We start from the raw sequence: 144,179 nt of genomic DNA, 5'->3' as shown, positions 1-144,179 counted from the left end.
AATGGGGTTAATACTGCCTGTACCCCTAAGTTACCTTGAGGATTAAATGACGAAAATAAATAAATAAATAAAGCTCCTAGTATAGTAATTGACACATCCCAGGAGCTTGACAAGTGCTGGTCTGAGGTTCCCCTGCCTTGGCTGGCTCAGCGTGGTTGTGTTTTCCTGGAAGTCTCCACTCAATCCCAGCCCCTTCACAACTACAGCTCTGCAGAATTCATGCCAAAGGTAAATGCACACGCCCAGCTGCTCTTGTGGGACAGGCAGCAGGCACTAACCACTGCAAGTCTTATCCTTCACTGGCTCCTGGTAATGAATTGTGCTTTTAACCAGCCTGATGCAGCCAGGCCTCCTGTTCCCAAGCCGAAGCCCATTAGCATACACAGCCCCATTTACTGATAAATGCATGTAATTTGTTTGCAGCCTGTCACTGTTTTATGGCTGCTTCCTGTCTTGCAGCTCAAGTGATAAAGTTTTATGCAGTTGTGGGGTTTTTTTTCTTTTAATTGGAGCTTTAGATTTCAGGAAACAAAAAAATAGTGTTTAATTTAAATCACTCATGGGTTTGCAATCCTATGGTGCATTAAAAGGGAGAAAAGAGGGGTGAATAATTGGTTGGGGGGGTTGGGAATTGAAGACATCAACTGGGTAACGAAAATCAAGGCGGCTCTTATCTCGTTAAAGGGAGGAAATACCTAGTCATGTGTCTTTTCTGAAGAATAGGCCATTCTGTTGTTTTTCTCAGATGCTGCAACCCCATCTAACAGACCAGGCCAGCAGAGGCAAGGGTGCCTTTAATCGGCCAATGGAAGGAACGATTCTAGTATCTGATGTCTGTGAGATTGAGTCCCAGCCCTGCAACATGCTCACACACGACCTTGGTCAAGTTATTTATCTTATATGAGTTTCAGTCTCCTCTCCCATAAAGTAGGAAGAATAAGAGCACCCGATTCGTAGATGTGACAGGGTACTTGGTTGCAAGCAAGAAAAATGTATTAGAATCCACAGAAGTAAAAATGTGCACACGTGCAGGAGAAGCAGCCCTGAATGCTCTGGCCACTGGGCAGCGCATCGTCTAGAGTGCCGCTACAGCAGCACAGATTCTGCCATCCTGTCTCTGCCCTCACGCCTCTTGGCTCAGGCTCACATTCAAAGAATCCAACATGAGTGTCTGCTGGCTGACCTGTCGGCTGGCGGCAGGGAGAGGGAAGATGAGGAGGCATCCATGGAGGTAGAGCCCTGCCTGGATTCCCCCACACAAGGGAGAGTCATATAAAGACATGCACAAGGGCAGCTCTCCCCCAGAATAAATGCCTACGACAATAGGATGGCTGTGGAGAATAAACAAGATAATGCATGGAAAGCCCTTAGCAACTTACTAGAACCTAGCAGATGGCCAATAAATGGCAGCTATTATTATTAGTGCTATAATTAGCATTATTTTCAGCAACTACTGCTCTGGCCACTGGGGGTGATAGAAGCAGATGATAGAAATAGACTCATTTTAGATGAATTCATGATGAGAGTCATGGGGAAAGAGTAGAACTATAGACATTCAACATATAGATAGGCCAGTGCCTCTGACACCTGAGAACATCAAGGCCACTTGTGTACTACCCTTGACATCACTGTCAACCTGGCCACCCAGGGACCATTGTCTGCTCTGCAGCTAAACTGGCACTGTGATGCCAGGGCCTCCCTTGCATTTTCCAGATTCCATCGTGCCACAGGTGGGCTCCTCAGCTCAGCACATGAGGGTTCTTCCATTTTAATGACTTGCCTCAAGTCCCATGTGTAGGAAAGAGAAATCTGAGGTCCTCGTAGGGCTCACGAGTAGGCTCCAACCTTGCCATTTAAAAAGGACATGGGGGGCTTCCCTGATGGTGCAGTGGTTGAGAATCTGCCTGCCAATGCAGGGGATACAGGTTCGAGCCCTGGTCTGGGAGGATCCCACATGCCGCGGAGCAACTGGGCCCGTGGGCCACAACTACTGAGCCTGTGTGTCTGGATCCTGTGCTCCGCAACAAGAGAGGCCGCGACAGTGAGAGGCCCGCGCACCGCGATGAAGAGTGGCCCCCGCTTGCCACAACTAGAGAAAGCTCTCACACAGAAATGAAGACCCAACACAGCCAAATATAAATAAATTAATTAATTAATTAAAAAAAAAAAAGGACACGGGTATGCTTGCACACTTGGCTGAAGTCTAAAGTTAGCCCAGTGTAACTATGCAGAAAATGAAGCCTGACATGGCAATTAATTCTTTGCATCCCTCTGCTGTCTACAATGGGGATTTTTTTTTTCTAAGGGCGGAGTTCTCACCATAGATTCAAGTCCTATTTGTCAGTGGCTTACAGCTAAAATTCAATGTGAAATGCTACCTTGGAAACCATGGTCCTGAAGTCATTCTGATATTGCAGAAGAAGAGAATTGTTCTCTTAAATATGTGTGGTTTGAGTTGCCTCTGACAGTCTTAAGCTGACCCTGTATTGCTTGGTCCTTCCTCACAGCCAAAGTATATGATGGTATGTACATGATGAATCTGAGGCCTTGAAAGGCTCAGAAGGGCCATCACAGTTTTTAAAAAGAAGAAAAAAGAATATGTATATGTATAACTGATTCACTTTGCTGTACACCTGAAACTAACACAACACTGTAAATCAATTATACTCCAATAAGAATTTTAAAAAAAAAAGGAAGAGAAAAAGCAAGAAACCATGTTCATTATCAGGTAAAATTTAGTGAAGTTAAAAGAAAATTTAGTATTGGGTGTAAGGTTAGTATAATCTAGAATATGTAATTATGTAGAGAAACCATACTCCACCTCCCACCATGCCAAATCTTTCACCCGTCCTAATATATTAAAGTTGTAATTCAAGTTGTGATAGTGATAATGCTTAATGATGGTAATTAATCAAAATTCAATTAAAAGTTAATGTACTGGGTAGTCATTCCTTCATCCAAACAATCTCGACACAACATCTGCTATCTTCCAGGAATCATACAGAGTTTGGGGCCACAATGAAGAACAAAGGTAGTCAGGGACCTCAGGGAGTTCCCAGCCTAGTGGACGAAAAAGCTAGTGATTGTATAAAGATGCAGATGTAGAGAATGGACTTGAGGACATGGGGAGGGGGAAGGGTAAGCTGAGACAAAGTGAGAGTGGCATGGACGTATATACACTACCAAATGTAAAATAGACAGCTAGTGGGAAGCAGCTGCATAGCACAGGGAGATCAGCTTGGTGCTCTGTGACCACCTAGAGGGGTGGAATAGGGTGGGTGGGAGGGAGACTCAAGAGGGAGGGGATATGGGGATATATGTATACGTATAGCTGACTCACTTTGTTATACAGCAGAAACTAACACACCATTGTAAAGCAATTATAACATCCAATAAAGATGTTAAAAAAAAAAAGCTAGTGATTGTATAAAGAAACACAAAGTAGTAAAAGTTGCCAGTACTATCAGAGGGATAAGCTACCCAGATAAGACAAGGACTTCTCTGAGGAAGCGTGGCCAATACGTTGATACCCAAAGGATATGAGCTGGTACCAAGGTAAAGAGTGGATGGGGGTAGGTGGAGAGGAGGATATTTGGTCAGGCAGTCATCCACCTTGCCTTATCCTCACCCCTCCCTCGGAAATTCAAAGGTCCCTGAACATCATCATTTACAGGCTGGAAAGTATATGCCCCTAGACTCAGCCGTGGAATGGCAACAACCTGAAGGAGAAAATTCTCAAATCAAACACTATTGTTTAAGTCTCTATGAACAGGTCAATGAAGATTACACAAATGAAAATAAGGTCTGGTTCATCCCTGCCCTCCATAGTACCCATTCTAGTTTTGAAGCCAATAGAAATTCATAAATAGTTAAGAAAAAACGTGTAGGTTGTTCAATGCAACAACAGAAGGTGTAGTTTTTTATTCATTCAGCAAGTATTTATTCAGCAACTATTATGGACTCAACATTGTGTAGAAAACAAAAATGACTGAGACTCATTATCTGGGTCAAGAAGGATAGGGTTCACCACATACCTATCAAAATAGCCAAAATCCAGAACACTGACAACACCAAATGCTGATGAGGATATGGAGCAACAGGAACTCTCATACATTGTTGGAGAGAATGCAAAATGGTACAGATACTGTGGAAGACAGTTTCCAAAGAAAAGTTTCTTACAAAACTAAACATACACTTACCATATGACCCAGTTAGCATGCACCTTGGTATTTACCCAAAGAAGTTGAAAACTTATATCCACACAAAATCTGCACATGGATATTTACAGCAGCTTTATTCATAATTGCCAACATTTGGAAGCAACCAAGATATCCTTCAGTAGGTGAATGGATAAATAAACTGTGGGTTATCCAGACAATGAAATATTATTTGGCACTAAAAGGGATGAGTCACCAGCCCATGAAAAGATGTGGAGAAATCTTAAATGCATATTGCTAAATGAAAGAAGCCAATGTGAAAAGGTTACTTCTTTGAAAATCAGACTATATAATTCTAACTACATAAAAAAGGCAAAGCTCTGAAAAAAAGCAAAACTATGGAGACAATAAAAATAACAGTGGTTGTGGGGAAGGCGGGGTGTGTGAATAGGCAGAGCACAGAGGATGTTTAGCGCAGTGCAAATACTCTGTATGATATAATGACACAGGACATTATACATTTGTAAACCTAAAACAGCTCTAAAAAACAGTCTTTATGGAAGAAAGACAACAGGGTTTTCACTGCATCTTCAAAGAGAGGACAAATTGGATTGGTGGGAAAATGAAGAAATATAGCCCAGGGAGAACCCTCTTGCACTGTTGGTGGGAATGTAAATTGATACAGCCACTATGGAGAACAGTATGGAGGTTCCTTAAGAAACTAAAAATAGAACTACCATACGACCCAGCAATCCCACTACTGGGCATATACCCTGAGAAAACCATAATTCAAAAAGAGTCATGTACCACAATGTTCATTGCAGCTGTATTTACAATAGCCAGGACATGGAAGCAACCTAAGTGTCCATTGACAGATGAATGGATAAAGAAGATGTGGCACATATATACAATGGAATATTACTCAGCCATAAAAAGAAATGAAATTGAGTTATTTGTAGTGAGGTGGATGGACCTAGAGACTGTCATACAGAGTGAAGTAAGTCAGAGAGAGAAAAACAAATACCGTATGCTAACACATATATATGGAATCTTAAAAAAAAAAAAAGGTTCTGAAGAACCTAAGGGCAGGACAGGAGTAAAGATGCAGACATAGAGAATGGACTTGAGGACATGGGGAGGGGGAGGGGTAAGCTGGGACGAAGTGAGAGAGTGGCATGGACATATATACACTACCAAACATAAAATAGATAGCTAGTGGGAAGCAGCCGCATAGCACAGGGAGATCAGCTTGGTGCTTGTGACCACTTAGAGGGGTGGGATAGGGAGGGTGGGAGGGAGACGCAAGAGGGAGGGGATATGGGGATGTATGCATATGTATAGCTAATTCACTTTGTTATACAGCAGAAACTAACACACCCTTGTAAAGCAGTTAAACACCAATAAAGATGTTAAAAAAAAAAAGAAGAAAAAGAAAGAAAGAAATATAGCCCAGGGAGATGTAATGGAGGAAGTAAAGTCAGAGAAAAGGGACAAAATGCCCAGTTTAGTTGTAGCTGAGTAGTTGATCAAGTTGGCCAACTCTGCCCACTCTGTACCCAAGGCAGAAAATAATAACTGATGTCCCTTCCACTCTTCTTAGATTTCAGGAATCTTTCTTTCCAGGCAGCCACTCCTGATAAGTTGAAATATGAAACTTTTCCAGCAAAATTGTGGCACCATTAACAGAAACAGGGAAGAGAGGAAAGAGCTGAGCTTGGAGGGAAATGCAAAGGGCTAATTTAATTTGGTGGTAAGGTTGTGTCTAGGAGCAAACTAGTAAAATTCAGCAAGACCTATTAACCTGGGAATCAGCCTCAGAAAGATGCTTCTTGATCAATATTCACTCTCTTGAGCCCTCTTTGCTAGAGAAAACCACAAAGTCAGGCTACTTTGGAGAGGTATGAATAAGCTCTTCATTTAAGAGGCTACATAATCATGGAAACCATATAGCGAAATGAGTGAATACAGAAGTCTGCTAATGGACTGGATCAAGTTTTTCAAACTTCATTCATTCATATCATTCCTGTTAGTGAGTGTAAAAGAGGTGGTAATAGACATACTAGCAACTAACCAAGAAGTTGTCCTTGAAAGATGAAAGAAGAACTGAAATAGAGGGACTTCCCTGGTGGTCCAGTGGTTGAGATGTTGCCTTCCAATGCAACATCCTGGTTGGGCAGGATCCCTGGTTGGGCAGGATCCCTGGTTGGGCAGCTAAGATCCCACAGGCCCCAAGGCTAAAAAGCCAAAACATAAAACAGGAGCAGTATTGTGACAAATTCACAAAAGACTTTAAAAATGGTCCACATCAAAAAAGTCTTTAAAAAAGAATTGAAAGAACGTATACCTGTGTGAGTTAAATGTTACCTATGTTAGGCCTGTGTGCCACCCAAAATCCATCTATCAGACCGTGTAAGTCTCAAATCTTTGAAACATGGGACAATGCATAATTGGCTAAGTTTTACTGAACCTGGACCAGTCACCATATTAAAAGCTTTATATTCCAAACAACTCCGTTTATATATGAGAAAAAAAATGGGATGTGAGGTTAAGAAATTTCCCTGGGTCATACTACCAGGAAATGGTTGAGCTGGGATTCAAACCCAGTCAGCCTAGCTCCAGAGGCCATCCTCTAACTAGAATACTATGCTGGCTGGCCACAGACTGAAGCATCTCTGTAGAGTGATGTGGGAAGGTTGACCTCACAGGTTGCTGAAGGTGTCAGGGACAGAGAAGAGGGTCTCTGGAAAGGCAGAGTTTTGATGGATTGCATATACCCCACAGTTGTAAGAACACAGAGAATAGCATTTAACTAATAGAGAAAGTTAAGGTAGGGCCTCCACGGGTAAGAACACCATATGAATAGACATTTCCAAAGAACATAATTTAATATAGTGTATTAAATACAAATTCAAGATTGTGTGATTGACTATATATATATCCCACATACATACATACACACAGGGTGGGGAAGGAGGGAGAACATCTAAGCTAATATTTATTTACTGGTCAGAGTTTAGTGCAGGAAGCAAAAACCACTCTAGATATCTTGAGAAGAATGAGATTTAAATCAGGGATTAGATGCTTGCAAAATCGGGGGAAGTGTTAGCTGAATGGAATTCAAAAGGTTGCCTCTAGGTTCCTGTAGGAGTATAAGAACTGTTCACCAAGTCTTTCCAGCTTTCCACCTTCTGGGAACACTTCCTAGCCCCTCTGTGGTTAGGTGGGACTTGTGACTAGTTATGACCATTGGATTTTGAGAGTAAGTGACATGTACTGCTTTTAGGTCAGAGCATTTAATTGCCAGCACAATATCCCTACACCTTACCACACCTCTGCCACAGTACCCAGCAAAGATAGAGCTGATGGCTGCTGCATCAGTGTGGATCCTAGCATGAGGAGACACGAAGCAGAGCCGCTCAGCAATCCACAGCCAACACATAGCAGAAACAAGAAATAAAGCTTGATTGTAAGAAAAAAAAAAACACTTAAGATTTCAAGGTTGTTTGTTACCACAACACCACCACGCCTACGCTGACTGAAACGGGTTCTGACTTCAAAGTTATAACTCCCATAGCCATGATCCAGAGGGCAGGGACTATTACTGCCAGTGAGGTGTCAGGCTATTGCTGTTTCCACAGCTATCGCCATTGCTGAAGCCACAGCTTCTCCAGATGGTGAAGCTAAGTAAACAATGACTGTGAAGTCCAGCTACTGCCAACATTCACATATATCAGCAGCACAACATCTCAAGGGGAAAGAAAAAAAAAAAAAAAAAAAGGATGGTCTTTGACTCTCTTCTACCTTCAAGATCTCAAGGGCATCTGCTTACCAAAATCTAAACTGCATCCAGAATCTTAGTGGCCAAAGAGTCAGGAGAATGTGTTGTTGTTGCGGTACACAGGCCTCTCACTGTTGTGGTCTCTCCCGTTGTGGAGCACAGGCTCCGGACCTGCAGGCTCAGCGGCCATGGCTCACAGGCCCAGCTGCTCCGTGGCACGTGGGATCCTCCCGGACCGGGGCACGAACCTGCGTCCTCTGCATCGGCAGGCAGACTCTCAACCACTGCACCACCAGGGAAGCCCTAGGAGAATGTGGTTCTTAGCCTTCTAGCCCCTGTGATGAGGGGTATGGGGACACAGAAGGTAATGGAAACAGATGCTGAGTGCCAAGACACAATATCTATCACGAATTCTCAAAGTGTGCTCCAGGGAGCCTCTGCCTCAGAACTGTTGGGGGTGCCTACCACCAGATGGCAAACATATACACTCAGAATCTCTGGGCATCTTCATTTTAACAAGGGCCTCAAGAATCCTTCAACACACACTAAAGATTGAGATCCTCTGGATTATAGCAAAAGGAATTTACCTATAAAAGTGATGGGAGAGGTGGGAAGAAAAAGATTCAAAGCAAAATGGCTCCTATGTGGAAACTGTTTTAATATTTTAATGCCCCCATAAGGCTCGTGTTTCTTGCACAGTTTAAATCACATTAAAGTTGCAAATCATAAAAGTTAGATTTAGACTTCACAGAAAATAAAACCCAACACCTTCATTTTAAAAACTAGGAAAATGAAGCACAGACAGTTTAAGAATTTTCCTTAAAATACTTTTAGTGAGAGAGAATTTTGTGGACCAAAGAAATGATTGAAAACCAAATAAATTAGATTTAACCTCAGAAGGCAAGTCTATTCACCAGCCACCTGAGTATTACCCACAGATCCCAGGAAACCCTTAATGCAGAAGTTACAAATGGGTAGCCCTCAAGCCACAGCTGTATTCTTTTATTGATATTATACACTGTGTATTCTTTTAACATTTGAGCTAACATCTAAAATTGGGGAGACTTCATGTAAAAATCTATATATCTGGTTTCTTTTGAAAAAGTAGAAGAACTAACCATTTGGAGACCACATCTCCAACTGACAGCTGGCCTCTCTGGGAAGCAGATGCCAACCCCTCTACTTTACTACAATCTCCACCCTTCCTTACTGTCTCCTGCAATTTCAGGCTGAGGGTCAATGGCCCTTATCACCATGCTTGAAATAGTCTTTCTTACCATAAAGATGTCTTGAGCAGAAACAGACTCACAGACATAGAGAACAGACTTGTGGTTGCCAAGGGGGAGGGAGCTGGGTGAGGGATGGACTGGGAGTTTGGGGTCAGCAGATGCAAACTATCACATAGAGAATGGATGGACAAAAAGGTCCTGCTCTAAAGCACGGGGAACTATATTCAGTGTCCTGGGATAAACCATAATGGAAAAGAATAGGAAGAAGAATATATCTAGATAGATAGAAAAGAAAAAAGAAAGTTTTCTAGTAACTCTATGCTGATCAAAAGCACAGAAACAAATATAGACCAGTGAGGCTGTGTGAGGTCTTTAGACCTTCCCATTTCATCCTTTTTATGGCCAACCTCACCACCGCCCCTCCCGACCCCCCAAACAATTTGCTTCTCTGGCCTTAGAGCAGGTGGTAGCATTTAGGCCCTGAGGACAGCACTGCGGCATAAGGTCTGAACTCCAGTTGAGGAGAGCCCTCACCTGGCCACCTGAAAAACAACACCCTGGAGAGCGCGCTATTTTTATGTTCTGGCACACAGGGCAGTTAGAGCATGTCTCCATACAGGATACCACAGCGCTGTGTGTTTGAGGTAATTAGCTCGGCTCTAAAATTAGCAGTTAAATAAATGTTAATGAACAGCTGTTCCCAATAAACAGGATAAATTGAAATTAATAATTGCTGTATTCATTTAACAAATGAATTACCCACTCTTTAAATACAACGACATCACGTGTGTGATCTCCCGCCAAGCCAGCCTAGGAAAATTTATTTAGTGGTGAAATGGGACAGACTCGGAGCTGAGCAGGGCAAATGCTGTGCCGCGCAGTCTGACAATACCAAGAAAACATGTGACTGCTTTGATTGCTTTGACTTTAAAAGGTAAAAATAGCTGACAGACTTAATTGCTTATGGATTTTTAAAGAACCCAACTGTGTTATGTCCCAGGGGGAAAAAAAACCCAAACTGCTAGCAACATTGAGTTCTTGGGCAGTGAGAAGCGCAGGAGTTTAGAGGGACAGATCTAGATCATGCAAGTCAAGTAGTTAACATGATGTGTGCCACATAACATTTACTTATTACATATTCATTTCCCTCTACATGGTAAAGGAAAAGGCAGATTCCAACTTACAGGTTGGAACCAACTTACAGGTAAACTAAACATTGATCTGCTGGAGCCCCAGCTTTCATCGTTCACAAAATGGCCATCTAGTGTGCCAGATGCTGTTCCAGGCGAGGATGCAGTGTGACAAGGGCTCTGCCTGGTGGAGGTCCCACCCGGGCTCCTCGTGAGGCACGAGAACTTCCCAGGGAGTGCCCTTAGAGACTAGAGGACAGCAGAGGGAGGGACTGGGTGGCTCCTGCCGGGATCACAGAGCAATTGAGGGAGCGCTTCCCTGAGAGGACAAATAAGCCAACACCTGCAGGAGAACTGAAGCCTGCCGGGAGAAGATCTCCAGCAAGAGCATTCCAGAGAAAAAAGCAAGTGTCAAGATGTTAAAGTGGGAAAGTGTTCTGGCATATTCCAGCAAGAAGATCAGTGTGGTTAGAGCACAGTGATACTATCTGATTTTCATTTCTAAAAGATCACTCTGCGTGCCATGTGGGACAAAGGCAGAAGGAGGGAGATGAGAAGAAAGGTCTGGAAGACAGTGGCTTCAACTAGGGTTTGCCATAGATTGCCCAACCTACCTCTTCCTATGCAAAGGCACCCTCCCCACCCCAGAAACTCACATAGCACATTGTGTTCATCACAAAATACAAGGTCATGACTGACAGAAGGGTTACAGCAACAACTAGTGGAATCCTACACGCCCTCCCTCTGGCTTGGAGCTGGGCCTTGAAGGGGATGACGGGGCTGTACATAAGATCTTCCTAAGCTTTCTCCATTCACTCTCCTGTCCCTCTCCCTACACCCAACATCCACACTGCTCGTTATCAGAGTGCTTTGCATGTGGGGGGACTCAATAACAATCATGTGTTTAAAATATTAATCTACCACGGGCATGTGCAATATTTCAGAATGATTAAGAGATCTTAGCCTGGTCTGAATCCCAACTCTATTACCTTCTGTGTGTACAATCCTGGACAATTTACTTAACCTTCTTCATGTGTCAGGAGAAGATCAATAATGGGAAGATCTTTGGACATAAGTGTGTCAAGCATATAGTCAGTCAGTGCTCAGTCAATGTCAGTTCTTAGTAATAGGCCCCTAGTATACAAAGGTCTTCTCTCTGATTGACACAAATCCTGTTCTGCTGATGGCCAACATATGGCTGTAAAATAGTTCCATTCAGGGCCTCCCTGGTGGCGCAGTGGTTGAGAGTCCGCCTGCCGATGCAGGGGATACGGGTTCGTGCCCCGGTATGGGAGGATCCCATATGCCGCGGAGCGGCTGGGCCCGTGAGCCATGGCCGCTGGGCCTGCGCATCCGGAGCCTGTGCTCCGCAACGGGAGAGGCCACAGCAGTGAGAGGCCCACGTACCACAAAAAAAAAAAAAAAAAAAAAAAAAAAAAATAGTTCCATTCAAAATGAGAAACAAAGTTGGTTGTAAAACTACTTAATAGACAGGACATTTGAAGTTTTAGATAAAAACTAATTTATGAATCAAATTAGTGGCAAAGTCATTAGTCTCAGCAGGCATCTCTGGATCCAATATAAGGTGCTCAAAACTTTACAGTAATAGAATGTCAATATAGGCAAAGTTAGATGAGACAGAACCCTCATCCACAGATGGAAAGGGTATAAAATCATAGAGCCAGTTTAGAGGCAAATTTGGCCATATCTGATACATTTTGAATGAGCATAAACTTCAACCCACCAGTTTCACTTCTCGAATATCTCTTCTGGAATATGACACCTGCTATGGTCTGAAGGTTTAAGTACTCCCCCAAAAAATTCATGTTGGAATCCTAACATTCAACGTGATGGTATTAAGTGGTGGGGCCTTTGGGGGTGATTAGGTCATGAGGGTGGAGTCCTCACGAATGGGATTAATGGTCTTATAATATAGACCCATGGAGCTCCCTAGCCCCCTTCCAGCCTGTGAGGACACAGCAAGAAGTTATCCGTCTGCAAACCTGGAAGAGAGCCCTCACATGGCCATGCTGGCACCCAGATCTTGGACTTCCAGACTCCAGAACTGTGAGAGATACATTTCTGTTGTTTATAAGCCACCCAGTCTGTGATATTTTATTACAGTAGCCTGAACAGACTAAGATAGCAGCCAAGTGTGCACAAGAAACACTGTCCAAGGGTATCCATCACGGTACTGTTTGTAAGTGAAAAGCTGGAAATAACTTAAATGATTACCCGTGGAGAAGTAGCTGAACAAATTACAATATTTTCACAATATGGAATACTATGCAGCAGTAAGTGAAATGCAGTAGATATGTACTAACATGATAAGATCTCTAAAACATATTATACTGGGGAAAAAAACAAGTTGAAATATTACATGTGGGGAAGATGGAAAAATAATGCTGTGTAATTTTATATACACGTTTGCACGACAGAGATTGCTAGTTGCCCAGTCTACTTGCTATTTAATAATAGAACCATGATTTTATTGGTTTGTAGCAATTAATTCAGCCAAAAGACTACAGTTCCCAGGATCTCTTGTATCTAAGCATAGCATTATGACTAAGTTCTGGTCAATGAGATGTACTCAGAAGTGAAAGACCTCCTTCCTTCTATGTCTGGCCTGGGATGTGGATAGAATGGTTAGTGCTTTGCCACCATCATGGACCAGGAGGTGACCTTGAGGATGGAGACAATGGAAAGAGGATGGCAGACTGGCACCTGGATCCCTGACAACATCCTGGAGCCACCATGCCACCCCTGGCATGTGAAAAAGAAACTTCTGTTTTATTTTAAGCTATTCTTATTTGAGGTTTCCCTATCATACACAGCCAAATCTAATCCTAAGTAAGAGAGTAGGCAAATCCAACTGTCTGCAAAGATACACACTAAACTAATTTCAGTTATCATCTCTGGGGAGAGGAGGAATGGAGTGCAGTTACAGAGAGAAGTCCAAGGAAAACAGGGCTCTTTCATACTTGATTCTTTAGAATTCATTCATGTGTTTGTACACCTAAAAACTGATTTTTAAATAAAGGGAAAACATCCATGTTAAATTAAAAAGAGAAAGAGTCTGAGGAAGCAGCAGCTGGCAGAGCCCAGGGCCTCAGCTGCTCCAGAGCTGCTTTTTACCAGGCTAGCCTGCTGCAGCCCCAGAAGGGCTGGGTCATCATAGCAACCACCCCTCCAGAGGACTCTTACCTGGGTACTCCCATCAGAGACATTTCACCTGTGGAATGACCACCAAAAGCCATAGAGCAGGCAATAAGCCTGGTTCCCTCCCAATAAAAACAAATATCAGATGAGATATTTGTGGGGCTCTGTAGTCATTGAATCATCAGACTCCAGAGGCAAGAGTTAGGTTCACTCACTTTCCCTGTCGGAGAATTGTTTTTTCTTTCGAGATCAGTATTTATAAGTTGGGAGGGAGCTGTATGGAAGTGACAGAGATGATGCTGTTTCGGCATTCTCCCATGTGATAAGAGTGACGCCATACAACTCCATCCTGTGTCAGCAAAGAGCCCAGGATAAAAGCCTGACTTACAAATTCTGCTGGTCCCCAAATAACAGAGAGATGGGAAGCTAATTAGCCAGGTGTAGGAGGACATGAGGCACGTCACTAAGATTTTAAGTCCATATTCAACTCACATTCACCAGCTTCACATTTTTAGCAAGATCAGCAAGAACTCCCAGATGTATCACAATGGGGCACAAATGGAGAGCGACCCTTCCTGATTTCGACAGATCTGTCCTCATTTACCTGCAGACTTGGCCAAAGCACAACCCTGAATAGCCCAACCATCAGCTTCCTCTATGCCCACACGTGTGAAGCCTGGCCTGGGCAGGTGGGTATCATTATAAATCAGCATCCTTAATTTCAAATAAGCCTTCAGCCAGACCCACCAATTCTGCTGTTTCAGAGTAACAGGTCTTAATTTGTCCTAATTCTCAAACCTTCCACACTCTGTCCCCTGCTACTTACTGGCTGCTATCAAGAAAACAGGAGTGGCCACCTCCAAACTGCAAATGCTCCCTGTGTCTGCACCCATCTGCCACCTGCCCTCTTCCACAGCAGAGAACTAACTGCCCTCCTCCTATTTAAGGCCAGTCCCCAACATGGGATCTGGATCCCCTGCCTCCCGACTTCCCAAAGCAGTTGCCACTCCTTAGGCTGTTTCAGTGTGTCTGGAGTGATCAGTCTCTCTTTCACCTCTGCATCATTCTCTCCAATACACACGTTGGCTCTAGTGAAGAAAAGGGACCAGTGCTGTTAAAAGGAGACATAAGAAATATCAGGAAGGTTTCCCAGAGGAAGGAGTTGTTGAACAAGATCTGAAGAATGAGAAGGAGTTAACTGAGAAAAAAGGGAAAAAATAATATCCCAGGCAGTGGGACCCTGCTTGTTCATAGATCCTATGAAAAAACAAAGAGTTCACATGGTACTTTGAAATTCAACTGTTAGAATCACCCAGGTATTTTTATTTGCAAAAATAAATTCTGAAGAAGGATAGTCTTCCAGATACATAACAACCAAGTAATCTGTATCTGTTAGCTATCTTGATCCATTCGGGCTGCTATAACAAAATCCCACAGACTGGGTGGCTTATAAAAAACAGAAATGTGCTTCTCACAGTTCTGGAGGCTAGAAGTCCAAGATCAGGGTGCCAGCATTGTCAGGTGAGAGCCCTCTTCCTGGTCACAAACTTCTCATTCGACCCCCACATGGCAGGTGGGGCTAGGGAGTTCCGTGGGGTCTCCTTGAGAAGGGTGCTAATTCCATGATTGAAGGCTCTGCCCTCATGACCTAATCACCCCCCAAATGCTCCACCTCCTAACACCGTCACCTCGGGGATTAAGATTTCAACATATGAATTTTGGAGGGACACCAACACTCAGACCATAGCAGTAGCAAATATCCACATGTGGCAATTTTAACTAAAATTAAATAAAATGAACTATCCAGTTCCTCAGTTGCACCAGCCACATTTCTTATTGGACAGTACAAAGAGAGAACATTTCCATCACCATACAAAGGGCTAGTGGACCTTGCTGATCTAAACCACTGGAAGCAGGGAGGTGAATAGGAGTTTGGGGTTCTGTTTGATTTTATTTGTAAATACATATTTTGGATTAATTATAGAAGATCAGTAAACTAATGATCTGTGGTTAATATTACAAATTTGGTGAACAATATTCTTCAACAAACATGTTAACAAATGCTGTTTTACTTATAAGCAGCTTCAAAGTTACAGGTCTACAATCCTTGGAAGATAACCATTCAATCCAACCACTGAATATTACCGGAATTTTCTTTGCCCTTTTTAAGTAAACACTTAGAAATGCAACTTTTTACTGATAAGATAATCAGTACATATTTAACTCAAATTTTGTGGTTCCCATGTTGTCAATATTCCCTATCTTTTTCCTTTATGTCTCTAAATAAAAGATAAAGAATAACCCTAGCTCGAAATGCTTATGTCTAAAGCACCTTTACTCAGTGCTTCTCATCCGGTTCCACGGAACTTGTTGCCTGTGGTTTCAACTATAACTTTAAGCAAAGCTCTCTTGGGAGGTTTAAAATAGTATTGTTCCAAAGCTGTGAGGTGAAGGAACATGGTAACTGCAAGGCCAAGGTGGCTGGAGTGCAAAAAGGAGGAGATGGTTGAGATAAATCGGGAGAAACAGGCATGGAGAGGTCTATCTTTAACCTAAGGAACACTAAGAGGCCCCTGGAGGATTATAAGAGTACAAGGAAGACCTCCTAGAGAAATGGAAATAAAACCAAAAATAAACAAATGGGACCTAATGAAACTTAAAAGCTTTTGCACAGCAAAGGAAACCATAAACGAGACCAAAAGACAACCCTCAGAATGGGAGAAAATATCTGCAAATGAAGGAACTGACAAAGCATTAATCTCCAAAATGTACAAGCAGCACATGCAGCTCAGTATCAAAAAAAAAAAAATCCAATCCAAAAATGGGCAGAAGACCTACATAGACATTTCTCCAAAGAAGATATACAGATTGCCAACACACACATGAAAGGATGCTCAACATCACTAATCATTAGGGAAATGCAAATCAAAACTACAGTGAGGTATCACCTCATACCAGTCACAATGGCCATCATCAAAATATCTACAAACAATAAATGCTGGAGAGGGTGTGGAGAAAAGGGAACCCTCTTGCACGGTTGGTGGGAATGTAAATTGATACAGCTACTATGGAGAACAGTATGGAGATTCCTTAAAAAACTAAAAATAGAACTACCATACAACCCGGCAATCCCACTACTGGCATATACCCTGAGAAAACCATAATTCAAAAAGAGTCATGTACCAAAATGTTCATTGCAGCTCTACTTACAATAGCCAAGACACGGAAGCCACCTAAGTGTCCATCAACAGATGAATGGATAAAGAAGATGTGGCACGTATATACAATGGAATATTACTCAGCCATAAAAAGGAACAAAACAGTTATTTGTAGTGAGGTGGATGGAACTAGAGTCTGTCATACAGAGTGCAGTAAGTCAGAAAGAGAAAAACAAATACCATATGCTAACACATATATATGGAATATAAAAAAAAAAGGTTCTGAAGAACCTAGGGGCAAAATGGGAATAAAGACGCAGATGTACTAGGGAATGGACTTGAGGATACGGGGACGGGGAAGGGTAAGCTGGGACAAAGTGAGAGAGTGGCATGGACATATATACACTACCAAATGTAAAATAGATAGCTAGTGGGAAGCAGCCACATAGCACAGGGAGATCAGCGTGGTGCTCTGTGACCACCTAGAGGGGTGGGATAGGGAGGGAGGGAGGGAGGGAGGGAGACGCAAGAGGGAAGAGATATGGGGACATATGTATATGTATAACGGATTCACCTTGTTATACAGCAGAAACTAACACACCATTGTAAAGCAATTATACTCCAATAAAGATGTTAAAAAAATAAAATAAAATAAATGGCATCACAAAAAAAAAGAAGAAAAAAGATGTGGCACATATATACAATGGAATATTACTCAGCCATAAAAAGAAACAAAATTGAGTTATTTGTAGTGAGGTGGATGGACCTATAATCTGTCATACAGAGTGAAGTAAGTCAGAAAGAGAAAAACAAATACCGTATGCTAACACATATATATGAAATCTAAAAAAAAAAAAAGGTTCTGAAGAACCTGGGACAGGAATAAAGATGCAGACATAAAGAATGGACATGAGGACACGGGGAGGGGGAAGGGTAAGCTGGGAAGAAGTGAGAGAGTGGCATGGACATATATACACCACCAGATGTAAAATAGATAGCTAGTGGGAAGCAGCGGCATAGCTCAGGGAGATCAGCTCAGTGCTTTGTGACCACCTAGAGGGGTGGGACAGGGAGGGTGGGAGGGAGACGCAAGAAGGAGGGGATATGGAGATATATGTATATGCATAACTGATTCATTTTGTTATAAAGCAAAAACTAACACACCATTGTAAAGCAATTATACTCCAATAAAGATGTTAAAAAAAAGAGTACAAGGAAGAATGCAGAAGCAGGAAAAACTTAATCAAATTGGAGTTTTCAAAAGATGACTCTGGTTGCTGTGCCAAGAAAAATTACGAGAAGAACATGGATGAAGACCAGGAGAATGCAGACAGACCTCTTAGGAGGCTCTCTCTCATAGCAGAACTTGAGGGCGGGCTGTGGGTCACCAGCCAGAGGGTCATTCCATCTCCCAAATTAAAAGTAAGACACCATCCTCACAAGTGTGGAAATAGTTATAGGGAAACAAGGCAGAATATTTAGAAGTCCAAAAATCCCACAAAACCTGGAGTGTGTGGTCATTCCTACAGCAGTAGGCTTACTGTAAATATTTATTAAAAGTATTTTTATTATAGATACTCAGAGTAATTTATTACTTGAAGGAGAGTTCTTGTCTAACAAGCAGGTCAACTCCTATCAGGATTCCAAAAGAAAAGCTTCTTGTCGTCTTGAAATTTTAATCCAGTGGAGACTGCACAACTTCCCCCTGAAATATTAAAGCCACTCTACCTTTGTTGTCTAGGCTTCACTCTCCCCTCTTTTAAAGAAATACTATGGAAATGTCCTTTTAGAAAAAGAGACAAATAAGACTGGGCCATTTATAATCCTGGGGTCCTACAGATTTTTTTTTTTTTGCCCTGAATGATGCTTTAAAAGAAATTAAGCAATCTTTTTAAATCAGAAAATTTCAGAGAGAAATCTGGAATGTTTTCTCTCCTGAAAATCAGACCTGGCAACACGACACGAGGGCTTTCTTTCACAAGACAACCATCAGAGAACTGAGTGCAAATCTGTGCTTTCAGACCTGGAACCCCTCTCCAGCTCACTAAAGTTTCCACCACCCGTACCATCTAGGCGTCTGAATTCATACACGCTACACCTCCTTGGTGTTAGCATCGGCAAGGTATGTTAGTCTCCCGCCCTCTGCTGACGATTCCATGCAACTGCACAAAACTACCAAATTATTCCAGCCTGTTGATTGGAATAATTCGGTAGGTCAGCCACTCAGAAAACAAAATTCTTTACCAAAACAAAAACAAAAATTCCTTACCTTCTCCCAACATCAGATGATATGTATTCAAAAAACGCAAACTGAATTTGGTTTTCACAGAGCACCATTTGAAAGGTGCACAGGAATGCCTGTGCATTCATCAAATACGAATCGCTTATTTCAGTTTAGATTTATTTGTGAAGAGAATTCAGAATTAGTTCATTTACATAAAAAAGCTTTAATTTTTTCCAAAAATAGCGTATGCAATCATTTCCCACCATATTCCTGAATATGATTAAGGCACATTAATTTCATCCCGAAGTTTCCGTGAGCTACACTGCACTTAATCACCCCAAAGATTGTGATGCTAAACTAATATCACAACTCAGTGCTCACAGTAGCCATCACAGGGGTCAAAACAAAACAAGAGGCTCTTTGTCACTGAGCTGCTGCCAAATGCAACCCTCCAAGCAGGGGAAATCACCGCCTCACAGGGCATCCCCAATCTGCGTGCAGAGATTTTATAGCCCACTGCAACTTGATGTACTTCAAAAGCTCTATTTGGAAAGTCATATATTCAATTAAAGAGATTCCTACTCTACTTTTTACCACCATTCTCTTCTCTCTAAAAGACAAAATATGACAAGAAAGCAATGCTTTGATCATACCCTGTAAGTTAATCACCAATTCCCAACTAGCAGCAGGAACAGCCAAAGAATACAAAAAGTTACAATTTTTGCAGCTGAATTGGAAGTCTAGGAGTAATTGCCAAGTGCACCCAATCAAAGACTCCCATGGAAATATGATAAAACCCACAGGTGTGTATGACCAATCTGAATTAGCAAAAATGGAGAATTATCATTCTTACAGAAATTCTGTTTCATGAATTTCAAGTACAGCGTGGGATCCCAGCAGAGCTTTGCCCTATTAAGCAATTAATTAATGTAGAAAATAAATACTTCAACTATATATATTTGCTTGCAATGAATGTACTTTCATCTTTTAAATCCCCAGTTTCCTGGGAGTCCCTGAGACATTTTCAGGGGGTCTACAAGATCAAACCCAATTCTTAGTAATACTAAAATATTATGTGCCTTTTTCACTCTCATTTGCTCCTGAGTATACAGTGGACTTTTCTAGAGGCCACATGATGAGTGATACGTCCACAGACTGAATGCAGAAGCAGACCAAGAGAATCCAGCTCTATTCTATGAAGCCAGGCTTTAAGGAGATTTGCAAAAACGTGGAAAAATACCACTCTTCTCACTAATTTCTTTTTCTCTTTTTGGCCACGCCGCGCGGCTTGCAGGATCTCAGTTCCCGTTGAACCCAGGCCCAGGCAGTGAAAGCCCAGAATCCTAACAACTAGGCCATCAGGGAACTAAATTTTTTTTATTTTAGAAAGTATAGTTATTTCTTATAAAAAGTATTGCTTAACATTAACATGCAGTGGGTTATTATTTCTTTTAAATTAATTAATATTTTAAAATGTTCTCAGCTTTAGTTTCAAATAAGGTCAATTTCGATAGATATAATCACATAAACAAAAAGCTCTGTGGGGTCCTCAATAATGGTAAAGGGGTCCTCTCAGACCAAAAAGTTTGAGAACCACTCTTTTAAACAGTTTTCCTGCTGCTTCCTAGATTAAGCAAACTCTCAGAAAACTGGTTTTACCTTAAACAATCCTTTTTGCATCATCGATGAAAAGTGGGGGTCAGGTGTTCAGACTTCAGTGCTACAAGGCTCCAGCCGTCCCAGGATCCACGTCCACTCACCAAACCTACAGTCTTCACTTCTTCAGCTGAGGAATTCCATTCCATCCCACTTGCTAAAGGCCATGTTTTAGAGTGATTATAATAATCACAGCCCATCATTTTTTAAGATTTGATGAGGCTTACCATTTGCCCGGCATGTAGCCTTCCCCATCCCATTCATGAATTCTTAAAAAGTGCTTAGGACAGTGCCTGGAGTGTGGTGAGCCCTCACTAAACATTAGCGATGATGGTGGTGATGGTGGTGATGTTGGTGGTGAGAGTTGCCTAACAATAATCCTGTGAGGGATGTACTGGTATTATTCCTCATTTACAGGTGAGGAAACTGAGGCACACAAATGTTACCTGCTCAAGTTCACCAAGGTAGTAAGTGGCAGAATTGGCATTCCAATCCAATTCTACCTAAGTCTTAAGTCCACGGGCCAAACACTTCTGCCGTGCTGTACACAAGCGTTTCTCACACTTTACCATGCAGATGAATCATCTGCAGTCCTTGTTAAATGCAGATTCCGATACAAGGGTCTGGAGTGGGACCTGGGATTCTGCATTTCTAACAAGCTCCCAAACAGTACCCACGCTGCTGGTCCTCCTTCCACAGTTTAGAAGAACATTGTACACCTCCTCTCAGGGGCATCTTTAACCATTTCTTATTTCTGTGTTCATTTTCTTCTGTCTATACTCAAACATGCTTAACCTAAAAGTGTTTTTCATCCACATCCCATTCAACAAACGTCCCTGACCTTCATTCAACTTTTATTTTGTATGTTAGTCATTGATGCCCACAAACTACCTTTTTTGTTGTTGTTGAAGTATAGTTGATTTACAATGTTGTGTTAGTTTCAGCAAAGTGATTCAGATATATATCTATTCTTTTTCAGATTCTTTTCCCTTATAGGTTATTACAAAATATTGAGTAGAGTTCCCTGTGTTATACAGTAGGTCCTTGTTGGTTATCTGTATTCTATATAGAAGTATGTATATGTTAATCCCAAACTCCTCATTTATCCCTCCCCTCCTTTCCCCTTCAGTAATCATGTTTGTATTCTATGTCTGTGGGTCTATTTCTGTTTTGTAAATAAGTTCATTTGTATCTTTTTTTTTTTTTTTTAGATTTCACATATAAGCGATATCATATGATATTTGTCTTTGGCCTACTTCAGTTAGTATGATAATCTCTAGGTCTATCCATTTTGCTGCAAATGGGAAAAAACAAAAACAAAAAAACCCAAAAAACTACCTTTAGAACAAACACCACAATCATTCTTTTCTCCATCAGCTGAACTAGTGTTTTGAGCTGCCCACAAGGGGCACTGCCTGTCCATCAGTAGTTCAGGTTAGGCAGCAGCGTTGGTAGAGTTGTGGAACTGCATGATTACATGAACATATTATTAAAAATGGATGGGAATTGGAAAAATTAAATTGCAGGTGGTGACCAGAAGCATAAGTCTCAAACAGAGCACAAGTGATACAGCAATAACCATGATTAAGTAGGCCAAAATGAAAACTCTTTGGCCTTAGTAGAGGCTTCATGACAATCAGCTGTGCTTGTTTATGAAAAACAAGAAAATTAAGACCTTGTCTGATTCCAAGAAACAGATTGAATATTAATTCTAAAGCCAAGTTATTATTGGGTAATTTATAATATTTATTAATTGCACCTTGAACAGAGCTCTGTCTCATCGTAGGTTACCTCCACACACACCTCTGGCAAACAAGTCTCTTAAGCAATGGTATTGCACATAGCACACAGTAAGAAAGAATGAATTCCTGTATGATGGAATCTAGTAGGATGCCATTTTAAATCACATACATGTATATAGTTTACTTGTAAATTTGGATAAAGACATATATGGAAGGGTGTTCACCAAACCACTGAGTTATTTTTACAGTAAAGCAGGGCTGCTGTTGAGAGGGGACCCCAAGGAGGACATATCTAGGTTCTGGTCAATATGATGCGAGAAATAACCACTTCATATGAGAAAGAGAGACAGTGTTTATTACATTTGCCCTATGCACCAGGGGCCTCCCTTTGATAACTCATTACCTACTGTTACCATTATTGGAAAGAAAGCCTATTTTGGAGACAGGTTAATGAGTTGGAGTTCAAATGCCGAAGCCAGACTACCTGGGTTCAAATTTTAGGCCTATGACTCACTAGCCATGTAAACTTGAATCCATTACTTCATGCAGTGGAATGTTCAAGATTGGGTGGGACAAGATCTTGAAATAGACGACATGAAGAACTCAAAGCCTCAACCTGATTCAATTATCCATGTAATTCCTGAGTCCACATAACACAGGAAATGCAAACGACGGTAGCAAGATTTAAAGCCAATTCACTGATCTCCAGTGTCATTTGGCATTTATGCACAGGAATAGCTCTTTCTAAAAAATTATTGGTTGGTTCTGAGTAAAGAATATACCCAAGGATGTTGGGAAGGGCCTGGCTTAGATCAGTGACATGAGATCCTAAGGATGCCCCTTTCTCCCTAACCTATGCCCTGTCCCATACAAGAATAAAAGAGAACACTGAAGCACCATTTTAAAGATGCAGATCAGGTGATAACACAGAGAATTACTTATGACATAATAGAAAAAGAAAAAGAAAATTTACAATGGCATCTAGTGGTATCCTTTCAAAATTATATATGTGTATAAAATGTATTTGAAAGTATGCATATAGAGATATCTGGGAAGTATCATGCCTCTCCTTTCCATGCAGCCTTCCCTCAGAAGCCCAGGAACACTCCTGCCTCTGAGCTTTTAAACCCTTTTCTGGACTTTGTGACTTATACCCCCTAGAATTTCAGGGAGGTACCTCAACGGCCACACCAGTAAAAGAGGGGGCCTCGGAAAATAGGACCAAGATTCCACCCAACACTTGCTTCACACAGGACAACTCCCCTTTTATCTGTCACAGTTATTGGACTTCTACCTACGATTTCATCTGAAAAAATGTTTTCCACAGCTAAAGTAAGTGCGAACATCATTGGCCGTAACATTAACGTGGTACTTTCTTTACAACGTTTCCAATGATATAGTCTTATATAACATTACAGATGATCTTTTCACCAAAGTGCATGCTGTTTCCCCAGAGTTTCTTCAAAGACCTGACAGGCCCTTCCTACTTCCTTGATTCTCCCACAATTTCTAGACTATCTTCATACTTTTTGTTGAATGATTGAAGAGTTCTTTCACTAGGACATCCATCTTTAGGGGAGACTGTCAACTAACCAACACCCCACAAAGTTCCATCAAAGACCAGGACTCAGTGGTCTACAAATCTCCATTGGCTCTGCCCATGACACCTGAAATCCTGTCTTACTATTATCTCCCACCCCAAAGGCACCTCCTTCTCAGAAGCATTTTATGAAGCTATCAACAACCATTCTTCAAATGACATTTGATACCAAGGAATTACCAAATACAATATTATGCTCAAAAGTAAAGTAACTACATGGGCCTGGGCTAAACTTAAACATCAGATACAGAAGAATAGAGAACTGGGCTGTCCAATTTGGAAACCATTAGCCACATGTGATTATTTCTACTTAAATAATTTAAATCAAATAAAATTTAAAATTCAGTCCCTCAGTTGTCCTAACCACATTTCAAGTGTTGAATAGCCACATGTGGCTAGTGGCTCCCATATTGGACAATGCAGATACAGAACATTTCCATCATCACACAAAGTTCTATAGGATAACATTGATATAAAGGCCAACAAGTTTAACGTTTCATAAAGTGTTCTGAAGAACACTAGCCTGGTAAGATGCCATGACTCTGGGTAAATTAATCTGGAAATTTCTGCGTCCTAAACACCCTGCTTTCCATATTACAATATTAATATTATAAAACTCCAACACTGGGGCGCTCCAGGATCGTGATGAGTTACAGTGGGGATAAGGGACGATGGGGGCATCGGCTGCTTCTTCTAGACGCTAGGGAAGGCAGCTGGACCTGGATCCAAAACAGGCTCTCCATATTGACCAGGCCCAGAGGACAACATCCAGCTGGAGGACTGCGCAGAGCACAGAAGGCTGGCCACCCTGTGCCTTTGGATTGGAGAATTTAACCCATTTACATGTAAGCCATGTGGCTGACAGGGTCTTGATGCTCTGTCTGGGTGTCAGGTCTGAGCCTCTGAGGTGGGAGAGCCGAGTTCAGGACACTGGACCACCAGAGACTTCCCAACCCCACATAATATCAATTGGTGAGAGCTCTCCCAGAGACCTCTGTCTCAGTGCTAAGACCCAGCTCCACTCAATGACCAGCAAGTTCCAGTGCTGGACACCCCATGCCAAACAACTAGCAAGACAGGAACACAACTCCACCCATTAGCAGAGAGGCTGCCTAAGATCATAATAAGTTCACAGACAAACCAAAACACACCACCAGACACAGTCCTACCACCAGAAACACAAGATCCAGCCTCATCCACCAGAACACAGGCACCAGTCCACTCCACCAGGAAGCCTACACAACACACTGAACCAACCTTACCCACTGGGGGCAGACACCAATAATAACGGGAACTACAAACCTGCAGCCTGTGAAAAGGAGACCCCCAAAACAGTAAATTAAGCAAAATGAGAAGACAAAGAAATATGCAGCAGATGAAGGAGCAAAGTAAAAACCCACCAGACCAGGCTTCCCTGGTGGCGCAGTGGTTGAGAGTCCGCCTGCCAACGCAGGGGACACGGGTTTGTGCCCCAGTCTGTGAGGACCCCACATGCCGCGGAGCGGCTGGGCCTGTGAGCCATGGCCACTGAGCCTGCACGTCCGGAGCCTGTGCTCTGCAACGGGAGAGGCCACAAGAGTGAGAGGTCCATGTACCGCAAAAAAAATAATAAATAAAATAAAATAAAGACTATTAAAAGAGACAAAGAAGGACACTACATAATGATCCAGGGATCAATCCAAGAAGAAGATATAACAATTGTAAATGTTTATATTTATAAACATTTATAAACGTAAGGCAAATACTAACAGCCAATAAAGGGGAAATACACGGTAACACAATCATAGTAGGGGACTTTAACACCCCACTTTCACCAATGGACAGATCGTCCAAATGAAAATAAATACGGAAACACAAGCTTTAAACGACATATTAAACAAGATGGATTTAATTTATATTCATAGGACATTCCAACCAAAAACAACAGAATACACTTTCTTCTCAAGTGCTCATGGAACATTCTCCAGGATAGATCATATCTTGTGTCACAAAGCAAGCCTTGGTACATTTAAGAAAATTGAAATCATATCAAGTATCTTTTATGACCACAACGTTATGAGACTAGATATCAATTACAGGAAAAAACCTGTAAAAAATACACACAAATGGAGGCTAAACAACACATTACTTAATAACCAAGAGATCACAGAAGAAATCAAAGAGGAAATCAAAACATACCTAGAAACAAATGACAATGAAAACACGATGACCCAAAACCTATGGGATGTAGAAAAAGCAGTTCTAAGAGGGAAGTTTATAGCAATACAATCCTACCTTAAGCAACAAGAAACACCTCAAATAAACAACCTAACCTTACACCTAAAGCAATTAGAGAAAGAAGAATAAAAAACCCCTCAAAGTTAGCAGAAGGAAAGAAATCATAAAGATCAGATCAGAAATAAATGAAAAAGAAATGAAGGAAATGATAGCAAAGATCAATAAATCTAAAAGCTGGTTCTTTGAGAAGATAAACAAAATTGATAAACCATTAGCCAGACTCATCAAGAAAAAAAGGGAGAAGACTCAAATCAATAGAATTAGAAATGAAAAGGGAGAAGTAACAACTGACACTGCAGAAATACAAAGGATCATGAGAGATTACTACAAGCAACACTATACCAATAAAATGGACAACCTGGAAGAAATGGACAAATTCTTAGAAATGCACAACCTGCCAAGACTGAACCAGGAAGAAGTAGAAAATATGAACAGACCAATCACAAGCACTGCAATTGAAACTGTGATTAAAAATCTTCCAACAAACAAAAGCCCAGGACCAGATGGCTTCACAGGTGAATTCTATCAAGCATTTAGAGAAGAGAAAACACCTACCCTTCTCAAACTCTTCCAAAATATAGCAGAGGGAGGAACACTCCCAAACTCATTCTATGAGGCCACCATCACCCTGATACCAAAACCAGACAAAGGTGTCACAAAGAAAACTACAGGCCAATATCACTGATGAACATAGATGCAAAAATCCTCAACAAAATATAGCAAACAGAATCCAACAGCACATGAACGGGATCATACACCATGATCAAGTGGGGTTTACCCCAGGAATGTAAGGATTCTTCAATATACGCAAATCAATCGATGTGATACACCATATTAACAAATAGAAGGAGAAAAACCATATGATCATCTCAATAGATGCAGAAAAATCTTTCAACAAAATTCATCACCCATTTATGATAAAAACCCTCCAGAAAGTAGGCATACAGGGAATTTACCTCAACATAATGAAGGTCATATATGACAAAGCCACAGCCAACATCATTCTCAATGGTGAAAAACTGAAACCATTTCCACTAAGATCAGGAACAAGACAAGGTTGCCCACTCTCACCACTATTATTCAACATAGTTTTGGAAGTTTTAGTCACAGCAATCAGAGATGAAAAAGAAATAAAAGGAATCCAAATCGGAAACGAAGAAGTAAAGCTGTCACTTTTTGCAGATGACATGATACTACACATAGGGAAGTGTAAAGATGCTACCAGAAAACTACTAGAGCTAATCAATGAATTTGGTAAAGTAGCAGGATACAAAACTAATACACAGAAATCTGTTTCATTGCTATACACTAATGATGAAAAATCTGAAAGAGAAATTAAGGAAACACTCCCATTTATCATTGTAACAAAAAGAATAAAATACCTAGGAATAAACCTACCCAAGGAGACAATAGACCTATATGCAGAAAACTATAAGACACTGATGAAAGAAATTAAATATGATACAAATAGATGGAGAGATATACCATGTTCTTTGATTGGAAGAATCAACACTGTGAAAATGACTAAACTGCCCAAAGCTATCTCTACAGATTCAGTGCAATCCCTATCAAACTACCAGTGGCATTTTTCACAGAACTAGAACAAAAAATTTCACAGTTTGTGTGGAAACACAACAGACCCTGAACAGCTAAAGCAATCTTGAGAAAGAAAAATGGAACTGGAGGAATCTGGCCCCATGACTTCAGACTATACTACAAAGCTACAGTAAGCAAGACAGTATGGTACTGTCACAAAAACAGAAATATAGATCAATGGAACAGGATAGAAAGCCCAGAGATAAGCCCACACACATGTGGTCACCTTATCTTTGATAAAGGAGGCAAGAATATACAGTGGAGAACAGATAGCCCCTTCAATAAGTGGTGCTGGGAAAACTGGACAGCTACATGTAAAAGAATGAAATTAGAACACTCCCTAACACCATACACAAAAACAAACTAAAAATGGATTAAAGACCTAAACATAAGGCCAGGCACTATAAAACTCTTAAAGGAAAACATAGGCATGACACTCTATGACATAAATCACAGCAAGATCTTTTTTGACCCACCTCCTAGAGAAATGGAAATAAAAACAAAAATAAACAAATTGGACCTAATGAGACTTAAACTTTTGCACAGCAAAGGAAAACATAAACAAGAAGAAAAGACAACCTTCAGAATGAGAGAAAATATTTGCAAATGAAGCAACTGGCAAAGCATTAATCTCCAAAATATACAAGCAGCTCATGCAGATCAACATCAAAAGAACAAACGCAATCCAAAAAATGGGCAGAAGACCTAAACTGTCATTTCTCCAGAGAATATATGCAGATTAACAACAAACACATGAAAGGATGATTCATATCACTAATCATTAGAGAAATGCAAATCACAACTACAATGGGGAATCACTTCACACCAGTCAGAATGGCCATCATCAAGAAATCTACAAACAATAAATGCTGGAGAGGGTGTGGAGAACAGGGAACCCTCTTGCACTGTTGGTGGGAATGTAAGTTGATACAGCCACTATGGAGAACAGTATGGAGGTTCCTTAAAAAACTAAAAATAAAAGGACCATATGACCTGGTAACCCCATTACTGGGCATATACCCTGAGAAATCCATAATTCAAAAAGTCACGTACCACAATGTACATGGAAGCAACCTAAGTGTCCATCGACAGATGAATGGTTAAAGAAGATGTGGCACATATATACAATGGAATATTACTCAGCCAAAAAAAAAACCAAAATTGAGTTATTTGTAGTGAGGTGGATGGACCTAGAGTCTGTCATACAGAGTGAAGTAAGTCAGAAAGAGAAAAACAAGTACCATATGCTAACACATATATATGGAATCTAAAAAAAAAAAAAAGGTTCTGAAGAACCTACGGGCAGGACAGGAATAAAGATGCAGACACAGAGAATGGACTTGAGGACATGGGGAGGGGGAAGGTTAAGCTGCGATGAAGTGAGAGAGTGGCATGGACATATATACACTACCAAATGTAAAACAGATAGCTAGTGGGAAGCAGCCGCATAGCACAGGGAGATCAGCTCGGTGCTTTGTGACCACCTAGAGGGGTGGGATAGGGAGGGTGGGAGGGAGACACAAGAGGGAAGGTATATGGGGATATATGTATATGTATAGCTGATTCATTTTGTTGTAAAGCAGAAACTAACACACCACTGTAAAGAAATTATATTGCAATAAAGATGTTAAAAAATAAAAAAGCTAGAAACAATAAATGCTGGAAAGTGTGTGGTGAAAAGGGAACCCTCTTGCACTGTTGGTGGGAATGTAAATTGATACAGCCACTATGGAGAACAGTATGGAGATTCCTTAAAAAACTAAAAATAGAACTACCATACGACCCGGCAATCCCACTACTGGGCATATACCCTGAGAAAACCATAATTCAAAAGGAGTCATGTACCACAGTGTTCATTGCAGCACTATTTACAGTAGCCAGGACATGGACCCAACCTAAGTGTCCATTGATAGATGAATGGATAAAGAAGATGTGGCACATATATACAATGGAATATTACTCAGCCATAAAAAGAAAGGAAATTGAATTATTTGTAATGAGGTGGATAGGCCTAGAGTCTGTCATACAGAGTGAAGTAAGTCAGAAAGAGAAAGACAAATACCATATGCTAACACATACATATGGAATCTAAAGAAAAAAAAGGTTCTGAAGATCCTAGGGGTGGGACAGGAATAAAGACGCAGATGTAGAGAATGGACTTGAGGACACGGGGAGGGGGAAGGGTAAGCTGGGACTAAGTGAGAGAGTGGCATGGACATATATCCACTACCAAATGTAAAATAGATAGCTAGTGGGAAGCAGCCGCATAGCACAGGGAGATCAGCTCCCTGCTTTGTGACTACCTAGAGGGGTGGGATAGGGAGAGTGGGAGGGAGACGCAAGAGGGAGGGGATATGGTGATATATGTATATGTATAGCTGATTCACTTTGTTATAAAGCAGAAACTAACACACCATTGTAAAGCAATTATACTCCAATAAAGATGTTAAAAAAAAAAAAAACTCCAAGACTCATGCTCTAGCATGAAATAGATCTGAGTTTGAATCCCAGCTGTGCCACTGATTTAGCAATGTGAACTTGAGCAAGTTCCTTCACTTTCTTTGTTTGCTTGTTTGTTTGTTTTATTGGAGTATATCTGCTTTACAATGCTGTGTTAATATCTGCTATACAATGAAGTGAATCAGCTATATGTATACATATATCTCCTCCCTCTTGGACCTCCCTCCCAACCCCCCATCCCACCCATCTAGGTCATCACAGAGCTCCCAGCTGAGCTCCCTGTGCTATACAGCAGGTTCCCACTAGCTATCTATTCTGCACAGGGTACTGTATATGTATCAATCCTAATCTCCCAATTCGTCCCACCCTAGTTTCTTCATTTGATAAATGGGAACAGAACGCCTTAGTATTGTCATGAGAATGAAATGATATAATACATGTAAAATTTAGCAAAGTGCTTCACAAACAGTAAAGTCTCAACAAATGTAAGCTTTGGTTATTAGTTTTTATTTGGTTATATATTTTTTAAAGTGCAAGAAGTCCTATTTAACACAGCATATACCAAATATACTACCACCAAACTTTTTTAGAATACATGGAGGAGAGAATAATAACTTCCCAAAAGACGTCTGTTCCTAATCCCAGGAACCTGTGAATATTTACCTTACCTAACCAAAGGAACTTTGCAGATATGATTAAGGTAAGGATTTGGAGATGGAGAAATTATCCTGGATTATGCAGTGGGCCCAGTGTAATCACAAAGGTCCTTTATATAAGGAGGAAGTGGTAGGGTTAGAAGCCAGAGTCAGAGAAGGATATGCCATGAAAACAGAAGTTAGAGAAAGAGAGAGAGGAAGATGAAGATGATATGCTGCTGGCTTTGCAGATGAAGGAAAGGGCCAGGAGCCAAGAACTGTGGGTGACCTCTAGAAGCTGGAAAAGACAAGGAAATGGAGTCTCCCCTAAAGCCTCCAGAAAGAATGCAGGCCAGCTGTGACCTTTATTTTAGGACTCTCAATCTCCAGGACTATTGCATGTGTTGTTTCAAGCTGGTAAATGCATGGTAATTTCAATAGCAGCAACAAGAAACTAAAACAGAACACCTGAAAACATCTTTCAATATACTGATGTCCCGTTGGGAGCCTGATCTGGTAGGAAGAAATGGAACCAGAATCAGGAATCCAGGGTCTCTCTCAGTTCAGTAACTAACAAGTTTTGTAACTACCAGAAAGTCAAAACCTCTGGGGTGCTTCAGTTTCTTCTACACAATGATAACATTATCACCTCTTTTACCTAATATTAAAAATTTTTATGAAGGTAAACATTATAGACATTACAAGAATAAATCAAACTTCCATATTTCAACTTCTCAATTACAACTACTGAATAAGGGTAAAATAATGCATACAGTGGAAAGTTTTAAACTTTTAGAAGAATTTCCTGAACTTTCAGCAAGGATTTGTGAGGGACCGAAAAGTGTGAAAAGGTTTTGTTTTAATGCACTCAGCAGAAAAGCTGATTGACAGTGTTTTGTACCCAGGTTGAAACATTTGAAATCAAATTCAACCCCTCCTTCCTTTCCATCCAAACATTTTTTCTTTCCAGGATTTGGAATATGATATTATTGAAGATTTTTTAAAACATTTTTTTTAACTTTTTTTCCTCCCAAGAGTAAACATGAAGGGCAAGACCTACAGACACAAGAGCTGCCTCTCCCATTTTAAAAAGGAGGGCAAAGTCGGGGACTTGGGGATGGTGGTGTACTCTCCTTTCTAATAGGCCCCCGAGAAACTGCGTTAGCGTGAGATCTCTGAACACAGCCCATTTTCTCCCCAGCCCATCTAGTCCTGGGATGTCTGAGACGTGTGCAACGATGCCACACCACCTGCTGGATTCAGTAGTCATGGAAACAACTCTAGGCAGTGCTGAAGAGAGCGTCACATCTACACTAGCCACTTAGGATGGGCAAGAATGTGAAAAGAGTAAAATACCAAAAACCACTGAATTGTACATTCAATGGGTGAAGCGTATGGTATGTGAATTATATCTCAATAAAGCTCTTTTTTAAAAAAAAGTGTGAAAAAAATTCACTGTACAAGGTGGATATAGCAATAAATTTTTGATTTCTTTTTTAACAACTAGATTTTCCTCTAAATGACGGGCCATGTCATTCAGTAAGAACACACAGCAAACTGTACCCTGAAAAAACATGCATCCAAAGCATGATTTTAACCATTCTGGGCCCATATATATATGTTAGTCCTTTACTTGCTATTCTCCTAGGACTATGGCCTCTACAAAAAGCAGACTGTCGTCTTCACTGTGGTGAAATCAACCCTGAGACAGTTCTCTCTAGGGTCATTTTGGACAATCAGCACCTCTCATTACATTACAACAAAAATCAGAGCTTCAATTACAATTTGCATTCTAGCAATGTAAAAAGCAAACAAACTCTTGCACCGAAAAAAAAACATAAAAGAAAAGACATCATCATATTAACCACAGCTGTGTTTTGATAGGACGAGAAATTTGTTTTTTTCAAGAAAAGAAAGTTTAAGTTCTACATAAGCTGGTGCAATGCAACTACCTTATGTTCTCACCATCTTCTTGCTTTCCAAAGAGGCTTCACATCTACATCCAAATTTTATCTTCCATAAAGTCAAAACACAAGTTATTAACAAAGGCAAAAAACCCAGCAGGAAAAAGTCCAAAACAGTATGAAGAACAAAAAGCATCCACCTAGCAGCTGAGATTCCTGGATCCCAGCTGGTGCCCAGCTACCAAGGAACCAAGTGACCTAGAACAGGTCACTTACACTTTCTGAGCATCTGTCTTCCAATCTGGAAAATGAAGTTGTGACACAGACAATCCAAAAGGGTCCCTTGCAGATCTAACAGTCTCATTTTGTAAGGAAGGGTTCAGATCTCCTGACTCCCAGTCTGTGGAATGTGAAATAGACTGGATGGCCATCCAGTGTGGAAATGTGTGCTAACACATAATAAATGGTTATTGATGTTAAATAACATGACAAGATAATGATCTATGTTTCCAGACTTGATGCCCGCTTCGTAACTAACGGCACAATCCATCTACTTCCATCATCTTCCCGACAGTGGACTTAAGAGCTACCTAACCGGGCTTCCCCGGTGGCGCAGTGGTTGAGAGTCCGCCTGCTGATGCAGGGGAAACGGGTTCGTGCCCCGGTCTGGGAAGATCCCACATGCCACGGAGCAGCTAGGCCCCTGAGCCATGGCTGCTGAGCCTGCGCGTCCGGAGCCTGTGTGCGTCCGGAGCCTGTGCTTCGCAACGGGAGAGGCCACAACAGTGAGAGGCCCGCATACCGCAAAAAAAAAAAAAAAAAAGCTACCTAACCAACAGCAGAAGCAGGAGGGAGAGGGTTGTCTGTCCTGTAGGAGCGGCCACTCAGACCCAGCCAGACTTACCCAACACTTTCCTTAGAGATGGAGCGTCACTCAGCTTTGCGCCCTCAGCCTGGAACAACACTCCAAGACACCGGACACGAAATACTGGGACAGGTCACTCAGGAAGGCCGCACAGCAAAAGATCCACCACAAAAACAAGGAGCTGTGGTCGAAAAAGGAGCACCGTCAGAGGACTGGAGAAAGGAAGCTTCAGCAAAGCAAGACTGTTGTCAAAGAAGGAACCACCAACTGTGTTTTACTGACCTTGGGAGCGGGAGCGCAGGGTGGTAAAGTGCGTGCACACCCGAGAGCTCAGTTTTCTACTGCCCACAGAGACGGAACTGAGCATGCTCTACAAGCCAACAAAGTACAGCTGGTTAAGAAGCCACACCTGACCCACTCTGCTCCTCCCTGAGCTTTGCCTGCAACCTTCAGAACCTGAAAACCCACAGGTGGAAGGAGTTTACTCTCAGAACCCGAAAGCCAGCCATGCTAACTTCTCGATGAGAAGCAGCTATTTACTGGTGTGTTCGCTCCAGGCACCCCTCGTGCAGGCATCATCAGCTGGTATCTTGCAGCGCAGTCATTGCAACTTCTTGCTTGTTCACCTCTCCAACTACATGGTAACTCCTCTAGAAAAGGGACCCTTCTACCACAGTGGGTTCCCAGGGGTTGGCATTGTGTTTGGCCCAGGGGAAGTGACTCAGCAAATATTCACTGAAAGAAAAATACACGAGATCTGGGTTAGTGCCCCAGGAGCCTGGGTGGGTGAGCCAGGCACATGCCTCCTTGAGGCGTTGGAGACAGGTCCTTCCAGGGGTGGGGTGGCCCGAGAGCGAGAGGAAACCCAGATATCCCCTTCTTCTCTCTCTACTGATGGATTTAGAGCCCCTACTTCTCTTCCAGGAGTCATGGAACATCTCCCCTCCAGAACTCAAGGGTCTAGGCCCTTTGGTTCCCTCCTAGGACCAAGGGATCCCAGACTCTAATTCCACACCCCACACCTGCTTCACATAAGGTCCAAACTCTGATCCTAGGCCCTCAGCTTCTCTCCTGGACCCAGGCATCATCCAGGTTTCCAATTTCCATTCAGGACTGGGGGACCCAAGGTACCCATTCCCCCTCCAGGACCGAGGGATCCCAGACAGCCAGCTCCCACTCTAGACCCAGGAATCCCATATACCTATGTAGCTGGGATCCTCTCTTGGACCCAGGTGTCAGAAGCACCCAGCTCCTCTTAGACCCAGGGTGTTCCAGGTTCCCAACTTACCGCCTAGACCAAGGTATATCAGGTCCCCAGCTCCTGTCCTAGACTCACAATGCCAGGTCCCCAGAAAAGAAGAAAAGAAAAATACGCGGACTTTACATTCCCAGTGCCAGAGGGCTCAATACGTGCTTGTTGAAGTGACCAATTTCATAATCGCAATGCTTAGAGAACAGTGAGTATCCCACAACATCCTTACTGGGGCAGGACAGCACACAGCTTACGAACACCAGCTCTGGAACCCTGACTTGGGGCTCAGACCCATGGGGGTCTCTATACCAGCTCTCTCATCTACTAGCTGTGTGATCTACATTCCCACGGGTGAGTTATTCACCTCTTTATGCCCCAGGGTCATCATCTGTAAGAAGGGGATAGTAATAGTATCTCCAGGAGCTATCGTGAAGACTCAGGGCATAGAAAGCTTAGCACAGAAGTTGGCACCGAGGACTCACTCAATAAATGATTGTTTTCATTATCTTCCCTTCCCTGGAACTGAGCTATGGGATAAACTTTACCTACTTTACTCTAGTTTAAGTAAACTAGTTTACTCTAGTTTAAGAGCTCACACCTAGTTCTGCTTTTATCAGAAGCCACTTAACAATCTTGGCCACTAATTTGCTTTGCCTGGGTTCTTTTGAGGATTAAGTTGTCTGAGGTCCCTTGTAACTTAAAATTAAAAAAAAAAAAAAAAAAGAGGTCTATGGCTCAGATTTTCCATTGTTTTGTTACTGTTTCTCAGTTTCCAAGGGTTACCTCTTGGCATCATCACTGTGGGTGGCGTCCCTGTCAGGGAAAGGAAAAGTAGCCTGGAACCCAGCTGAGGTATTTGGGTGTGATGGCTGCCCTGTTGCTAGTGTCTTAGCAGGAGTGTGGAAGCAGAGGGGGAAGGCTATGATGAAAGCCCATGTCCAAGCTGGGGAAGCCAGGCAACAGGGGCAGCAAGTTCTGAATCCCAGCATTCTGGGTCTCCCTTCTCCCCACTGCCCTTTCCCACCTAGTACTGTCCTTTGGCTTGGTCCTTCTAGGTCAGTCTCTCCCTGGCTCCATATATATATTTTAATCACAGCTTCAGAATGGAATATCCCCTCATACTGGAGGCTACTCAGCATTCTAAGAGCAAAAACATCTGCTCTTTATCTTTTCTCCATCCCAAATAACTCTTAAAAATAAAAAAACAACAACAGTTTTATTGAGGTATGATTTATGTACCATAAAAATCACTCGTTTTCAGTGTACAATTCAAGGTTTTCAGTACATTTACAGAGTTCTATAACCATCCCCATGATCCCAATTGAGAACATTTTCCTCACCCCAAAAAAGGTCCTTTGTGCCCATTTGCAGTCACTCTCATTTCCCACCCCTAGCTCCAGGGAACCACTACTTTCCATCTCTATAGATTTGCCTTTTCTGGACATTTCATATAAATGGAATCTCACAATACGTCATCTTTGTGTCTGGCTTCTGTCAACTGGCATAGTATTTGTGAGGTTCTTCCATGTTGTAGTATTTATTCCTTTATATTGCTAAATAGTAGTCCGTTGTATGAATACATCCGTTTCTTTATCCATTCACCAACTGGTGGATAGTTGAGTTCTTTCCAGCATTTTGGGCTGAGGGTAAGGGGTTGTTTCCAGTTTTCATCCCAAACACTCTCAGTCTTTTTTCTGTATTGTACTTCTCCATCCCCCTCACCTGTATCATTTTTCCCCAGGATCCCTTCTATCAAATAAGAAAGGGGCAACTCCCCAAAATAAATAAAAATAAGGAAACCTAACAAATGTCCACCACGCATATAATTTAATCCTGTATTTTAAATGAATATGCTATCAAGAGAGATCAAAATAACTTGAATTCATAATGTAAATAAGAAAAATTCATATGATGTAATTCTTCTTTTAGGTTGGCTAAGTTACACTTATCCTTTAAATGGAAATGATGTTAAAACAAAGAGCAGATACAATCTACATATTATATTTGTCAAATACCTAGATGCACAAGTGCTGATATATCAAAAGACAAACAGAAACTTGGATTGGGTAATGAGGGTTGCCAAAGGAGAGAATTCCTTTTTGCTAGAAGCACATAGTCTCATTTTGATTTTTATATCTAATGATAATCCAGGAAGAAAACTCAAAAATTCATTTCCAATTCTCAAATGGTTCAGAAAACAATACGTATGTTTATGTGTGTATATATATGCAAGTAAGTGTGTGTGTGTGTGTGTGTAGAGTGTGCGCACAAACTGTTATTAGAAAATCAGAATGAAGTGTACAGGATAATTCTTTGTACTATTCTTGCTTTTTTTTTCCCTTATAAGTTTGCAATTATTTCAAAACAAAAATTTAGAATCAAACTTTCATGCTGTTAAAACCTCCTTGAATCATTTAGCTTTTTGTCTTCTGTATCTTCAGGAGCCTTGAGCATGCCAAGTTTATAAGCCCTAATGTAAAGTAGTATTTGTTTTCTGGTCCTGAACTCATCTCTTCCACGTACATCAGGTAGGACTGGCTCTGCTGTAGCCTGTAATTCACAAAACATTCATTTGCTCTAAGCAGTACTCAACGTGTTTCTCTGCATACTGCCCCCCCCACACCGTTTGCCTTCCTAGAAGATGGTGTGGGCCTCTTCACCCTCAAAAGTGGTTCTATTGAGGCTTAAGGATATTTCATTGTCCACAGCACTAAGTGGGGGTTACTGCGAATTGCTGGGACAAGACAATTACCCCCGTTTACTGTTTCATAGATACAGCTACTTCTTACAGGGAAAGGGAAAGAAAACAGAAAAGGTAACCCAGCACCACGGACAGCTTTCCTAATATTCACTACGTTTTTATTGAGTCAATACTTATCTGTTGAGTTCTGAGTCTTTGGGGAGATTTTAAATGTAATCCTTAGATTCCAGAGAAAAACTGGTGAAAGCAGTTAGAACCAGAGCTCAGTCGTCAGACTCTGAGCTCAGCACACTTTCCATTATATGACACTAAGCATTTCTGATTCAGCACAGAGTAGGACACAAAATCCTTTCAATTCCACAAACCCTTTTTCCTGAACAATTCCAGCTCCTCTGACCTCCTCCAGAGTATCCTTCCACTGCCCATTATAAAATTTCAAGACTGGTTCTAGAATCATTTTATCCAAGAAGTTTTTCTTTTCCCAACTTTAAAATGTCATTTTCTTTAAAATCTCGTAAATGTCTTCTGCATAGAAATTATTTTCCTTTTATTTCACTTGCCAGTAAATCCTTTAGGAATTCTCTCTGAAAAGAAGCCTAATTCATCATTTGGTTGCTTTAATCACCATCACTTGTTTAAAAGTCTTATTAGTATGTAAACTCGTTCTAATGCAGTGCTCCAAAATACCTCTAAAAAATTTGCAATAGACTAAACTTAGAGCAATCCATAATTAGATTTTTTTAATAGGACTTCTTACCAGCAGCTTTTTTTCATTATCTAGCTCCGTGTGTTTGACCTCAGCCAGCTGTTGATGGGGCTGAAGTGGTGGTGAGGGTTTGGTAAAAGAAGAGGAAGCTCACCCTGCAGAGGGGAGGGGGAAAGCAGTGTTGGTTCTTCCTTTAAAAGTGTGGTTCCCCCAACCCGCATCATCATCATCCCCTGGGAACTTGTTAGAAATGCAAATTTTAGGGCCCTACTCCAGACCTGCTGGTTCAAGCCATGCAGGTGATTCTAATACGTGCCTAAGTGTAAAAGACTCGGTTATTCAGATGTGGTGTTTACTGTATTACAGACGGAGGTCTAACTTTAGAAACAGCTAGTTGAAAATAAATGCCTTGACTGGCTCTAGTGACCCCCCAGGAACATAACTCACTTACATGTATGTTCTCCTCATTTATCATTGATGGGTATATTGGGGAGTTTTTTACTCCAAAGAGCTGACAGTCTGATATTAGACTTGCTAATGAGCAGCAGCCATGCTCTCCTGCGGCTTGTCACTCAGTGCAGGCAAGAAATAGCACACGCAGCAGAGACGAGCTTAGCAGTCAAACTTCTTCCACAGTCTGCTCTCAGGAAATAAGCAAGAGGAGGGTCCAGAGGTGTCAGTTGACACTGACGATGACGTATTTACTTCCTACACAAAAGAGCCAAGGCAGAAAGACAAATAGAAGCTAACTTCTGCAAGTAGAAGCTGGATGGAAAGGGGGATGCTGACAGCTGCCTTGGCAGACTCCAACTCCAGCACCATGAACGGGTCCTTTGCTCACCTCCACTTTGCCGGTGGGTACCTGCCCTCTGACTCCAAGGACTGGAGGACCATAGTCCCAGCTCTCTTGGTGGCTGTCTGCCTGGTGGGCTTCGTGGGGAATCTGTGCGTGATTGGCATCCTCCTCCACAGTGCTTGGAAAGGAAAGCCATCCATGATCCACTCCCTGATTCTGAATCTCAGCCTGGCTGATCTCTCTCTCCTGATGTTTTCTGCACCTGTCCGAGCTACAGCATACTCCAAAGGGGTTTGGGATCTAGGCTGGTTTGTCTGCAAGTCCTCTGACTGGTTCATCCACACGTGCATGGCAGCCAAGAGCCTGACCATCGTTGCAGTGGCCAAAGTATGCTTCATGTATGCACGTGACCCAGCCAAGCAAGAAAATATCCACAACTGCACCACCTGGTCAGTGCTGGCAGCCATCTGGGCCGTGGCTAGCCTGCTACCCCTGCCAGAATGGTTCTTTAGCACCACCAGGCATCACGCAGGCGTGGAAATGTGCCTCATGGATGTACCCGCTATGGCCAAAGAGTTCATGTCAATGTTTGGTAAGCTCTACCCTCTCCTGGTATTTTGCCTTCCGTTACTCTTTGCCGGCTTTTATTTCTGGAGAGCTTATGGCCAATGTCAGAAACGAGGAACTAAGACTCAAAATCTTAGAAGCCAGATGCACTCAAAGCAACTCACAGTGATGTTGCTGAGCATTGCCATCACCTCCACTATTCTGTGGCTCCCTGAATGGATAGCGTGGCTGTGGATGTGGCATCTGAAAGCTGGAGGCCCGGCCCCACCGCAAGGTTTTATAGCCCTGTCTCAAGTCCTAATGTTTTCCATCTCTTCAGCAAATCCTCTCATTTTTCTAGTGATGTCAGAGGAGTCCAAGGAAGGCTTAAAAGGCTCATGGAAATGGATAACCAAAAAACATCCAACTGCTTCAGAGTCTCAGGAAACACCCGCTGGTAACTCACAGGTCCTTCCTGACAATGTTCCATCTCCAGAATCCCCATCATCCATACCAGAGAAAGAGAAAACTGGCTCTCCCTCATCCAGCAAAGAGAAAGCTGAGAAGGCAGAGATTCCCATCCTCCCTGATGTAGAGCAGTTTTGGCATGAGAGAGACACAGTCCCTTGTGTACAGGACAATGACCCTATCCCCTGGGAACACAAAGAGACAGGAGATGGTGATAAATAGTTTCAAAGCAAAACAAATTGCGATTACTGTTATTTATTTGTAATGCTGCTTATCAATATTGTTGACTTTGCCATATGAAACATAATAAAATTACCATTAGGAATTACAAAAAGGCTTCACAGTCTGCATTTCCAAAATGTGCAATCTGGTAAGTAGGACACCGTATTAGAATAACTATGTTATAACCTGGTTATCCAAAGAATTAACTGTGTTGTTTGAAGATGCTTCTGTCACAAGTGATTAGAAAGGCCAGCTGTTTTGTCACTTGTCCACAATGGCTGTTTTACTGGGTAGTCCTTAGGACCAGCCGTGTACTGGCTGGAGTGGAGCTTATCTGTCAAAGGTTCAATCTCTTTACGTTTAGTTTCTTCCTGAACCTGCTAACTCTAACTTCACCTATCAAACCTTATTGCACATAACCAGAGCTCAAAATCTACTTCTACTTGAGATTTTTAACACATAAATTTTAATGTTATCTTCATTTGCTTAAGAAATGTTCATTTACTTGATGAATATCCATACAGAATTTCCATGACTGAAGGTTGAAGAATAAGGAACATCACCTTATTCCAATTCTGGGCTAATTTCAAACCATGGTTTATTTTGGCTAAGTTTAAGTAAATTCAGACTTTGCCTTATACTAAAATCTGCTTCATTGATCTTTTTAAAGCACCTTTGTGAGTCTTCAGTTTCTAAGTCTGGGGATTTTAGCAGCCTATCATGATATTCTATATTCTGATTTTGAGAAAGAACTTAAAAACCACCCTTAATTCTCCTCCCAATTAACTCCTCTTCCAAAGAGTAGCAGGAGACAATCTTCTACAAGCTGAAATCAATGTTTCTCCCCAAATCTTCTTTCTCTCAAGATAAACTATAAGCTATGTTATTGTTAACCATACCATTATGGTTAATGATAAAGGTATTAATTGGTGAATGTAACCCTCAAATATAAAGATGGTCATTTTTTTGTTAAATGAGCATTAAACATAGCTCTAACATTGAACATGAACCTTGCCCAACTTTTAAAATACCTCAGGGTTTTTAAGTTACAAAGACTATCAAGAGTAACCCAAGGCGGGTGGGGGGGGGGAGTGGGGAAAAAGAGAGAGAGGAAGAAAGGGAGGGAGGAAGAGAGAAAGAGAGTTAGCATGGAAAAGAGAAAATTCAATGGACACAAGACAGAGAATCTGGCTAACAGAAAAAGTGATAAAATTTTGTATTCCAAAATGTATTACCAGTATAATTTGAATAACAAGCAGTAACTGTTCAATTTACAGCATGGTAAAGCATACCCAATAAAACGATGAGGATACATTTCTTCCCCTATTAAATAAAGACATTTACCCATGATTCTTGGTTACTCTAATGGAATTCTGGGATATTTTCACTGAGTGGTTCTCTCTGAAAAACAAAAAAAAAACAAAGAAACTGCACTTAGGGCAAGCAGTGGAGAAAATATAAAAATATGCTGTGGATGAAATTTTTTTTAATGTACAGTCTGTGGGGTTTTTGGTTTGTTCTTTATAAATGGTCATGATTTGCTATTTTAACACAGAAGGTAAGGCTTTTTGCCTTGGTTCATAACATATTTCATTTTAAGGCTCACAAGAGCACAGTTAACCCAAGTACCTAAAATACTGTCTTGTTAGACAATAGTTATATAATTGGATTACCTTTAAAACTGGATGAACTATTTGAATTAAATATTTTTATGTTCATTATCTTTAGTAAATGTAGGATGTAAGCTTTCACTGTGTGACATTTTAACTTGTAAACAAATAAAAACAATTATGTTTTACTTCAGATAGTTTTGGAGGCTTAAAGCTGTCTTTGTCTTGAATGCTGCTTTCGAAATCATCATTGCACAAGGGGGCTTTACAGGGAGGTCAGACCTTAACACTTGCACAGGTATCAGAGCGTGACAAACCATGTATTTTTAGAGCTTGCTGATAAGCTCCACATCAAAATGAAGATACTGAAACACAATGTAATTACAATGACCCTGTCATTAAGAACCTAATGGGGGGCAGGGGGCAGGGGGATAAATGGGGGGCAGGAGCTTGGGATTAATATACACATACTACTCTATATAAAACAGATGAACAAGGGCCTACTGTATAGCACAGGAAACTATACTATCTTGTAATAACCTATAAGGGAAAAGAACCTGAAAAAGTATATACATATGTATAACTGAATCACTCTGCTGTAACCTGAAACTAACATGACATAGTAAATCAACTATACTTCAATTAAAAAAAAAAAACCTAATATACAAAGTCCTCGCTCCCTTTAAGAAATCTGCATAGAAAAGTTTGATTTACACCTTACGTGAAACATTAATCCCAAATACTTTACAGCAAAAGTAGGAAATTAAAATAGGTATCACCAAACCATTTTCTTCACACTTTTCTATGGTGAGAAATGGAACATAGTGAGTAGGCAAATAATATTATGTGGAATTCAGAATAACAAAATAAAGCATTCTAGAAACTTCCACCTTTGTAGGACAGTCCTATTCTATAATAGTTGTGTTCCTTTGGGCACACATTTTGTTTCACTTCTGACAAGCTTCAAAATCACTCAATGGATTTTTAAAAAATCCTGCTAATTACCAATTTTATAGGTTAGACTTTAGTCAGATAACCCACTCCAGGTTTCTACATATAGAACTCACATCATTTCTGTGGCGCTTCATATATTTAAGCTAAGCACTAAGTCACAGAGATGTGACTGTACTTTTGTATGTGTGTGATGCATGTCTGGGTCTGTATGCATACAACATATACAAATACCGTTGTCCCTTTTTTTAGGTTTTGCTGCAATCATAGCAGGTGTGAGGTAACAGGGAAAACAATTTATCCTGTTAACATATATTTTTCTTAAACATTTTGTTTATGTGGTAACTCAAACTAGAAATCTATGAAGAAATGAAATAGAGGGATCTTTTTAAACTGGGGAAGTAAAGCTAGAAAGAGCGATTGGGAATCAAAGGTAAGTTTCACGGTATGATGTGCATGACACATTGAAAGGAGTCCAAAAAGGCATTCATCATCAATATGTTAATATAAAAGACAAAAACAAGAAAACAGACAGACAAAAACCAGCATCTTCTTGCTATGAAGCAATAAGATACTGCTAAGAGACTGAGCACCAAAATGGTTCTTCACGAATTCCTTCCCTTTTATGATGCAGGTAATTTATTATATTCAAGCCTTTTAAAATGATGCGATATTCAAAATTTAAACTTTCTTTGTGCCAAATTAAGAACAGGCTTAAAAGAAGTATTTATAAATTACATAACAATAATCATATACAATCCACGTATATAAAAAGGGTTGGTTTATTGTAGTTCAAATACATAAACTGAACATTCAAACATCTTAAAATTAAACTTTAGAAACAAAAATTTAACATTCAAATAGGAGTACAGTTTACAGGGAACACCCAAGAAAGGTAATTTGTTGTCTAATCCAGAATATTGATAAAGATCACTTAATGGTGAATAAAATGTTTTTAACCAGCAGTCCTAGTCTGGTCAACATGTTAGTTACGACCGTGGTTCCATACCTGAGAAGAAATTACTAAATAAATCTTCTCTTAGGCTAAACAACAAGACTTGGCCTATAATTCAAAGGGGATAATCAAAGCACATAAGTGAACAAATAAAACTAAAGTGTTCTTTAGAGACAAAGGTAAAAGTATGTCCATTATAATAATCTTAGCCTCTGGAAGATAAGAATTCAATTTTCAGTGTTTTGTCTTTTACCCGCTTTAAAAAACAAAATCAAAACAAAACAAACCCCAACTTAGGTTTTTCTGGAGTCTGTGGTATCTGCATCTTGCAAGTTCAAACCACAAATGCTCTTACGTCTTGCATGTATTGTAACACTGCTAGAAAGAACGTCACCAAAAGTCACTGACTTCCACACCTCATAAAAGGATAATTTTTTAGCTTCAAGATTTTAGATTTACTAGAGACAGCCTATATTTGAGTATGCAAGTCAGTCATGCCACACAAAGAAAAGCATAAATATTTCCAAAGTGTTCTCTGTTCAGAAACTGTTCACGGATGCTTCTCCTTCTGTTCATCAGATGGTTTTGCAATAGTTTGACTAATGCACATACATGTAAAAACCTGAAAATTGGCTCATGCAAGCGTTTTGAATTAACAGACACCCCTGTGGAAGAGTATTCAGAATTATTTTGTTGATCGTCTTGTGGGCTCTGATGCTGTGGGAGGTGGGGGTGGACCCCGGCGATCCAGGTCATCCACATATGCCACAATCAGTTTGCGCCTCTCCTCTGGCACACAGTCTAGTACTAGATACCGTTTGTCATTCTGCAAAATTTTTTCTACATCTTTCAGGTGCTGATCAGATTCCTGGATTAGCTTTTTGGATCTGAAATAAGAAAAGAAGTCCAAGAATTACTGACTGCTGTTCATAGGTCTTTCAGAAATGAGCTGGAAATGTCCATCTAGTTCCTAATTGTGTTTCCATTTTTTTTTTTTTTTTTTAAGAAAAATTCACTGCAGTGGTCACCTTTGTAAGTCGCCTCAGCAAAGACTCCAAGGAGTGAAAGGGCCTCAGAAGCTGAATTACCCTCCCACCCCTACTGGTGGTCCCTCCAGATCAGGGCTGAGGGTGGGTGGGTAAATCTTGCCCGTGCTGTACCTGTTCTGTGGATGAACAGAGGACTTCAGTCTGCGGGGCTGCCAATCCCAGCATCTTTCACAAGCTTTCACTTTCACATCTTTCACTAAATTAACTATAAAAATGTAGAAAGAAGTCTTACTTCACATCTAATTTAAAAGCCCAAGCTGATGCAAAACATTAAGGATCCTGACCAAAAAATCCAATCACAAAATACCTAAAAACCACACCCTCAGCACTATCTATCCTCCCGTGCACATACCCTTCATTAAGATGTTTCAAATTTTTCTCTTAAAAGAAGAAAAGCTGGAGCATGAAACAAAAATGGTTTCCTGTATACTGATTGCTAAGCAATGTAAAATTGTTCTCCCGATGACAACTTGCTGGGGGTGGGGAACTACTGGGTATGTTACAGAGAAAATTTGTTTTAAAGCTCTGATTTTGTAATTTAAAATTTTAATTTAAAAGTATCCAGCAAACTGCTTTCCTCTGAGAAAAAAATGTTTTTACTGAGCTCATATAAGATGATTTCAAGCTTTAGAATGAACACTGAATAGTCTTCAGAGGAAGCAAAGATAATTGATAGTGAAAGATTTTTTTTTTTAGTCTCTTCATGAAATACAATTCTTATATATTTGGAAATACTTCTAAAAAAGCAGTGAAGTGAAAACAAAAGTATGTTTAAAAACTGGATGGGTGGGTAACACAAAATAAGAATTAACATCTGGGCCCTTTCTTTGAAAAAAAAGAGAAAAAGAAAGAAAAAAGGTAAGGGTAGATATGGGCTGTATTCAATCTTTGATAAAGTTGCCTTCTTCTTATTCCTAAAAATTAATAATGTCAACATGTGTGTGAATGCAAAGTATGCTTTGGCCATCAGAGTAAGGACTAGTAAAGACAATGACTGCTGATATGAAACATTTCATTGCACACACCTATATGTTATAAATTTGGTCTCTTTCAAAAGCGTCCTGAAGTCAGCTTTGGCTGTGATGTATTTGTCTCTGATGTATTCTTCAAACTCTCTTTGTTTTTTCTGCAAAAAGACAGTAAGATTAGGGGGGAAAATTCTACTAATTCCAAAATTAGTATCAATTATTTATTAAACAAGCAACCTGTAAGTCACGACATAAAATAATTCAAACGAAAAAGGCAATAAGGTACATTTTATCCATGTAACATTCATTAAAAAGGAAAATCTGCAGTGTACATTTTTAAGGGAAAAAGCAAGAATGACAAACCATGTATTAGTAGTAGCTAAAACTTCAGGGCTTGCTATGTGCTACACTGTGCTGAGGGTTTTATAAGGTATCTCCTTTACCCTTCATAACAACCTCAAGGAGTACACACTCATAAAAATAAGGAAATTAAGGGTTAAATGTGCATTCCTACAGACTGTATTTATATCTTTAAGCACAAAAATAATGTGGCATAGTTTATAAGATAATGCTCAGAACTTTAAAGTTCAACTGAGCGTTTAGCTCAGTAAGGGAGCTTGGTAAGGGAATAGCAAAGATAAGTATAAACTCTGAGCTTTAAAAAAAAAAAAAAAAGACCTTATTATCAATTCTAAAAATCAGAGAAGTTAGAGACTGAGACTGGATCTCTCAGCTATCCGTCTACCACTCTTTTCCAACCACGTATATTTTGCGGTCCACACATCTAAAATTCCACCTAATGGAGTAGGAGGGGGAAGACTATTAGATCATGGGCTTTTTGGACTCTAGACCTAGAGAAACCAACCAGGACAGAATGATGGGAAGAAGGAACATATGAAGGCTGAGGGACAAAATGGACTGGAATAAGCTACACTTTCCTTGACATCATTCACTATTTCAGACCCTTGGTGAGTTCTTCTACACAGGAGCCAAAGTGCACCAGAAGAGAGCTCAGCTTCTACAAACCTCACACATCTGAGGTTCCCCTACTCCAAAGTTTCTGGAGCATACAAGAACTAGAGATCATGTTATGTTTTTCTGCTAGCGTGGCTGTAAGAGTCAAGCACTTTGATAGCCTGGTACCAATTGCCAGGCTGAATAATATCTATCTAGTGGGACCTGACTACACAATAAATAAAAACTATAGCTTCATTAGTCTCTTAGAAGATCCCAAAACACAGGTTTAACCCCAAGGATTAAATTTTTAAAGTTCCTCTTGTGCTATCTTGTTAATATACTGTACAAGAAAGAAAATATAAACTTGAAATTCAGATTTATGTCTCATACACTTAAAAGTTATTCACTTAAAACCATCAACTTCATTTCAGTCAAGATACTAGTGCTGCTGATTAAGCACCCAATTAATATTTATAAACTGAAAGTAAATCTCAGACAAAATTTTCTTACCCTGTCACTGGAGGAGAACTTAATGCACCGAGGATCTTCCTTAATGATTTTTTTTACTTCTTTCCACGTGGATGTTAAGGTAATCTTTGAAAGACAAGTGAATAAAAAACATAAATAGAACTCACATTTATTGAGGGGATCAAACTGCAGCACATATAGTACATAATATTACACTGACCTGCAATCTCTTGTAATGCCCAGGCATAACTGGACTAAGTTAGGGACAGGGAAGCAGCTTTAATGCAATTTCTTTTTGTTGGCTTGCCAAAAGAGTTATGTTCATGGCCATACTTTCAAGGTGACCTAAGACAATCACCTGCAAACCCTGTATCTCCATGGGCAACATCGTAACTTCTGAAGAAACCATCACCAAAGAGAGATCAGATAAATAGGAGCAAAACCTGAACAGAGGGTACAAACTGCCAAACAAGAGGGCCACGGTACCAAATTGAAAATGGAGCAAAAGAAGGAATCTATTAACTCTATCATCAGGAAGCATCAATGATCACACACAGCTAAGGACATATGGAATTACAAAGGGAGCAGATACGAACTTAATAACTGCAAAAGGAAGTAACTTCTAAACAGTGGAAGTACCATCAACATTTTACTTAAGTAAATAAAAAAATCAGAGAAGAAAGTGTCATAAAACCCATGAACTCCAGTAATGGGTCTAAAGAGAATGACATTAAAAGTCATATCAATGTTTTACTTTGGGAATTATTAACAAAGATTCATCTAGATTAAAGTAGAAAAGTAAGAGCCGCTTACTGCAGAAGTTTCATCCAAAAGTTGCCTAAAGTGCTCCCTCTTCTTTTTGGTAAGTGCTTCAATGTGTTCATTAAAAAGCTTCTCTTTCTCCTCTCTTTCCAACAAGGATCCAGATTCCCAGCGGTGATCTTTCCGAAGAGTCCTCCGAGTATCAGACCAGGACACATCTGAAGAACGTACCTAAAAACAGAGAATGGTATCTATCACCAAACAGACTTACCTTTTCATTATTTCATCAATAAAAGACTCATTTATTTGGTTTAGGAACAATACACTTAATAAAAGAAGTTTCTGATGACTCCATCTTAGTCAAGCAGTCACTGAAAATCTACTTCTTTAAGCCAGAAATCTCACCTCCCAGAGCTCACCTAAGTTATGTAGTATGGGTTTAGAGGTGGCAAGGATGAAGAGAAGCTATCTCCCATCAACCATGGTCCCTAAGAACTTTAAGTACCTAGGTACTCTACTGAACATCTTACCAACTTCTGGTAGTAGTAGAAATGGATATAAATAAAAGAGGAAATATACCATCTCACAGCACAAGCAGCTCACCAGATAAAAAAATTTTTTCTTGAGCTCAATTTGGGACTTAACTACATATTGGAGTGACACTTTCACACACAAGCAGGAATTAACTTCATTAACAAGATAACAGGTCTGGCTGGTTCAGCAACCAGCAGAAAGGTACGCTGCATGGATGGTAATGGCATTACAAGTTAAGTCACAATGCTGCCAATGCTACGAAATACGGGATGCTGAAAAGACAGAAAAGTAAGAAAGAAGAAAAATATAGAAACATTTATTTAACCAACATTTATCAAGCACCTAAGAACATGTCAGGTGAACACTGAACTTGGCACTGGGAATACTAAATAAATAACACAGTTATGTCTTCCTTCAAAGGGCTTACTTTTTGTAGGGAAGATAGGCATATAAGCAAAGAACTGCACTAACATGTAATAAGTGCTGCAAAGGTATATGCTGAGCACAAGTTTGGTAAATGGCAACAGTGAGATCAAATCTGCCCAGATGGGTCAGGATCAGCCTTACAGAGAGATACTTGAGTGTGCTCCTCAAGAATGACAAAGTTTGCCACTGTGGTGGGAATTTTAAAAGCATTATAGGTGAAGGGATTGGCATGTGTAATGGTAGCATTCATTAAACTAAGTATGGTTCATTAAAGGTAAGTTCAGCAAAGCTACAGCTTAGGGGGCAAGAGAGGAAACCAAAGAGGATAAGGTAATATGAAGGTAGGGAGTCAAGGAATGAACAGTTTTTTATATTATGCTAAGGAGACTGAATTTGAAATGTAGCTAACTTCCAGAAGTAGGGAGGACCTTTACCTTCTTCAAGTAACAGGGAGAGTGACAAAAGCATCAGATTTGCTTTTTACAAAGACTTCTGTGATTGCAATACAGAGGATGAATTTGGGGGAAGCAGAGGCAGAGAGAGAAAACAAGAAACTGTAATTGTCCAGAGAATGGAAAAAAGTCATTGAAAACAGATCAGCAGAAGCAAGGGAAGAAATCAGAAGAAGCAACAGGAGTGATGAGAAGAGCCTTGTTGAAAGAAAGAAAAGCAACAGTAGGAGAGACAGTGACAAAGAGAAGAGGAAAAAACAAATAGAACAGCAGAGTGGTCTGGGGGCATTCGGTGTAGGGAGAAAAAACCCTACCTACCTCAACAACCCTGGATAATACAGGAGGATTTTCAAAAAAAATCCCAGGGGTCAGGACACCTCCAGTCCTACATTCCATACCGTCTACATGTACAATAACTGATCATCACAATGATGACCCAAATCATCAAAAGATGAACTTATGTTCAGCACACTTTATTACTATGACATGCAAGTGTGTGATGATTTAAGATGACTTCATCAAGGATAATTTTTTAAAAAGCTTTGAGACTAAAAGATCATGAATTTTTATACAAAACATCAAACCTCTGAAAATTTTAAATAACTAGGGTTTTCCTATTCTAATGATGTTAATACCAAGTACTCAATTTTAAAATACTTTATAGGTAACTTACTAAATTATATCTCTGAGTCAATTTAAAGAATATTAAAATGTCCACTAATGAGGTAATGTAATAGATTTCTAATATCCAGTACTCCAGAGAAAAAAGCAAAAGAGTAATACCATATCAGACAGAAGAGCCTTGAAATTCTGGATAGCTTCTTCTCGTTTGTGCTGTTCTCTCTCTCGATCTATTTCTTTTGTTTGTTCTGAACGAGCCTTCTGCACCTCTCTTTCTCGTTCTCGAAGGCTTGCCTCAATGCGGGCTTGCCTTTCAAGCTCCTTTTCTTTTTCTGAGTCTAAATTCTGTAAAAGTGAAATTACATTAACCTTCTTACTAACTCCATCAAAATATGCCTCCACAGAATAACTAGTTTGCCAAATACAAAATTTCAAACCTGGTTTTTAACCAATATACCTAAACACTCATTTCAAAGTCAACTACTAGAGAGTCTATTAGGAATACCAACAAGAAAAATTCTAAACCCAAAACAGTAGCAAATGCCTTTATACCGCAATTAAGAATTTTACTATTCCATGGTTACTATATGAATAAACACAATGCTTACCTTGGCTATTTTTTCAATGTACTGTTTGAAAAGGTCTTCTCTCATTGATGAACTATCCACTGCTTTGTAACGTGGATCACTTTCTACTTTGTCTTTTACTTTGCTCCATCGAGACTGACTGTCCAAGTGATGATTAGATAATAGTTCAAAGAAATCTGATTTTATCTGTATTTTAAAACAGGTGTGAGGTGGGAAGAAAACAATATGCCATAAGAAATTCCTCATATATAAATGTTTACAACTAGAAAAAAAGTTCACTTACCTTAAAGATGAGAATAACTTTTTTAATGCAGTTAGAGCAGAATTTTAGTAAAAAAGAAAATCAGAATTGCTCTTTTACGAGAAATATAAAAATCAATACACATATAGGCTCTCATTTAAAATCTACCAAATTCAAAATAAATCATATTCTTCAATGAAATTATTCAAATATAGAAACAACTTTTTTAGGTTGTTTATAACTTTTGATCTCAGAACTGCCATGTTTTTATGAAGAATATGAATTTGCCATTAGATTCAGGCTTATGAACTAATGGCAAAAATACTTTAACATCAAGATAGCAAGAATATTTTAAAAAGCAGATGAATAAAACTGTTTGTTAAAACTAATAGGGGAATTTAGAAACAGTTGAGCACAAAGAGCAAGTCTTATTCATTACAAATCTGAAACTATACTGTCAAATGTGTAAAAACAAACAAAAATAGAGTAAACTTTTATATTTTGGTTTTAAAAAAGAGCAATGTTTTTACCTTTATATGAAAGAAATTTATAGAATTTCTATGGTCATAATTAGTCATTTCTAAAAAAAAACACTACATTCAGATTTCCTGTGCTCTTTAGCCATTAAACATGTATGCCTTCACCAGAATATAAGTGCCAATGAAATTAGCGTTCTTAACAAATCAAGTACCAAGTTAGTAACATTATACTAAAGGTATTAAATAATATTAACCTTTTAGTGTCAACGTATACAATACTTAGAACATCTCTTCCAAATTGTTAAAACTGGAAAAATTTGTTAGAATTGTTAAAAATTTTACCTTTTTAATAAGAGAAGAAAAAAATAAACAAGGCATTTGTTTTTATGCACTTTGAGGACCTCTTCTAAAATTCAGTCTCATTTAAATTATTATGTACTGCTACCAGGGAAGACATTCGAGGTAGCTAAAGTCATTTCAACAGAGGATTCTGACCAGGTCAAGAACCTCTCCTCCCCATAGGAATTAAACATGCTGCCTTCCTACCTGACCAAGGGAATGAGAAATTAGAAATGGAATCAGAATTTTTGTGTAGGCACAAAATAAATGAATCATTCCTTCTGCCTATTCCAACCCTCTCACTTCTCGCTGTAACCTCATTTCTCCTACTAGAGGATTAAAAGGGAGGTAGATGTCCTTTCTAGAAAACACTTGTAAGGTTATAAAAAACAGAGCTTCTGCATTAGAGAACTTTTTAAAAGATGAGCTATTCAGCTGTGGATTTCTCCACTCACCTAACTTGGCTCTTGACTGTTAGGATTAATGAGAAATAACTCATAAGCCCAATATTTCTAGATGGCAATAAAGAAACTACTTGAGGTAGCGATGTAACATAACTTTTCTGTTCATCTGTTTAACTTTGTATCTGATACAAGGAACACCAAATTTCCAGATGCATGGGATAGCTAGAAGGCAAAATTTACGTTAAATAAAACATGTAAGCTGCATCAAATAGGAATCTTTCTAAGCCATAAGAATTTACACTAACTTAAAAATATTTCAAACATTAGACATGAAGCCTATAAAGAATTATCATATAGTTTAAAAAACATATGATGTATAAACAAAGTGAACTTTAAATAAAATTTAACTTCTTTCACTGTGGATATTACCATGACAGGCTACAAATGGCTTACTGAAGCTGCTTTTTATATGAGAAGAATTATTTAACAACTGCATAAATGTCAATTTCCATTAGCAACAATTCAAGGTCCTACTGTCCCTATTTTCTTCTCTCCAAAAATGGAAGTACCTTACCAACTAAGCTGTTTAGTTAAAAAAGGAGAAATGTACTGAAACAAAAACTGCTCAGCAGCTAATTCAAAAGAGAGGGAAGAGAGAAAAATGTCAACTTCATAAGAGGATTAACTCCATTATATGCAACTTCAAATCTGTTGTTCCAAAAAATAAATTATTTGAAACACAATTTAATAAAAATTGGTTATAATAATAATAATAATAAATTATAATAAAATAAACAAAAACTAGAGGGTAGCTACTTTGGTAAACAAAACGGTCCAGTAAAACAGCTTTGGGGGCATTTTTTATAAAACTACCAGTGAAAAGCTACATGAAAATGATGATTGCACCCTTTAGCTTGAAAATGCCTACTAAAGAGAAAAAAAGGATTTCACCAAAAGTCAATGCCCTTCACAGGTTTTTGACTCAGCAAGTAATTACCTTTAAATTTTTACTGTTCAGCTATTGATTCAATTGTCTAAATGTTACAAAGACCAGTTAGGAATCTTAAGAACAAAGAAACTCCAGTATACCAGTTTACTGTTCAATTACACATAGCTAAAATGCCATTTTTAAAAAACGTACTGCCAATATACTTCACAAGAATAAATACACAGTGAAAGTCATGAAGTGATAAAACTTCATTAACCAGATACTTCTCAAAATGTGAGTATAAAAAGTACATTTAAACCTTTATAAAGATTTCTGCTTTCATAACCTAGTTAGTAATTGATTTTGCATTCTTTAAATTGGCTGAGAAAGTTTTACTTCGGTAATTTCCTTTTTTTTCAAAGTAATAGTACAAAGATAAACCTTTAATTTAGAGAATTCAAATTTTACAATCAAAAGAAAGTAAAGCTGAATATATTAAGTTCATTTAGATGTAATGTCTATTTAATTTCTTATTTTAATTAACACATCCTGGGCACAACTCTCATTACTTCATAAGGAAAAAGACTAAAAAAAAATGTAATGTACTGGAACTGTGGGAGGCTAAAGTGACTACACAGAGAGATATCAATTCTTTCCTCACTAGAGAATCCCATAATACTTTGCATAGCAGTGATTGACAGCTGTCAGACCAAACTGATTGACAGGCCACACAGCACAAAACTGTAAAGTCTATCCACTTGTTATAAAACAGAATACATAAAATAATTACCAAAAAAAGTGTTTAGAAAAAGAACATTAGTTACAAATGCAAAGAGAAAAACATTCAATTTGTTTAAAAGCAATCATACGGTATCAAACATTTATTTACTTAGTTTTCTTTAAAAAAAAAATTGGTTCTTACTAAAAGTCAAAAGTAGCAAACAATTCATTGACATGATTCTAATTCAACAGTCAAAATGTTTATGCAGGGGCTTCCCTGGTGGCGCAGTGGTTGAGAGTCCGCCTGCCAATGCAGAGGACACGGGTTCGTGCCCCGGTCTGGGAAGATCCCACATCCCGTGGAGCGGCTGGGCCCGTGAGCCATGGCCGCTGAGCCTGCGTGTCCGGAGTGTGTGCTCCGCAACGGGAGAGGCCATAACAGTGAGAGGCCCGCGTACCGCAAAAAAAAAAAAAAAAAAAAAAAAAAAAAAAATGTTTATGCAGAACTTAACCTTGCACATTTCCTCTGAGAAGCATAATCATTTACCAAAGACAGTCAACAGTGAAATAATTCTGGAAAAATCTACCTTGAAGCATAATAAATCAGATAATCAGGAAATTTCAGTTATTTCTGACAAAAGTTATTTCACCTAATACTGTTGCTATTTTCAATGAAAGAGGCTTCCTCCCAATAAGAGTGGTGTTACTTCCATAACAACATTTCTTAATAGAATCTGTAATATTTTAACTTTCTAGGATAAGAGGCAATTTAAAATGTCAAGAATGATAAAGCTTCAGAGGTTCTTTTTCTCTATTCACAAAGCACACAGGGTCACTAAGGAGAGTGGCTGCATGTTTTGATGGTTTACGCACCACTGGTGCCACCTCCCTACCAGTCTGCCTCCTCAGTGGTGAGTTCCTCTCCACTCCTGACACCACTGTCAAATGACATTTGGAATTCATTAATCTTTAATAGCTGACCTTTAATTCTGATAAGCAATAATTCATATGTAAGCTATGTTTACTAGAAGATTAGAAAGTCACTAAAATGCTATCTTTTAGAGGGCAAAAAATATAAAGAAGCTTTTTGAAAAACTTAAATGTTACTACTTATAAAGAACCTTGAAATCTTAGCAGGCAGGCACCAGTGAATAGATAGGCCTAATAACCAGTTCTGGGTTTACTGGGCATCCTAGTATTAATAAAATTTAAAGAAAATCTATGCAGCTTAGTGACACTACTAAACTGTATGCATTATGGAAGTAAAGTGATAATATAAACAACTGTAAAAGTTAACTTAAAAAGCTAAACAATAAATGTGGGTCCTGTTATTTATGCCCATGAATGAGATTAGAAATGCAGCACCAGTTCAGTCCCTTCCCATTCACACTCCCATCAATCACACCACTGGAACTAAAACCTTCTTACCTTCTCACCTCTGGTCTTCGAATCTTCTTTCTCTTTCTTCCTTGCAGCTGCCACAAATTCATTAAACAAGGCTTCTCGATCTTTCATCTTTTCAATTGCTTTGAATCTTGAATCTTTAGCATGCTTGGCTGCAAATTCACTAAAAGTAGCTCTGTAACAAAATGGCAAGTGTGCTAACTTTGGTAGAGCTATTTCTACTTGTAGAAAGGTACAGCAGACGATACCATCTTCCCAGTAAGAATATGTGCCAACAAGACAATGAGTCCCAACATCTGCCTACAGGAAGGAGTGAAAGGGCTAAAGAGTGAAAATGTGGTGAGAGATCTGTACACTATCAGCATGATGTTAGGGGGACAGACATCTGACAGCAAAGAATTTGTGTGCTTCAAGAGACTTAAAGAGTCTATTTCCACCCTAAGATGAGGCTGAATTCTTGCTTCCAGCCATGGTGGAGTAACTCTTATTGAATTAGCTCTCCTTCCATAAGCAACTATAAATCCGGACAAAATATATGAGGCAATTGATTTCAAGCAGTGGACAACAGGTAGAGTAAGACTGAGGTAAGAAGCCCCTTGGCACTGTCCATCAGGACAACTTCCCAAAATGCAAAGAGGTAGAGTCCAAGCAGAGTACAGTGGTCCCAATGAGCTAGAAGCAGCAGAGATCAGAGTTTCGGTGTTAAAGTGGCAGAGGAATAAGCTATAGAAAGAGGGTACTACCCCAGAAGAATACCATTTCGAAATCCCTCATGAATAAGTAGATAGCCAAATCCAAGCTATAAAACAGCAGAAAGACCACTCCTGGTACCAAACTGCTACATGCTTAAGAGCAAAAAAGAGATACCAGACACTGAGTAGTGCTGGAAAAAGAACAATGTTAAGACAACAAAGCCCACAAAAGATCCACAAGGGAGACAAAGTCGGAAGTTTGACAAAAACACCTTCCACTTTCTGAGATCCATACTAACAAAGCATAAAATCAAACCTAAAATTAAAGTGACTGGCCTGTAATTGGCCTGCTAAAATAAGAATACACACTCTTGAGAGAAAGATAACAGATTCGAGTCTTTACCTATTATCCACAATTTCCAATATTCAATTAAAAATCACTAAACATACAAAGAAACATGGGATCCATACGAAAAAAAATTTTTAAGCCAATAGAAATTATCCCAGCATGCCCAGATGTTGTTTTAGATATAGACAAATCCTTTAAAACTATTACAATTATATTGGAAGAATTAAAAAATATGTTCAAAGAATTTAAAACATGATTTTAATGGATGAACAATTAGGGAGTTCCAGCAGAGATATGGAAAATTAAGGTCTATGAGGGCTAATGAATCTAAGTATTAAAAGTTTCTTCATGAAAAAAAGGCATTTATAATGCTTTCATATATTTGAATATATTTCACCTTACATAGTAAGAATTCACACTTATAATAAACATTCCCATATTTAGCACGTTTTTAGAGGTGAAAAATAAAGCTTACTTTCCCCTATAAAACTACTTATCTCAATTCAAAAATAAAACACCTCCTCTTAGGTATTAACACAAAGATTAAATTACTACTTTAATTATCAAGAAAAAAATGGCTGGTTAACTTTAGAATTTAGAGTTTAAAACATCAACTGAAGAATAGGTGTACTACTCACTGCTAACATTTGCTATTTTTAAACTTTGCTAACCAAAGCCAGATTTTAACAATCTTTTTATATGCAACTGGTATTACTCAAAATATCTAACTTCATTAATTCAACATTTTTAACAAAAGGATACACTGCAAAACTGGGTATGTAACCATACATATACATACATTGGATATGTAACCATAATAAAATTATATGGTAAAATAAAAATGCATACTCCAGAAAAGGGATAATATGTAGTCCATTAAATCTATTTTCTTTTCATGATAAATTAAGTATACCTTGCTTTATAATTTTAAGACCAAAAAAAAAAAAACAATTACTACTATGATTAAACTTTTTAAAATGTAAAATCAATGTATAAAAGTGAGAATTCAATTATTTTATATTTATTTTAGAATAGGTTAAAAAATATGTAAAATATATCTATATTTTACCAGAAGAGAGATGATAATGAAGTTTAAGCATTAGATTCCCGTAGAGATGTTTTCATATGACTCATCTTTTAACTCCAAAAATGCTATTTTATAACAGAAAAGGTAGAGAATCCTTTGCAGGAAAAAAGTGAGGTGGATAGTTGGTTGGTGGTAGGGGATGGGAAAGAGTATAGTGACTCGGAGTTGACCATAGGAGGTATACCTGAAATCTCCATTAAAAAAGAAAAAAGACATAGAAGAAACAGGCACTAAAGTTAGGTAATTCTCCCCAGCCATTCTTTCCCTTGGAATAAACTCCAGTGCTTTATATCTATGAACTGTACTGAAGAACTTTGTGCTAGTGGTCTTTTCCCAATTCAAAGTAGGTCTATGGACAGTATTTTCTCAACTTTAAGTTTTTCCTCTGTTTTCTACTACTTACTAAAATCGGTCCTAATCTCTATGCTAGTATTAAAATGCATCAATTTAGCAATACAGCACAATGCCCCAAGTGCTAAGACTCCCAGTTATGTGCCTGATGGTTTTACTTTCTGAAGTAACCTGCATAGTAAAGATCACTTCAACAATTCTATCTGCCCCAAAAGAGTATCAGTAGGGTACTGTGATACAGCAAGATTTAATTTGTCAAATCCACAAAAGAGAAATCTCATTGGAGTCTCAATTATTCCCAGACCCATAAAGGGTTTTTATAGATATATTTTGCTGAATCATTTGAAAATAACCTGTAGACATCATGAGACTCCATCTATAAACATTTCAGCATACATCTCCTGAGACTAAATCCTTTTTCTTCTATAGCCACAATATCCAAGAAAATTACTGATCTCTAATATTATATAATACCAATTCATGTTCCAATTTCCTCAACTGCCTTCCAAAACGTCTTTTATAACCCAGTCGCAATTACATTGACCCATGTACTTACCCTTTTGATTAAGAAAAAGCCCAAGACCCCCTGGGAAGTCTGAAACTCTGTTAACCTCGGAAGAATATTACATTCTTTATGGTCACAAATACTCAGCTTGCTTTTATGAAATCTGTATTAATAACGCCGTTAAGTTTCTCTTCATTTTTCAAATATACACTTTTGAAAACGTGTACCAAATACACTTTTCCAAACAACAATACTCTTCCCTGTCTCCACTGACAAAAATAACTGTTTAAACAAGATAAACTTTTATAAAAAGTGCCATTTAACCCAGAGACTCCATGATTCTACCCCATAGTTTTAGAGATTTTCCATGTTCTGGTATATTCAAAGCAACTTAGTATCTCTACAAGAAAGTGATTCTCCCTGTCTTGACTATTCTGTGTAATACTGGAACCTAGTTGAAATCCCACATTCACTCAGGGAAGTTACCTAATTTGCATATATCTTACTTTCCTTATCTGTAAAATAGGTAGGATATGAGCACCTAAATCACATTGGTTGTTTTGAAGACTGAATGTGATAATATACATACACATATGCATGTACTTTAACTGCATATATGTGTAAGTTCATACATCTAAAATATCCAATAACTGATGCTATTGTTATTATAATGCTAAGCACATAAGTTTAAAATGTCTCCTTTTCTTTAGCCCTTTACATATATTCAATATATATTAACAATTAAATGAAAATGTCAGACAAGACAATAATCTAGACACTTAGAAGTTTTTGAAATGAAAGGTCCTTCACCACTTCAATTTAATCAAAATAATGTTCCCACTCTGCAATTCATTATGTGTAAAACTTTAAGAAGACAGGGACAGATTTTTAATCATTTACCAGTTTCCAGAGAAGGAAACTTATTCTCAGAGGGAAGCTTTTAAAACAAAGGTATCCTTTCTTGAAAACCAATGCCTCACAGAGAACCAGGGATTCCCTCCAAAGAACGAAGATTCTTAGAAAGGCAGAAACCAATAATGAAACAAGAAGTTTTTCATGTCCAGAAGTCCAAAAGATGTGTGTGTGTCTCTGTGTGTGTGTGTGTATACACACATATATATATTCAACTGATCTAGGAGAAAATATATATATACTTTGATATTTGATAGTAATAAACCATATACCTTGGATTAAATTTTGCTTCTTCCATCATTTTTTTGAAATCTTCCTTGGCTTGCATTATTTTGTTTTTCTTTTCCCTGCGTTCTTCCTCTGCCCTGGTCTTTACATACTGATCAAATACCTATTACAAAAATAAACCAATTTGACAAGTTAGTCTTTCATATAGGTAATCTAAATACCAAAGTGTAGGATCTTTGCTTCTCTTTTTTTTGTGTGTGGTATGCAGGCCTCTCACCGCTGTGGCCCCTCCCGCTGCGGAGCACAGGCTCCAGACGCGCAGGCTCAGCGGCCACGGCCCACGGGCCCAGCCGCTCCGCGGCATGTGGGATCCTCCTGGACCGGGGCACAAACCTGCGCCCCCTGCATCAGCAGGCGGACTCCCAACCACTGTGCCACCAGGGAAGCCCCTGCTTCTCTTTAAGACATAATTATTTTCACCCAAAATGTAACCTTACTTTACACATATTCTATATATTTTTTCCCACTTAATAATGTATAGTCAAGATTAACTTTTTAAGTCACAAACCAGTAAGGACAGAGAAATGTGGAAAAAAGAAACAGCAACTCTGGAAGCTGAAAAGCACATGGAGATGTGATAAAGGATTTGGCAGACACAAGAAAGCTGACCCTAAACCAGCAGCCAAGAAAACAAAGTAACCAATTTTTTAAATTAGAGAATCCTCAAACAGCTCCAGAATTGATAGCACCAGATACCCATGAAGTGAGGATAGGGTAATGCTACAATAAAGCTTTTTAAGAAGCAGTTTAATCACTGGATCCTCCTTGCGAACTTTATGTATCTAGGGCACTGCCACTCCTGAAACTCAGTAAGGCAAGGGGTTATTCTCTAGAGCAAGGGTTAGCAAATCGCAATCTGCTGGCCAAATCTGGCCTGTTGCCTCTTTCTTTACAGCACAAGAATAGTTTTGATATTCTTATATGGTTGGGGAGAGCAACAGAAAACTTCATGATACACGAAAATTAAATGAAATTTAAATTTCAGTGTCCATAAAGCTTTATTTGAACACAGTCATGCTCATTCCTTTACATAAATCTGTGGGTCTTCTCACACTACAACAGTAGAGTTACACAATCATGACGGAGACCACGTGGCCCACAAAACCTAAAATATTTATTATCTAACCCTTTATGTTAAAAATTTACTGACCCTTGCTCTAAAAGGCAAAACACTGTCTCTGGTCTGGGGGAACAGAAATTAAGAATGAGGCATACCAGATTGAGAAAACAGGGAATTAAGCAGTTACATACCACATATAAAGACACAGTTCTTTCAGAACCAATGCAGCAAGAGCAAGGAGACTAAAAGTCCTTATCTAGGATCTAACCAGCCTAAAAATTACTTGCTCTGCAGGATCGCAACAAACCAGCCTAAATCACCTTACAGCGGGGGGGGGGTGGGGGTTCAACCTCAGCAGTTTTGACATTTTGGACCAGATCATGTTCAGCAGCATCGCTGGCCAAAAGATGCCAGCAGCACTCCCTCAGTTGTGACAAACAAAAATGTCCCCTAGGGCAAAAATGCCCTGGTTGAGAACCACTGTTCTACAGTACAGCCAACAATCATGAGAGCCCACCCAGATGCTAAGAGTGCCCAAATAGCATCTTAGTGCTTTGTTCTTAATCATCAGCAGTTAGGGTCCACAAAGACATCTAAGGATACTCTCCAACGTGAAAAAAAGAGACCAAGACAGAAAAAACTTAGGGGAAAGAGAGACTATACAGGAAAATGAAAACTAAGAAAAAAATCCTAAACTATCTCATAAAGCTAAGACATTGCAACCAGGAAACAAGAAAACTCAAAGAACAAAAAAAGAACTCCTAAAGCGTGACAAAGAAAATAAAAAATCTAACTGAAGGGTTATTAGACAATAAAGTTGAGAAAATCATCCAGAAAGTTTTTTAAAAAGACAGAGATAGAAAACAAGAGAGAAAAGATAAGAAACTCTGAGGATCAGCCCAGAGCACAAATGCTCTGGCCCAGAATGGAAAAATAAAGCAGCTGGAAGGAAATCAAAAAAGCAATGCAAGAAAATCTAACAGAATTGAAAGATAAGTTTCTACATTGGAAGGGCCACCAAGTGCCTAGCACAAAGGGCCCTTCCACCAGCCATACATAATCACCATGAAATTTCAGAACACTGAAGACTAAGAGAAGATCCTACATGTTACAGAAAAAATAAGAAGGTCCACATACAAGGGAACAGGTAATAAACAGAAGTTTCAAAAGTAACACTGAAAACTATATGCAGAGCAATGCCTTCAAAATCCTGAAGGAACAAGATTTCCAACTTCAAATTCCTTAGCAAGCCAAACAATTCCAAATCAGGGTACAATAAAAGTGTTTTCAAATATATAAGGCCTCAAAAATTTATTTCCCATGCACGTTCTCTCAGGAAGCTACTACAGAGATGGAATGCATTAAAAGAGAGTAAACCAAGAAAGAAACGACATACAATGCAGGAGACAGGTAAACTCCCCCCTCCACAAAAAAAGAGAGATGAAGGAAATCCCCAGGATGATGATCAAGAGCTGTCATCCTCAAAAATGACAGCTGTACATCAGGTGTAGAGGGCAACCAGTCCAGACTGAAGAAAGTCACAAAGCTCTGAAAGAAATGTCTTCTGGAAGATAAAACACTCTAATATTTTTCCAAACATATCTTAAAGAATTCTGTGGCTCCTTAAAAATGTGCATGCACATCTTGGAAAAAGGTAAAACAGAAAAAGGTTTTATTTTTTAATACCTAAGACCTCGGGTTCGAACTAGATCCCACACGCATGCCACAACTAAGGAGCCTCCCTGCCACAACAAAGACCCAGCGCAACCAAATAAATAAATACTTAAATACTTAAGACCTCTTTCCAGGTAAGTTCAAATATATCCACAAATCTTTAAAAGCTATATAGAAATATATACAATTATCTCACCAGTCCCCTGCTAGGCATGTAGGTCATTTTCAAAACCTTCTAAATACAGCACTGTAGTAACTCATGAAAGTATCTGCAGGCTAACAGAAGTGGGGAAGAGTGTTGTTTCCAACCCCTCTCCTATCTCAGTATATACTTTCTTACTTGTAAAAGTACTAAATTATAAATAAAAGTCAAGTGAATTTATGTTGTTTCCTTTCAGAAGCTGGAAAAAACTTCGTATCCTCTCCTCTAGGATATCCCACACCAAGGTTAGGATTCACTCTCTGAGATGAACATCTCATAGAAAATTAGAAATTGTGGTATGCTTCCAAGTTTCTCCTAATTATTTGTGCCATGCCTCCCAATACAATTGGCTTTACATTCCCTCATTCCTTACACTCCAGTTTTAAAAAAAGACTTCTACTCAAAAAGTATGAGAACCTTTGAGTTTTTATTTATAACAGAATAATGCTTGATACTTTTTCTCTTTTTAACTGTAACTCTATTAAGGAGTTAATAATACCACCAGCTTATAAAATGCCTTCAAAATTAAAAAAGAATTTTAGTTCTCAATATGCACTTGTAATTTAACTCAGAAACTGCAACACTCAGTGCCATGAAGAGTAAAAGTCATAAAAGTTTTAAAGTTAAGTCTTTCAGGAATACTCAGGTTAAAGCACTGTTCCAGGCACCACATACAGAGCAATGAACAAAGTTCCTGCCCTCTGTGGTAGGAAAAGACAGATGGTTAAGATAATTTTAGATAGAATTCTGAGTGCTACAAAGAAAGTAAAGAAGGCAAAGAGGTTAATCAGAAGACACCTGGTCAAGTATCTGAATGTAATGATTTAGTCAGCTATGCAAACACCTAGGGGAAGAACATTCCAGGAAAAGAGACTAATAAGTACCAGAATATGCCTGTATTGGCCAAGGCATATCAAGGCCAGCGTGGCTAGAATAAATGAACATAAGAAAAGAGGCTTGAGAAATATGCAGACATGAGTGTATGTAGAATCTTACAGGTCATGAAAAAGAGTTTCAATTTTATCCTAAATGAAATAGTACGCAATGCACATTTTTTAAGCAAGGGAACAGTGCCTTAATTTGTCAGTCAAACTTTAAAATTAGTCTGGCTGCTGTGTGGAAAAAGAACTTGACTACAGAGGAGAGCAAGACTGGAAGGAGGCAAGGAGATCAATTAGGGGCCAAACAGATGACCATGGTACCTTGAATTAGGGTACAGCGAGGGAAATGGTAAATAAGAGGTAAATAAATGGTAAATAATTTAGAAAAGGTTTTGGAAGTAGATTTTGCTGGTAAGACTTGAAATGTACAGTGGGGAAAAGTAAAGAATCAAGCTAATTTATAGGTTTTGATAAGGCCATCAACTGAAGTGAAAATGAGACCATCACACACAAATAGTTTAAAATAAAAAAGACTACAGTGCATGAAACACAGATGCAAATACATATGGAAAGTCATGTCTTCCTATTATGAGTCTAAAATACATGTCTGGCACACTGTAAATTTCATCTCTTCATAAAATGTCTATGATTAGACCTACATGTATAATGGTACAAACTGTGCAGAGAATTATTACAACCATTAAATTATAAATATGGAAGATGGACACTACTTCTACCAAATGAAATCGTGTAGCTCAACAGCACTATAGCAAGTGGTTCGACAAACTCACCATTTTACAGAAATGAGTGTCAGGGTGGTCCAGGTAATTCAGGAATTATGTAAGTTGGAAGTGTGCAATGCTTTAGAGGAAGCAGCAATCACTATGAGATGGTATGTGTCACTGAATCATCGTGGAAATAAATGGCAGCTCAGTAACAAGTTAACTCTAGTTCTTATAATTCTTATTAGTGCAGTAGAGACCTTGAAGTGTCCATTATTACTCTAAGTTTACGATGAAAAGACATTTTAACAGTTGCCACTTAATAGATGTGGACTTTGTGTGGGTAGCATGTGTGAGATAAAAACATGCTGAGTCTAGGGCTTCCCTGGTGGCGCAGTGGTTGAGAGTCCGCCTGCCGATGCAGGGGACACGGGTTCGTGCCCCGGTCTGGGAAGATCCCACGTGCTGCGGAGCGGCTGGGCCCGTGAGCCATGGCCACTGAGCCTGTGCGTCCGGAGCCTATGCTCCGCAACGGGAGAGGCCGCAATAGTGAGAGGCCCACGTACCGCAAAAAACAAAAAACAAACAAAAAAAAAAAACCAAAAAACATGCTGAGTCTTGTCTATCTACAATACAGACACATATATATGTATATGTGTATTAGCACATAACAGTTGGGAAAGGTCAAGTGTTCAACAATGGGCCTATCAGTTGGGAAGGATTGGAGGTAGGTTTTATTCCTTTTTACTCAACTGTATTTTACTATTTTTCTACTCTAAATTTGCATCATTTGACCAGTAAAAACGAAGTTAATAAATGCATGTGAAATGACCCTGAAACCTTGGTATAACATCAGTATGTATGAAGCATAAGGACAAAATGTGCATGAGGCTAGAGTCTGTCATACAGAGTGAAGTAAGTCAGAAAGAGAAAGACAAATACCGTATGCTAACACATATATATGGAATTTAAGAAAAAAAATGTCATGAAGAACCTAGGGGTAAGACAGGAATAAAGACACAGACCTACTAGAGAATGGACTTGAGGATATGGGGAGGGGGAAGGGTAAGCTGGGATGAAGTGAGAGGGTGGCATGGACATATACACACTACCAAATGTAAAACAGATAGCTAGTGGGAAGCAGCCGCATAGCACAGGGAGATCAGCTTGGTGCTTTGTGACCACCTAGAGGGGTGGGATAGGGAGGGTGGGAGGGAGGGAGATGCAAGAGGGAAGAGATATGGGGACATATGTATATGTATAACTGATTCACTTTGTTATAAAGCAGAAACTAACACACCATTGTAAAGCAATTATACTCCAATAAAGATGTAAAAAAAAAAAAATGTGCATGAGGCAAAGCCATGTCCACAATGGCAAAAAAATCCAAGTATTTGAGGCAGAAATGTCCACACAAAGGATCACTATGTTCTAAGGTATGAAACTGTTCTTAAAGTACTATGTTAGAAAAAAAAAAGGATCGTACTTTATTCCTTACAATTTAAAAATAATACTGGGGACTTCCCTGGTGGCGCAGTGGTTAAGAATCCGCCTGCCAATGCAGGAGACACGGGTTTGAGCCCTGGTCCAGGAAGATCTCACATGCCACGGAGCAGTGAGGCCCATGCACCACAACTACTGAGCCTGTGCTCTAGAGCCCGCGTGCTACAACTATTGAAGCCTGTGTGCCTAGAGCCCGTGCTCTGCAACAAGAGAAGCCACCACAATGAGAAGCCAGCGCACCGCAACAAAGACCCAAAACAGCCATAAATAAATAAATTTATATTAATTAATTAATTTTAAAAATTGTGCTGGCAAGGGATATACATTACTTATATACTGTTATTTTCCTTTTACCTGTTTTCTCTCTTTTGGATTAAGCAATAAGTACCGAGGATCAAAAACTATCTTGTGTAACTCCTTCTCCCATGTTGAAAAAGCAGACACCTTTAAAATAAAAAAATGTATTGCCTCATAATTAAGTTGGCTCTAAAAACAGAAAGGTCATATAATTTTGCTTGAAATCTACAGGACATTTGCTTAAAAAGGACACATAATAAAAACCATACTGCCATTTCCATCACTAATAAATGACAAGCAGTGGGAGGCTAGCAATAGCACACTTGCACACTAATTGGCTCTGAACATTTCTATATTATATAGAAATAACACACACTTAATTACTCATTAAAATAACCACTACTGTGTGACATTTAAAAAATCAGTACATCAGAAAAAGCCTTGAAGATTTGCATTTTGATTTCCCAAGCTTGCTCCAACCTTGTGAACAATGTTGGGATTTAAAGTTGAACAATTTTACTTACTCAAATGAATCTGTGAATATAATCAAAAGGTTGAAATCCCTTCTCAATTAAGCTTCATTAACAGTAATATCATAAAGTACCAGTTCTCCTTTAACCAAAAGCCATTCTGTAGATATTAAAAGAATCACATATACCTTACCTATTCCGTGTAGTCCGCCATTCTGTAATGTTAATATTCGTCTTATATTACTCACCAAAATTTAATGACCCAATAAATGTTAAATGTTATTTGTACTTAAAAGGACAGTAAAATGGCATCTAGTTCAACATGATATCATTAGCCAGGAAAAAGGCTGTTTGAAAGAGTACAGTGATTTGATAGGCTTCCCTTATCCGCCCCCCACAACATGAGCACTAACCTTAGATTTGACCTTTTAGCAAGACATATTTATATTACTTATACAAAACAGAAATATCTCCCCCAAAGATTGTTTTCTGACCCCTCTCTCTAGCAGCATGTCCTTGAACTGCTTCATTCGGGCCTCCAGAGGGACAATGGCCCTTTCTCGGGCAGCTTTAATTTCAGCTTCCATGGCAGCTTCTTTCTCTGAATCAATGTCTTTATTATCGTCTCTCCTATAAAAAAGAAAATATAGGCATCAACTAACAAAATATTAATAAGGAATCTTATTAAAATCTTAAAATCATTGGAATATTCAAGACTCACTACTGAGCAGCATATTTTTGGCAAAAAAGAATTATATTGAGGGTTTCAAATAAACTCTAAGGGATAAGCAACTTTCACTATAATAATAATAATAAAGTTACAATGAGCTTCTAATGATGTTACAGTGGCTGCATTGTTAGGAATGAAAAATACCTTTAATGTGCTGTCTCTCCCTGACACTAGCTGATACACAAAATGAACTACCTTACTTAAAAACAAAAACAAAAAACTTATCTAATATTGCACTAAAACTCTATGCGTTAGAATCAAACAGCACAGAATATAATTTTTAGTTCTTGAAATGATATAGGAAAAACAATATTTTCCAAAATGTTTTACATTATAAATGCATACAATTTTTAATCTAATAAAAATTGGTATAAGGTCTTAGTAATCTCAAATATTTATTTTGAAAATAAAATAAAAATATCTGCAAACCTGGCCAAGTGGATATGTGAGATATATACCTTACCTACCTGACATTTTTTTTACTCACTTTCTGGGTGATAAGTTGAGATTTAAGTTGAAGGACAGGTCCCAGAGAGCAACATAGGCCCCGGAGTAGTTAGGTGGAATTAGAACTGTTCATCAATGACTAAACTACTTCTTGTTTCTCCAAAAATGCACCTCAGGGCTAAGGGCAACCCTGCTGCTGTACGGTACTCAAGTGAGATTGTAAACATGAAATTAAGTCACCTCTCAAACCTCTGCCCTATGAAGAAGGACCATTCATGTGAATAATCAAAAGAAGTAATTCAGTAACATTCAGGTGTGTTTAAGCAGATTTTCCTTCTTAAATTCGATCTGCTAAGTATAAAAATAAAATTGGTTCATATTTCCTGCATAAACTTAAGAGAATTAGGAAAACAGAACATCAGGAAATTCAAAAGCATGCTATATAGGAAAATGAAGGTAGCCCAGGAGATGAATGGAACTAATAAGGCCAGCCCACAAATATAGTGAGAGGTAATTGGCAATTTAGCGAATGAATCAAAAATAGAAGATATAGTCCGTGACCTGCAGGAACTTAGCGAGATAGTCTGTGACCTAAGATATGCACAAAACAAACAGGTAAAAGCAATTTGCCAAACAATATACCCTCTTATAATAATTCATTTAAGAACTATTTAAATAGTTAAAAGACATCCAAGAAATACAACTAATGAAAACAAATAACCTTTATAGAATTATACTAAATGAAAATGTCACAATACAAACTATCACTATCTATCTCAATAAAAGAAATAAAGAAAAACTAAGCCAGGAAAAATAGGCTTTTAGCTTTGTACCTAAATAGAGAAGCTCGGGCAATCCACATAAAGGACTTCTTTGACATTCTCCTGATAAAAGCAGTTAAAAACCTTACAGAGTTGTCTATAAGAACAAACAATTAAAAACAACCTAAAAGTTTAACATTGTAGGAACATCCAAAATTATGGTACATAAACAGAATGAATACAGTCATTTATAATAATTAAGAAAACAAACGTCTTATTCTACATTTTTTAAAAAAAGAACACAAATTCAGTTGATTACAACCAATAAAAATATGTATACATTTGGTCAAGAACTAAAAAAGTCAACTGTAAAAATTCGAACAGCTGTTGTTACTGTGGTCAATTATGAGTGACTCTTTAATATCTTACTTTCTTTAACACTGTTGCCAATAAAGAAAAATTTTAAAAAAAGAACCACCCTTGACAGGGGTTGTCTTACTGATTTCTTTGCCATAATTTGGCTGCATTCAATCTGTCCTTTTCAGATAAGGACTATGATAAACCAGTCCATAGTAACGTCTTCAAACTTTCCTTTTTGCTGCTAAATAATGGTCCCATGCCTCCCCGGCCCATACACAAACACCCTCTACCCGACCCTTTCACCCCCCATAGTTAGTAACATTCATATTTTACCAAGCACTGGTCAAGCTAATACTTCCACTTATACCACTCTCTTTCTCTCAGAGCACTTTCTAATAAGCTGATGGGTTCCCTCCAAGTAATGACCACGGACACAAGGACTAGTGAAGTGACCAGTATATAAAAAGAGAGAAATCTGGGTCTACATTTATCAGATTTTTGGAATGGTGTCTGTTGAGGTCTACATTAAGGAGGTAACATTTTTATAAAATTCAGGCATAATGAATGTCTGAAAATAATTTATCAACTAACTCCTTAAAATGTCATTTGACTTCATAATACATATTTAAATAACCAAATCTTTTGCACATTTAGCAACAGAAGGGACACCATTTCTACATCCTGAAGCAAAGCTTTTTAATAACAGGCCTAAAGAGAGCAATCATGACTTCTGTCTCCTAACACACACATTACCTGTCCCAATCATGAACTGACTGCACCTAATCACAGCTTTTAAAAGGTAAAAATCTACCTAAATTACATAAACTGTAAGTATTACTTACTTCCGTTTTTTGGCTTTAACAGGTTCATCTTCATTCATTTCTTCCATTAATTCTTGTTCTTCTTTAACTATAAGAAAATTTAATTAAACTATCAGAATAAAAATAAGCAAGCAGGGGCTTCCGTGGTGGCGCAGTGGTTGAGAGTCCGCCTGCCGATGCAGGGGACACGGGTTTGTGCCCCAGTCCAGGAAGATCCCACATGCCGCGGAGCGGCTGGGCCCGTGAGCCATGGCCGCTGAGCCTGCACGTCCGGAGCCTGTGCTCCGCAACGGAAGAGGCCACAACAGTGAGAGGCCTGCGTACCGCAAAGAAAATAAATAAATAAAAAAAATAAGCAAGCAAAAATTTAAATATTTAGGTATGAATCCTTCCACTAACCACTACTGGAACACTGGGGTTAGCAGCATTTTTTTAAAGCTGCAACTTATAGTTCACTCACTTGCGCTCATAGAGAACTGCCACTTTTGGATGGACAGCATTGTCGGGGTTGGGTGCCCTGGCAAAAAAAAACATTTCAAATATTATGAATAGTTACATGCACATGGTACACAATCTTTTCTTTTAAAAAATTACTGTTTATATATCTATCTCATAACACTTCTTTATAAAACATTAAACAAAGCATGATAATTCTAAACCTCCTGTATTCATCTTCCCTTTACATTAAATCTTTGATTCATTTGGAAATGTTTATTAACACATGTATTTATCAAATAAATGAATCAAATCCTTATATCTTCTGCACCGGGTAGATGAAGTTTCACTAATTTGGAAATCACTAGTAAGCAGAAAATGTTAGTACCATGTATACATAATCTACAAAGATTTCTCAATTATTATAAATGATGTACCAGGATTTGTTTCAATTGAATTATTAAATGATTCATTTATCATGCTTCTATACTACACAAGGGGGTTCTTTAAAAACACAACTGCATCAATACAATGGAAAATTACCAATAAAACACATGCAATAAAAATATGTACAAATATTTCTATTTATTATATATCATACATACTGAAATGCTAACTGAGCATAAAGTAGATTAAAAGATTATCTCTTAATAAGGTGCAGGAGTCTCCCTAGTCTCAGGAATAAGGCTTACCTTCCCTAAATTTCATCAAGTTTAAAAGACCTTTGCATTTTTATTTTACAAAACTTTAGTAAACTTTATTTAAAAAATACTCTGTACAGTTTGATTATTTCAAAATATATATTACTAATCACAAAAGGTGCTAAAAGGTTCACTGAGGAGCATTTTAATAAGCATGGAGCAAGCATGAGCAGTACCTACATATCTTGGACTGACAACCCTGAAAAGGACAAGAAGTTAAAAATATATATATAATATTTTACAAAACATAATTTTACCCAAATTCTCTATTTTTTAAATTACTGAACTCAACCTAGAAGAGCAGTCTATTTTCCATTTCTCAAATATTCCTTTTCTTATATTCCTTGAAAATAGAGAGGATTTCTAAATTGCCTCACATTTTCCATAAAAATATTAAAAGAATATTAAAATTAGAGGGTAACTCCTAATTTAAAACTTACTTAGTTTCTTCACTTCTTCCATTCCTTTTTTATGAGGGGGCTCCTGAATAATTTTGTCAACATCCGCCCTTCCAATCAGATCATCAGGTCGGTCCCACATAGAAAGACGGGTGGTAGGATTATAAAAGAAGACCCTCTCATCACCAGTCCAAACAACACACCTGTGAATTGATTCAAACATTATTTTCTTATGTTATGGAACATTATTTTATAGTTAGGTCTTTTACTACCATCCAACCAAAAGGGGAGGTGGTGGTGGGGAAGGACACACTCGTATTATTATTAGTTACTTACAGAGAGCAAAATATGATTTTTAGAACAGAACAGAGCTGACTGGCTAAGGGTAAAATAGCAGCTCAACATACTTATGGAGAAAACCAGGAAAAGCAAGGCAATTTGTGATCAGAATTTAGAGTGCTCATGAACTTAAGTCTGGCATACTCAATTTTAACCTATCACAAAAGATGAATTTACTAGCAAAAAATAATGCTATTAAGCAGTCCTGAAGCTAAAGAACAGACAATGGCACCCTACGTATTACATAATACTTCTTAATGTTTCTTACCAAACTAGATTACAAACTCAAATGCAATCATTTATGAAGGCTTTAATATTTGACTATATCAAATATTAAAAAATAAAGAGAAGTCCCTATCGTGCTATGGCACTGTAGCCCACTACAGCCCACTGTTCCTATTAATTACAACTAGAAACTCAGCAACAATATAAAAAAAAACAAGTACATGAGAACTCTGTAAGGTTTTTTAAAAAAATAAACAGACGTATGGAGTCAAAATTTAGAGAAGCAAGGGTATAAATTTCCCCTCCTCCCTCAAACCTCTGCCTTGAGGTGGCCCCTAGCTGCACAGTGATAGTAGCACAGGCAGCTAAAACTCTAAGAGAAACCAGGTCTTTATGACCAGATAATCAAAAGTTAATCCACAGCTGCCATCAAGGTGACCTAGATGTTGAAATTATCAAACAAAGCCTCTATTGTTGAAATAATCAAAGACTTTACAGCAGCAGTTATAATTACGTCTCATGAGATAAGAAAAACAAAAACAAAGATAAGCAAAAACTTGAAATGAATGAAGATAGAAGTTCTCAGCAGAGAAACTGTGAAAAAAAAGAATGAAGAGTGTCTCAGAAACCTATGGGACTATATCAAAATGCCTAACAGACACGTCATTGGGATCCCAGAAGAAGAGAATACTGGGGCAGAAAAAATTTGAAGACAAAATGGCTCCCCAAAATCTCCAAACTTGGTAAAAGACATAAATACTAAGGAAGCTCAGTGAACCCCAAACAGGATAAACTTCCAGAAAATCATTTTTAGACACACATAATCAAACAGGTGAAAATCAAATATAAAGGAAAAATCCTTGAAAGCAGCTAAGAAAAATATGGAACAAAACAAACAGGGAAACAAGTTCAATGATCGTGGATTAATTACCAGAAATCAGAGGCAAAAATACCGTAAAACAACATCCTTAAAGTTCTGGAAAAAGGAAATGCAAACCTAGAACTCCATATATATAGCAAAAATATCCTTCAGGAACAAGGGAAAAGAAGACATTCCCCAATGAAGGGAAACTAAGAGATTTCATCTCCATCAGAACTGCCCTATAAGAAAGTTTTTCTGAAAGGAAATGATTCTTCAAAAAAAAAAAAAAAAAAAAAAAAAAAAAAAAAAAAACCCTGGATCTTTAGTAATGAAGGGAAAACAACAGAAATGGTAAATATCAAAAATATTTTTTCCTCTTAAGTTCTTCAAAATATGTATGAAAAATTATTCAAAACGAGCCTATATGGTAGCAAGGTTTCCATATTTTATGTGAAGTGGTACAATAATAACTCTAAGTAGGCTATAATGGTTAGGTATGTATACTGTAATCCCTAGAACAAAAATTAATGCAAAGATATCACCAGAAAGCCAACAGATAAAACTATTAAATGGAATGTTAGAAAATGTTCAAATAATTCAAATGCAAGTAGTAAAGGGGGAACAGAGGAACAAAAATAGAGAAGACAGAAAAAATAATAGATCTAAATCCAACTAAAAGTTACATTCATGTGGTTGTTCTTTCTGTTTATTTTTCTCAGCCTTCTCAAATGTTTCTTCTTATTCTTGACTATGTACCAAGCAGAGCCTGTTCACCTTTTTACTATTTCCAATGTGGCTTTAATTTCTGTTATTATATTGTTATTTCTGATTTCATATTTCTCTTCCATTTATTTCATGAATTGCATCAGAATTGACAGTGAATAAAAACACAAGACACTACTATAAGCTGTCTTAAGAGACAAACTTTAAACATTAAGTCATAGAAAGGGTGAAAGTAAATGGATGGAAAAAGATATACCATGCACACAACATTAAGGCAGGCATGGCTATTTTAATAACAGATGAAGACAAAGGGTATTATGAGATAAATAGGGTCATTTCATAATGATAAAAAAAAGACAATCTGGAACACATAACAACTGTAAAATGTATATAAGCCTATTTACAGAGCTTAAAAATAGATGAAGAATGGACCAATTAGAGAGGAATACGCAATCCCACTATTATAAAAGATTAATAGAACTCTCTCTCAACAACTGACAGACCAACCAAACCCCAAAACTAACAGTACTAAAGGCCATCTGAACAATAAAAAAAAAGACTGAATTTTAAAGTATCAAAACCAAAGAAAGTGCATTCTTTGACCACAATTAAATCAGTAACAGTGAAATACCTAGAAAAACCCCAAATTAAGGAAGTGAAATGACAGACTTCTAAATAATACATGAGTCAAAGACAAAATCAAAAAATTTCATAATAGTAAGAACTGAATGGTAATGAAAATACAACATATCAAAATCTGTAGGCTGGTGCTAAAGTAGTGCTTAAAAGGAAACTATGTTAAGCTTTAAAATATTATATTAGAAAAGAACTAATACTAATGACCTAAGAGGACATTATAAGAAGCTAGAAAAAGCATAAAGTAAACCGAAAGTAATTAGAAAAGAGGAAATAAGAGAGGTAAAAGGGGGGGAGGGGTCCAACCACCCCAAAGCTGGTGGTCTTTACGAAAGACCACAAAATTGGCAAACCTCTGGTTTGACTGATCCAAAAAAAAAGAACACATCACCACTATGTGGAAAGAAAAAGGGATTATCACCACAGATCAGACATTAAAGGATATTAAGAGAATAATTAAGAACAAAGACATTTAAAGGATATTAAGAGGGGACTTCCCTGATGGTCCAGTGGTAAAGAATCTGCCTTCCAATGCAGGGGACACAAGTCGGATCCCTGGTCGGGGAACTAAGATCCCACATGCCGTGGGGCAACTGAGTCTGCATGGTGCAACCAGAGAGAGAAAACCTGCTACCCACAACTAGAGAGAAGCCCGTGCGCCGCAAGGAAGACCCAACGCAGCCAAAAGAAAAAATAAAGAAAATATTTTTTTAAATAAAAATATAAAAAATAAAAGATATTAAGAGAATTAGAACAAATTCAACCTAGATAAAATAAGCAAAACTTACCAAAGCTGACAGAAACAACAAAAATAACTGAATAGTCCTATAACTATTAAAGAAGTTTAACTTGTTATCAAAAACCTTCCCAAAAAGAAAACTCTGATCCCAGATGGTTTGCTTGTTAATTCTATAAAACCTTAAGGAAAAAGTACTATCATCTTACAAACTTTCAGTAAACAGAGGAATGGAAATCACCAATCACCACCCAACTCATTTTTATGAAACCAGCATAAGCCTAATACCAAAACCTAACAAAAACATTACAAAAGAAACTTACAGATCCATATCCCACAGGAGTATAGATGCAAAAATACTTAATCAAACATTAGCAAATCAAATCCAACAATATATTAAAAAGATTAATCTACCATGACAAGGTTTATTCCAGAAATGCAAAGCTAGTTTAACATTCAAAACTCAGTGTAATTCACCATATTAAAAAAATGAAGGAGAAAAACTCATTTCGAAAGATGCAGATTTGATAAAAAACACTAGCAAATTAAAAAAAAAAACCCTATAGCTAGTATTATATCTGATGTAAAAGACTGAATTTTCGGAATTCCCTGGTGGTGCAGTGGTTAAGAATCTGCCTGCCAATATGCAGGGGACACGGGTTTGAACCCTGGTCCAGGAAGATCCCACATGCCACGGAGCAACTAAGCCCATGTGCCGCAACTACTGAGCCTGCGCTCTGGAGTCCGCGAGCCACAACTACTGAGCCCGTGTGCCACAACTACCGAAGCCCGCGAGCCTAGAGCCCATACTCTGCAGCAAGAGAAGCCACCGCAATGAGAAGCACGTGCACCACAACGAAGAGTAGCCCCTGCTCACCACAACTAGAGAAAGCTCACACGCAGCAACGAAGACCCAACACAGCCAAAAATAAATAAATTTATATTAAAATAAAATTTTTAAAAAGACTGAATTTTCTTATTCTACATGGCGAATAAGGCAGGGATGTTCACCTCTTCTATTTAGCATTGCTCTGATATGATAGTCCTAGCAATAAGAAGAGAAAAATAAGTGGCATTAAAGATCAGAGAATAAGAAATAAATGCACTCCCATCTGCAGGTGATACGATTATTTACGTAGAAAATCCCAGAGAATCTACAAAACAGTAATAAATGCATTTAGCAAGAGTCTAGTCTACAAAATTAATATATGAAACCTTATCACATATAAATTTTATATTTTTATGGGGTCAAATTTATTTATCTTTTTATTTACAGTTTCTAGGTTTTGTGTCTTTCTTAGGAAGCACCCCATTCCTTCTCCAAAAATGCAACTATATGGTCCTAGTGTTTTTACAGTCCATCTGAATACACGAAAGATAACCACTTGTCCAAATTATCTTCCAAGTTCTGTCGATGAGGGAATGTACTATCAGTGTAACCTTAATTCCCTAATTTATTTTCTATTTCTTATAAGATGAGTAAGTGCTAACTCTAAGTTAAACAAATTGTTCAGCTAAGCAAGTATGCTACTTCATTTGGATAATCACATTTTATTAGTTTATTTTTTTGATATCTTTAGATGTTGCTCTTCAAATTATTATTTCTTTAGAGATAAGAAGCTAAATGTAAAACATGAAGTTCCATGTTTTCCTTAACTATACTAGAATTCTTTTCCTGGTATTTCAGAGCATCAATCTGACTTTTTGTTGTTGTTTTAAGAATAAAGAGAGGTCAAAATTAGAAGCATTTTATATTTCCTAGATCAGCAAGCTTCAGTTTCTGGTTCTAAGAGAGTTTTTAATGTTTTGACAAAAATTTTTAAGGTCACTGAGAACTGTAACTTTTTCCATTGCTTACTAAGATTGCATCACAAAGATTTAGCCTGCCATAAATTTTTTACAGTCCCGTACAAAGTGCAAATTGAGGGCTACCTGTATTTGCCATGTTTTATTTGTCTGTAATCTGTGTTGGGTTTTTTTTTTTTTTTTTTCTTTTTGCGGTATGCGGGCCTCTCACTGTTGTGGCCTCTCCCGTTGCAGAGCACAGGCTCCGGATGCGCAGGCCCAGCGGCCATGGCTCACGGGCCCAGCCGCTCCGTGGCACACGGGATCCTCCCAGACCGGGGCACGAACCCGCATCCCCTGCATCGGCAGGCGGACTCTCAACCACTGCGCCACCAGGGAGGCCCTGTGTTGGGTTTTAACTTATGAAAAATTTATCTTTGAACTTATAGTATTTAAACTTTTGTATTTACCTATAGTGGCACAGGGACTTTATTTTTATTTATATATATATTTATATCAATCGACTGCTGCTTTTCTAGGGTTTCTTTTGTTTCCATAGTTTTTTACCCCCAATATTATGAGAAAATTGAAACATACAGAAATATCGAAAGAATGTTTCTAGAACAATGAACACTATATACTGACCACCTAGATTTTATATTAACATTTTATCATATATGCTTTATCACTTATCTATCCTTCCATCAACGCATCTGCCAGTCTTATTTTTCTTGATACATAAAAAAATGCAGATTATCAGTACACTTCACCCCTAATCACTTTATCATGCATATTATTAACACAGGGTAGTTTTGCGACCCAAGAATTCTTTGGCCATAGTTTTTCTATTAATGCTGAAATGTCCTGACAGCTTCTCACTCCACATTTACCGCTAATACCATTGGAGCTGTATTAGCACACCTAGGTATCTTGAAGCCAACATGAGTTAGTAGAATAGCACCTCCATCTCAAAGTAGTTATTGCTATTAATATGGATCAAACAGTGTTTCAGAAATTGGTATCGAAAATTTAGGCTTAGTTCTTTCCCAATAAAGTTTAACATCTAACAAGATCGCTTAAGTGTCTCAGGATGGTTCTAATGGAAATTCTTTAAGAGGACTCTGCACTGAATAATTGGATGAAAATGTATTACACTCACCCCTCCCAACTCCTGCCTTCAAATTAATTATAAAGAGAGATCAAAACTAGAAGTATTTTGTATTCCCTAGGATCAGTAAGCCCTAGTTTTTGGTTGGATTCCATGACAAAAATGATTTCCGCAAAAGATTTCACCTAGCAATAATGACTTCAAGATTCATCTATGTTGTTGAGTGTATCTATAGTTTGTTCCTTTTTATTGCTGAGTAACATGCCACAATTTGTTTATCCATACACCTGTTGATGCACATTTTGGGTGTTTCTAGTTTTCTATTTTTCCACTCCTAGATACCTGCTTATTTGTAATAGCCAAAAACTGGAAACAGCCCAAATAAATTACAAATAAAACTGTTACGAACATTCTTGTAAAAGTATAGACATATGTTTTTGTTTCTCTCAAATAAAGAAAAGTGGAATGGCTGAATTATTTATTATATATTCTTCCTAGGAAACTGCCCAACTGCTTTGCAAAGTGGTCCTACCATTTTGAAATTCCCATCAGCAGTGTACGAGAGTTTCAGCTGCTCACCATCCTCTAAAACATTTGGCATGCCCAGTTTTCAAAACTTTTAGCCATTCTAATAGGTGTGGTTTTAATTTACATTTCTCTGAGTACTAATGACAAGGAGCTTCCTTCACATGTGCTGCTTGTAAAGTACATGTTCATGTCTCCTGACTACTTTTTTGTTGGGTTGTTTTCCATATTATTGAGGTGTGCGAGTTCTTTATGTCAGAGTTAAAAGCAGTATACATAAAAAGCTCCCACATACCAATAAGAAAAAAACAAGTCCATAAAAAGATGGGCAAAAACTGTAAAGAGGCAATGCACAGCCAAGAGACATAAAATAGGTTCAATTATACCAACATTCTGGAAACATATAAGATTTCTTTTCTTATCAGGATACTAAAGATTTAAAAGGAATATCCCTACACTGGTGAGAGTGAGAGAAAACTGGTATGCTCAGGCTGTTGCTGGGAATATTAACTGGTACACCCTCTTCTTCCCACAAAAAAAACCTCTTTCTGAGGTCTATTTAGCAATATTCACCAAAATTTTAAATAGCTTTATCACTTGATTCAACAATTTCACTTCTAGAAATAAATCCAACAGAAATACTTGCATGTGTTCACAAAGAAATATGTATGTATAAAGGATGCCCTAAACAGCAACTTTCGTAATGCCAGGGCAAAACAAACAAACAAACAAACAAAAAACACAAACAATACAAAAACAGAAGACCACCTAATCACCCATTTGTAGGCAAATTACCTAATTTCATACAACAGAAAACTAAGCTATCACAAATAGATTTACATGTACTAAAATTGCAAAATGTCTAGGACATATTTACTAAAAAATTCAGAAATAATATACTTTCTAAAGACACTGTAATGTGCATGTATAACACACACACACATCTCTACACACATGTGCATAAAACACAATATAGCAAAAGGTGCAGAAAGCATATGTACCAAACTTTTACTAACGAGGAAGGGCTTGGTGACAGTGGAATTCTGTAATTTTTTACTTCATATAATTCCTTTATATTGTATGCTTTTTTTGTATGCATTCATCTAATATCATATCAGATCAATGAGAAAATAACAAAGTACAGGAATTATAGATATAAAGCATAAGAGAAAAAGTAAGAGATTTAGCATAAATACAAGATACTCAACAAGCAAGTTACAAATGTTCCAGAAAGGGGAAAAGAAACAGATGAAGAAAAGCATTAATTAAACAAATTCCAGAAGAAAATTTTAATAATCTGAGAAAAGACCCAAGTCTGAAAACTAATAACGTCCACAAAACTCCAGACTGGTAGGGTTTGGAGTTGGTTACTGGCTTTTCATGTACAATACTCAGAGAAACCACAATCTAGAAATACATTCTTTTAAACAAACTGTTTTCATAACTTTGATTCTAGAACTGGGTAAATATTTTGCACAATTATTTTTGAAAGGGAGCCTGTGTACCAAGGTGGCGGAATAACTACATAAAAAACAACTATTCCAAAATGCTTTTAAAACACAATGATTTGAGTATACATCCCTAGAGTAATATACCCTAAAAATAAAAATAACTGGAAAAAAAAAGCTTAAACTGTCTTCAGTAATCACACTGTTGGTGATAGTACTGGTCTTGTCTGTGAGAAAAGCAGATGAGTTTATGTTGCTATCACTCAAAGATGGTTTTCAGAAGAAAAGGAGATAATGAATTAATATAGATGATGAGAGTCAGTAAAAATCTTGTAGTAGACTTGAACTGCAAGTAATGGTGTGAACTTAAGATGTATCTTTAAATGTATGTATCTTCCACCTCTGTCTACCAAAGAGGTCTAAAAATAATGACTAATTCAGTAGTAACAACTATCCCTAGATCCCACATGGCCTAAAAATGCCACTTCTCACAAAAAGAAACCAGGGATCCTTGGAAAATGGCTGAATCTAGGCCTGAAATAGAAAATATATGAGATAAAGATCAAACATGAATCCAATCACATCTCTGTAACTGCCTGCTAACTTGCAGGAAATTCAGGAATGGAGGATTCTATTAAAGAGTACCATGAGAATGCAATAATAAAATCCAGACTGTGGGACTCTATAGAACAAACACATTTATTTTTTTAATATAAAAACGAGGAAAAAGCAAGGAAAACAAGTTGGAGGGGAATCTGTAGATTATAAGACTTAAGAAACAAGCCAACTCATTGCCATGTGTAGACTGTACACGGATTAAATAAGTTAGAATAGGAACAGGAGAGAAAGCCCTGATGTGGGGAGAGGAAGAAAAGGGAAAACCAAACATAAGAAGGAAAGAAAAAATAGACTATTCAATGCTAAGATAAAAAGACATAATTTCACAAAGTTCTATAAACATAATCCCATATGAGGATATATACACAAAAGCAATTTTAAAACATTTTAAACAATAAAAAAGTAGATTCAGGATCTTAGTGGTTCAAATCTATAATTTTAAACAATAAATATTAATGGAGAGTTCCATGAAGGGAGGAAGACACTGGAGCAGTTGAATTTTGAGCACCCAAAATACAACGAACAAGAACCAAAAAATATTCAGTGGATAAAAACAGGTATTTGAGGACTTCCCTGGTGGCACAGTGGTTAAGAATCCACCTGCCAATGCAGGGGACACGGGTTCGAGCCCTGGTCCGGGAAGATCCCACATGCCGCGGAGCAACTAAGCCCGTGCGTCACAACTACTGAGCCTGCGCTCTAGAGCCTGCAAGCCACAACCGCTGAGCCCACGTGCCACAACTACTGAAGCCCGCACGCCTAGAGACTGTGCTCAGCAACAAAAGAAGCCACCGCAATGAGAGGCCCGTGCACCGCAGCGAAGAGTGGCCCCTGCTCACCACAACTAGAGAGAAAGCCCATGCACAGCAAAGAAGACCCAATGCAGCCAAAATAAAAAATTAAATAAGCAAACAGGTATTTGACACATGCTTTTTTAAAGTACTTTTTCTTCCTATTGGATAATAATGTAATAATCAAGCATGGCAATCAATCAATCAAACAGCTTAAGTCAAGTACATACCATGGAGTACCAGGAATAGGAGTAGTAGCCACTGGTTTTGCCTTCTGGGCGGCCTTTTCTTCTTCGGTCATCTCCTCTTCTTTGGGCTCCTATGGGAAATGATATTACTCCCATTAAATTTATATTACAAAACTATACCTGAATATCCCACAAATACAAGAAAGACTGCAAATACGTTAAAGTACAACCAACATAAGGTCTGTTGCTAGCATACAGAGGAGAGACTGAGTCAGAATTTCTAAATAAGTTCTAAATCCTTGCCCCCTAGACAGAGCCGAATTGCACAACAGTAGACCCCATCAACAGCAGGTCCTATCTTACAGACTCACTAACCACCTGTTTAAGAGTAGAAATAAGGAGAAGGGTATAGAAGATTAGAGGAGACCTCTTCATTTAAGGTTGTTTCTTTTTTCTGCTAAATTCCTTACTGATAAGACAAGACTACCATTGGGTCCCTCATTGAATAAAAAAAAGCTTCCAAAAAGCAGAGCTCTTTTAGGGCTGTACAGAGATTATTCTATGCCACGAGAAGACAAATAAAATACAACGATCATTCCCCAATATGAAGTTGTATTTCTAATTATAACATGTACCAGTCTGTAAGTCAGGAGGGGACATCAGCTCTGGTCCAAGGTCCTTTCTAAGGGGGTCTTGGTTTGGTATAAGAAGTAATTTAATGAAACTTTCAAAGGAAAAACTGAATTAGAAATTTCAAAGAACCCTAAAATTGCAGAGGTCAGATTTACAGCAATTATCTACAACTATAGCTAATGGGTTTCCCTGGTGGCACAGTGGTTAAGAATCTGCCTGCCACTGCAGGGGACTCGGGTTCGAGCCCTGGTCCAGGAAGATCTCACATGCTGTGGAGCAACTAAGCCTGTGCACAACTACTGAGCCTGCGCTCTAGAGCCCGCGAGCCACAACTACTGAGCCTGCGCTCTAGAGCCCGCGAGCCACAACTACTGATCACGCATGCTGCAACTACTGAAGCCCATGCACCTAGGGCCCGTGCTCTGCAACAACAGAAGCCACCGCAATGAGAAGCCCGCGCACTGCAACAAAGAGTAACCGCCGCTCGCCTCAACTAGAGAAAGCCTGCGCATAGCAACGAAGACCCAATGCAGCCAAAAATAAAATAAATTTATAAAAAATAAAAAAACTACAGCGAATGGATTTTCAGTTACAAGTAAACTGTACCCAACAATCAATTCTGGCTCCCGGGTAAACAGGTAATGGCTCTTTACCTCTTTTATCTCCTTTATTGGCTCTTCTTTAGGATCCTCCTCCTCCGTTTCCATTGGCAGAGGTTCTTCAGAAGGTTCTTTAACTGGCTCTTTAATCTTCTCCTCTAATTTTTCTATTAAAAATTGAGATAACATCACACAGTGGTTCTGATGTAACTTCTGATGAACTTTCAGAAACTAGGCAGTTAAGATATTCCATTTCTAGTTATTAACCACAAAACTAAAATGTTCTTCCTTGTAGTAATATCATTGATTTTAATCTAATGTAATGTTCAACTTCAAATACCTTGCTATACCAATCAGGAAACTGTCAGTAGAAAAGAACTACTGATTTCAGAGGGACATAAAGTCTTTCAGGTCACTCATATATCATTTGTAGCAATCATTCATTTTGCTGAAAGGGATAACATACTAAAAAACAGAAACAGGGACTTGTGAAATAGAAAATTATGAGTCCTCTTCCTCCAAGACTCCAACAGCCTAAAGTTTTTCTTCAGAACACATACAATAAACACATTCCTTCCTGATCATTACTATCAATCTCAATAAGGATAACGATAATTATTCAGTAGAATAATTATGCAATTCCTGACAAGAGTAAAAAAAAAAAAAAAATATATATATATATATATATATATATATATATATATATATATATATATTAGCGTGTACATATAATTTAACTTCTCCAGATGGTAAAGTGATAGACAAGCATGTAAGTAGAAGAACTGGCTTTTTAAATAAATACATATTTATCAATTCAGAGGAAATAAATAATCCAACACTATGTAACTAGAAAATCCCTCAAACGTTTTAAAAAAGGAATTAACTCAGAATTTCCAATAGCATTTCTATTTATACTATGTCCCACCAAGTCATTAAAACTATACCTTTTTCCTTTAGCTCTTGGGGTTTTTCCCAGGTTGATTCTAATGTTCTATTATTATAATAATATGTCTTCCCATCTGCTGTTTTATATTCAGTCCACTCAGAAACTGCTGTTGCTCCAGCTAAGGTAGCAGGTGAAGCTGCAATAGCAACCTGGGGGTGTATCATGGGTACAATAGGAGGGGCCATTCCTGGCAATACACCTAGAAGAAGAAGAATAAAAAAATTAGATCCAAGTATCAAATTGTGATACAAAATAAAACTTTAAAATATGAGCTAAATCTTTCTACTAAACATTAATAATGAATGAGCCAGTTGAAACAAAAAAATCATATAAATTATGATTTAATTACTTAAGTCTATATCCCTGGTTTACTTCTAATGCCTAAATTCAATTAGATTCAGAAATTGAACCCAAGAAGTACCTTAAGAACAGTCAGAAATTTGGGTCACACCTATAAGTGAAATCTTAATAAAATATAACATAATAAATTATAAAAATAATGGTACATTCTCTACTTATTAATAGAAATATATTTTTATAAAGAATTTCCTGGGCTTCCCTGGTGGCGCAGTGGTTAGGAATCCGCCTGCCAATGCAGGGGACACGGGTTCGATCCCTGGGTCTGGGAGGATCCCACATGCCGCGGAGCAGCTGGGCCCATGTGCCGCAACTACTGAGCCCGCGTGCCACAACTGCTGAGGCCCGTGTGCCTGGAGCCCATGCTCCACAAGGGGAGGGCCCGCCACGGTGAGAAGCCCGCGCACAGCAGCCAAAGAGGGGCCCCCGCTCGTGCAACTAGAGAAAGCCTGTGCACGGCAAAAAAGACCCAGTCCAGCCAAAAATAAATAAATAAAATGTATTTAAAAAAAAAAAAAAGAATTTCCTCAAATTCTAACGAAATTAAGGCAACAAGCACATTCACTAAGCATATTTCCTGAGGCAAAATTGTTTTCTTGTTCTAAGGTACCTAAAAAGGATATGAATAAAATTCTATTTTAAGGTAAATGACTGAAAAAATAAATAAGTAAAAATAAATGACTGAGTTTACTATCAAATCAACTTTAATATACTAACTGATTAAGTGAGATATCCCTATAAACTCTTTGACAGTTTATTCTTTTCCGGAAAGAGAGCAATGTTTCTTTTTTTTTTTTTAAAGATAAGCCAAGATCTATATTTTTCACCAGGCAGCTAAACAAGCTGGTATTATAAATAATCAAAAACGTGAATCAAAATTGAAAATAAACCCCTCAAATCCTATACTAGAATTTAAGTTTCAGGTAGTTAACTTCAGTAATTTTAAAATGCAAATTTATACTATACACACAAATATTCACACACATATACTCACTAGCATGCAAGCATAATCACATCACTTTACACATGGAAATGATTTTTTTATATTTAACTTAAAAACACACGTCAAAAAATAAAATTAAATGTTATGAATATGAGAATGAAGTTGTTTACACTTATTACAAAAATTAAGATAAAAGTGATTTGACCTTATTTGCTTTTGTGAACCAACGAAGCTAATACTACAGGCAATTGGGAAAATTAAGTGTTGGCCAAATATGACAACTGCATTTATACTGCTCATTAAAAAGAAAAATATAAAAAAATCCACTCACTTGGGCAAAATAAATAAATAAAAGGATAAACAACAACATTCACTACCATGCCAACTTACAGACAAAACAAACTAAGATGGTTTTAAAAATTACCGGTCTTGGTGGTAGCGACTGTCTTTACATACGGGCAGCTGACTATTTGCATCATTGCTACACCTGTAAAATGGATAAGCAAGCATACGTTGGAAAGCTGCCATTGTATGTCGGCTACCACTGGGATTCAGGGAAATAATTTACCACTACAATTTAGAATGTTATTTCCAATGAAAAAGACCAAGGATGGAGTAGAATTTCTTTTTGTTTGACATTTTGTGGGAAGTGGTGCCAAATCCAATGATAACTAATTCTAAATTATAGCATCAATTACCTTTTTATCAAACCAGCTGATAATATCTGAAGGAGTCTCAGGAGTTTAAATTCAACAAAGAAAAGCCCCTTCATTACGTATGCATAACATGTTTTCATGTGGGACATTTTCCCACAGGACATCAAACCCATGCTGCTTAAGACACCAGTGAAAGGCAGACGCAGCATGACACTAACAAGACACTTTCTCTGTGCTGCTGCTAAGTGGGAACTACATGCAAAAGCAGAGGTATGGAGCATAACCATGCAGAAGTAGAAAAAGAGTAAGATAGGATAAAGAGGGGTGGGAAGAAAAGGAAGAAAATAAAGTATGAGACAGATCCAAATATACCACTGCAAATAATACTTTAAATAAAAGGGCAAAGATGAAGAGGAGGGTAGCATTCAACTAATGACAAAATATCCATGTGTAGTGCCTGCTGTATGGAATGCCACGGGCTTGGAACACTGTGGGGGCAGGCTAACAAATTAAGAAGAAGACAGCCCCTCTAGTATCATTAATGACTACATGGGCTGATTATTTTAGAAACCTCAATCATTTAAGCCAGCTAAAGGAGTAGCACTTGTATTAAAGAATGGAAATTACGTACAGTTCTTAGAAGAATGAAGACTCATCATGATGCATTACAATGGTGATAAAAAGGGAATGAAAGGAAAAGCTGGAAAACTAAGACTGATTAATTGAGGAAAATCAAAATTAAGAGTGAATTTTTTAAAACTTTTAAAGGAAAAGGCTGAAGGCAAAGGGTTGGGAAGTTAAATTTTATTTTCTATTTGTTTTGGCTAAAAAAAAAACTAAACCTATTTTGGTACCGATAAAAATTAAAAGTAATAAATTCTTTTCCCCACTGAAGTATATAAAAATAAATTTTTCCTAATTCAGAGACAAAAATTAAATTAAACCCCTGCATTTGTAAATAACATATCTATGTTCACGCGCACACACACACAAAATACTGCCAGTTTTTGAAAAGTGCCTTAATTTCTTAATTACTATTTTAAATAAAAATATTAAAGCTAAACTTTCTATTAACAATGAAACTAAAACAAACGCACTGGATCAAAAAAGTATGCTGAGTAAAGTTTATGTATAGTTTTATTTTCCATATGGTTAAAGAAAGCAATGGAAAAATTCATTTGATTAAGGAAGTTACAGCATATATTAGGTTTAAATTAGTATAAATACTGCTATCTGCAGGATCACTGAGCCTACTAAGTCAGCACTAGAAATTCAATTCTTAGACTCTATGAACTTTACTCTCAAAGACTGTTCTCCAAAACTATCCTCTAATAAGTAATTTCAACTATACAACTTAAACAGAAGAAAGTCAAATACACTCATATTTAGGCCTAACTGCCATTGTTAAATATCAGTTGGGCCAACACAGAACCTCGTATTTGACTATCAACATTATAGGCCATAATAAAAGGACATGTTTGTTTCTTCTCATGTTAAAAAGACCAACTTAAGGTTTTCTAAGGGTGACTATATGCATATCATGAAGACTCACAAAATAACCAAACATCTAAATTTTTAACCTTCTTTTAAAAAGGAGCATTTGTTCAATTTTCCTACAACTCTACCCTCAAATTATATTCTACCAGGAAATTAGAAAATTCCATTTAGTATTCTGGATAATCCTGATGTCACTGACCATAAGCTTCTTAAAATTCCAAATAAGATTTTACAGACTAAGAAGTAGAAATCCTGTAATCCTAATCCAATTCACTATCCCCAACTCCACCTCTTACTCCTACATTTTACCTAACTCTTCCACTCCTTTTCTTCATCTTGACTATTCCTTCTTTAATCCTCCTCATTAGCACCATACATTGCTATTTCAAATAAAATATAAGGCTCCAAGATAAATTACATCCAAATTCCTCCTGTTTACCTTACTGTTGAATTGATATAAAAAAGGAAAAACAGAGAGAGATGGCATTATACACAAAACCAAAGATTTGGGGAGGAGAAAAACAAGTCTTCTTTTCCATTCTTTTTTTTTTACTAAAGTACCTTACATGACTGAATTAAAAGGGGAAATGAGAAAATGAACGAATTCTAATATCTAAGATGCCTTACTATATAAAACAAATATTACTTTCTATAAAACATTAGTTCCCTCTCCAAAGAATCTCTGGTATCTTGCATAAAATTTTACAGATTATCTAACTCAGGTTCTCTTCCAACTGACCTACAAAATATCATTAGTGGGTGCCGTTTATTAAATGCCTTTTACTGCCAAACTTCATAGGTACTACCTCATCTGGTAACACAAACGGTTACCAACCTGTTCTAAAATTTAACGGTGGGATGAGGACCAGAGAAGACCAAGACATCCGAAGACAGCTATAACTGAAGGGATTTTACTGTGACAAAATTCCACTTTCTACAGAAATAAATTTTGCTACTCTTTCACCCACTGGTCCTATTAAGAACCTCTAAAGCAAAACCAAAGTCCTTTTAGACAACAGCCTTTCCAATACCTCATGTATGTTATTATGCTACCTCTCAATCTTCTCTCTACAGAATTAACAATCTCAGCTCCTTACGATCACTCAGAATCCAGGATCTGGTCTTAACACTGTCCCTGACCCTAAAGCAGACCAAGATTGCAAGAGGTTATGACGAATGTCAAGCTTTTATCCATTCATCACTTAATTTTCTACAAAGAGTATATCCAAAGAGGAAAGTATCAGCTGCTTAATCTTAAATTTAATTTTGAAAAAGGTTAATCCCTAGTATTAGAAACAACATTTTTTATTTTCTTCTTATTTTCAAGTGATTTCAGTTTCTTAAACGTCACATATTGGTCATTTAATTATCTAACACTACATCGACAACATGTAAAAAGGTTTTCCAAAAAACCCACTAATTCTTAAATTTTTGGTTTCTTTCTTCCTAAGTGTAATATATGAAAGTGTTCTTTTCGAAGTAGTTACAAGGAAATAGTGTGATAATTAAAATGTGTGCAAATCTAAGAAACAGCTGTATCACAACCCTATTCTTACACAAAAACTAGTACAATAAAGCAGCAACCATAGTGAAAGGAGTGTGAAATTAGGAAACAAGAGGCCTAGGTTCTATTCATCTTTGCTACAAACTAGCCTTGTGAGTTTGACCTCTCTAAGGCGTCAACATTTTCAACTATAATTCTAGGAAAACAGACCATGGATTAAGGAGTAAATATGTTTGACAACAGCAAACACACTCAAATTACGATGTCAAACACAACCACTGTTTAATCCCTATGGGAAAAATTCTACTCCACAATCTTTTAATTCCTTCTCTAGTTGAAATGATTTCCCCTAAAAAAATAAACACATGAACTCACCATAATTATTTAAATGTTAAAATGGTGCCTGTTATACTTCACAATTGTTACAAGGGAAACTTATGCTTTCTGTTTTAGATGAATTTTTTAAAGTTAAGTGACTCACATTTTCTTCTCAGGATAATGTAATTATTACGAGCATGATTTTTGGATCTGGAATGCCCAGACTCAAACCCCAACACCACCACTTATTAGCTATGTGACCACGGGCAAGTAACTTAACCTGTGTGTGTACCTACCTCATAAGATGGTTGTGAAAACTAAACGAATTGTTCCATGTAAAGTGCTTAGACCAATGCATGATACAGAAATCACTTAACTTGTGTTACCTATTGTGACCTGTGATTTCTTAACTTCATACACTCAATCCCTTAAAATATTGCATTTAGAACATATTTACACAAAAAGATGATCATTTTTAATTCATTGGGGCCATTATCCAAAATGAGTGTAGCTTTAAATGTGGCTCTAATTTTAAGACATGTAAACAACAACAACAACAGAAAAGGACATTTACCAAAACTGAAGAGAAAAATACTGCAGTTAGCCATGAATCTTTCAAAAATGTTTCAAACAAGTGAGATTCAAGGCAAATTTCAAATGCAACAGACACATGAGAACAAACTAACTGACAATATGAAAACATAGCTGGAAAAACTATTATTATCTATTGGTTTACCTGGAAGTGGAATTGGCATGCCAGGAAGGGGAACACGAAATGGAGGTACCATTACTGGTGGAAAAGCAGGTATTGCTGCTGCTGGCTGAGGTACTGAATGAGGAACGGCAGGAGGTAACGCCTGGGGGTGTGGCTGAGGAACGGTTTGCACAGGTGTGGCTGTAGGAGCAGGAGTTGAAACACTAACTGTAGGCGTGGCAACTGAAACAGCAGAACTTGGGGTCTGATCTTGTGTTGTGGGTGCTGATAAAAGATAAAACAGAAATATGTATCACTCCTTCATAAACCATTTTACTATATTCATTCATCATTCACTCATTCAGTATGTAAGTATTTAGGGCCCATTCCATGCACTGCAAGGAATTTATAACAAGGTCTCTGTCTTCAAGAAGCTTGAAAATAGTTAAATGAAACATAAACAATAACTAAAACACAAAGTGAAATGGGATAAATGTATAGGAGTGTAACTCAAGACACAAAGACCATTTCTTATTGTGAGACAGTACAGAAAATTTTATACTGTGGTGATAGGCCTTGAAAGATTAGGATTTCAACACGGAAAATGACAAAGTGAAAGGAGAAAATAAGCAAGTGGTGAGAAAAGTGAGTAAAAGCAAAGAGTAGGGGACAACAAGGTATTGTTTAGAAAACAGAAGACAAGCAGTCAACTAGTAAAACACTAGGCATACCAACAGAACCAGTGAGTTACAGCTGGAAAGGCAGGCCAGAGGCATAAAGTGGGAGGCCTTGAACAGACGACTAAGGAGTCCGCACTTGACTGGGCAGGGAAAGGGAAGAACTTATGTAAACGTAGAGAAATGATCTAAAAGAATGAACACCAAAACGTATCTGTGTACACCTTTTACTTTTTACTACACATGCTTCATTAGAGTTTGATTTTTTTTATAAGAATGCATTCACGTGTTATTTATGTGACTTCATGAATGTAAAAGGTATATGGGGGAGGTAGAATGAAGGTTTCTGTATGGAAGAGTAACAATCACTGTTCATTTGATGAATTAACCTGGCGGATGCATCGGAAGAAAACGAAGAACAGAGGTGGGAAAATCAATTTCAACGTATCTGGAGTTGTCCAAGCAAGGAAGAACAGAGAGAAAAAGGTATGCAATAACTAATGACTGACTGGATATGAACAAATGGAGTCACAAACGACTTGGGTTTCTCTATAATTATTTCAAAATAAAAAGGTAAAAAAAAAAAAAAAAAAAACCCTCAGGTTTCCAGTGTGAGAGACCAGCAAAATGTGAAATTCAGGATAATTTGGTTCAGCTAATACATTATTTTTAAATATCAAAAATAAAACATTTCATCCCTAGTAATCACACTTTGTGACCCCAAAAATATATAAAATTCGTATTTCCTTTTTTTTTAGTTTCAGTTCTCAAATATTACAAAACATTTTTTGTTATTTATTCACAACCCATCTAGTTCCAAAACAAAATTCATTTTCATAATTCATTGGTAACTAATACTTCATCTTTATCTTGATATAAAGAAAAACGCCAAACTTTACCTATACTGGAATAAGAATGAATTTATCAAATTAAATAAAACAGTGCTTTCCCAATCTTTATGCCAATTTTATTCTAAGGGAAAGCACACTGTTTAACGCAAACCACCCAATAATAAAACTGAAAAAATTTCTCACTGTCTTTCCTTCAGCTCCTAACAATGAAAGACTCACTTAGGCCGGGAAGATGTCAGCAATTTCATACTTGTTAATGAGGGACTCACCTTGGCTAAATAGACAGCAGGGCCAAACAAGTATCTTCAGGGGCCCAGGAATGAATTGGTGGTCTAGCATAGACCTAGCCTTAGGGTACAGTATCATATTAATATAATTTTATAACAGTATGAAAAATACAAATTACATGCAACATTTGCCCAGTCCCATACATATACCATTTAGCATTTGTAATCTACTGCAATGGCTGAAAATATATCAAGTTATTCTTCCCAACTTCCCTGAGGAGGAGGATTTCATCAGCATTTTTCACAAACTTGCATAGGATAAAATGAGTTTATGCTCAACTGAGGTTAAAATATAAATTCCTTAATTTTTAGTTCAATTTACCCACAGGTTTATACTGCAGTTCATAGAATTACATTTTTTTTAAAAATCATGGTAATAGTATTTAGTAATATTTGCTAAACTCACAATACAAAGTACTGAGTCAGGAAAATAAAATGAGTTACAAAGGCATCAAATTTCAGGGGGAAAGGAACACCAAATGGAGATGGCAAAAAGTATTCACTCAACCTATTCCTCTTGCTGACACAGGATTTTCTGAATTTGATTAGTTGCCATGCGTCATGAGAGAAAAGGGACAAAGGCAACAAAAGAATTAACTGGGAGGCTGGGAGAATGGTAGCTAGGACTTTATAGTAGGTAAATTCCTACTAACTCCATTTGCTAAAATGACTAGTGTAACACTAGACCTCAAAATATACTACTAATCCAGCCTCAGATCTTAACTAAAAAAGACAAGTGACTATCTCTAACAGATGGAGAAATATTAAGACTGATAACACTTCTTGACACTGAATCAAGCGAAATAAAAACAGCTATCAGGAATACTCAGAAAGACAACATCAAAATTGATGTTTAAAGGCAGTAAAAAGAACAAGATTTTGCTATTCTGTTCTTAGAATAAAGGCCTCCCTATCACTGAAGGGTAGTACAAAAAATGAAAAACAGGAGGAATTCTGAATAGAATGGTTGGTTAATGGACAAGATACCTATGGGCCTACTGACAGACCACTCCGATATGGAAATGTAATAATACAAACAGAACAGTTAAAAGTTTTTGGCTGCCCACCTCCCTTAAAACAAAGTACTACTATTTTTCCTTCCAAAGAGGCAGGGAATAAAACAGAAGCAACACAGAGCCTCCACATAGAACCACACCGCTTTTAATTAATCTCCTTCTCCCATCACCACAAGTACCCCATAAAAACTGACTGTTTTCTGCCTTGCCCCACAGGTTTTAGAAGCATGTGCCTATAAAAAGGCAAAGACCCTCAACCAACTAGCTAGTATCACTGTTAATCTGTATTTTCAGAATTCAACTTAGCTACAAGAGACATGTAAAGCATTATTTACATCTTCCTATTAAGTACATTTTCTCCCAAGCCCTCTAAAAAATATCAAATAGGGCCTTTAAAAAAACTGTCTCCATATCCCATGTACCTTACTTCTTCGGTTACTACGCACATCAATAAAATAAAATCAAATTTGAATTTAAATTTAGTAGGATGACTAAATTTCTCTCATGTACATATTTCTTACAAGGTAACATACACTAATAATTCCCTAGTCCCTGAAGCTACTGGGGGAGGGAAGAGAGACAGCTTTTTAAATTTTTTATTCTTACCCATTATCCAGGTAGCAAAATAATCTAAATTATAATCGCCTTGTAGGGATAATTATGTATCTTCATGCCAGTATCATAATAAATAATCAAATCAATAAAATTATGTAAATATTTGGGGGCTCAATCTCAGCCTGTAGAAAAAGTAGCAGCGTACTTATATCAAAAAAAAAAGAACAAAATAAAACCCAGAACTAGTAGCATAAATATTAATAACAATCTTTCAAGCAAATTAATATTCTTCTCTCGGGCTTCCCTGGTGGCGCAGTGGTTGAGAGTCCGCCTGTCGATGCAGGGGACATGGGTGCGTGCCCCGGTCTGGGAATATCCCACATGCCGTGGAGCGGCTGGGCCCGTGAGCCATGGCCGCTGAGCCTGCGCGTCCGGAGCCTGTGCTCCGCAACGGGAGAGGCCACAGCAGTGAGAGGCCCGCGTACCGCAAAATTAAAAAAATATATATATATATTCTTCTCTCCTCATCCCTGAAATTGTCTCTCATCTTTATAAAAAAGATGTAAACTTTGGGCCTCTGTGTCTTCATACCTGAAAATTCTCTTACCTTTCAAACTGCTCCTAACACAACTCCACATTTCATCTGCCTGCATCCCATTCTGGGACCCATCTACCTCTAAACAAGATTACTGAAAAGTTCCTAAGTTTCCCTGATTTCAACACTACCCAAAAAACGAGTGCCATAAAATTCTTCCAGAATACTGCATTCATACAGACTGTCTAGTGCCTGCCTGCCTCACCCATTTGCCTGGTTCTTAAAACTCTTCATAACCTGGTCTCTTATTCAATATATTAACCAATATAAATCCTCCCACCTAACAATTCATAAACTATATTTATCCTCATTTCCTGACCTACGTTTCCCACTACCTGAAACACCTCTCCGAAACTTTGAACCTATTCAAATCCTATCACGCATCCTTTATGATAAACCTCAATACCCATGTAGTCCACTCACTTGTCTCTCCGTTTTCTTGAATTCTTATATCTTCTATTTTCGCTGCATAACTTTGCACGCTATTCTCTAATTGTTTCACATGCATTATTCTTGCCTCCTCAATTAGAAAAACTGGAAACTCTGCAAGATAGGGGCAGGGGCCAAAACTTACACTTATTCTGCAAACCCCACATCACCCAGCATTACTGTTGGACAAGTTGAATAGCTAACTCTACACTTCCCCAGTTTAGCTTCATGAATTTCAACTGGGCAAATAATGTCTTCTACTAATGTAAATTTCTGTTCTTTTTAGCCAAAAGTCTTAATGTTAAAAATGTATTTTAAATAACATCAAGGATAATACCTAAAACTCTAGGATCATTTTGGAATGCGTTCCCACTTGTCCATTTCTCTAGCCCCTGAATAAAAACACATGCTGACTAGTACTCACTTGATACTGTCTGCGAAACTGAAGAGGCAGTTGTTGTGGTAGAAGTGGTAGAGGATGGGGTTGATGATGACGTTGAAGTGGATACCGCAGATGCTGGGCTACTGGTCGTAGGGGTGGAAGCTCCCACTGCTTGTGCTTGCACTTGTGCCTGCGCCTGGGCCTGGGCCTGGGCTTGGGCCTGGGCCTGAGCCTGGGCCTGAGCCTGGGCCTGGGCCTGGGCCTGGGCCTGAGCCTGAGCCTGAGCCTGCGCCTGTGCCTGCGCCTGTGCTTGTGCCTGGGCCTGCGCTTGAGCTTGAGCTTGAGCTTGAGCTTGTGCCTGTGCCTGTGCCTGCGCCTGGGCTTGGGCCTGAACCTGGGCCTGGGCTGCAAGCATAGGTGTCAGTTCTGACTGCTGAATAACCTTAACTCCATCTGGCTTGGTCCATGCAGATTCACGTGTCCGAGCATTGTAATAATAAACCTGCAGAGAAAGCGAAATCATCAGTATCAACGAATCTGTCAACTATCATTTATAAACAATAATACAACTATAGTTTATCTTAAACTGTATTAAAAAAAACCTTACAAAACAAAAAGTACATCAAAATTAGCTGTTTGTATATGATGAGACTAAAGGCACTTTTTCACTCCTTTTTTCTTTCCCCCCAGTTTTCTATAATGAGCACACTATATTTTTAACACACACCAAAAAAGGAGAACCAAGGTTATATTTTGTGCAGAAAGTTAACACAGCGGGCCTGAGACTGCTATCCTTAGAAAGCCCTGCCCACAATGTTGGTCCTTGGCTGGCATCTGGAAACTTAGATTTCAGGAGGGTTCCCATCATTCCCTAACTGATGAGAATGGCTCATCATGTTTAAACTGTTAATGCAAACAATGCAGTTTATGCTGAATGCATGCCTTCCTTCTGGGAGTCTGGAATGTGGTATGTGCTGGGCAGATGGTGCCAGATATGGGACCAGTCCCCAATGAAAGCCCTCGACTCCTGAGCTCAGGAGAGCTTTCCCAGCAGACAACACTTCACCCGTGTGTTCACAATGCCATGTCGCAGGAATTAAACACATTCTATATGATTCCACTGAAAGGACTCCGGAAGGCTTGTGCTTGGTTGCTCCAGACTGCAGCCCATGCACCTCTTTCTCTTTGCTGGTTTTGCGTTTTATCTTTTCTCTGTAATTAGTCTTAGCTGCAAATACAACTACATGCTGAGTCCTGTGAGTTCTCCTAGCAAACACTAAACCTGAGGGCTGTTTTGGGGACCCAAGGCACATATTTAAAATACAGGCTTCCAGAATCATAGACAAACCTATGTAAGTGCTCCAGGCCACCTTATGTCTGTGCATAAGTCCTATCCAGTGAGCCTTTCCAGGAGTTCTGCCCCACCCTGGCTTACCCAAGGCTCATTCCTAATTGGCAAAGATACAGTCACTGATCTCAATTTGCCAGAACTCCTGTTTTACTCTTCTGTTACTAAGAAGCTAACAACCTAAATACATTTTATAATTTACCTTCCCATCTGGAGTTTTATTTTCAACCCATATCTCCTCAGTAGGAGGCAGTGCTGGAGTACCAGGAGCAGTCACAGGAGGCATTCCTGGTGGAAACATCATACCCGGTGGAGGAGGCATGGTTCCCATGGGTGGAGGCATGAAAGGTGGTCTCTGTTAATTCACAAGAAGTAATGTCACTTGTGTTTATCTTTTGTCCTTCAAATTATTACTAAATTCTACCCAAAAGTAAAGCACTGTAAGAGAAACTAGTTTTATAGTCAATTCAGATACATTTATCTAGGTTGTGTAAGAGAAGTTTCTCTGTAATAAAAATGATTACTAAATAGACTAGAAAGAAGTACATCAAAATACTAACAATAGGGCTTCCTGGTGGCGCAGTGGTTGAGAGTCCACCTGCTGATGCAGGGGACGCGGGTTTGTGCCCTGGTCCGGGAAGATCCCACATGCCGCTGAGTGGTTGGGCCCGTAAGCCATGGCCGCTGAGCCTGCGCTCCGCAACGGAGAGGCCACAACAGTGAGAGGCCCGCGTACCGCAAAAAAAAAAAAAAAAAAACTAACAATAGTCATCTCTGGGTTATAGCATTATGGGTGAGTTTTGCTTTGTTCTTTATACCCTAACTGCCTATTTCATACATTGGGCACTAGATTACTTCCAAAAGAAAAAAACTGATTCTTATTTACAAATAACATAGCAATAACTAAAAAGGAAAAACCAGATATACCTAACCCTTTGTTCTCTTTACCTACAAAAAAAAAAGAATATTAGCTAGGAAAATATTCATCATTTCCTATTTTTCAAATAATAATAATGTAGCTCACCGAAGATGTTAACATCAGTAAGTTTAAAAGATACAATAAAAAAAATTATCTCTTTACTTTTCAGGAAAATGAGAATCTAAATGGTATATATTATAGTTAAAAAAAAAAACAACTTCTGGAACCATTCATTACTGATTCAACACTATCTCTGATAATTCCTTCAACGACTATTGATCCAAGCCAAGATCCTGAACCAAACAATTTAACTGTAACTGCTATATCTTACTCACTAAAGCAGAAAAGGTCTGCCATTTTGAAAACAGATTTTGAACAGGGATTAAAAGATTTCCTCTATAATCTAGAAGTAACATTAGAATTCAATTATCCAAAGCATCTTAATCTGGATAATGGAATTGACATTATGCTAATAATGTGCAACTGTATTTCACTTTCCTAAAAATGTTTTTTTTTCCATACTCCAGTCTTTCTGGATTCAGCTCACTGTCTTTCAAGAATCAGCACACTGGCCCATGTTCTATAAAATATCCACCCCAAATATATCTCATGCACCAGGAGCTGGAATCACTTTGATTTACTGTAAAACCATACAATCACCCATCAAGACCAAGAAAAGCATCACAACATTAGAAAGTATCCCATTATAACATCTGATATACTTCCATTAGAGGGTTACATTAATCCATTACATTTTATAATATTCTGCAAGGACTTTAACTATTAAAGGCACAAAGCAGAATAAATTCACATGTAACAAGTTATACCAGTCAGTAGGTCAAAAAGTTACTTCCTATTCTAATCCTGAAGAAAACATAAAACCATTTAACAATTTGTTTAAGGGTGGGGGAAGGGGGGGCTGCTCATTACTAGGAAGGCAACAAAATTACTAAGCAAAGTATTAAAACCTGGTGTTTCTTCCATAAATATAACCCTATTGAAACAGAGTTAACATCACTTAAACAGTAGCTCATTATCTCTTTCTATTTTTAGTAAGTTCATTCTTGATTATCCAAGCTAACAGAAGGGAGGTGATTCTACTGTATTTATTTCGTTTCAGAATGGTACAGGCTGAATAAACTAAGAAAACATAGAAACATATTCAGTCAAGAAGAATATAATCTCAAAAGTAGATATTTTTGAGAGTTGATACCTTCATAACCTCATTTCAGACAATAACTGGGTCTATTTACACTAAAGAGGGATATATGCCTCAGGTTAAAACACCAGAAAAGTTTTTATTTAAAGAAATCCCACAACAATTCTATTTCTAAAATTGTAAGATAACTGTATTTTTTTTCTGGGGAAGGAAAAAAATCCAAATATTGTGCTTACAAAATGTGTTCGTTGTCACCTTCTAGATTCTATACTAGGCATCATTTCTGGGGAGAAGTGCTCAGGAATATACATACATATATATTTAAATTTACTTGCAATATGTATCACTGAAAACAAATTTCCCCTACTCTATACATAAGATTTCAAACTTCATTTCCCATAAAGAAGATGGATTACTAAAGACAATTCTCAGAGACGAAGGCAGGTTAGAACTACCCTATTCAATCCTAACTTAACACATACATTTTTCTATCACCATATACATTTCCAATCTGAATTTCCATACTAATTATTGTTACCAGTGCTTTTAGAGCAACACATTAATATAAGGATGTTCTCTTTAGTTCCCATTTTCCTATAAAACCAAGAACACAGGTTTTAAAGGCAAAACTCATATATAATATTGACACTAATGCCAACAAAGAAACAGCTACCTCTATATTCTTTACCTGGAGGTGTGGAGGGCCCATAGGTGGAGGAATCCCTCCTGGAGGAGGCATTGGTGGCATATTAGGATCAAAAGGAGGACGTCCAAATGGAGGCCGAGGTGGTGGAGGAGGGCCTCGCATCATACCAAAAGGTGGAGGAGGTCGCATGAGAGGTGGTGGGCCTCGCATCACTGCATTTGGTGGGGGAGCTGGGCCTCGGAACCTCAAGGCCTGCTGTTGAGCCATCCTGTGTGGGAAAGCCATGAATAAATTTTTCTTTCTCAACGTAACAAAAATGTAGCTAGTAATCTCTAATTACATCAAATTTTAAAAGCCCTTAAGCAAGTAGAGTTGGAAAGTCATACTGCACCACTGCAATAGAGTGCATCAGTAAGAATGATCAATGCACACCAAATCTAGGAGGAAATTTAGATGAGGGAGGTTATTTGGATGGTCTTAAAAGTATCTTCCCACATGTTTCTTACAGTTGCAAAGAAGGATGAACAAAACACCTATGCAACAGAGAAACTGACCTAATGTGACTGAGAGGGACACAACATCACTTATTCCAGGCAAGAATGCATAACCTCAATCTAATAAGGAGCTATTCGACAAACACAGAATGAAGAATGTTCTACTGGAAAGGGGGCAGCAGGGAGTATATTCTTCAGAAATGTTGATGTTATACAAAAAAGACAAAGGAAGGCTGTGGAAATGTTCTAGATTATAGAGGCCAAAGAGACATGACAACAGAATACCAACTCTAGACAGGATCCTAAACTAGAGAGAAGAAATGCTATAAAGGACATACTGGATTAACAGACAACACTGGAACAGATTAAAGTATTTTATCAACGCAAATTTACACTGATACCTGTGCTATAGTTAAGTAAGAGAAGATCTCTATCCTTAGGAAATACTCAAGTATTTAGGGGTAAAGGGTGTGTGTGTGTGTGTGTGTGTGTGTGTGTGTGTGTGTGTGTGTGTGTGTGTGTGTGTGTGTGTGTGTGTGTGTGTGTGTGTGTGTGTGTGTGTGTGTGTGTGTGTGTGTGTGTGTGTGTGTGTGTGTGTGTGTGTGTGTGTGTGTGTGTGTGTGTGTGTGTGTGTGTGTGTGTGTCTTACCCTCAAATGGCTCAGGGGTGTGTGTGTGTGTCTTACCCTCAAATGGCTCAGGTGTGTGTGTGTGTGTGTGTGTGTGTCTTACCCTCAAATGGCTCAGAGAAACAAAAAGCATGTGTGTGACAAGTAATAAAGCAGAACAGGTAAAATATTAACACTAAGCGTACTATTTTTGTTTTTGCAACTTTTTGGAAGTTTGAAATTACTTCCAAATACAAGGTTTTTATAGCAGGGGAGGGTAGCAGGTTAAGAGATCATTAGTATTCTCTAACTAAAGGGAAAGCCCTCTGTACACTGCACCCCACCCCACCCTTCAATCTCTAGCTAAACACCCTATTTTCTCCATGGCATTCAAGCAGATAAACAATATCACATAAGATGGCATTATCTATCTCCTCTCATAAGTGCTTTTTTAAAAAAATTATTAACTCTAACAAGTGCTTACTATGTGCCAGGCAGTAATCATAAGCTCTTTAATCATCACAGCAACCCTGAGGTAGATTTTATCAACCTCATTTTACAGATTAAGGCGCACGAAAGTAAAATAACTTGCCCAAGGCCACACAGCTGGTTCAGTGGTAAGGCCAGAATTCAAACACAGGTGAATGGCTCTTAAACGCTATACCATGCTTTCTATCTAAGCCCCTTTTGAGCAAGAATTGTCTGTCCTGTTCACCTTTATATCCCCAGCACATAGTTATGCCTGCCCATAGTAAGCTCAGTAAGTATTTGCTGAATGTACCATTGAACACCTAGGTCTAATACTGTATCTTACAAATAGGGTATATAGAATCTTAAAAAAAATATTTACTATAATTTGCCAGTCAATTTACTGAGCACCTATCACAGTCTTCCCAGTAGCTACGATAAATCTCTCCATTATACATGAAATTTACATTTCAGTGCTCAAGAGAAGATTAACAATTATATTCCTCATGTACATTTGATGGTAATCATTCTTATACTCTCTCCTCACCAGGCTCTTCCAACTTTCCTACATTTTTCAATCCTGTGCTTAAGACTACTCCCCTTTCAACGTTCTCTAAATTTTCCACATCGTAATTCAATTCTGACACAAGAAATCCTAATAAAGAACCAATTTGCCTTCTAGGAGAGCACTAGGATTGTAAACACATCCACAACTACTATACCAAATATATTTCACCAAACCTGCAAATGATCCTACACTCAACGTTAGAAAGTATGAGTTTAAAAGTGATTGCAAAAAGAATAATCAGTCTTTTTCAAATTATATGCACTCCCAAAAGACAGATGGTCACTGTTATTGAAGCAATGTCTTAACCTTTAGGGCAGGAAAAAACTTAACCACCAAGAAAAGATATTCCATTTCAGCCTTCAGTTAACAATGTATCTTAATCTTAGATTTCCTGAATCTGCCTCGTTCTTTTAAAAAAATCTACACTATTTCTCTCTTTAGAATTTCACACTTCCTAGTTGTAACTTGAAGTTAAGCATTTTAGGTTCTAAAACCATGAAGAGTCAAATCAGGGCTCTGCCTTTTGTTGTCAGGCTGCTCACATGTTTTCTGAGCCTGAATATACTCACATGTAAATGAGCGGGGGGGGGGGAATAGAAATAAAACCTCTCTCTGTTCAATGAAACATTTAGGATAGTACCTGGTACACAGTAAACTATTTTAACTATCATTACTTTCATTCCCCACAAAGCCTAGCATAGTGCTCTACCTGAAAAGCCCTTGGTGGCCAATTTGACTAGATGGCTTTCAAAGTCTGCCATAAAAATGGTGGCAAAGTTCACATAATTTCCTCTATCGACAGCCTCAAGTTGCCATTTTCTGATGTCAGATATGTATAGCACATGTGCTGAGCTCTTTATATACACTGCTTCATCACAACCACCTCACCAGACCTGCACTGAGGATTAAATGAGCTAATACAGAACTTGGAACAGCACCCAGCACGTTAAGTATTAGCTATTATTGCTGTTGCTGTAACATCAGTATAGTAAGAGTATTAGTAAAATACTAATAATTTAGTAAAATACTAAAATTACTGTTAAACAGTATTAATATTAGTAGTGTTAACTATTACTATAATTATTATTAGCAGGCTCTATATAACCTGGCCCTTGCTGACCTCTCTACAGACTCTAGTCTTTCTGATCAACTACTTGATTACCCTGAAGCCTCTGCAGTTGTTCCCTCTGCCTGGCATGCTTTTCCCCAGATCTTTATATAACTGACTCATTCTTCAGTCTCAGCTCAAAGTTCACCTTAAACTCCTTTCTCACCCTAGTCTCTCCCAGCCCCTCTATTTCATTACCCAATTTGAGTTTACAATTATGATAAATGCTATGAAAAAAACCTCACTTATTTGTTTACTTTTGTATTATCTCTACCCACTAGCACATAGTTTCTCCTTATTATAGTGATGCATCCCAGTGTCCAGGATGGTAGTGTTCAATTACTGTTTTAATAATGATAGTGAACCCTGGGTACTTCCTATATACCTGGTACGGTTATAGGGACATTATTTGTACTAGGTCTTTCAATCCTAACAACAACCCAATGAGATAAGTTTGGCACCATTTTTACAGAGGAAACTATGGCACAGAAAAAGAACTTGTTTATGGTAGTCAGTGGTAACACCAACATATTCTTATTCCCATTATACAGCTAAGGAAATTTAGACTGCAAGTCCCTTATCATAAGTCATAAAGCATTAATAAGTAAATAAAGGCCTTGGGTAAAGGATCTACACAAATATAACTCTAAATCTTAATGGCCCTCAACCATAAAGGAACAGAAAGGCATTTGGAACTCCAAATAAATTCTGTCCATTGTAGGTTATTTGCATTCCTACCACTTTCAATCTTTAGGAAAACAGAAGCCTACTTGCATGAACAGAAACACAAAAAAATTTTTTTACAAGAACAAATGTGTCTCCCTAGAAGTACTAAACCCACATATGCAATCTTCCCAATGGTAAAGACAAGTCTGCAAATACTTTAATATAACAGGAAGAGCAAAAATTTTTTAAATGCTGATATATGGCAAGCAAATTAAAAGGAAGACTAAGTGAGGAGACCTAGGTTTTAATCCAGACCCTGCCAATACCTCGGTGACCCTGTGTAAGTCTCTTCACACTTGCAGGCTGATTTCCTCATTTGATGTGGTTAGTTTGGCATTTAGATCAATCTTAATTAGCATGGAAGGTCCCTGAGGAAAAAGGTTTTTAGTCTGGTTCAAGACTCTACTGCCAGCACCTAGATCAGTGACTCTCACACTGCACACACTTAATAAATGTGGGTCCACTAAACGGACCATCTCTAAATCTCCTCTATTCATTTATTTACAATATATATACACTGAACACCTTATTCTTCAGGCACTATGGTAGTGACACACCATGACATGCATTCAGAATACAAATACAAAAATTAAGCCCCAATTTCTGCCATCAGAGCCCACAAAAACAACTAATTTCTCTTAAACCATGACAAATGTTAAAATAAAAGTCTACAATATGCTCTGGAAGGAACTTCCAACCCAACAGGCTAAGGTATAAAACATTTCCAACAGAACACCTAATTTAAAGCCCTATTCAAATCAGTTTTGCAACAATGTCTAGACTACTATTAAAGTCTAAAAGGCTACTCACTGTAACACTGAAGAAAAATACTCTCTAAAATGCAAAGTAATGTTCCCAAATAAACCTGTAAGACTAGTAACCTTCTCTTAAGGTCAGAATCAGGAATGAACCTTTCATCACTAAAACTGAACGACCCTGGCAATGCACTTTGATCACTCATTACTGAAGTGTACACGTGGGGTTTAAAGGATCTGAGATACATCCCTGAAATAAGACTTTATTCCTGCCAAAGTAAGAATTTTTGTGACCATTCAGAATCTAAAAGACATGACTTTTTCTTTTTCCCTGAAAACTTGAGTAACAATACCCGTTTTCCTTATACAATTTCATCTGGTGCTCTAGACAATACTAGAGTCCTCATAACTTATTCTGCGCTTTTTCATTCTCAAAGACTGACAGTGGCACAATTCAGAATGGGAGCTGAACATCTGACATGACATTTTTCCCACCCAGAAACATTAAAAAAAAAAAAGAAAAGTATCAAATACACGTAAAGCTCAGTACCTCGTTTTCCTTAAAAACCACTGACTAAAGAGTTTTCTCTCCAAGACACTTAATTACAAATTCCAGAGACAGGGAAAAACCAGGGCAAGAAAGGTCACTGCCATCCTTAGGGCGATGGCGTGAGCAGACAAACAGAAGGGAGAGGAATGGAAGAGTGCACCGAGCCTGGCTGCCTGGGTTCAAGCCACTTCCTGGAGCCACGATTCCACCAAACCGAGCCGGTTCTACTTCCCCAACCTCTACGAGGCTCAGTTTCCTCACCTGTAGATGGGCAAGTCACTTAACTGAAGATGGCTCTTGCACTGGGGCCTGCAAAATAAGAACAGCAACTACTCCAAAGGATGGGTGTGAGGATCACAAGAGACAAGTCTAAGGAAAGGGTCCTCTGGCCCCTGGAAGCACCTAACAAACGGCTGCTGCTATTGTTACTACTCACAAATACGGGATAAGAAACCAAAGGATAAGAGAAAGGAAGGCCGCACGAAGTTAATGAAAAGCAAGCAACGTGGGGAAGAAGGAACAGGGCAGACGTGGGGACCCCAAAGGGCGGCGGAGGGCGTGGAGAAGGCCGAGCCGGGGAGTTGCCTAAGGCGTGGAAGGCTTCCGGGAGGAAAACTGGGCCCGCGCCGGCGTCGCACCGGGAGTAAGGCTGAGACGGCCCGCGCCTGAGGCGGAGCCCCGAAGTGGGAACGCCGGGTCCAGCCCAAGGGCCGCAGGCCGCGAAGGGCGCCGGGGCCCCGCGAAAACCGCAGGAAGCGCCCCGAGAACGTGCAAGAGGCCGCGACCCAGCCCCGGCCCGGCTCCCTCATTCAAGTCGCCTTCCCTTCCCCCTTCTCCAGTCCCATGTGGTCCTGGCCCCCAGCCGCCGCACGTCTTCGGCCCACACTCCACCGCGGCGCTCCGCGCGGCGGGCCGAGCCCCTGGGACGCCGGAGCGCCAAGATGTAAGGTAGAGCAGCGTCCTTACCTGAGCTCCCCCGGGTTGAATCGCTCACTGTCCCCCCCGTCCCCGCCACGCTCCGCCATTACAGAGGGCCGCGATCTTCCACCCGCCGACTCAGCGTCCCCTATTGGCCGGGCGGATCGTCAATCTCGCGCGAGAGAGGCGGAGAAAGCAGAGATCTGTGAAATGACTGGTCAGACTTTCCATCAATCCTCGAGCTAAGGATGGTATCTGCCTTATTATTGGTGAAAGGGCCCGCCGACTTTGAAAGCGGTATGGAGACAGCCAGTTGATTGGTCCCTCGGAGGCTTTATGGGAAACGAGACTTCAGCAACGGGGAACTGCCGGCGCCCTCTCGCGGTAAGTGAAACTGGGTCCTCCCACGTACTGCTCGGCCTGTGGTAGCCACGTGTCTGCCGGCTTCCAGAAAAGTCAGTTGTGGAGCCATATTGGCCTCATACTGGACATATTGGCTCGGGTCGAGACCATGTCCATTACGTGAGCCAATCAAAAATCGACCTGGGGGGCTTCCCTGGTGGCGCAGTGGTTGAGAGTCCGCCTGCCGATGCAGGGGATACGGGTTCGTGCCCCTATCCCGGAAGATCCCACATGCCGTGGAGCGGCTGGGCCCGCGAGCCATGGCCGCGGAGCCTGTGTGTCCGGAGCCTGTGCTCCGCAACGGGAGAGGCCACAGCAGTGAGAGGCCCGCGTACAGCAAAAAAAAAAAAAAAAAAAAAAAAATCGACCTGGGTCGCCGGCAAGCCAATCACAGAGTTGCTGTGGAAATGAGCCATTTCCCAGCTTTTCAAAATCAGGAGTCTTAAGGCACCACTGGATTATTCCCGTGTTATTAAATAATATATTACTAACTACAAGAATACCTCAAATTGTATTAAATAATTAGTCGCAGGCTAAGAAGTGTTGTAAGTTGCTGTATTAAGTAAGTTGCGGGAGGCAATTTACCGTTTAAACCATCTGTTCTTCAATTTCAAAATACACTTGTCTGAAATTAGCATACCCTGATACCCAGAGGGAATTCTGAATATTCATTTATCTTTTTATTAAAAAATAATAATAATAGATATATTTTACTCAGACCTAAGCATATATACCAAGCACTGTCCTAATTACTTTCCATGTATTATCTGTTTTAGGCCTCATAAAAAGGCCTTATAAGAGGTGAGTACTATGAATAGCCACAGTTTATAGATGAGACTGAGGCAGAGAGAAGTTAAGTAACTTGGCCAAGTTTACACAGCTAATAAATGGCAGAGCCTGGCCTTAAACCTGAGACAGTATGTCAGCAAACCCCATTGCTAAACACCGTGATCCAAGAAAAACTGAAAACATACATGTACACAAAAACTTGTACAAAAATATTCATAGCAGCATTATTCATAATAGCCAAAATGTCCAAGCAATTGGTGAATCAATTTAAAAACATGGTATATTTATACAAAGGGATATTATTCAGCCATAAAAAATAAAGTACTGATACATGCTACAACATGATGAACCTTGAAAACGTTATGCTAGGTGAAAGAAGCCAGACACCAAAGGCTACATATCATATTGAGGCAGGAGATAGGTGCCCCCCCCCCCGCCCCGCAGGGTAAGCAAGTGGAGTTTCTGTCCACAGGGAACGAGTTCCAGTTGCTTACCCTGGGCAGGGTGGGTGGCCAACTATGTCCTGCCTCAATCTTGGCTGATAGAGTCGTGCCCTCGTGGTAGTTTACAATCACTTATGTGGGGTATTTCTTCCGGGTTTTCTTTGGCCAATCATTTTGATTTGCCTGGTTCAGAGTCCGTATTTGGTATATCTCAGGATCTTCCCATGTGTGTGCGTGCATCTCTCAGTCAAGATGGATCCCAGCGAAGAGGCCTATGGGTATACTTGACATCATTCCCCTTTTGACCTCCAAGGAGCTTTCTAGTCGAGAAGGTCTCCTTGACTTCAAGAATGAGAAATATGTGGTCTCTTATCTTTTAAGGCTGGGCAGGGCCCAGCCTCCTCTCTCAATTGTCCTGCTGTTGATATTTTGGAGTTTCTGTTCACAGGGAACGAACTCCAATTGCTAACCTTGGGGAGCCCCATCTACCTCCTGCCTCAATATGATTCCATTTAATGAAGTACCCAGAATAGGCAAATCCATAGAGATGGAAAGTAGATTTCCAGGATGGGGGTGGGGAGTGACTGCTAATGGGTATGGGATTTCTTTTTGGATGATAAAAATATTCTAAAATTAGATAGTGGTGATGATTGCACAATTTGGTGAATATACTAAAACCTGTTGAATTGTACACTTTAAAGAGTGAATTTTATTGTATGTGAATTACAGTATTTCAATAAGTACCATGCTATACTGAATGCCAGTTAAATATTCAAAATCAACTAAGTATGATAAAATGTGATAAAGGCTGAACACAGTTCTGACCATGACCATTTGGAAAAAGGAAAGTATGGTTAAAATTTCACTAAATACGTAACATTTGAACAAACTGGAGCTTGAATGAGAGTGAGTGGTTAGATCCCTTTTTCAACATCAGCATGCATCTCCAAGTCCTGGCAAACTATTACAAAAATAATACTTATATAGATGGCTCAAGACAGACTAATCCCCAGTGCTGGAAAACAAAACAAAACAAAAAACAAAAAAAAACCCACCTCAAAATGGATACCTTACAGAAGGATAGTCACTGGCATATTATAAAAGATGACAACAAACTGTCAGTTTGAATAGATGGAAGAATGCCTTGTGGGGCAGACATATATACATATGTAGACGTATCACACATATTAGATATAGATACAGAGATAGATAGATATAATTCGATAGATATAATTCAAAAGATATAGATAGATATAAAATCATTTCATTGCTTCACTACTATAGTTTACTCACATAAACATGTCCTTGAAATTCAGGTATTTTGCACTCAATAGTTATTAAAAACAATGCAAATATGAGCTGTGTCTTCAGTGAACCATTTTATTAAATCAATGTAAAAAAAGAATTAAAGAAATTCAGTGAATCTTTTAAGAAACCAGATAGACTTCCTGTAGTCAAAGCTTGATAACTCTTAAGATACTACAGATGGGCATAGCTGTACACAACAGAAAAACAAATACCATCTTTGCCCAACTGGCAGCAACTGAGTTATAGATCCTAACATTTAGTATATCAAAGTGAACTGAAGAGGCAGTGTTGGCTCAAAACTGATTAATATCATCAGGGCTCTAAGTCTTTGTTATGAAGTCACTCTTCAGAGGTGACTCTTGAGAAGTGTTTCCAATGCTGAGTCAGTTTTTTTTTTCTTAATAACTACCATTTTTGAACACTTATCTTAAGCCCATGGTAGGTACTTTGCATACACTATTTTTAATCCCCTGCAGGGCAGGCATACTGTCCCCATTTTACATATGGGGACACTGAGGCTCAGGGGTAAGACTCACCCAAGTTGTATTGATAGAATCTGCTTCTGAGTTCACTCACATGATTGTTGGCATGTGTCACTTCCTTGTGGGTTGTTAGACTGAGGACGTAGCACATGGGTCTCTTCATGGGGCTGATGACAACATGGCAGTTTGCTTCTCCCAGCATGAGCAATCTAAGAAAGAGAGGAAGAGAGAGAGACAGAGAGAGAATACCCAAGATGGAAGCCACAGACATTTTGTAACCTAATATTAGCAGTGAAATTCCGTCACCTCTGCCCATGCTCTATTCATTAAAGCAAGTCAATACATCCAGCCCACACTCAAGGGGAGCGGATTGCACAAGAGCTGAATACCAGGAGGTGGGATCACTGGGGGCCATCTCACCTACCACACTTCCTTTCAGGTCTCAACTTACACAATTACTTCCTCCAGGAAGCATTCTTCAGAGAGAAACTCTGACCGCTAGCCACCCCCATCTAGGTAATTTCCACTATCATATTCTCCTATAGCACACAAGATGCCTTTGTAACATTCCAAGCACTTGTTACTACCTATTGTAACGTTGAGCATTATGTGTATAATGTGTTTTACATATTTTACCTTATTTCTTTTCCTGTCAACTCACTTTATTGTTTTTAATTCCGAAGTATTTTAAAGTAAATTATAAACATCATGACATTCCATCCCTCAATACATCAGTATTTATCTCTTTTAAAAAATCCCACAGTTTTCTACATATCAAAAATAACATTTTCGGGCTTCCCTGGTGGCGCAGTGGTTGAGAGTCTGCCTGCCGATGCAGGGGACACGGGTTCGTGCCCCGGTCTGGGAGGATCCCACGTGCCGCGGGGCGGCTGGGCCCGTGAGCCATGGCTGCTGAGCCTGCGCGTCCGGAGCCTGTGCTCCGCAAGGGGAGAGGCCGCAATGATGAGAGGCCCGCGTACCGCAAAAAAAATAAAAAATAAAAAATAAAATAACATTTTCACTTCTAACAAAATTAGCAGTAATACCAAATCCATATTCAAATTTCCCCAACTGTCCCTAAAGTGTCCTTTTCAACTGGTTTGTTCTCATCAAATCAGGATCCAATTCAGAACCATGCAATGCATCTGGTTGCTATGTCACTTAAGACCCTTTTAACCTAGAACAGTCCGTTTTTTCATGACACTGACTTGCTGAAGATCCCAGGCCAGTTCCACCTTTTGGATCTGTCTGATCAGTCATAAACCAAGACCATCTCCAGCAAAACTGAACAAATGGTCACCCTACCTATCCACCATGACCTAATGGTTTAATGATTTTATCTTTTCCTGAATCAATACTTTCCTTAGGGCTAGCAAAATAATGATTTTATAATTACATGTTACTTTCTACATTTACTAGCTAACAATTCTTCTGTAAATTAGAGATTTCCTTCAACAACAGGGGCTATTGCCCCCAAATACAGTTTCTATGCTAAAAGTGGATAAATGCTTAGTTCTTTCCCTTTATTTATCAACTTTCAAAATAAAATGATGGTTTGATAGTCATCTCAACTGGGAACAGATTCTTTCTTCTGACTTCTTTAAGTATTATTACGGACACACGGGTTTTCAGTTATTCAATCCGTTTCAATTAGCTACAATCAATAATCATTTTTGATGCTAGAATTTTCATACATTATCCATTTTCTTTTCATAACAATCATCTAAGTAAGGTAACATCACTGTCCCTTTTACATATCAAGAAACTGAGACAAAGAGAAGCTAGGTAACTAAGAAATTTACTAAGGTGGCTCAGAGAGTAATTTCAATGTGCAGTTGAATACAGACTCCAAGAGAGTAGAGGAATGCATTCATGTTTTTTAATCAGGTTCTCCTGAATATAGCTCAGTGCCAGTTAATAAATAAGTCAATGCGCAAATTAGTTAATGATTATCATTTCTAGTTGACACCAAAAAAAAATTCTAATACCTATTAAAGACTTTTGGATAAAATAATATCTGGGATTAGCTTCAAAATAAACAAGAATGGGGAGCAGCAAGGTCAGGGAGAGAATGTGAGGGGAGGGCAGCAGGTTATAGATGAAACAAGGTTGACTATACCTTGATAACTGTTGAAGCTGGATGATGGGGAGATGAGGGTTTGTGATACTATCCTCTCTACTTTTTTAATATTGAAATCGTCCATTCATAGAGAAAATATTCTAAGCCCTTGAAACATTCAACTCTAGGAAGCTGCCTAAAAGTATTTAAACTGATACACAGCAAAATGTGTCTGCTTACATGTTAGTTTTTAGTTGGACAGTCAATGAGAAAGTAAAGGAGATGATATGAGGTACCCCAACACACGTAAAGAGTAAAAACATCTTCATAAGGGAGATTAAGGTAACAAAAATCTCATGTTTGACTTCTCAAAAATTGAGATATAATTAACTCGTTTGACCTTTTGTTGGAAAGCCAACAATGCTGTATGCTTTTTTTCTTAATGCCAAAACTTGTAGAAAATCTGATGACTACAAAAGGAAGGGGAAAAGAAACTTGTGAATCTGTCTTCTAGGAGAAAAGATATCCTCAAGAGAAGGACTTATCCAAGTTGACCAAATTGAGGAGCCAGATAAAAAGACACCAGGTCGGGCTTCCCTGGTGGCGCAGTGGTTGAGGGTCCGCCTGCCGATGCAGGGGACACGGGTTCGTGCCCCGGTCCGGGAAGATCCCACATGCCGTGGAGCGGCTGGGCCCGTGAGCCATGGCCGCTGAGCCTGCGCGTCCGGAGCCTGTGCTCTGCAACGGGAGAGGCCACAGCAGTGAGAGGCCCTCGTACCGCAAAAAAAAAAAAAAAGACCAGGTCACAAAACACACTGGGGTACAAAGAGATATCCATTTAAAACCTTGTTTTTAAATAAACATGAAAGGAATGAGGAAAACAGAAAATTACCATTAGAACACCACAGTAATCATTGCTGCAGGCAAGATCTACTGATGAGTGCTAAAATTACTGGGTGAAACTTTAAGGAGAAACAGGATATTGCATTACTCAAAGTATCTCCACCCCAAATTTATAAATCACTGTGGCGGTTTTAACATATGTCCACAAGTTCTTTGATAGTCCTCCCTTCAGAAGGTGGAGTTAAGTCCCCTCTCCTTGAGTGTAAGTTAGACTTAGTGACCACTAGATACAGCTTACATTTGCAGTGGAGAAACCCAACAGACATCATCTTAACCAAGTGATGGAGATTAACATCTTCAGTGACAGCATGCACCCCTAATATGACATGATGAGAAGGGCTCTTCACCTCTGTGCTATTCTTCCGCAAAATCTGTAACCTTCATGTAAACTCGAGGAAACATTAAACAAACTCAAATTGAAGAACATTTTACAAAACACCTGATCACTACTCTTCAAAAGTGTCTAAGTCATGAAAGACAGGTAAAGACAGAGAAATTGCTTAAGGCAACAAAGGAAACATGACAACTAACTGCAATGTGGGATCTTGGCTCGCATCCTGGAACCAAAAAAGGACACTAGCGGGAAAAGCCATGGAAATCTTAATACAGTGTGTAGTTTAGTTAGTATTGTACCTCTTAGGTTTGTTTGTTTGTTTTGTTTTATTTTTGGCTGCCTTGGGTCTTCATTGCTGTGTGTGGGCTTTCTCTAGTTGCTGCGAGCAGGGGCTACTCTTCATTGCGGTGCACAGGCTTCTCATTGCGGTGGCTTCTCTTGTTGCAGAGCACAGGCTCTAGGCACACGGGCTTCAGTAGTTGTGGCATGCGGGCTCAGTAGTTGTGGCACGTGGGCTCAGTAGTTGTGGCTCGCGGGCTCTAGAGCACAGGCTCAGTAGTTGTGGCACATGGGCTTAGCTGCTCCATAGCTTGTGGGATCTTTGCAGACCAGGGCTCAAACCTGTGTCCCCTGCATTGGCAGCCAGATTCTTAACCACTGTGCCACCAGGGAAGTCCCTTGTACCTCTTAGTTTTGATAAATGTACCATGGTTATGTTGACACTAAGGAAAGCTGGGTGCAGAGGATTTCGGTATTAACTTTGCAACTCTTCTGTAAATCCAAAATTATTTCAAAATAAAAAGTTTTTAAAATATGTTTTCAGCTTCCAGATAGCTAACTCTCAGTGATGCCAAGTGCAGAGGGTGGAAACCACAGCCATCTTGTGATGTATGCCTTATTATCCATCTATAAAATGAGAGGTTGGACAAGATGCTCATCCAATGATCAGGGCAAGCAGTGCACAGAAATGTCCCTGGAAAAGGCTCAGTTACCTGAGTGCCAAGAGAGCACCCAAGGTACCCTTGACCTTGGGAAATACGTGTGGTTAAGGATTGTACTCCTAGCTTTACAGTTCTCCAAATATATTTTCTTGGCAAAAGAAGACTAGAACCAGGGACTTCCCTGGTGGCACAGTGGTTAAGAATCCACCTGCCAATGCAGGGGACACGGGTTCAATCCCTCATCCAGGAAGATCCCACATGCTGCAGAGCAACTAAGCCCGTGCACCACAACTACTGAGCCTGCGCTCTACAGGCCGCAAGCCACAACTACTGAGCCCAAGTGCCACAACTACTGCAGCCGGCGCACCTAGAGCCCGTGCTCCGCAACAAGAGAAGCCACCACGATGAGAAGCCTGCACTCCGCAACAAAGAGTAGCCCGTGCTCACCACAACTAGACTAGAACCAAAGATCCATTTCGATAAACCACAATGCCAGTTTATTTACAGAGAATTACACCTGTCAGGTGAGCAAGACATTCCTATCCTCTCTGTGGGCAGATTCACAGAGCAAGCAAAATTATCAGAAAGCAGCTCAATGTGATTGGAAGCAGAACAAGGGCAGTAAGTTATTTGATTTGAATCTTTAATGGGATTGGGCCGTGATAGTCTGAAAATTCACTATTCCAAATAGAGATATACTTTCCACTTAGAGCATCTTTGCCTACTCTTGCATTGGGGAACTCTCTGTCCCACCCAAGAACCTCTTCCTTGCATCTATAGCTAAGCCTACTTCTCTAGCTAATAGGAGATTTAAAAAGAGGTGTGTTCTTTTCTGTTCCGCTCTATAGGAAGCAAACAGAAAGGAAGTCATTTTTATTATTAACATCATTGGCTGATTCAGTCAACAAACAATAAATAATTAGTGAGCTCATGAATTTGCAGTCCTTTAAGATAATTTCAGGGACCTCCTGGGATCTGCACGCCACAGGGTAGAGTACAGTACTCTGGGATGACCATCTATGTTTCGTTTCCACAATTTTTTCCCAATAGAATACCATATAATTATTTAGGCTTCCACTTACTAAATGATAATCACATTCCCTAGGATTACCCTCATTTGGATTTGTCCTAGAATAATCAACCACTCATTTGCAATCTCTTGGTTTATTAATAAGTCCATTGTATTATGTATGCATTTTACTAGTTTAACTCCAAGAAACTCTGGATTTGTTCCAAAATACTCAATGACACATTTATAATCTCTTGGTTCATTAATATAGACTGTTAATCAAATGCATTGTTTAAAGTAACTGCTATTTATCTTACTAAATTGGTGAGGCATTTCTCTTTCCTTCTTTTAGCAACAACAATTATGTCTTTTGGGGTTCATTCCAGCTCTAAAATCATACTATTAAAATTTTTCTGCTTTTCAAAATTAAAACAACATCATCTCAGGAATCCTCACATAACGGTTATTTTTTTAATTAGGAAGTTAAGGATTTTGTTTAAGAGACGTTATGGTTGAAAGCTGTGAAAGCACAGCTCTAAAAGATAACATTGGGCCTCCCTGGTGGCGCAGTGGTTGAGAGTCCGCCTGCCGATGCAGGGGACACGGGTTCGTGCCCCGGTCTGGGAAGATCCCACGTGCCGCGGAGCGGTTGGGCCCGTGAGCCATGGCCGCTGAGCCTGCGCGTCCGGAGCCTGTGCTCCGCAACGGGAGAGGCCACAACAGTGAGAGGCCCGCGTACCGCAAAAAAAAAAAAAAAAAAAAAAAAAAAAAGATAACATTATTTTTAAAAGGCTTGAATTAGCTAGCTAAAACAACAAACCCTTTCCCTACACATAGTAAAATGAATGGGTGTACTGTCTAAGGAAGGGGTGTGTCCCTAAAGCAATCCTCGTACCCAAGGGAAAGGGTTCAAGTTGGCTAAAGAGCATTCTTAGTCTTTTTTTTTTCATAAAAGTAATATTTAAGACTCTATTATAATGCAATTGTTTTAAATACTGTCATACACAATTTCCCCAAATTGCCAACTTGAGAAGTTACAAAAGCAGTTAATTGGAAAGCTAAAAAGAATCTTTGAGATCATCTAATCCAACATTCTTTGCACAAATTTGATGAGGAAGCAGAGACCCTGAGAGTTTGATTATTAACCTTCTCACCGTCACATATCCAGTTAGTGGCAAAAACAGGACTAGAACCCAAGTCTTGACAACATTGTGCTTCCTCAGTTCAATTTGAAAGCTCTGTCTCTTAAAATTTACAAAACTCAACATCTGTAGTGTATCATTAAGCACCACACCAGTCTCAGGACAAAGTAAAGTAATAATTTGTTATTGCTGTAGCAATAACTCCATCTCAGAAGTTACATGAACTCCTCTCCATTACAAATACATATCAGACCAAGTGTTCTAACTTTGAATTCAGAAGATAATTCATTTGTCCATTTGGCAAATCCATTCATTTGTCCATTTGGCAAACATTTGATGAACACTTACTGTGAGCCAGGAACTATCTATCACAGTTGCTAAAGAAACAAGAGTCGCTGTCCATGGAGTACACAGCCTAGAAGAGGAAGTAGATAAACCAAATCATAGCCATGGCAAATGACTAGTGTTGACTAAATGATTACCACATGCAAGCATTTTACATGGAACTTCCCAGTTAAGTCCTCATGACAATCATATGTGGCAACAATTTATCCCCACTTCACGGATGAGGTAACTGAGAATTAGAAAGGTTCATCGAAATGCCCAAACTCATACAGTTTAAGTGGTGTAGTCAGGCAATTCCACACTATTGCACTTGCCCTGAATCTTTATGCCATACTGCTGGTAATTCAGGCAGAAACACAGAAGCAGGGGCTCTGATTGGAGGGAAAGTCCACTGTGAAGATGGAAACTGAGGAAGCAAACAAGGACCAGGAAAGGATGCATTAAGGGATAGCATTTTGGAAGCAATTTTAGGAACTAAAGCACTGATGTACAGGGGAGTGGCAGGAGATGAACTAGAAAGGTGGGTGAGGTTATATTTATTCCATAGGTAATAAGTTTTGTGGGGTTTTTTTGCGGTACGTGGGCCTCTCACTGTTGTGGCCTCTCCCGTTGCGGAGCACAGGCTCCGGACGCGCAGGCTCAGCGGCCGTGGCTCGCGGGCCCAGCCGCTCCGCGGCATGTGGGATCCTCCCGGACCGGAGCACGAACCCGTGTCCCCTGCATCGGCAGGCGGACCCTCAACCACTGCGCCACCAGGGAAGCCCGGTAATAAGTTTTTATTCAGGGGTTTCAAGTAGGGAAGTGACAGGATCAGATTTGCTGACTACAGTCAGTATGATGAGTTAGAAAAGGGTAAGTTTGCAGTCAGGGAGACAGTAGAAATTGTTGTGATTGACCATAATGAGACTTTGAGCTAAGACAATGACAGCAAGACTGGAGAAGAGGGGACAGGTTCGGGAGTTTTTTGGGGTTTTTTTTCTGATTAGAAGTTATTTGATTTGAGTTGGTCAAAGACCAGAGATATGAAATGTTGCAAATACATCATCAAAGATAAGCTCTAAACAAACGGTTAAGTGTAACTGTGAATTTGTAATCTTTTATAGATTCGTCTTTATTACATGTAAGAGTGTGTGTATATATATGTATATAACTTTTCAGAAATATATTTTGTAAAGCAGGATGGAATCACCTGTAATTAAACAAGGAGGTTGCAGGTGTAATATCAAAAAAGAAGACTTTAGAATCTTTTAGCTATTTGTCCACTTTTCTGCAAACTTTTTTGTGGGTAGCCCTTGCCTGAAATATTGGCATATTCCATTTGGAACATACGTCTATTCTCTTTCTTCCACTCAGGTGGAAACAAAGTGAGGGGTTTTTTTGTTTTGTTTTTTCCTTTTTCTTTTCTTTTTTTTGCTGCACCCATGCATCTTGAGGGATCTCAGTTCCCGGACCAGAGATTGAACCCTGGCCACCGCAGTGAAAGTGCCAAATCCTAACCACTAGACCACCAGGGAACTCCCGAGGGTTCTTAAATCTCAATGAGATTATGATGACTGTTGAAACGCAAAATGGTCAGTTATACAAGCCTCAGCCCCCGAAGATCCGCGTTGCTGAAGCTAATGGCTAAGTGAAGACAATTTAAGAGAAGGGAAGGCAGCAAAGTGACACGTGTTGAAGGGAAATGACTAGCTTTCATACCTAATCTGTTACTTCACCCCTGTCAAAGGCCATGCCGGCAGTCTCCCTTCGCCGGCGCTGTTTTCCGCCAGCCCTCTTTCATGCCTGACCTCGCGAGACGCACACGTGCTCTACCTCCTCCGGGGCACCTCACCTGACAGATTGCTGGTTCCCGCACTGCCCCAGAGCAGGAGCTACTTAAAAGGTAGAATCAACAAAACTAGGTGAGTGATTGGATTTGAGTGTGGGACAGGTGGGGAATTTTAGGACACATTAAGATTTCTAACTGGGGCAGCCTGGGTTACACAGGGATAACTTCTCCAACCTTAAAGATCAAGTATATAGTTATAGTCACAGACGTAAATTCTAAATAGACTTGCTGTGTTTGGACTCTCTGTATCATATTCAAATTTCCTTGTTAATCAGATACTGTAGGATTTTTAGAACGAAACAGAAACGGAGGAATGTGGAAATTAAATGGTTTACCCACGGCCCAGTCACTTGCATCAGAACATCAAAACTTCATGAGACTTGAATTAGGAAGTTTCCAGAACTAACATGAAAGGTCACAGGTCCCTTTATGCAGAAGAGCTTGTTAGGCCAAAGTAATCATACTAAAAAGTAAATAATAAAGCAAATCACTTTTAGTGGAATTCACTATTAGTGAAATGACACATTCATTCATAGCCTTTCTAACTTGTACAGTTCTACACTTGTAAATGGAAACGGTATAATGAGACCCAGCTCCTGCCCTCAAAGAGCGTATGGTCTAGTTTAGGAAGACTAAGAAGCAAAACCTGCAGCATAGATGGTAAAATTTCCAACAGGGATTAGCTCAGATGCTGGGAAGCCCAGCAGAGGGTAAGGAGACCCAGCCCTGTGGGCAGTGGCCCCTCCTCCCTGAGGTCAGGCCGCCTACCCTGTAGGAAGCATGTGATTGTATTAGGCACAGACAATGTGGTGGGCATTTCAGGTAGCAGCAAAGCATGGGATGGAAGAAGGACATTTTGACTCACCCCACCATTTTGTTCCAGGGGATGTTTCAATGCTGCCATACCAAGAAGTAAGCAAGCAATATCCAAGGACTGCTGCAGCTTCTCTGTCACAGGTTGCCTGGGTTTGAATCCTGGATCTGCCTTTAACCTGCTGCATAATTTGGGACAATTTATTTCCACTCTTTGTGCCAAAGTTTCCCCATCTTAAAATGGGAATAATAATTGTATCTCCGCAGAGTTTCTGTGGGGGTTAAATGAATGTAAGCCCATTTAAAGTGTTTAGAACAGGGCTCATAGTAAGTGCTCAATAAACATTAGTTATTATCATTTCTATAAATATAATATTTTTTCTTATTATTTGACCTCCTCTTGCTGTCTTTATCTCTCATGTCTGAATCTTTCTCTCTGTTTTACCTGGCTCTCTCTGTTGCATAAACTGCTCTCAATTTTCTCAGAGGTTAGCTAAGTAATAAATACAAACTGTTAGTCTGATGTCCAATTCATAATGGATATTTCTGGTAAAAATAACCAATACAAATTGAAACTGAAAATAGCTATCATTGCATGTAGTAAAATGTGATATTGACTAAAAATTGACTGAAGATCAAATCTTAAAGTGCAAATATGCAAAATTTGAGCCAGCAAAGTTGAGCCTGGTAGAAATAACAGTCATTGAAGAAACCTCACACAACTATATAACAATTGGTAAAATTTGATGCAGACAGAACTGCTGGATGACTCAAATCTTCACTCTGAAATTTAAATGAAGGACTAATTCTGCCAGAAATAACTTTAGGGACTTCCCTGGTAGAACAGTGGTTAAAAATCCGCCTGCCAACGCAGGGGACACGGGTTCAATCCCTTGTCCAGGAAGATCCCACATGCCGCGGAGCAACTAAGCCCGTACACCACAACTACTGAGCCTGCGTGCCACAACTACTGAGCCTGCACTCTAGAGCCTGCGAGCCATAACTACTGAAGCCCGCGCGCCTAGAGCCCGTGGTCCGCAACAAGAGAAGCCACCGCAGTGAGAAGCCCGCACACTGCAACGAAGAGTAGCCCCCACTCGCAGCAACTAGAGAAAACCCGTGCGCAGCAATGAAGACCCGATGCAGCCAAAAATCAATAAATAATTTGTTTAAAAAAGAAACTTTAGTAAATAAAAAACTAATAGCAAAAAATGAAAAAATACTGTCTAATACAGATCCAGAAAAGTACTGGTGTTTTGGGGGAGGATTATTTATTGGGGTTTATGATTTATTGGATTTTGATCCTGAAAATGCTTTCTCAATGAACATGTAACAGTGTCGGTATAATTTTGATTCAATGTCAAAAATGCCATTAGGGTCCAAAAAATTAGGGTCAGGATGGCGGTATGGATCGAGGGGTGTATGTGTGTGTGTTTGTGTGCACAAGTGTGTAGAAGTTAGGGAAAAACAAAAGGCAGCATGGCCTCAGAAATGGAGCAGCATGTAGATTACCCCCCATGCTATTAGTAATCTGTTAATCTAATTGATGGGCCAGAGACAGAGTAGTGCAAAGGCTTCAGGATTGGTCAGACTTGGGTTAAAAAAGGGTTCCATCACTCACTAGCTGTCACCCTGCAAAAGTCACCACCTCCCCGAGCCTCCGCCTCCTCATCTGAAAGCAAGCATGGCAATAGTACTCACCTCATAAGGTTATCATGAGGACCCCCTGAGACAATGCCCCTGGCCGGTACCTGGCTTTCAGTCTGCCCTTGGAAGAGATGTTAGCCACCATTACTTGTTATTGTTCTACTTTTTCAGTGTGTCTGTGCTCCCGGAAGTTACTCATACAGCTGGCAGCCAGCTAGATGAATAACTTCTTCTGAATAGGGTCTTCATATCCTATTTCTTTACCCACCCTCCCCAGCCCAGTTTCCAGGACCCCAACACAATGCCATGCTTATCATATGATCCCAGTGATTTTTAGCTGTATGTTGAGTGCGTATTAAAGAAAGAGTGAAATGAAAGGGGAGAAAGAAAGGGAGTTGGGGGTCAGGGCTGTTAGACATATGCGGTGCATCAAAGGACTGCCAGACAGCTGGTGAGCAGGGGAACACTCCTAGGTGCTAGGTACTAATTAGCTGACAGGTGGGTCAAGGGTTGGAAAAGGCGGGAAACAGTATGTTGTTTACTTCCCAGAATGAGAGGCTGCCCCGAGGCCAGGTTCCCTAACGTCGCCACTCCTCCTGGCTCAACTGGTACAAGTGAAGACTATGCTCCTCTTCACCTTGAAGAAGCCCTGGGCTGAGTGAAGAGGAGCTTTGCAGACAGATTTGATAACTAAACTTACAAGAAAGGCTCTGGGCCACTTTGGCCTCAGCTAGCACTCCACTTCCTCTGGTCACATCTTCCCTGACACTAAAATACAGCTTGGAAAGACAGCTCAGTGCCCTTACAGTCGCTGTGGCTTCCTCGAGCTGCGGCCCCCTCTCTCTTTGATGAGGCTGCGGGGCTGTAATTCTCATCCCCTGACATTTATGGGAGGCTGCGTATTAGCAAAAGGCTTTACAGCCATTTTTATGAGGGCTGCCTCCCTGAGACCTGTCAGGTATCGTTACCCAGGCCAAGCAGAAGGAGAGAGCAAGGGCTTGCGAGTAATGGTCCTCGCCCCCGGGCCCGCAAAGAGCCCAGTTCGGAGCCTTGCAGGTGCCACATTTCTTCAATCGCGTGTCATGGCTGGTCGGCTTGCCCTTGTAGCCTTGGCAGCTGTCAGTCATCCTCTGCCACGTCTGACTCATCAGTGGGTCCTGAAGGTGCAGCTCCCAAAGGCATCTTCTGTCCATCCATTTCTGCCCATGTCCATGGCACCACACTGGTCCAGCCTACCTCCCACGCAGCCCCCGCCTGGTTCTGCCTCCTAGGCTTGTCCCCTGCCCTACCTTCCATGATCCACACAGGAGACAGAGTGATCCTCTAGATATTTACTTAGTTCTTTCATGTACGCACCTGTAAACTTTCTGATACTTCTGGAAAAATCTTTATGGAAATCCTAGAGCGAAAATGTCCTACTGAAAGAATAATCTCTTTTAAATTTTATTTATTTTTTTGGCCATGCTGGGTCTTCGATGCTGTATGCGAGCTCAGTAGTTGCAGGGGCTTAGTCGCAGCATGTGGGATCTTAGTTCCCCGACCAGGGATCGAACCTGGGCCCCCTGCACTGGGAGTGCAGAGTCTTAACTGCTGGACCACCAGGGAAGTCCCAGAATAATCTTTTAAAAACAAAAATAGCGACCTTTCAACAGCTTCCTCTATTGGGTAAGATTTATTCAGAAGAAAATCCAAGTTCCTTCACAGACGGCAGGGTCCCTGCATGACCCGGCCCCTACCCGCCCCTCTGGCCTTCCCTCCACACTGGTCCCTGCTCCCACGCCAGGTTCAGGGACCCACTTCTCAATCTGCCCGCAGAGCCCTGGGCTCTGCTCTCAGCTCAGCTGAGTTTGTCTCAACCTCCCAGTCTCAGCTCACGTGTCACCTCCCAGTCCCCGAGTCTTAAATTTCCTGTTAAGTGCTTTCAGAGTCATCTGAACAAACTTTAAATGTTTCTTATTTGTTGACTTACACATACATAGTCCGTCTCATCTGCTAGAATGTACATCCCAGGAGAACAGGGACATGTATTTTTTACCGTTGCACCAATGCTTAGCACAGCACCTGCACGGGGTATAGGCAAAGTATACTTATACACAGTAAATACGTGTTTGAAAATTAAATGAAGGAATGAAGCAATCCACTGAAACACCGCTCTCCATCTCGAACCCCCTGCTAGTCTTCATCATAATCAGTAGAGGGCAGCAAAGACCCTAAGTTATCTAATTTCTGGGGTTTCCTCCAGAAACTTTTGAAAACTTATTCCCCTTTGCCAAATGGCAGCGTCGAGTTTATCAGGAATTTCAGGGAAATGTCTTGCCTTAAAACTTCTTTCTTCTCCTTATTCCTGAAGGCTTCTCCTCTCTGAGTCATTTACAGGTTTTTTGTGTTGTGTGTTTGTTTGAAGATTCCAGGGACAATGCTCCTTAGGAGATGATAGCAGATGTTGTATTGACTAAAGCCAAAAAGAAACCCAATGGCCTGGAGCCTGTACCTCCCTGCCAGACAAGTCAGTGTGGAAAAAAAGATGCTCCTGTCATCACCAACAGCTGTTTGGGACATAAGGATTTACGGCTCTCCCTTACGGTGTTTGGGGAGGAGCAGGTACCAGCTAGGCAGCTGCTGTTGATGTTTTGAGCATTTGTAAGAGCAAGTTGTGTGTGTGTTTCTAGTTCTGTCTCCTGCTTGGATCTGTTTCTGCTTATTCCATCTTCCCTTTTTTTTTTTTTTTTTAACAATCCCCCACCCAGGGCAGGAACCTCGGCATCTCCTGCCTTTGTGGGCTCCTTCACCAAGAATGCACCCTGAATCCAGGTAATCAGCAGTAGAGTCAGCATCCACAGAATCCCAGGATGGTGTTTTCATTTGATCTCTGCCCTACAAATATTTACTGAGCCCTGTGACTTACCAGGCCTGGGTGTGTGCTCTGTGGGTACAGATGATCCATTTGATTGAAAGAACAGTTACTAGAATCAAAAGGGAGGCAGAGTTTCTCAACCTTGGTGCTAATGACACTTTGGATGAGTTAATTCTTTGTTGTGAGAACACTCTAGGATTTTAGCAACATCCCTGGCCTCTCCCCATTAGATACAGGTAGTACTCATCCCCTAAGTTGTGATGACCAAAAATGTTTTCAGACATGGCAAAATGTCCCTGAGGGGCAAATTCCCACTCCCCAATCTTTTTTTGTTTTCTTTAATTGTATTTATTTATTTAATTTTGGCTGCATCGGGTCTTCATTGCTGCATGTGGGCTTTTCTCTCGTTGCAGTGAGCGGGGGCTACTCTTCGTTGAGGTGTGCGGGCTTCTCACTGTGGTGGCTTCTCTTGTTGCGGAGCACGGGCCCTAGGCTCGCGGGCTTCAGTAGTTGTGGCGCACGGGCTCAGTAGTTGTGGCTCGCAGGCTCAGTAATTGTGGCGCACGGGCTTCAGTATGTGGCACACAGGCTTCAGTAGTTGTGGCATGCAGGCTCAGTAGTTGTGACGCACGGGCTCTCGAGTTCAGGTTCAGTAGTTGTGGGGCATAGGCTTAGTTGCTCTGCAGCATGTGGGATCTTCCCGGACCAAGGCTCGAACCCATGTCCCTTGCATTGGCAGGCGGATTCTTAACCACTGCGCCACCAGGGAAGTCCCTACCCCCCAATCTTGAAAGCCATTCTTTTAAGGATCATGGTGGAAATCTTTTGGGGGTGTCTTTCCAGCCTGAGTCAATGACCCCTTTCTCTCCTAGTTCTGCTCCTCACTATTCCATGCTTGTGTGTTGTGACCTGAAGCCTATGGACTGGGCAGATTGGACATCTGACCCAACTTAGGTCTCTCAGCTTCTTTCCTTTGGGAATTTGAAACTAGGACCCAGGGACTGAGTACCAGCTGGGTTCTTCAAGGGGGCAAAACTTAAATGCAAATTTAGAAGATGTGGGCGGATGTATGATAATGTGGGGAACATGAAGCAGAGATATCCTACTGCAGAGATAAGAATGAAATAAACTACGGGGATGGGGAATAAATTAGGAGGTAGGGATTAACATATACACACTACTATATATAAAATAGATAACCAACAAGGACCTACTGTATACAGGGAACTATACTCAATATTTTGTAATAACCTATAATGGAAAAGAACCTGGAAAAGAATATATATATAACTAAATCATTGTGCTGTACACCTGAAACTAACACAACATTGTAAATCAACTATACTTCAAAAAAAATGCAATAAACTACGGAGAAACACAGAGGAAGAGGCAGACAGAAGTCACCTCATTCTGGCTCTTTCTGGTTCCAGTACTTCCTAAGGACAGGGTAAACTTCCTGCCTTGGGTAGGAAAGACATTGATAACTAATTCCTCTTTTGTGCTAGGGCAGTTTTTGTTTGTTTGCTTTTTTCTGAGTCCTAACTGGTACATTCTCTCTAGCCTGGAAGTGAAATCATAACCAGAAAACATCAGGGATCTAGGCAGTTTAGGGAACTGTTTCCAACCCTCAGGGCAGCTCCACCCACCTCTGCAGATGTGCGCCATTCTCCTTTCTCTACCAAATGGCTTCCTCACCCTCTCTATAGAATTTTTCTTGTCATAACCTTAGCTTGTACATGGCTTGGTGTGTCATGGCCTCAACTCAACCTCTGGTTTGCTGTCCATTCACTAACAGCAAACCCAGGCTGGGTTTCTTGGCTCAGATTTCTGAGCAAGAGAGTCTGATTGGCTCATGTGGCAAAACACTATTGGCTGCCCATCCCACAATCATCCCTCCAAATCAGTTTTGTTCAGGTGAACAACCCAAGGTGATGAACCAGAATTGGTTTGTTAAGGGCAATGAGATGTAAAAGGAATCTTCTTGGGAGGCTTATGGAAAGAATTTTATCCTTGATACAAGAAGGCAAAGCCCAAGGAGGAGCTAGTCCATCCCCTTCCTGCCTACTTTGGATATGTCATGTGAGGACATGATATATGAAGCCATGGCAGCCATTTTGCAACCATGAAGTAAAGCCAAGAGACTTAGAGAGGAACTGGCAGAATCGGGCTACAAAGCCTTGAGCTGACAAATTAACCAACCCCGGAGCCATGTACCTTTAAACTTCTTGTTACATGAGATAATTAGGTATCCTTACAGTTTAAGCTACTTTGACTCCAGTATCCTGTTACATGAAGCCAAAAGGATCCTGACCGATACAGTATAGCTCATCTTTTCAGGCCAGGTCACTCAGGTTCCAGGTCACTAGCTGGCTATCCTGTCACACACCTACCTCCAATCCATGTGTTTATTCCCCTGCCCCAAACTTTTATTATGAAAATTTTTACACCTACAGAAAAGTTGAGGAAATAATACAGTGAACACTGAAATATCCCTCACCTAGATTGTTAACATATGCAGCTAAATGCTGTATATGTTCATTGTATAATATTTCCATATATATGAGGTTATTTTTTTCACTGAACCATTTGAAAGTAAGTTAGAGAGTTTATGAAGCTTCACCCCAAAGTACTTCAGCATTTATCTCCTAAGAAACAAGAACATTTTCCTATATAACCAGTCATTATAGTAGATTTAATATTGATTATTCTCTAATATAAAAATCTTGCTAAATTCTTCAGTTTTCTCAGTAATGTCCTTCGGAGCTTTTTTTTTTTTTGGTTTGTTTGGTCCAGTCTCCTTTATTCTAAAACACCTCTTCTGTTTTTTTGTTTTTTGTTTTTTTTTGGTCTTTCCTGTCACTTTCAGGCCAGTTGTTTTTATCTGGTTGTTTCTTCAGAATTAGATTTCGTTAAAGATTTTTAGCAAAAACTCTACAGAGGTGATGTTGGGTCCTTCTTAGCACATCACAAGAGGCACAGGAAGCCACTGTGTCCTATTATTGGTCGGGCTAAGTTTAATCAGTTGATTAAGGTGCTATCTGCTAGAATTCTCCATTATAAAGAGTTTGAAAAGATGTCTTTACAATTAATAAGTAATCTGTGGGATAGTACTTTGCTAATATCTTGTTCCCCAACAACTTTCACCCAGTGTTTTAGCAGCCATTAGTAAACCTTGCCTGAATCAACTATGTGATTACAAAGATCACATTTTTTTGAATTTTATCATTTCCTCTCTACATTTATTAGCTGGCATTCTACTGCTTAAGGAAAAGAGCTTTCTCTTCCCTCACACTCACTTTTAAATTTTCTTGAGTATTATTATGAACTCAGTTTTTCATTACCACTCATTTTCTTTTCGATTTTCAATTTGTCCCAAATTTGGCCCCTTCAAGGTGGGAGCCCCTTCCATCTGGTCTCTGTCCTTCAGACATAACCCCATCATTGTTTGAGCACTTCTTTGCTCTCTAGCAGAGGAAACCCCAAGCTCATTTTGTACTTTCCTTTGATTCAGACCTAAAATCAGCCATTTCCCCAAGATAACTTGATTACTTTTAGTGAGAAGTAGTTCATAGAAAGCAAAAACTGGGTGGTAAGAGTGCTCATTGCTGTTGGGGTGTCATTGTGTCTAGGTCCTTTCAGTGGACAGAGCCAGGAAGTATGCTTGATTTTAGTCTTTTTTTTTTTTTTTTTTTTTACAGTACGCGGGCCTCTCACTGCTGTGGCCTCTCTCGCTGCAGAGCACAGGCTCTGGACGCACAGGCCCAGCAGCCATGGCTCACAGGCCCAGCCTCTCCGCAGCACGTGGGATCCTCCCGGACCGGGGCATGAACCCACGTCCCCTGCATCAGCAGGCGGACTCTCAACCACTGTGCCACCAGGGAAGCCCCTATTTAATTTTAAATCATAAATTTATCTTGATCCCCCAACTCCAATCCAACACCTCAGGACTCTTCCTCTTTTCTTCTCAGTCCATATTTTTATCTCTTTTCTCCCACAGTGAAAACCTGGTTTTCAATCCAACATCAATATATTTACTCATTTGCTCCTCCCTACAATACACCCAATAGTATCAGAATTACTGTATCAATACCACTACCAACAACAAATCTACTAATAAAGTTCCAGATTGGGCTTCCCTGGTGGCGCAGTGGTTGAGAGTTCGCCTGCCGATGCAGGGGACACGGGTTCGTGCCCCGGTCTGGGAAGATCCCACATGGCGCGGAGCGGCTGGGCCCATGAGCCATGGCCGCTGAGTCTGCGCGTCCGGAGCCTGTGCTCTGCAACGGGAGAGGCCACAACAGTGAGAGGCCCGCGTACCGTTAAAAAAAAAAAAAAAAAAAAGTTCCAGATTGTTTGCAGTGCTTTTTTTTTTAATCCCTAGAATATAGCCCACTAAAGGTAAAAAGATCTGTTAAAAAAAACTTTTAACCTCGAAATAGGTTCATTTGTTTCTCTTTATATTCAGTGTTAGAGTTTTCCTTTCCTTGTTGACTTAATTTTTTTCTTTGTGATAGTGGGCTTCTTAATTTTTTTCCAGTTTTATTGAGATATAACTGCTATATAAGATTTGTAAGTTTAAGGTATACAACATAATGATTTGGCATATGTATATATTGATACAATTACCAAAGTTTAGTTAACATCCATAAGAAAAATATGGAATGCTTCACAAATTTGCATGTCATCCTTGTGCAGGGGCCATGCTAATCTTCTCTGTATCATTTCAATTTTAGTATACATGCTGCCAAAGCAAGAGCTAATTTAATTTTTTGAATATGTAAAACAGTAGCATAGTTAAAAAGTCAAAACTATATAAAATGTAACTCAGAGTAGTTTTCTTCAACCCCTGCGCATAAGTTTCTGGTTTATCCTTTCTTAATTGCAAAAATAAGCAAATAATATATATGTATATGTATATGCATAGACATATATCCTCATTTTTGCCTTTTTTATTCAAATAGTAGTATACAACATATACTCTTTTGCACATTATTGTTTTCACTTCATATTGTTTTATGTTATACAAATGCAAGTGTTTTATAGCACTGGTGTTTCCCTTATTTGCTCTCTCAAATGTATTTGGTATTTAGGAAGGTTTTTTTTATTTTAATGGTTACTTTTATACTAAAACTAAAATAAACTCCATCCCCCCCCATCTTATTTTTGTTATTTTCTATTGGTTCCTCAACAATATTGAAATTAATTAATAATTTCTTCTTTCCTCTCTTATCCCTATCCAGCAGTATCTCATTTGAGTAAATATCCTTTTATCCTCATCAGCAACAAGTATATTCTATATTTCATCCCTCTTACCATTCTTCCCTTTTAATTATTTTATTTTATTTTTTTTTTGCGGTATGTGGGCCTCTCATTGTTGTGGTCTCTCCCGTTGTGAAGCACAGGCTCCGGACGCGCAGGCTCAGCAGCCATGGCTCACGGGCCCAGCCGCTCCGCGGCATGTGGGATCTTCCCGGACTGGGGCACGAACCCGTGTCCCCTGCATCGGCAGGCGGACTCTCAACCACTGCGCCACCAGGGAAGCCCCCCTTTTAATTATTATATAATATCTACTTTGCCTGGTCATGTACTCTTCTTATAACCATCATAGTTTTATAGATAAATACATATTTTATGCTTACCATCAGTCCTTATGCCAATGTCTTTCCATTTTGGTTGTCTAAAAAATCTTTCTTCAGTAAATTCACGGGAGCAGTAATCTCTGGTTCTTTCATGTTCATCATTTGTGGCATGTTGACTAGATATAAAATTGTTGGCTCATGTTTTCTTTCCTTGAATATCTTCAATATGTTACTCTATTTATTTCTTTATTTGGCTGCTTCGGGTCTTAGTTGTGGCACGTAGGATCTTTGTTGCAGCGTGCGGGATCTTTTGTTGCAGCATGTGGGATCTTTTGTTGTGGCGTGCAGGCTCCAGAGCACTCAGGCTCTCTAGTTGTGATGCATGGGCTCTAGAGCACGTGGGCTCAGTAGTTGCAGCACGCGGGCTTAGTTGCCCCGTGGAATGTGGGATCTTAGTTCCCCAACCAGGGATTGAACCCGCATCCCCTGCATTGGAAGGCGGATTCTTAACCACTGGACCACCAGGGAAGTCCGTTTCTCTACTTCTTCTGGAATAAAGTTCAAAGACAATCATTTCTTTCCCATTTAGGTGACTTGATATTTTGACTAGATGCCCAAAAGATTTTTTTCTTTTCTTGTAAAGTCCACAAATTTTCTGAGAATATACCTTGACATTGGTCATTCTGGATTGATTTTCCTAGGTACTAGTGTCAAATCTTTTTTTTACTTCAGGAAAACTTTTCTTAAATGTTTTCTTTTTAAATTTAAATTATTTTAAAATTTCCTCTGCTTTTTTTTTGTGGTTCGTTATACATAGTTTGTTCATTTGTTTACCTTTCTACATCTACCACTTTCTCACAGATCTCTTTGATTTGTTGGAATTCCCTCCTTTTCACCTACTGTTATCTGATATATTTATTCACTCTTCTGTTTTTTTTTCTATTTTAGTCTCCATCTCTCAAATGATTAATATTAATTCTGAGTTCTCCTACATCATTTCTGAGCTTCTCTAATTCTGATTTATATAGTCCTTTCCTCTCTGATATTATTTTATTAGTTTTTTATCTCATTTTGAAATAATAAATTTTTCATCTGTTTTATAAGCATGTCTTTCTGATATGTTTTCACTATTAGAATGTTATTCTGCCCTTTCTTTTTACTTTTTCTTTTATTTTTTTAAATTAATTTATTTATATTTGGCCATGTTGGGTCTTCATTGCTGCGCGCAGGCTTTCTGTAGATGCGGCGAGCAGGGGCTACTCTTAGTTGCAGTGCATGGACTTCTCATTGCAGTGGCTTCTCTTGTTGCAGAACATGGGTTCAAGGCGCACGGGCTTCAGTAGTTGTGGCACGCAGGCTCAGTAATTGTGGCTCATGGGCTCTAGAGCGCAGGCTCAGTAGTTGTGGTGCACGGGCTTAGTTGCTCTGCGGCATGTGGGATCTTCCTGGACCACGGCTTGAACCCATGTCCCCTGCATTGGCAGATGGATTCTCAACCACTGCGCCACCAGGGAAGTCCTCTTTTTTACTTATAATGACTTAGTGTTGGATTTTTTTCCAGCTTTATTGAGATATAATTAATATATAACATTGTGTAAGTTTAAGGTGTACAACGTAATAATATGATACACTTATACATTGCAAAATGATCACCACAATATGGTTAGTTAACACATCTAACTTAGTGTTGGATTTGAACACAGTCTTATTCTATTGTTCATTTTTATATGAATTTACTTTTTCTTTTATGAAGGAAGGGTGAATCAGAATAACTTTTCTGGCTTCATTACTTTAGATTTCCTTCTTCTAGTATCCTTACCAATAATTTTTTAATGTCCTGTACTTTCTGAGATGTAGTTCCTCTGCTCTTTTATCCAGACTTTCTTTTTCCTTTGCTTCTATTACCCCATCCTTCTTCATTTGGATTCTACTCTCAGAAGTATTCTTTTGGTGTGAGACTTTCTTCTGAAAAGGAGCTTTGTAATTTGAAGTTCACAGAGCCAAAAACCACACCAGCTCCTTTAGGCCTTATCTTGGACCCCACACACCCACATCTTTACTGAAGTGTAGAAAACTCCCTCCCAGTTTTAGTAGTTGTTCTCAAATTGGTCTACCCCACTTTTCAGTGAGTACTATTGCCAGTTTTAGAGTTCTGTTCTCAGGTCTGTCAGATACCTCATGGCTCCCTCCCGTGCAGACACTGATACGATGTGGTTCTTGAGCTATTGGTAGTTTTCCTCCACCTGCTCATATTTTGAGGTTCATGAGAATATCTTGTTCATCTAGAATAAAAATTTGAAAAAACAAATGTCAATCAAGAAGGAACTGGCTTAAAAATTTAGTCATATCATTGTAGTTTTTAATAAGGTGAAGTCAATGTTGAATTTTATATAACAATATGGAAAGCAGTATATAATATGTTAAGTCAGAGAAGAAGCTTACAAAGTTTTTATAGTATGATAACATTTATATATTTTTTAAAACGTTAAAAATATATTTGTGTGTACGTTAGTGTAAAAGTTGCCTAGAAAAAGAAACATCCAACTGTTTATATGGTAATTTATTCAGGTACTAGTGGGGGTTAGCTATTTCCAGTTTATACATATGGGTTGCACAGATAAGTAGTGTTGAATTTTTTTTTTTTGTCTGTATGCGGGCCTCTCACCGTTGTGGCCTCTCCCATTGTGGAGTACAGGCTCCGGACGCACAGGCTTAGCAGCCATGGCTCACGGGCCTAGCCGCTCGCGGCATGTGGGATCTTCCCAGACCGGGGCATGAACTCGTGTCCCCTGCATCGGCAGGCGGACTCTCAACCACTGCGCCACCAGGGAAGCCCTGAATTCTTTTACTGAGCTCAGGATGACCCTCAGATCTGGTCAAGAGGGGCTCCTACCTTGGACCTCATGTCTGAAAATTGCAAACACACAACAAAAAGGTAAGCTTATTAAAGAACCTATGAGATTGGGTACCCACTGCTGACACAGAGCAGCCATCACCCTAAACATCCACACTGATGACTAACACCATTCAGGTCACAGGAAATGCTTCTCCACATCTCTTGCCCTCTGTCCTGAAAGCAAAAGGTGACTTGATTCAAATGTCAAGAAGAATCATGGGTTGTCTTGCTGCCAGCATTGTGGAAGGACACTGCTTAGGAGTGTAAGGAGAATTTGAGCTGTGGAAGCATTTAGGTAAGAGAAAAGACAAATTAATTCACTTGTCAAATCCTTCCTTTCAGATATCATGAATGCTATAGATTCTTGCATAATAAAGTGTCATTTCCCAGGAGCGCTGAGCATCTACTTTCTTCCTTACTTCGAGTTCCAGTTTCTAGACCTGTAAGCACTTGCGAATTACTGCAGTATTTGCAATAGTTACATGAGGCAGCCAGAGAACATTTTGCAATATTAAACAATATTATCCTTAAATCATTTTTATGCATACTCTAGATATAACATGTTTGAGGCATGAAGCATAATACCAGTTTTTGGCATTAGCAACTGATGGATATTGAATGCAAGAATTGAAAATAATTTTGTTTATGAGAATATTTTATAAGATATAATTACATTTTAAAACTAAAGTAAAAACTAAGCTTTATTTGAATAATTTTTGTTTAAATTTTAATGATCATTAATTATTATTTTTATTTTGTTTTTTAATTTTAGTAGATTATTTTGGATATTTTAGAAAAAAAGTGACTTTTTGAGGAGAGGAGGTCCCCCTCCTCAGGGATCCCTATTCTGTGAGACACAACAAATAAGAAAAATAATTTTAATCCTTCAATATTTTAACATTTACTTTAATTATATTTTTGCTGACACATATTCAATTTTGGAATCTTTTGAATATGATTACATTTTATCTTTTAATTCTATAGATCACTGAGAATGAGAACAAGTTGAGATTGGGGTAGATCCACAAAATATGAAAGTGGGGCTAAGGATACTAAGGACTAAAAAGATATAAGTAAAATACATTCAAAGAGGTGGTCTGCTTCAATTTTTTAAATGGCAGACATTGAAAGTAAACAGACTTTTGCTAAGCATGACCCACACACAATTCACAAACAGGCATGACAAGTTCTTTATTTAATGTATTTTAGTTACTGAGCAAAACAAGGAAAATACGCAACCAAAGTATTCTTAGCATCCACGACTGGAAAAGATTGAATGAAACACCTGTTACTTTATGTTCTTTACTAATGAAATTTTTTTCCTGATCAAAAGAAAACAATGAAAAACATACTTTTCCTATAAAATTCACAACTCAGAAGAAACACAGATAAAGAACTTGGAAGAAAATTGGCAAATTGGATGAGAAATATGAAAACTTTGGCTCTTTACTGTTTGTTGGAAAGTATCCTGGAAAAAGTCTGTCATACCCTTCTGAAATCATGAGACTACTTCAGGAAAAATGTAAGATGACTCAAATTATTGGCTATGAATTTTCCATTGAATAAACATGGCAGAAAATTTAATTATTTTAATTATTTCACATCAAAATAAAATGTTTTTCAAATAGAGAAAGAAACCACAGAAACTTTTTAATATTTTAAGTTGAAAAAGACCGAAGTATTTTGTTACTATTGTTACATATTTCACAATTAGCTTTGGCCAGTGAAACTATTTGTGACTGGAAATGCTGAGGTTCTCAATTAAAAGAATACAAGATGTTACCTGTACCAAAAACAAACAAACAAACAAAAACCCCAGCATATGCAAATACTAGAACTGAAAAAAAAAAAAACCTAAAAGAATAGCAAATAGTAATCAACCAAGAAACCAGTAAACATGTAAATACTGATATAAAATATTGCTATGATATTCTTAAAGAATAGTCATAGGACTCAATATTTTGTAATAACCTATAAGGGAAGAGAATCTGAAAAAGAATATATATGTGTGTGTGTATGTATATGTATGTATATATGTATATACGTATATATATGTAACTGAATCACTGTGCTGTACACCTAAAACTAACATAACGTTGTACATCAACTATACTTCAAGTAAAAAAAAAAGAATAATCATAGGTGTTCCATATTTAGCTAAGCTTTGTGTGGCAACAGCACAACATTGATAGAAAACAATGGACATTTTCTAGTTTGGTAGAAAAAATTACTTTCAAATTTGATGCCAGAATGGCCAAGAATATAAGATAGATTAAAAACTAATTTTTAAAAAATCATATAAAAATAGAGAATTCAAAATAGTATTAAAAGTGAGAAAAGAAATTACACATACAATTTTTAACATTAATGATAACTAATTTAACTAGTGTACACTGGGACAAATCATATTGAACAAATAACATTCATCACATGTACTGTCAAACTATCAAAAGATAAAAATCGAGGAAGTCAAAATTAATGAACATTTTATTGGTTTCATGCTGACTGTAAAATGTTGAACTGCAAAAATAACTTTGAATTTCAGGCATTGATTGAAAGACTAGTGAGGGCAAGCTAACAATAATAGCCATTGGGAAGGAACAAGCATTTTGCGTGATCTATGGACAATGTATCATTTGAATTCCTTATTCAGAGACATGTTCTCAACTGTACTAAGTGTGGCATCTTCGGAGCAATTTGATGATTACATAAGATATTTTCTATATTTGCCCAAATATGAAATATCTTGATAAGAAAAACATGTCATATTTACCACTACAACCACTTTCAGACACAGAAAGGGAATGCTGACTAAACACCATTAAACCAATAAAAGTTAATTTACACAAGATGACAAGATGCACTAGAATTGTACAAGAGAGAAAAGATGATCCTTAAGTAAAGAGAATGGTGATCTTTGACAAAAAATTATTTTGAATTTGCACTACCCACATTTATCTGTGAACTGCTGCTTGCTATAATAATATTAGCCAAAGCTTGCAGAAACTCCAAAAACTCAAACTGATACAAGTTTGGCTATTTTGCCTTTTTAAGATGAATTCTTTTTAATTTAGAGAAACTATTTTCCCTAAATTGAAATAAACGGTATGTGAAGTATGTAACAAATGTGACATTCTTATAAAATATAAGAAAATCAAAACAAGTAAATAAAAATATTTGCATCACTCTAAAAGAGTATTCACATATAAATAATCTCCAAACTAACTTCTAATGAGACTATTTTTGGGTTACTGTGGATCAAGGTACAGTGTCAATTAAATAGAGATTTGAATAAATCATAGAACATATTACCAATTTTTGGTCTTCCTTTCAATATTTCAGACTTGAAATTTTTAAAAAAGGACTTCAATATTATATGGATCTAGATATTGCTTTTAGAGAAGGTGAAAATTGCAATACAAGTGATGATTTATATGATGAACTTAGAATATTTTATAATATTTTTATGATAATAATTAACATAAGACTCCATCACACTACTTGAACTTTATCTGTAAAATTCACTGTCGATTTCTGAGTGCAAATGTTACTACAATAATTTTATTGACTATTTCAGTTGCCATTGGCTAAACAGAAAATTTTCTCCATAGGAAAATTAATTTAAAAATAAAAATACAATGACTTAAGCAAGGTTGAATAATTTGGCATTACTATCATTGGAACACAAATTATGTAAAAATCCTAATTATAGCAACATAAGTAGCAATACTGCTAAAGTGAAAATAAGAAAAAAAAATTTTTAACATCTTTATTAGAGTGTAATTGCTTTACAATGGTGTGTTAGTTTCTGCTGTATAACAAAGTGAATCAGCTATACATATAACATATGTTCCCATTTCTCCTCCCTCTTGTGTCTCCCTCCCACCCTCCCTAACCCACCCCTCTAGCTGGACACAAAGCACCAAGCTGATCTCCCTGTGCCATGTGGCTGCTTCCCACTAGCTATCTATTTTACATTTGGTAGTGGATATATGTCCATGCCACACTCTCACTTCATCCCAGCTTAACCTTCCCCCTCCCCATGTCCTCAAGTCCATTCTCTACATGTGAGTCTTTATTCCTGCCCTGCCCCTAGGTTCTTCAGAACCTTTTTTTTCTTTAAGATTCCATATATATGTGTTATCATACAGTATTTGCTTTTCTCTTTCTGACTTACTTCACTCTGTATGACAGTCTCTAGGTCCATCCACCTCACTGCAAATAACTCAATTTCATTTCTCTTTATGGCTGAGTACACATATATCATAATGTATGAACTACATATGCCTTTGTTAGCCAAACAACAAAACTCTCACATATGTGCAAAAAATTAAACATCAGTCAAGACAAACTAGAGAACAATTATACCACAGAAGTCCACCCACTGGAGCGAAGGTTCTGAGCCTCATGTCAGGCTTCCCAACCTGGGTGTCTGGCAATGGGAGAAGGAACTCCCAGAGAATCAGACTTTGAAGGCGAGTGGGATTTGATTGCAGGACTACAGGTCTGGGGGAAACAGAGACTCCACTCTTGGAGGGCACACACAAAGTAGTGTGCTCATCAGGACCCGGGAGAAGAAGCAGTGACCCCATAGGAGACTGAACCAGACCTACCTGCTAGTGTTGGAGGGTCTCCTGCAGAGGCAGGGGGCAGCTGTGGCTCACCACAGGGACAAGGACACTGGCAGCAGATGTTCTCTGAAGTACTCCTTGGCATGAGCCCTCCTGGAGTCCACCATTAGCCCCACCAAAGGGCCTGTAGACTCTAGTGCTGGAGCTTACAGGCCAAACAACCAACAGGGAGGGAACTCAGCCCCACTCATCAGCAGACAAGAGGATTAAAGTTTTACTAAGCTCTGCCCACAAGAGCAACACCCAGCTCTACCCACCACCAGTCCCTCCTATCAGAAAGCTTGCATAAACCTCTTAGATAGCCTCATCCATGAGAGGGCAGAAGCAGAAACAAGAAGAACTACAGTCCTGCAGCCTGTGGAACGAAAACCACATTCACAGAAAGATAGTCAAGATGAAAAGGCAGAAGACTAGGTACCAGATGAAGGAACAAGATAAAACCCCAGAAAAACAACTAAACGAAGTGGAGATAGGCAACCTTCCAGAAAAAGAATTCAGAACAATGATAGTAAAGATGATCCAGGACCTTGGAAAAAGAATGGAGGCAAAGATCGAGAACTGTTTGAAAGGACAAGAAATGTTGAACAAAGACCTAGAAGAATTAAAGAACAAACACCTAGAAGAATTACAGAACAAACAAATGGGGATGAACAATACAATAACTGAAAGGAAAAATACACTAGAAGGAATCAATAGCAGAATAACTGAGGCAGAAGAATGGATAAGTGACCTGGATGACAGAATGGTGGAATTCACTGCTGTGGAACAGAATAAAGAAAAAAGAATGAAAAGAAAAGGAGACAGCCTAAGAGAGACCTCTGGGACAACATTAAATGCACCAACATTCACATTACAGGGGTCCCAGAAGGAGAAGAGAGAGAGAAAGTACCTGAGAAAATATTTGAAGATATTATAGTCAAAAACTTCCCTAACATGGGAAAGGAAATAGCCATCCAAGTCCAGGAAGGGCAGAGAGTCCCAGGCAGGATAAACCCAAGGAGAAACACGCTGAGATACATAGTAATCAAATTGACAAAAATTAAAGACAAAGAAAAATTATTAAAAGCAACAAGGGAAAAAAGACAAATTACATATAAGGGAACTCCCATAAAGTTAACAGCTGATTCTCAGCAGAAAGTCTACAAGCCAGAGGGGAGTGGCACAATATATTTAAAGTGATGAAAGGGAAGAACCTACAACCAACATTATTCTACCTGGCAAGGATCTCATCAGATTCGACAGAGAAATCAAAAGCTTTACAGACAAGCAACAGCTAAGAGAATTCAGCACCACCAAACCAGCTCTACTACTAATGCTAAAGGAAATTCTCTAAGCAGGAAACACAAGAGAAGAAAAGGACCTACAAAAGCAAACCCAAAACAATTAAGAAAATGGTAATAGGAACATACATATCAATAATTACCTTAAATGTGAATGGATTAAATGCTCCAACCAAAAGACAAAGACTGGCTGAATGGATACAAAAACAAGACCCATATATATGCTGTCTACAACAGACACACTTTAGACCTAGGGACACATACAGACAAAGTGAGGGGATGGAAAAATGTATTCCTTGCAAATGGAAATCAAAAGAAAGCTGGAGTAGCAATACTCATATCAGATAAAATAGACTTTAAAATAAAGAATGTTACAAGAGATGAGGAAGGACACTACATAATGATTAAGGGATCAAAATCCAAGAAGAAGATATAACAATTATAAATATATATGCACCCAACATAGGAGCACCTCAATACATAAGGCAAATGCTAACAGCTATAAAAGAGGAAATCGACAGTGACACAGTAATAGTGGGGGACTTTAACACCTCACTTACACCAAGGGACAGATCATCCAGACAGAAAATTAATAAGGAAACACAAGCTTTTGACACAATAGACCAGATAGATTTAATTGATATTTATAGGACATTCCATCCGAAAACAGCAGATTACACTTTCTTCTCAAGTGCACACAGAACATTCTCCACGATAGATCACATCTTGGGTCACAAATCACGCTTTGTTAAATTTAAGAAAATTGAAATCATGTCAAGTATCTTTTCTGACCACAGTGCTATGAGATTAGAAATGAATTACAGGGAAAAAAATGTAAAAAACACAAACACATGGAGGGTAAACAATACCTTACTAAATAACCAAGAGATCACTGAAGAAATCAAAGAGGAAATCAAAAAGTCCCTACAGACAAATGACAACAAAAACAAAAGATCCAAAACCTATGGAATGCAGCAAAATCAGTTCTAAGAGGGAAGTTTATAGCAATACAATCCTACCTCAAGAAATGAGAAAAATCTCAAATAAATAATCTAACCTTACACCTAAAGAACTAGAGAAATAAGAACAAACAAAACCCAAAGTTAGTAGGAGGAAAGAAATTATAAAGATCAGAGCAAAAATAAATGAAATAGAAACAAAGAAAACAACAGCAAAGATCAAGAAAACTAAAAGCTGGTTCTTTGAGAAGATAAACCTTTAGCCAGACTCATCAAGAAAAAGAGGGAGAGGACTCAAATCAATAAAATTACAAATGAAAAAGAAGTTACAATGGACACCGCAGAAATACAAAGCATCATAAGAGACTACTACGAGCAACCCTGTGCCAATAAAATGGACAACCTGGAAGAAATGGACAAATTCTTGGAAAGGTATAACCTTCCAAGACTTAACTAGGAAGGAATAGAAAACATGAACAGACCAATCACAGTAATGAAATTGAAACTGTGACTAAAAATCTTCCAACAAACAAAAGTCCAGGACCAGATGGCTTCACAGGTGAATTCTATTAAACATTTAGGGAAGAGCAAACACCCATCCTTCTCAAACTCTTCCAAAAAATTGCAGAGGAAGGAACATTCCCACACTCATTCTACAAGGCTACCTTCGCCCTGATACCAAAACCAGACAAAGATACTACAGAAAAAGAGAATTACAGACCAATATCACTGATGAATATAGATGCAAAAATCCTCAACAAAATACCAGCAAACAGAATCCAATAACACATTAAAAGGATCATACACCATGACCAAGCAGGATTTATCCCAGGGATGCAAGGATTCTTCAATATATGCAAATCAATCAATGTGATACACCATGTTAACAAATTGAAGAATAAAAACCATATGATCATCTCAATAGATGCAGAAAAAGCTTTTGACAAAATTCAACACCCACTTATGATAAAAACTCTCCAGAAAGTGGGCAAAGAGGGAACCTACCTCAACATAATAAAGGCCATATATGACAAACCCACAGCAAACATCATTCTCAATGGTGAAAAACTGAAAGCACTTCCTCTAAGATCAGGAACAAGACAAGGATGTCCACTCTTGCCACTGTTATTCAATATAGTTTTGGAAGTCCTAGCCACAGCAATCAGAGAAGAAAAAGAAATAAAAGGAATACAAATTGGAAAAGAAGAAGTAAAACTGTCATTGTTGGCAGATGACATGATATTATACATAGAAAATCCTAAAGATGCCACCAGAAAACTACTAGACTAATCAATGAATTTGGTAAAGTTTCAGGATACAAAATTAATGCATAGAAATCTCTTGCATTCCTATACACTAACAATGAAAGATCAGAAAGAGAAATTAAGGAAACAATCCCATTCACCATCACAACCAAAAGAATAAAATACCTAGGAATAAATCTACCTAAGGAGACAAAAGACCTGTACTCAGAAAACTATAAGACACTGAGGAAAGAAATCAAAGATGACACAAACAGATGGAGAGATATACCATGTTCTTGGATTGGAAGAACCAATATTGTGAAAATGACTATACTACCCAAAGCAATCTACAGATCCAGTGCAATCCCTATCAAATTACCAATGGCATTTTTTACGTAACTAGAACAAAAAAATCTTAAAGTCTGTATGGAGACACAAAAGACCCCAAATAGCCAAAGCTATTGGCTATTGAAGGGAAAACACTGAGCTGGAGGAATCAGACTCCCTGACTTCAGACTATACTACAAAGCTACAGTAATCAAGACAATATGGTACTGGCACAAAAACAGAAACATAAATCAATGGAACAGGATAGAAAGCCCAGAGATAAACCCATGCACCCATGATCAACTTATCTATGACAAAGGAGGCAAGGATATACAATGGAGAAAAGACAGTCTCTTCAATAAGTGGTGTTGGGAAAACTGGACAGCTACATGTAAAAGAATGAAATTAGAACACTCCCTAACACCATACACAAAAATAAACTCAAAATGGATTAAAGACCTAAATGTAAGACCGGATACTATAAAAGTCTTAGAGGAAAACACAGGCAGAACACTCATTTTTACATAAATCACAGCAAGATCTTTTTTGACCCACCTCCTCGAGTAATGGAAATAAAAACAAAGATAAACAAATGGGACCTAATGAAGCTTTTGCTTCATTAGGCTTTTGCACAACAAAGGAAACTATAAATAAGACAAAAAGACAACCCTCAGAATGGGAGAAAATATTTGCAAATGAATCAATGGACAAGGGATTAATCTCCAAAATATATAAACAGCCCTTGCAGCTCAATATTAAAAACATAACCCAATCAAAAAATGGGCAGAAGGACTTCCCTGGTGGCGCAGTGGTTAAGAATCCTCCTGCCAATGCAGGGGACATGGGTTCAAGCCCTGGTGCGGGAAGCTCCCACATGCCGTGTAGCAACTAAGCCTGTGTGCCACAACTACTGAGCCCGTGTGCCACAACTACTGAAGCCTGTGCACCTAGAGCCCATGCTCTGCAATAGGAGAAGCCACCACAATGAGAAGCCCGTGCACCACAATGAAGAGTAGCCCCTGCTCGCCACAACTAGAGAAAGCCTGCGTGCAGCAACAAAGACCCAAGCAGCCAAAACAAACAAACAAACAAACAAATAAATAAATAAAATACATTTATTAAAAAAAAAAGGGCAGAAGACCTAAATAGACATTTCTCCAAAGAAGATATACAGATGGCCAAGAGGCACATGAAAAGATGCTCAACATCACTAATTATTAGAGAAATGCAAATCAAAACTCCAATGAGGTATCACCTCCCACCGGTTAGGATGGGCATCATCAGAAAATCTACAAACAACAAATGATGGAGAGGGTTTGGAGAAAAAGGAACCCTCTTGCACTATTCGTGGGAATGTAAATTGATACAGCCATATGACCCAGCAATCCCATTACTGGGCATATACCGTGAGAAAACCATAATTCAAAAAGACACATGCACCCCAATGTTCATTTCAGCACTATTTACAATAGCCAGGTCACAGAAGCACTTAAATGCCCATCGACAGATGAATGGATAAAGAAGATGTGGTACCTATATATAATTAAATATTACTCAGCCGTGAAAAGGAATGAAATTGGGTCATTTGTAGAGACGTGGATGAACCTGGAGACTGTCATACAGAGTGAAGTCAAAAAGAGAAAAACAAATATCGTATATTAACACATATATGTGGAACCTAGAAAAATGGTACAGATGAAGTGCTTTGCAAAGCAGAAATAGAGACACAGATGTAGAGAACAAACGTATGTACACCAAGGGGGGAAAGCGGGGGGGTGGGGGTGGGGGGGCGTGGGATGAATTGGGAGATTGGGATTGACATGTATACACTAATATGTATAAAATAGAGAACTAATAGGAACCTGCTGTATACAAAAATAAATAAATTAAATTAAATTAAAAGAAAAAGAAGAGCAGTCAACTTTAAAGCCTGCTGATATTCAGTCATATAAAACTTGTTCTGTAGGGACTTCCCTGGTGGTCCAGTGGTTAAGAATCCACCTTCCAATGCAGGGGATGCAGGTTCGATCCCTGTTTGGGGAACTACGATCCCACATGCCGTGGGGCAACTAAGCCCGTGTGCCGCAACTACTGAGCCCACACGCCACAACTAGAGAGAAGCCTGTGCGCCACAACAAAGATCCCACATGCCTCAGCTAAGACCCGATGCAGCCAAATAAATAAATAAGCAAACTTGTCCTCTAGGTCTCATGTTATATGTTCTTACCACAAAAAAATTTTTTTTTAATGTTTAAGGACAAAAAGGACCTATTTTCAATTTTGTTTTAACAGTAGGAGGATAGGACACATTTTACTATATTTAACAGTTGTTAGCTTGTTTATAACTTTAAATATTTAGACATATGGTTCTCCATTTATATTTTTGCCCAGGTCCACAAATTCAGGGGTGGGTCTAATTCAGCACATGTTCATTTTATAAGTAATGCTGACAAGAACTACCATTAAGTGCTTATCATGTACTGGGCACCGAGCTAGGTACTTTTTATACAGTAGGCTCACAACACCTCTACAAGGCAAATACTCTCGTTTCATTTTACAGCTAGGGAAACTGAGGCTTTAGAGGGGTTAAAGTCGCTGCTCAAACAGTGTCAAAATTGAATCAAATGGACATTTACTGTACCCATCCTGAACTGGGACTAACTGTTAGGGCTGACAGAGTACTAGGGAATGGGCTTTATAAATGCAAGGCCTCTTCTGGGAAATGTCTGTCACTCTATCCCAATTCATGCTGCCTGAAATTCCACCATTATATACAGTGATTGCTTTTAGTTCTAAAGCCTTTCCAGTCTCCAAAAGAAACCAATGGAAATGCAAATCCTCCCAGCGGGTAAAAGATGCTAACATGTGAAGCCAGGAGTATTTCTCATATTTTTTCCACCAAAGTAACCCATCGGACCAAAGTTGAATTCTTAACCCCCAGGGGTTTGAAGGCTCAGCCCAAAAGATTCTGATCAATTTCTCTTTTTTTTTTGCGGTACGCGGGCCTCTCACTGTTGTGGCCTCTCCCGTTGCGGAGCACAGGCTCCGGACGCGCAGGCTCAGCGGCCATGGCTCATGGGCCCAGCCGCTCTGCGGCATGTGGGATCTTCCCGGACCAGGGCACGAACCCGTGTCCCCTGCATCGGCAGGCGGACTCTCAACCACTGCACCACCAGGGAAGCCCTGATCAATTTCTTTTAAGTCTTGTGTTATTTCTTTAAAATCATGCATATATTTTTCTCCATAATATATATATATATATATTTTTTTTTTAATATAAAAATGTTTCCCTCCAGATCTCCAAGTAAAAATGATGCTTCACTCCATGTTCCTCTTAGAGCTCAAGAACTCCTTGGCATACTGTCCAGCCCTCTGGCTTAGAAAGCAGAGCCTTAAACTGCTATTAGTGGGCACTTGGGTGGGGTTTACTTGACCTCCCCAGTTGAGATAAAGGTCCAGCAGAAAAATGAGGAGCTGGATTAACTACTTCCTGATTTAGCTCAGGACTGGTCATGCTCATCTTTTATTTTACTCATCTTCTTAAGTCACTCAAAGTCTACCTCTATTTTGAAGGAGGTGAACTCCTTGTCATTAGAAGTGTGCAAGGAGATTGAACAACTGCTTGCTTGGAGAGCTATGGCAGGTAGGGCATGGAGCACTGAATCGAGGAAACTTTCAAATGTGATGCCATATGATCCTGCAATGTTCTAAGTCCTCTGCAGTAGTAATTTCCAGACAAATGTATTCAATTCCGTAACTATTTATTCAGCACTTTTCAAAGTGCCAGATACTATGCTAGGCAGTGGTGAATGGGACAGTCTTCCTGAAACTCAGTTGGCTACAGAGAGCTAGAAACCAGCATGTAACTAGAATACAGCCTAGGTGCTCTTGCAGGAGAATCACAGTAGTTATGGAAGCTCAGGGGAGGGACACCAAGCCTGAAATAGTGGAGATGGATCCTGGTAGGCTTCCAAGAAGAGGTGACATTTAAACTGAGGTTTGAGGAATGAGTAGGAGTTTGCCCAGGTCCTTCTGGAGGCCCCTACAGTTGCAATTAATTTCAGCTAGTTTCAGGCCCCTTCTCTGCCCTGCTACATTTTGTTCACCCATTCTACTTGTCAACTCAAGCTACTTAGGAACAAAAGTGCTGACTTTTTAATTATCCATTGTAACCATGAATGTGTGGAGAGAATAAGTGGTCCATCTCATTATGTAAAACTATATCAGACAGGGGGACCAGATTCCAGGTTTGGGGCATCAAGGTTACTGGGCAGACCCTAAATTCATTTTAGACATTCACAGCTGTTTAATCAAGGGGAAGGGAGGGGGTGAGTCATGCTGCACTTGCCTCCTGGGCTGTGAACAAAAAGGAAAGAAAATATTGTTAAGGGAAGAAGCAGGCTCCTCCTTGCAATAGTATGTTTTTTGGTTGTCACACAGTGGACAGCAGAGCCAGTAATCCAGTCTGTGAAGTTGCCAGCTAAAAAAACCAAACCTTTTGAAGTAACTAATGAATACACTCTTTTTAACTTATTCCGATCTCATCGCTGAGAGCTGTGCAGTTGCTCCTGGGCAGAAGTTTCACTAATGTAGGGATGTTGACTGGCCACTGCATCAAATATTTATCAAGTCACAGATGGGAATCTACAAAGAGTTTGCAGAGAGGTTTAGTGTCTCCCTTTGGTTCTAGGGGAAGCACGTCAGCACTGCAAAATGCAAGTCCACAAATACATACCTTTAAGCCTAGGCGTATGGTTGCTGACCCATTTAAACAGGTTAAGTGGGGCCCGATTTAAAGAAATCACCTTTTTTTTCTCCTTAAAGTAAAAGTAGTACATTGTCACTGTAGACGTTTTTAGAAAATACCTTTACACTAAAAGAAGAAAAGAGAACTCACCCATAATGTCACCATCCAGATATAATATACCAGTCTTTTAAGTCAAAATTAAATCATCCTGTATCCGATGTTCTGTACCTGTTTCACTCTTTTGCTTTTCTTGTTTAACAATATATTCTTAACATCTTTATGCAACATTTTGTATTTTTCTACAGCATATTTTTATATATTTCCACTATTCTAGTCTATCAATGTACCATGACTTACCCAACCAATCTCTTGGGATTGGATATTTAAGTTGTATTTAGCTTTTCACTATTTACTGTAAGTGATGTTTTTGATAAGTAGCCTTGTAATTAATTACTTGTGCCCAATTATGATATTTTCTCAGGCAAATGAGTGGAAAAGGAATCACTAGGTAAAGGAATTAGCCTGACACACCAGTTTGCATTTCCATCATCCGAGTATGAGAGGGGGTGGGGCTGCCATTTTTAATGGGCTATCAGCTTGCCCATCTCAAGTGAGATGGTCTTCAAGGTCACTGAGAGCTACATATTGGTCTAGGAGTTTGGGGGTTGGTTTATTTGTATATTTGTTTGTTTTTGTAACAGCCTCCTTGAAACTTGAACTTTTTCCCTCTTTAATTTAACAGCTATCTTATTTCGCTAATCTCCCATCTTTATTTAGTTACACTGGAGAGAAAGAATGATCTCTTCAGTGATAAACAGCAGCTCCTGGGTTCAATAAGGATTTATGGCTTGCTTTTTTGCATTGCTATTAACCACAATTATAATGGTGGGTCTATCAATACCTTTTTCCTCTAACTATAGAAGGCAAGCTGTTTCCTGCAATTGAAGTCCCCTAGAACAGAGATTCAGTGATATATAGAAAAAAAAGAGGAGGAGATTGTTAAGATAAGATTGCCAGCTTTTTGTTTTGCCAAGTAAAGCTATTGGAACAATCACAAGAAACAATGGCCATATATTATCATCAGGCAACCACTGAAGTATGAACATTTAACACACATGCACTGATACCAAAATAAGAACATAATTCCAGAATAAAGCACATTCTTACCTAAGAAAGAACAACTGGCATTCCTGCCCTGACATACACAGCGTCCTTATTTTTCTTCTCACAAAGGATTTGGAAACAGCATCTTGGATTGTGGACCCT

At 38.9% G+C, this 144,179-nt stretch overlaps 2 protein-coding genes across 10 annotated transcripts; one reads left to right on the top strand and one right to left on the bottom strand.

Annotated features, from left to right (window-relative positions):
* Nucleotides 1-38,998: 38,998 nt before the first annotated feature.
* GPR151 (G protein-coupled receptor 151) lies at nt 38,999-40,261 on the top strand (the record flags this gene model as incomplete). Its single annotated transcript, XM_081233146.1, has 1 exon — nt 38,999-40,261. The coding sequence occupies one exon, from the start codon at nt 38,999-39,001 to the stop codon at nt 40,259-40,261; it is 1,263 nt and encodes a 420-aa protein (XP_081089272.1).
* Nucleotides 40,262-43,586: 3,325 nt separating this feature from the next.
* TCERG1 (transcription elongation regulator 1) lies at nt 43,587-104,104 on the bottom strand. Of its 9 annotated transcripts, XR_014015502.1 has the most exons (25): nt 104,000-104,104; nt 97,800-98,025; nt 95,236-95,388; nt 93,728-94,187; nt 93,298-93,417; nt 88,936-89,178; nt 84,649-84,711; nt 82,923-83,123; nt 82,033-82,145; nt 80,789-80,877; nt 70,805-70,965; nt 69,689-69,745; nt 69,250-69,316; nt 68,120-68,170; nt 66,604-66,739; nt 65,697-65,786; nt 59,285-59,403; nt 55,141-55,291; nt 50,623-50,787; nt 50,177-50,359; nt 48,033-48,212; nt 47,262-47,345; nt 45,852-45,952; nt 44,938-45,031; nt 44,541-44,664 (listed from the first exon to the last, which is right to left on the bottom strand). XR_014015502.1 is itself a non-coding variant. In XM_081230617.1 (24 exons), the coding sequence occupies exons 1-24, from the start codon at nt 104,056-104,058 to the stop codon at nt 44,463-44,465; spliced, it is 3,474 nt and encodes a 1,157-aa protein (XP_081086743.1). In that variant the 5' UTR covers nt 104,059-104,104; the 3' UTR covers nt 43,587-44,462. The 9 variants fall into 9 exon arrangements, 8 of the variants coding, with proteins under 8 accessions (XP_081086743.1, XP_081086744.1, XP_081086745.1 ...); XM_081230617.1 differs by lacking the exon at nt 44,938-45,031 and having other exon boundaries at nt 43,587-44,664; XM_081230618.1 differs by lacking the exons at nt 44,938-45,031; nt 68,120-68,170 and having other exon boundaries at nt 43,587-44,664.
* Nucleotides 104,105-144,179: the final 40,075 nt, after the last annotated feature.

The sequence above is a fragment of the Mesoplodon bidens genome, assembly GCF_964165515.1.
Source record: "Mesoplodon bidens genome assembly, chromosome: 4".
NCBI classification, from domain to species: Eukaryota; Metazoa; Chordata; class Mammalia; order Artiodactyla; family Ziphiidae; genus Mesoplodon; species Mesoplodon bidens.
The sequence above is the reverse complement of the archived record's forward strand: the minus strand, read 5'-3'. Positions and strand labels throughout refer to the sequence as shown.

What these genes read in the sequence shown, in the direction of transcription:
- TCERG1 (XM_081230617.1), bottom strand. Translation starts at nt 104,058, where the DNA reads ATGGCGGAGCGTGGCGGGGACGGGGGGGACAGTGAGCGATTCAACCCG. An exon ending in CATGCCAATTCCACTTCCAG is followed by an intron (nt 84,712 to 88,935) that starts GTAAACCAATAG and finishes TCCATTTTACAG; the next exon opens with GTGTAGCAATGATGCAAATA. An exon ending in ACATGCTGCTAGAGAGAGGG is followed by an intron (nt 65,787 to 66,603) that starts GTCAGAAAACAA and finishes TTTATTTTAAAG; the next exon opens with GTGTCTGCTTTTTCAACATG.